Below are 104,791 nucleotides of genomic sequence, written 5' to 3' on the forward strand. Positions count from 1 at the left end.
GATTGGTCTGTAGTTTCCTGGGTCTGTTTTTTTCCCCTTTTTTTTTTGAAGATGGGAACCACACCAGCTCTTTTCCAGTCCTCTGGTAGTTCCCTGGTGCTCCAGGATTTTTGAAAAATGTGGTGTAATGGTTCTGAGATGACCTCTGCCAGCTCCTTTAAAACTCTAGGGTGTAATCCATCAGGTCCCGGTGATTTGTGTTCATCGAGATCACATAGGTGCTCTCTTACTATTTTTTTGTTTTTTGCTTATTTTAAATTTTGTTTCTAGTTTGTCTCTACAGTTATGTTATTGGTAGGTTAAGCTATAGTTTCTTTTTGCATGAGGACCGATGCATAGAATGAGTTAAGCAACTCTGCTTTCTCTCTGTTGCCTGTTACTTCCTTGCCGTCTTCTCTCTTTAATGGACCAACTGGCTTTTTTCTTGTTATTTATATGTTGAATGAAACTTTTTTTAAAAATCTTTGACTTTCATTGCAAATCTTTGTTCCTTCTGAGCCTTTACTTTCCTGACTTCATCTTTGCAGATTCAGGTTACCTGCTGATATTCTGCCTTAGTTGTGTATCCCTCTGCCCACTTTTTGTACTTCTTTTTGTCTTTCAGTTTATCAGAGACCTTTGTGCAACCATACAGGCTTCTTCTTGGATTTCTTGTTTTTCTTTCTCAATCATATTGTATTGGACTGGTGATCATATTTTTATGAACATATTTTTCAGTGTTTCCCACACTTCTTGAGCTGTTTTCCCCTTCAGAATTTTTATCCATGGAATTTTTCTTAGGTTCTGAGTTTGTTAAAACCAGTTCTTTTAAAGTTTAAGACACTAGTTGGATGATATTCTATTGCTTGCGTTTGCATTATATTGAATTCCAATATGATGTGGTCACTCTTGCCCAAAGTTCTGGCAATTTCAAGAGGCAATTTCTCTCTATCACTTCTTCTCTATTGGCAAGAATTAGATCCAGCAGAGCTAGTTCCCTCCTCTGCCTTTTGGATGACAAAGTTGTTGGCTGAGTTGGTTAGGAATCTGTTTGATCTCCCACTTGCTGTCTCCCAGTTGATATCAGGGTAGTTAAAGTCTCCCATTACTACTGTGGTATGTTTCCTACCTACATTTGCTAACTGATTAGCAAAGAGTTTGAGGGAGCAAACACAACTGGCACCCAAAGAGATGCAGATATAGGCCATGCCTTGAATTAAAGATGGTGGGGAGAAATGGATCGGACATGTGGCCCTTGTGGGGGGGGGTCTCCCATCCCTCTGGGCAGAGAAATTGGGTCAGGGCAATGGCTGTGAAGAAAGGACAGTTATGGACTTAAATATATCAGTAGAATATGGTAGGTTTCTGTTTGCATGCTTTTTTTAAATTAGAGAGCTATGTTACAAAATCTAAAAACTAAAATTGATTACATAGAAAATGTGGAATAAGAAAATAGGAATTGATCAATATATTTATGCATCTTTTAGTACATCTTAAGGACAGTAAATGATCAGCAGACTAGCCAAGGTTACAGAACAATTATTCCAACTTCATTACAAATATTCTTAAAAGACTAGTTTCATTGGACATTGTTAGTAATATGTTCTACATAGTTTGCAGGCTATCTAAAATGTTTCCATTGTTAGAATATAATTCTAGTATTTGTATTATAATATACTGCATGTTTGTCCGCATTTGTCGGGGTGTAAAAAAGTCAAGATAGCAGCCACAGCCACGTCATTACGGCCCTGTCCTTTTTATGTCCCATGATGATCTCCAGACTGTGGACATCATCTTGACTTTTTTTTTGCCTTCCTGCGAACACCCTGATGGACTGTCCACTGTCACTGCAGGAGCAGTTCTTGGTGACCTAATGAAATTCTCTGCCAACGCCTTCCCAAGAGATTCATGGAGACTTCCAGAGTTCTAAAAAGATTTTCAAAAATGTTATAAGTGATAAGATTTTCTTGAAAGAAGATACAACTGCTTCAAAGGTTACTGTAAAAAAAGGTCAAGGATTTCCCTGTCCAGTTGTCCAACTCCAGTGGATGGTGCTCATCTCCATTTCTTAGCTGAGGGAGCCAGTGTTGTCTGAAGGCACCTCTGTGGTCATGTGGTCAGCCTGATTGTAGACCGAGGCACATGGCACCTTCCCGTCAAAGTGCTACTCACATTTGCCTGCTTTTTGCTAGGTGGGCAGGAGAAAGTTTATTGGTGGTCTTTTAATTTGCAAAAAACAAGCGAAGAAAAATCAAGTTGTATGAGAGGTGTACGAAGAGCCTGGTAAACCTACTGATGCACGAGGAAGAATTCAAAGTAGCCAATAATGCAATATTTAAAACTCGCAAACATACAATACATGCCCTATTGAAGGGGTGGGTTTCTACCGGTTCTGTCCACCTCTGTAGAACTGGCAGCTCTGAAGAGCAGCAGACACAGAACCGGTTCTATATCTACTGATGTTTTTGCCTACCCGCCCACCCGGGCTCTTACCTGATCTTTATTTCCTGATTTTTCAACTTCAGCTGCCAAACGAGACAGAGCTGCAGTTAAAAAAGTGGGAAAAGAGGGCTGTTTCAAAGGCTGCTTCTCTGCACGCAGCGTGCTGATGATGATTTACAAGTGCACGGCTCTCAGCGTGCAGGGAAGCACATCATAAATCACCGAACCTCATAAATCCCGAACCGGTAGTTAACCCTGTCATATCCCACCCCTGCCCTATTGCCTGGATAGAGTCGTGGTGGTGCAATGGTTACAATGCAGTATTGCAGGCTAATTCTGCTGTCTGCCAGCAGTTCGGCAGTTCAATTCCCACCAGCTGAAGGTTGACTCAGTTTTCCATCCTTCCAAGGTTGGTAAAATGATGAGGACCCAGATTTTTTTGGGGGTGGGGGGTGGCGAGAGGCAGACTTTGTGAACCACTTAGAGGGCTATGAAGTGCTATGAAGCGGTATATAAGTCTAAGTGCTATTGCTACATTCCTCTAAAAGTTGTGATCCAACCCATGCTAGCCTTCCCAACCCGTGTCTGCCTTTCTCTTATCCTCAGCCAATAAGGATGCTTGCTGGAAAGGAAGGCGCCATTGCTCAAACCTTTTTGATAGACTCCAAATTAATAAGCTTGTGCCCATATGGGGAAAGAGGCTGCTACTTGCCAGCTTTACAAAATTACTTTGAAACATTTTGAAAATAAGACTTTGATGGGGATGATCATGACCGTTGTGGAGAAGAAGGAGAGTGGCTTTATGGGAGCCTTGACCTTTCCTATGGGAAGACACACGGTGCAGGGGGGAACGAGCAGGAGCAATCCGCAAGTATAAAAACACCTTTTTCCGATGAAACCCTGGAAGCATCCTGTCCATCCATCATGATGGCAAGGGAACTGTTTGTCTCTTCCTCTTCTCTTTGACCATGACCGCATCATAATAGCCTTGGAATTTGATACAGAAGAAGGGAATCGGGATGATAATGGTCAGGACACCGCAGAGTGCTGCGCAGGCGCCAATCATCCTACCAACCAGAGAGATGGGTACAATGTCTCCATAACCTACAGTAGTCAAGGTGACCAGCGCCCACCAGAAAGCTGAGCCAATGTCCCCAAACTGCGTATCTGCGTTATCTTCTATTACGTCTACGAAATAACAGAGAGAACCAAAGAAAAGGATTTCGAAGAGTAAAACGAGGAGGAGGGTGACAATCTCCCTGAGGAGGGCCCGGGAGGTGTACGAGAGCACCCTCAGCATCAGCGGGGTCTCCACCAGCTTGAGAACCTTCAAGAGCTTGAAGAAGTACGAGGCACGCAAAAAGTCCAGCCAGAATAACAAACGCCGATGGCTTGCGGGATGCCAATGCAAGGGAAGCTCGATGTAAACGGGGAAGAGGCAGAGAAAGTCGGCCACGTTCAGTGGGCTTTGGAGAAATTCCTTCTTCTTTGGGCAGGAAAGGAGTCGCAAAAGAAATTCAAGCATGAACCAGAGGACGCAGAAAAGTTCCGAGTGAAGGAGGAAAAGCGGCTTGACATAAAAGAAACCGTGAGCTTTGGTGTGAAGGACTGAAGCAGGATTGGTCTGGTTTTCCAGGATGTAAACAGGGAGAAAATGGGTGTCTTCGAAAGCTTTGGCAATGAAGAGGCAGCAAATCCCTATATTGAAGAGCAGACACACAGCAGCCAAGCCCTGGGGGGGAGGGGGGGGAGAAGAGGGGAAGTCAGGAGGACGGACAAGTTGCTTTATCAATCCAATATATACGCCGCTCATCTTACCTTCCCGCCACCCTGATATTCCCGAATACCAGGACGGCTGTGCAAATATCCTGTGCCTAACGCCAGCTATGCCAGTGACTTAAGTTAAAGGGGCTCAGCTTTTAGCAGACCAATCCCCCCTCTCTGAATCCAGGGCAGAGGAGCGAACTGCCTGAAACTAGAACCCCAGGGGATGTGACCCCCTCATTCTCTTAAAATGCCTTCATAATTCAACCTCGAGAAAAAGTCCTTGCCAGAAACCCCCCTAAACTCACCAGGGGGGGGCTCCTGTCATACCTGGAAACTGGCTGGCCAAAGGTGGGTCTGAATAGCCTCTCTCTAACATCTGGTTCCCCCCTTCTTTCTATTCATTCCCATCCATAATCTCAGGAAGGGCCTCCTCCCAGGCACTCCCTGGAGAATTCCTCCTTCCCCTAGAAAAATTCAGGGAAAAAAAATATGTCTGCCCAATTTCTCTGCACATGAACTTGGGGAAGATTTTTTTTTTTTTAAACCCATCTCTGGCCAGCTTTGTCTGAAAAAGATGAGGCACTGGAGGAGGCCGGAGGGAGGCTATGTCAGCGTTGCATCCTTAACAGGTTGATTTTTCACCCCGCGGGGAGCTCATCCAATCGCCATTCTTTACTTTTAAGATTTACACTTGACGTGCCCTGCTCTTCATCCCTGAGCCTCTCCTGCAGGTCTTCAAGGCCAGAGAAGCAATGACACTAAAATGGCTGCCCTCCAGCTGCCCTTGGAGTGGACTCTCCCTGCAGGGGGACCAAGGGCTCAGCACGGTTCTGAAAGGGGGACCGGCTGCTTCATTGCTAAGAAAACGGGTGGGTGCCTTTGGCTTAGCCTCGGGCCGTGGCCCCGGAAGCCCTGGGAGGCCGAGAAAACCACTCAGGCCAGACTGCAAGGAGCACATGCTGCCCCCCTCCAAACCCCCAGCTGACCTTTGCGCTTAAACTGGAGAAGGGCTTCTCAAACATGGCCCAGATTCTGGTCCGCCATCGGCCCCTCCCGGCGCTCTGGTTCCTTCCCGCCTGGTCCAGGAGCCCAGCGACCTCTTGCTCTTCCTCCCGGATGCCATACTCTTCCTTTTGCCTCTCAGCGATGGTCAATTTCTGCCAGCAGCAGGGTGCCAGGGGGGCGTTGCTGAGCCCCCAGAAGGCCAGCTCCTCATCCAGGGATGACTTGCAGGTCAGGTCAGGGCAGTGGAGCTGTTTGGTTCTGTAGTAGTTGAGCACGTCCTCGAAGAGGCAGGAACTTCTGTCAAAGAAGAACTCCTGGGTGTCCGGGTCACAGTCAAAGGTGGCGGCTGCCTGGGGCTCTGTCAGGCGACATAGCTTGGTGCCAGGGAAAGCCTGGAGGGTGCTGGCATAGGTCTCGTACCGGAGCCCCCCAATGTTCAAGAAGATCTTTTCCTCCATTGGTTTCATCTCTTGCAACTAGCTGCCAAGAACAGGAAAAGGTCTGTCATCGTCATCATCGTCTACAACTGTGATGGCGAACCTATGGCACGCGTGGCCCAGGTGGCACGCAAAGCCATTTGTGCCGGCACGCAAGCCGCAGGCAAACTTACCTCGCTGCACATGCATGCACCTCCCAGCTGATTTTCAGCCTGTTTGAGGCCTTTTTCAGTCTCCCAGAGGTCTGCAGCCTGAAAAATAGGCCTGTTTCGTCACTTCCTGTAGTTCTGGAAATACCGGAAGTGACGAAACAGGCTCATTTTTCGGGCTGCAGAGGCTTTCATCAAGCCTCTGGGAGGCTGAAAAAGGCCTCAAATGGGCTGAAAATCAGCTGGGAGGCGCAGTGCAGGTAAGGGGGCGGGGGGGAGATTGCGCGCGCATGTGCAGGGGGCTTGGGTGGGCGCGCATTGCCTACTGGGTGCTGGCGTGTGCGCGCGTGCAAGCACACAATTTTTGGCATAGAGCCCCCAAAGGTTAGCCACCACTGATTTATTTATTTATTTATTTATTTATTTATTTATTTATTTGATTTGCAATTGTTTACAAGATAATAAGTATAAGTGTATACATAGTTGTGAATACATGAAATGGGTACATATAAGAACAATAAAAGAAGAATAAGAGAAACAATAGGACAGGGACGGTAGGCACGTGGTGCGCTTATGCACGCCCTCTTAGGAAAGGGTGAGGTCAATAGTACAATATTCATCTACAATATCTACAATATTCATCTGGGTGATGAATAATCTATGATCTACAATATTCATCTGGGTAATAGCCGAGGCTCCATTATCCAGTGATTTGGTATTATTGTCATTATTGTTACTATTATTAAGAACCCAACCCTTCAGGAGAAAAGCGATGGGAGACTTCCGAAGAGTAAACAGGCTGGCCTTGTCCGGCTCGTCGGTCGCCTCCCTTTCGCCTCGCTAGGCTGAGAAGAAAGGGACAAGGGTCCTTCCTACCCTGGCCCCAACTGGGCAGACAGGGGAGCAGGGAGTTGGTGGGTCTCCTTGTGCAACCCTTTCCTTCCTACCGCTCTGCTCCTTTTCGGATGGAGGGAGATCAAGCCAAACAACATGGAAGACAAGTCTCAACGTCACACATCTAGCAACTGTATTAACTCAACAGGCAGTTACTGAAGCAGCGGGTTTTAGATGGGTGGCTTAGCATATTACCGCGTGTTGCTTCCCCCTCCCAACCTTTCCTAGTTAAGGTGGGACTTGTGCAGTTCACCACGACACGGTGTGGTGTCCCCAAACCTTTAGAAGGAAGAGGTTGTCCACGAGACCAAGGGACCGAAACAGCCCCCACCACACACACCTCCTTTGCCCTTCATCCTTCATCAGCACCCTTCTCTCCAGTTGTTTCTTGACCAGTAAAACCAGCGGCCCAGAAGTATGCAGTAGAATATCAAAAGAAGTACTGAAGTTTAACTCATTCCTTTTAGCACCTTAGATGAAGAAAACATTAACTCATCTGATTCTTTCCAGTACCTGACAACTGTCCTTTGGATGGCTCTTTCTAGCTGTGGAGCCCAAAGTAATGAGCCCAGAAAGTAATTTCCTCAGAAAGATCCAGGCCGAACATGAAACCTGGGTGCCCCTTTAATTCTCTGCCCAGGAAACGAGAATGATTTGGAAAATGAGGATTCTTTTTTTAAAAAAAAAAAATTAACCCTATGCATGACATTTCTGGAAATTTTAAGCAAATATTTCCATACCCAGCTGAGTGATTTATTGAAAATTATAAAAGTCAGAAAAATGAATATACGACCATGAGAAAAACAAGAACAAGCATTCACTTCTGAAGCGCACAAATCCCACACAGGAGAGTGAAAAGTTCCTGGTTGTAATGAATTGTTAAGTTAATTGTCCGCCAGTTTCTGCCCAAACAGAAATGGCAGGAACAACTCCAGCCTTTCCCCCCGTCCCACCCAAGTGAAAGCACCAGACCTGGGACCTTCTTGGACAAAGGCTGCTGAGCCCCAGGAATCGGTTTCAGGTCCCTCTTCACCGACATCCAAGGATTCCCCTTTTCAGCTGCCGCTTCCTTCCCCAGCTCTGCAGAGGCCCCACCAACCTTCTCATTCGCTTTTACGGTTTTACCTTTAATCTGGTGTAGAGCAGTTTTGCAGAGGGCTTGGGGAAAGTAGCCTGCAAACGGAGGGAGAAGAAGAGGGGAGGAAAACAGGATGTGCTTGGGCTCAACTCCAACTCACGGAGGCCAAAACACAAAAGCAGCCTATAAACAGAGGCACCAGAGGGACTGAGGGGGGGGGGCGGGGGGGGGAGGGCAGGGGAGGGGAAGGGATTGCATAAGATCTCCTCATGTCCCTTCCGTTGCTTTGGCAATAGCAGAGGGATGTTCTTCTGTGTTTCATCTTTTTTCATTTTAATTTAAAACAAAACAAAACACACACAGACAGATGAAGAAGAACCAACTCTATTTTCTTTCCAAAGCAAATGTAGTTAAAGGATGAATGATATAACCTGACTCCATAATTATAAGCATCTTTAGAAAATGGCAATGAAAACTCATCCGCGGCTATTCTAATAGGCCGTTATCACCCCCGCTCTTTGACAGCGGCCAAGATGGGCGGACAATTAAACTTTCAGCCCAGCTCAAGCTGACAAAGAAGGGGAGAGAATATGAAGCCTCTGCTTCCTGGTGCCCCGTGGACCCAATTTCTCTGCCCAGAGAGAGGGGAGACCAAAGGCCCATGGTGGGGCCCATTTCTCCCCACAATCTCCAATTCAAGGCTCAGCCTGTCTGCCTCTCTGTGGATGCTGGTTGTCTTTGCTTGCCCCCAAAGCAGCTCCAGCCGGCCCGTTTGGCCTCCCTGAAGGACCAGCACAGAGTCCACCCATCCTGCCCAAGACAGGGGCAGCCCCCCCCCCATCGCATCCAGGTGTTGATGGCAGGGAAATGAACGGGGAGGCTGATCAGAGGCGGCCGAGGGAAGCCCCGGGGAGAAGAAGGGGCTCAGCCAGTGGCTGAAGGTCCGGGGGTCCCCCAAGCCCCACCCCTGTCTGCCACAGGAATGCCAGAGAGGTGGGTGCTTTTGGCTCCCCCCAAGAAAAGGCAGCCTCTTCGAGCCGCCCAGAAGAGCGTCTCCTTGATTGACTTCTGCACATTATTTCTCGAAGGCTTTTCATGATGGGAAGGGACCAAGCAGCTCCCACCTGGGCCTTTCACGTAACAGCCCCCTTGTCAGAACAGCTCGGGGGGGCGCTGGATACGCGTGTGTGTTTCCGTGAGGGCGGGGTTCCATCTCCCCATTTGTCCAGGGAACAGAAGTTGCCTTGGCAAGTTCTGGGCGCTTCATCCCTGGAGGCTTTCAAGAAGAGGCTGCACTGCCATCTGTCAGGGATGGGGGGTTGGACTAGATGACCTACAAGCCCCCCCCTCGGAAGGGCTGGGGGCTCCGGGCCAGCAAGGGCGGCGGGGCGGCTCTTCCCTCCTTCCGCAACGGGGCGGGAAGGGGGCGACTCGCTCCGGATTGGCCGCCTCGCTCCGCCGCTCGCCTGGGAGACTCCGCGCTGTCCGGCCGCCCGAGCCTTCTCTCGCCGCCGCCGCTGCTGCTCTCGCCCTGGCCGCGTGGGCTCCGTCGGGCGGAGGGGAAGCGGGGACGGCCGCAAAGCGCCTGGCCGGGGAGCTCAGTGGGGCCGCCTCTTCCTCCTCCTCCTCCGCGGCGCCCTGCGAGGTGGGCCGGCCGAGCAGCGTCCCAGCGGCGCCCTCGCGGGCAGCAGGGAAGCGCCCTCCGGACGGAGCCCAGCGGGGCCCTCGGCATCCCGCCGCTTCTCCTCCCCGGCAGGTCGTGCAGCCCCGCGCCGGCCATGGAGGCTCCCTCGGGCCGAGTCACCCTGAACGTGGGCGGGCTCCGCTACCGCACCTGCCGCGGCACCCTGGCCGCCTTCCCGGGCACCAAGCTGGGCGGGCTGGCCGAGCCCGGGGCGGCGGACCGCTTCGACTTCGACGCCCGCGCCGGCGAGTTCTTCTTCGACCGGAGCGGCCGCCTCTTCGAGCAGGTGCTGCACCTGTGCCGCAGCGGCCACCTGCACGGGCCCGCCGCCTGCCGCGCCGCTCTGCGCGCCGAGCTGGCCTTCTGGGGGCTGACGGAGGCGCGGCTGCCCGCCTGCTGCTGGAGCAAGCTCTGCCCCGGCGACCACGACGACCACGACGAGGCCGAGGAGGAGGAGGAGGGCGGCGGCCCCGGGCGGCGAGAGGACCGGCGCGGCTTGCTGGAGCGGGGCCCGCGCGGGACGGACGGGCGGTGGGAGCGGTGGGCGCGGGCGGCCTGGGCTTTCCTGGAGGAGCCGCGCTCGTCGCCCTGGGCCACGGTGAGCCGTCGGGGTGGGGGTGGGGGTGGGGTCGGGTGGCCCCCAGCAAAAGAGCAGCCGCCCCGGGCAAAAGAGCGCGGAGGGAGCCGGCGGGGCTCGGCCATACTGGAGGCTCCCTCGGGGCTCCAGCCGCGGTTGAAGGGCCTGGCGGGGTTGCCCAGAAAAGTGGGGGTGGATGGGCTGCCCTTTCCCGGGGTCTCTGGGGGGCGAAAGGGGGGGAGAGGAGCTGAGGGTTGCCTGCCAATCCTGCCGGTGGGCATCTGCCCAAACTGGGGGGGAGGGCAGCTTCAGCCCAGGCCCAACGCCTTCAGCCTAGGCTGGCCCTTGTTCGGAGGTGCCCTCAACCCAGGTGCGGAACCTGCTCCATCTTCACCTGCCTGACTCTGCAGAGAGAGAGAGAGAGAGAGAGAGGAAGCAGCTGCTCCTGGGGGGGTCTTGGCCTCAAGGGACTCCTAGTCACAATCGTACCTGCCTCACCCTCTTGCCTCACCAGGTGTGCCTCTGTGCACCAGGTGCTCTCCTCCCTCCTCCTCCTCTCCTCCTCCTCCTCCTCCTCTGCTGCCCCTGGTCCTGCTCATTCCTTCCCTCTCTCTGATTTGGCCATGGCAATCAAACCCCCGTCCTGGGCAGGTGGGCGAGCCGATTTAGAAACCTCCCCGTAGAAGCAGCCAGAGAAGTTCGAACTCGGCCTGGAGCCGTTGGCTGGGATCTGCTTCCAGGGTCTCCCTAGGAAGAAACCGCATGGCACCCTAGAGGCCTTTCACTGTCATTTAGCCATGAGCATCCTTTAAGTCGGGGGTCTCCAACCTTGGCAACTTTAAGGCTTGTGGACTTCAACTCCCAGAATTCCTCAGCCAGCTTTGCTGGCTGAGGAATTCTGGGAGTTGAAGTCCACAAGCCTTAAAGTTGCCAAGGTTGGAGACCCCTGACTTAAGCGATGAGTTTGCTAAGGGAGGCTCAGCCAATCTCACTGACAGTAAAGGCCGACTTCTGTCAAACTTGTTTTCAATGTTTTCTAGCCCAGCCGTTTAAAATCCGGAGCCCTAACTCCTTTCAAGGAGGGCTACCAAACACCTTCTGGGGACCCGGAGATGTGCTTTTCGTTTTTTGTCCTCCTTTTGCAGACTTTTCGAGGCGGGAAATAGGAGTGGAAAGTCTCCAGATGGGCCCAAACCACGTCACCAAAGTCCAGTGACAGAATGGTTAAATGATGGTGGTTTGGCTTCAGAATTTAAAGCTGGAAATGGAAGCAGTTAACCTCCCATGGGCATCCCCCACTTATAGAATAGAATAAGGAACACAATCAAATCAAATCAAATCGAATCGAATAGGAACAGAATCGAAGAATCGAATCGAATCGAATCGAATAGAATAGAATAGAATAGAATAGAATAGAATAGAATAGAATAGAATAGAATAGAATAGAATAGAATAGAATATAGAGTGGAATGGAATGGAATGGAATAGAATAGAAGAATAGAATAGAATAGAATAGAATAGAATAGAATAGAATAGAATAGAATAGAATAGAATAGGAACAGAATAGGAACAGAATAGAACAGAAACAGAATCGAATCGAATAGAATAGAATAGAATAGAATAGAATAGAATAGAATAGAATATAGAGTGGAATGGAATGGAATGGAATGGAATGGAATAGAAGAATAGAATAGAATAGAATAGAATAGAATAATAGAATAGAACAGAACAGAACAGAACAGAAACAGAAACAGAATAGAATAGAATAGAATAGAATAGAATAGAATAGAATAGAATAGAATAGAATATAAGTGGAATGGAATGGAATGGAATGGAATGGAATGGAATGGAATAGAAGAATAGAATAGAATAGAATAGAATAGAATAGAATAGAATAGAATAGAATAGAATAGAATATAGAGTGGAATGGAATGGAATGGAATAGAAGAATAGAATAGAATAGAATAGAATAGAACAGAAACAGAATAGAAACAATAGAATAGAATAGAATAGAATAGAAACAGAATAGAATAGAATAGAATAGAATAGAATAGAATAGAATTCAATTCTGTATTGGCCAAGTGTGATTGGACACACAAGGAATTTCTCTTCGGTGCAGATGCTCTCAGTGTACATAAAAGAAAAGAGACATTCGTCAAGAATCATCAGGTGCAACATTTAATGATAGTCTTGGATACAATAAGCAATCAAATCATACTAGGAAATAGTCAATATAAATCGTAATTATTCCTTCCTACCACTATTTGATGGGGGGGGAGACTAATCAGGAAACACTTAAACACAAAGGGAGAAATAACGAGGGGGGGGTTGTAGGTTTCAGGTGCGGTGGGGGGGGCCTTGGCCGGCGGCTATGGCTCTGTTGCTGCTCTGGGTGTTTGCAGTGAGTGATGCTCCTGGCAACTGACCTGCGCTTGCCCTCTCCTTCCCCCGCAGGGCTTTGCAGTCCTATCCCTGCTGTTCAACGTTGCCCTCATCGCCATCCTGTGTGCCAAAGGAGGCCAACGCGAAGACTTCCTTGGACAGGGCAACTTGACCCACCTCCACCTCCGCCCCTCGCTGGAGTCCTTGTGTCCCCAGAGAGCTTCTCTTCTCCACCTGGAGCTCTTCTTCATTCTCTGCTTCATGTGTGAATTTGCCACCCGTCTCGTGTCCTGCCCAGACAAGAAGAGATTCTTTCGAAAGGCCCTGAACGTGGTGGATTTCCTGGCGCTTTTCCCAGTTTGCCTGGACCTCTTTTTCAGCCAGCATGGACGCCGGCTGGAAACTCTGCCGTGTTGGCTGAACTTGTTCCGCGTGGTGTATGTCCTCAAACTTCTGAAGGTCTTCCAGCTGCTGGAGACCCCGCGGATGCTGAGCGTCTTCCCCTACATGCTCAGGTCCATCTTGAAGGACATTGCCATCCTGTTGTGGGTTTTCCTCTTCGAAATCCTTTTCTTTGGCTCCCTCATGTTGTTTGCCGACTTGATAGAGGATCACCCCGACAAGGTGCTGCACGACATCCTCTCGTCCTTCTGGCTGGCGGTGATCACCTTGACCACCGTCGGCTATGGTGACTTGTATCCCTTCCAGCCAGCTGGCAAAGTGATCGGGGCCTGCGCGGTGCTCTGTGGCCTGCTGACCATCATTGTCCCCATTCCCATCTTCTTCATAAAATTCAAGCATCACTACACTTCCGCTGTAATCAAGGAGAAGAGGAAGAGGAAGGAGGCGGCCACGGCGATCCTCAGAAGTCTAACGCAGTGATGGGGCTTTTATTGGGGAAGGAAGCCCCTGCGGAACTCCCTGGCCCATGAAGTGGGATCTTCTCGCCTTTGCTGACTTTCACCTCTGCCAGGTCCCCCTGCTGCTCTGGCCTGTTTCGGGTGGGAGGCAAGGGGAAAGCCATCCCACAGCCTGTAAAAGTTGAGCCTGAAATGCAGACACAAACCAGGGGCCTTAGGACGAATCCCTGGCAAAACCCTTTACTGTCACCCAGCCTGGGTTTCCTTCCCGTGTCCTTTATTCCCTTTATTCCCATTTTGCAGGGCCAGAAGTCCCCTTGGGTAGCTCGGAGCCGCCCCATGATTCCAGAGAACCAAAACAAGCCCCTCCCTGCCAGGAATTTCCAAAGCTCCCCTGCCCATTCCTGGTCCGATGACTGACATAGCTAGTAATGCCACCCTTTGGGCTGCCCAAAATTGATTTTTCCCCCTCCCAAAGCAAGCCCTGGCTCAGGGACATGCCCGCTCCCTCTCTTGGCCCTCCTGATGGGAGGGGGGCCATGGGGAGACCCCCCCAGCTGCCCTTCTCTCTCCTCCTCCCACAGAAGGGCTCCTCTGGGTCAGGCTAGGACGGGGTTGGCCTCCCCTCCAGAATGTGCATAGCTGGCCAAGGGAGGCTGCCTTTCCCAGCCAGAGGGCTCGTGCCAAGTCTTCTTGGCACCAGACATGCCAACTGGCCCTTCGGGGCAAGAATCGTGTTTCACACTCGGCCGCTTTAAGTCTTAGTGACTTCTGAAGTGGTCCTGGCTCTCGCCTTTTCTCTCATTCCCCCCCTCCTGCTTGTTTTCTCTCCCCCCCACCCCCACTTAACTGCATTACCTTCAATAAAAGGGAAGTTGGCTTCCAAAGTGCGTTTCCTTGCCTTGGAAGAGCCTCTCTGGTGGGTGGAGGAGAGGAGAGGGAGCGTGGTATAAAACCACCCTTTTCTCGTCCGCCTAAGAGGCTCTTCTTCAAGACCCTAATCCACCTAAACCATGGTCCATCAAAGGCATCCTGCAGGCGCCTCCGGCTGGCCAGCCCACCTTTGCGAGGCCCCTTGCAGCCTTGACACCCGACAGGCTCCTCCGCCACCCTCGACTCGCTCCCTAGTGGCCCTTCGCTGTATTCATAGGCCAGCCCCCCCCTCCCAGCAGGGGGCTCGCTCAGGAGGCTAATCTGCACAGGCACCCCAACTAAGGCCAACCAAGCTTAGGGGGCTGGGTGGATCCATCTCTATTTCAACCAGCCTGGTTTCACACAGAGCATAAAAACGTGACGCCTGCCCCAAGTAGCTGGGCTAAGCTTGGAACAGGCAGCAGGAAGTAAGTTTGGGGACATCTCGAAATGGGAGGTTTTTAAAGACCGTGTAAACTTTGTGAACGTCTTGAGTTCCTCCTTGGCAACTTCAGGCCACCGTCTGCACCTGAGCTTCGGTGGGGTTTCATACCTGTAAGGTCAGGTGTGTCCATTCAAAGCTCAGCCTAACCTGGGATCCCAGAAATGCCATTTAGGTCTCCAGAGCAAATGGTCTGGATGATGTCTCTCCGGTCTAACACTGAGCAGGTAGCCCTGGCTTTCCTCGCCACATCAGACTGAAGGACAACTCTGTGCAGAGTGCCTCTCTCTGTTTTTCCTGCTCTGCTTCTCTTTAGCTTGTGTTGTTTATTCATCTTGGATGGAGAAATGTCAACTTTTGTCTTCTTCCATTTATTGTCCTGTGGAATTTTTTTCTCAGCAGTTTCCAAATTGCTTTTTTTTTTTTTTTTGCTGAAAATTTAAGCTATGTAACCTTCTAAAACTTCACTACTTTTAATGTTTTAGTTAGCTTTTCCAATTATTCTTTAGAAGATAGTAGCACATTTGCGCATCAATGAAAATATTTCAGCGCTGTAACTATATGACAATATTTGCTGCAAAGCGTTTCCTAAAATTCGAATTCATTTTAGCCGTATGGAAATTCAGCTTTGTTTAAAGAAAGTTTTTGCATTATACATCTACGATGCTAACTTTTAAACAGCTCAATTTGAGCTGTTATTTTTTAATTAAAATATCTGATTGTTACATAAAGTATAAATTCCACATACATTTAATTAAAAAAATAAAAATATATTTAAGTGAATAACATGTTTTTGTTTTAAAATCTCAAACTGGTAATAACAGAATTCAGGAATTGGGAAAAATGTAGAACCAAAATCCCTGAAAGCTACAAACGAGAGAAACCTTCACCATCCATCCAGCTTCTAGGTTCCTTCCTCTTTGCTGGCGTTTTAGAGAACCGCCCCTTCCTCCCAGCAGAGGGAGCCCTTCAATCACTTTAAAGGTGATGGGGGGGGCAGAGCTAAAACGTGTGAAGGAGGGTTGCAGGAACTGGGTTTGGCTAATCTAGTGAAAAGCAGGACCAGGGGTGACACGATAGCTTGCCCTCGGAAATTGTGGGAGCGCCATCACTTGAGACTTTCAAGAAGAGATTGGACTCCCATTTGACAGAAATGGTGTAGGGTCTCCCGCTTGGGGGTTGGACTAGATGACCTACAAGGTCCCTTCCAGCTCTTGATTATCTGCTATCTGTACTCTGATAACCATCTTTCAATATCTAAGGGGTTGCCATAAGGAAGGGTGTGTGTGTGTGTCAGCCTATTTTCCAAAGCATCAGAAGGCAGGACAAGAAACTGGATAGAAACCAATCAAGAAGAAATTTCCGGACAGTGGAGTGGAGTGGAACAATTTGCCTCCAGAGTGGTGGGGGCTCCGTCACTGGAGGCTTTTAAGAAGAGACCGGACTGTCTGGAATGGTCTAGGGCAGGGGTGCCAAACTCAAGGCCCACGGGGCGGACCCAGGCCATGAGGGGGGGGCTTAGATCTGGCCTGCGGTGCCTCTGCCAGCGAAAATGGAGTTCCGGAGGGCTGCATGCCCCACCCACCCCATCTCCATTTCTGCTGGCGGAGGGTTGCAGGGAGGTCACTGCAGCTGAAAACGGAGATCGGGAGCGTGTTTTTGTGGGCAGAGCCCTTGGGCCACCACCCCCGCCCCCCCAAGTCAAAGACAACCCTAATGCAGACCTCAATGAAATTGAGCTTGACACCCCTTGTATAGCGTCTCCTGTTTAAGCAGGGGGTTAGATTAGAAGACCTCTAAGGTCCCTTCCGACTCGGTTACTTTGTTAGTATTCTATTAAAAATGCAGCTGGGGGTGCAGAATGGATCCCAAGGATTAGTTGAATATCAGGAGGCCGCAAGAAAAGAGGTCTGTGGATCAGAGACCCCCTTTTTCCTTCTGGAGATAATGATATTAGAGGGCCCAGTTATCTCCATATTCTTTGCTCAACACATTAATGGTACATTTACAAAAGGTGTTGGTAATTCCAATGTCACAGCCCAGCATCCTCACAGGAGCTAAAAAACGAATAGAATATCTGTAGATCTCTGTTGAACTGAAGGCTCCTTGACGGTTTCTTTGCAGCTTGAAGACTGCCAAGCCTGGTTTTTCCTGGCTATTATGACCTGTTTCCACAGGCATTCCTCCGAGGAGCAGAGCTGCCTGCCCTCTGCATGGTGGCCGTGGGGTTGGGCAATGGGGAGCAGCCGGGCCTTTCTGTGGGCTGCTTCTGGACCGGCTGGACCGTGGAAGGAAGAAGCCCCGACTGACTGTCTGGTCACTTTGGTTGGGGACGTTCATGCAGAACCCTCTGGCAGCCTCCATCCCTGCCTTGAGGCTCTGGAGCGGGAGGTGGCCCCCAGGGGACGAAAGTGCGGCTCGGTGTCCCCAAGGCTCTGCTGCCATCCCATCCTTTCGCCTCTGCCAAAGTTGCATCCATCCCGGACTGTCCCGGGCCCTCCGCACCAGGGAGAACGGCTGGGTTTTGGGTCCTGGCTGGGTGGGCCAGCCACCATGGGCAGCTCCTCCTCTTCTCCCACAGCAAGATCGTAGGGCAGTGGAAGAGCTGAAGGACGGTTGTGGGGATGCAACCTTAGGAACGGCAACAGCTTCTCTCCTAGGCTTTCATTTTGGCTCCCAAGCTCTAGCAGGATGGGCAAGGGGCCCCTCCCTTATTCTTGTGGGTGGGAGAGCTGCCTTTGCCCCTCGTGGTTACAGATCCCTTCTGTCCGGATGTCCTTGCTCAGTTCGCCAGAGAAGGCTGATCGATGCATGGGGGTGGGCCTTTCCCTTGCAGAGCCTGGCATAGGAGCCTGGCCTGAGGTGCCCCTTGGCTCTCCCTCCTCCTGGGTCAGTATCCGCACCCTGCATTCTACAGTCTGCCTCCTCCTCCGTTACTCCTGCCTGCCACAACTGGGGGAGACTCAAAGGTGCTTTTTCAAAAAGGTAACTGGGCTGGCCTGGGTTTTTTCCCCCCTTGAGGAAGAAGATGTTTTGCTTTTCATCCAAGCAGCTTCATCAGTTCTGATGGAGAGTAGATGGAAGGAGGGATGGGCTGTGGGAAACGGAAGGCCTGTTTCTTCTTTGCAGTCCTCTGGTTGTTGGTGCTCTCATTGAGGCCACTTGTGCCCTCCGGTCACCTGCATCAAGTGTGGAATCTTCTTGGCATCCGAAATGGCTGCGTTCTGGACAGGCGATGGGTGTGATGTATTCCTCCCACTCTGTGGTGGGAGGGCTGTTCCATTCTAGCACCCATGTGCACGCTTTGGTCCCTTTCAAAGCAGCCACCTGTGGACTCTGCTGCCTTCAAGAGGGGACCTTTGTCCTTCAAAGGCAGGTGATGGCTGGATCCTGTCCTGATGGGTTGACGAGACAAGTGTGTATCGGTTATGACCTGCATGGCTGAGAATCTCCACTGAAGTTTGGGGGAACCCATTTAAAGAGAGGCTCAGGCAGAGAAGCCACTCATGGGCTTCTCCTCTTCCAGCTGGAAGCTGCCAGACTCTCACTAGCTGTGGCCCAGACACACCTGCAAAGTGGCTGCCTGGTGTGGTGGACAAGGTGCCAGCAGAGGTCCGAGTGGCCAATGGCGTCTCCACCTTCTGGCAATCTTTTGGTGACAGATGCGCCATTTCACTGGACAACACTGATAACTTCTTAGGCCTCCAGTCAATCTGAAGGACTCTTCCAACCATAGAGCTGTCAGCCAGGAGAAACCATCTCCCTGGGGGTGGGGATACCTCCACTGGGTCATCCATCTTGGGGGCTTCACTTGGATGACCTGCATTGGGAAGGGTGAGGCTCAATGGCCTCAAGAGCCCCTTCGGAGCTAGAAGATTCATGGCTTACTTGTCATGCGTATGGAGTTCATTCAGTATGAAAGATCTTCAATCTTTCTCACTTCTTCAAGTATCAGGCATGGATCGCCTTCTCCTTCTCCTGATAGATGGGAGAAATGCTGTCAAGGGCCCTGACTAAATGAGGAGGCAATAAATTTGCCAAAGCCCAGGAGGAGCCACCCGACTTGGGGCCTGGGGGCTGAAGGCAGGTCATTCCGGAGGAAGTTTCTTTCCTGTTTTTTGCAATTCCAATAATGATTGATTGAATTTCCTGCCAGAGTTCATCAAATGTCTTCTCAGAAGTGGCCGGTAGTTCAAACCTATTTTTTGCATACGTAATATGGATTTTGGTGACACCAAACTTCTTTGGAGGCCCTGCCTTTTGATAGTGCATAATTTGACTTTTAATCTTGCCCAACAATTCATGATCTAAACCACAATCAGCACTTGGATATGTCTTTAACAGCAAGACGGAGCTGGTCCATCGATGCCTGCACAGGACATAGTCAATCTAATAACAGCGAAGTCCATTTGGTGAGGTCCAAGTGTACAAACGGTCCTTGTGCTGTTAAAACCATGTATTCATGATCCTAAATCTGTTTTCTTGGCAAAATTGGACCAAACGTTCACCTGCATCGTTGCTTTCACCTAGTCCAGAAGATGCCCGTTTCCACTGAAGTCACCCAGGATGCAAACCATCTCTTTTGTTTCAGAGCCTCTTGGCGTAAAAGGCTTCTATCTCAGGCTGGGTTGCAGCCATGGTTGGGGCATAGACTTGGACAACTGTGATGTTGATGGGCTTGGCACGAATTATGATGGTCACTGACAGTTGAGCAGCTTTCCCCTGCTCTAGGAAGTTGATTGCTTCCCATATATGCCCCTCCATTTGCTTTCCTGGTATCCTGTCCTGAATAATAGGCAGTGAAGTCCTCAGGCTGGAAAAGGCCATTGCGCAATCAGCGTAGTTCCCACCTGATCACCTCACATTTGAGGATACCTTGACTCGTTCCTCGGACATCCCATCCCTGTGCAACGCAGGAGGCCTTTGTTTCTGCCCCGGCTGCCTCAGCCGCTGGCTGCCTTTTCACCCCTCATTGGGCATCCTATCCGACATGCTGAAGACGCTGTCCAGAGAACTGGAGTTCTTTGCAGAGTAGTTCTGCAGGTCTTCCTCCAAGTTTTTAACTCACAGCAACTGCTGCGCTCCTTGTTCTCCTGTCATCTCATCATGAGGAATGGGTTTGTCTTAGCCTGGCGCTTCAGTTGAGACCTGCCTGGTATACTTTCCGGTGGAATTGCCCTCCAGCACCGCTCTCACCCCCAAAGGATACTCCAGCCCCTTCCCACCGCCAACACCCGTCCCTCCCTCCACCAGAGGAGCATCCGCCTGCAGGAACTTAGAGATAGATAGATGATAAGATAGACAGACAGATGATAGATGGATAGATGATAGATAGATGGATAGATAGATGATAGATAGATGGATGGATGGATGGATGGATGGATGGATGGATGGATGGATGGATGGATAGATAGATAGATAGATAATAGATGAATAGATAGATGAGATAGATGATAATGATAGATAGTGATGATAGATGATAGATAAGATGATAGATAGATAGATGATAGATGGATAGATGATAGACAGATAGGTAGGTAGATAGATAGATACATGATAGTTAGATGGATAGATAGATGATATAGATGATAGATGTTAGATGAATAGATGAGATAGATGATAATGATAGAGATGATAGATGATAGATGATAGATAGATAGACAGACAGACAGATGATAGATAGATGATAGATAGATGGATAGATGATAGGTAGTTAGGTAGGTAGGTAGATAGATACATGATAGATAGATGGATGGATAGATGATATAGATGATAGATGACAGTTAGATGAATAGATGATAGATAGATGAGATAGATGATAGATAGATGATAGATATGACAGACAGATAGATAGATAGATAGATAGATAGATAGATAGATAGATAGATAGATAGATAGATAGATAGATAGATAGATAGATAGATAGATAGATAGACAGACAGACAGACAGACAGACAGACAGACATTTGGTACTATTTTAGGGCCTGCGCTGCCCAGGGCTATTTGCCGGGATGGGTGGCTACCCCACTGATGGAAGGAAACCCCCCTGCACCTGAAGCCCCACCGCCCTCCTCAGACGAGGCTGGTTTTGCAGGCCTCCAGGGGGGTTCGAGCTGCCCCTCCAGCCGCGGCCCTGCCTTCAGCCTCCTCTCTGCGGGCCCCGAAGGTCCTGGGCCAAAGCAAGTGCCCAAACTGGCCTCCCCAGAAACCCCACCGCGATGCCGCCGCCGCCGCCCCCCCGCCCAGGAAAAACGGGGCTGCCGAGGGGCTCCAAGCGAGCTTCGGGCCGCGCCGGGGAGGAAGAGCTCCGGAGCCCTCCGGAAGCGGGTCCAGAAGAGGAGCGCCTTTGCGGGAGCCGGCATCCCGGGTGGCCGCGGACCGCCCAGCCGAAGCCCTTTCCCGGGCGGGGGGGGATTCAGCCGCCGCCCCTCAACCTTCGGGCGGCCGCCGACCCGGAGGCTGCCGGGGCCCTTCGCCGCCTCCTCCTCCTCTGCCGCCGCCGCCGCCTTCGGTCCGGCCCATATAAGGCTGGCCAGCGGCCCCTCACGGGGTGGGGCCCCGCGGCGGCCATGACGTCACGGCGCATTTGGGGCGACAATGGCAGGAAATCCTGGCGCGTTTGCCCCCAGGCTCCTCCCGGGACCCCCGCCTTGCCCCCCTTGCGGCAACGGGGCTCCTCCAAAAGGCGGCCGGGCTTTCTCGCTTCCCCCGAAAACTTCGGCTTCTCCTCCGACGAAAAGCCCCTCTGGGGCGGCAGGAGCGGGGACTGAGAGGCGCCCTCCGAGACCCGGGTGGGGGCTTCCTCCGGAGAGCGCAGGGGGCCTCCGGGGCGTCTCCCTCGCTCGCCGAGGCTGCGCTTGGAGGAGGCGGAGGCCCGGCTGGAAAAGGGGCAGGCCGGGCACCAACTCAGCCGGGCGAAAGCAGCAGCAGCAGCAGCAGCAGCTCCGCTCGCTGGCCTCCGGCGGGGCTCCTGGCCCAGGCAGGCCGCGGGCTGGGCGGCCAGGAGGGCTTGTCCGAGACCCGAGCAAAGTCTTCCAATGCGGGGAGGGCGGGGGGCGCAAGCCACGACCACCCAGCTGCGCGAACGGGAGAAACGGCGCAACGTGACGCCGCCAGTTTGACACCCGAAGGCAGCCGGAGCTTCGACTCGCATCCCTTGGCCCCGCCAAGGGATGTGACATTGAAGCTCACGAGTAGGTCGCCTGGTTGTAGGTTTTGTTTCTTTATTGTTTCTATGAAGTGGAAAGAGTTTTTTTGCACGTGTGAGGTGATGGGTTCTGTGTAGGGCTGGAGTTGCTTGGGGACAAATTTGGCAAGATTCTGTAGAGGTGAGCCTATGGAGCTGACTATGGGTCTGAGTGGTGTTCCTTCTTTGTGTATCTTGGGAGGCCATAGAGCAGGGTGTCCAACCTTGGTAACGTTAAGCCTGGAGGACTTCAACTCCCAGAATTCCCAGCCAGCTTTGCTGGCTGGGGAATTCTGGGAGTTGAAGTCCTCCAGGCTTAACGTTACCAAGGTTGACACCCCTGCCATAGAGCTTAGGGAGGGAAGTCGAAAAAGCGGGCTGTCGTGTTGCCTTTCCTGTCAGCACCCATGGACCCCGAGCTGAGCTGACCCTCTGCATCTCAGGCGCTCTTCTTAGCATCCCCCCTTCATTCCGTGGGCTCTTCTGCGACTTAGTTATTACCCAGCATTCTCTCAGCACTCTGCTTGTGCTCGGAGGCACATTTTCTAACAAGCTTTCCGGCTGGAGTAATCGAATCTCAGTTCCCGCTATTTGCTAGTGGCGGCCACTGGATAAAATCCCTCTCCAGACTCCTGGCAAACATCTGGGTGTTGTTGTTTTTTTATCTACCAGAAGGCAGAGAATGACCCTTTGCTACATTAGACTGCGGTCTAATCTTGAGAAAATAAATAAGAGTCAGCAAACAAAGGATCACGGGCTCCCTCCGCTCTGTTGATCTACTGTAACTGCAGCCAAATAAGAATAAAAAGAGAAAATGGAAAAGCACACCCAGACGCCTAATCTTAGGCTGACCTACCTCTGCAAGGCTTTGATCCCTGGGGCCCAAGGAGCGAGACTAGAGTCCGTTCTCCAGGTTGCAATTGTGACTGAGTGGCCTCCCCTAGGAAGCAGGGAAGACTGGCCAAGCATGGGGTCTTCAGGGGTGGGGCAGGGAGGAGGCATGAGGGCAGCCACAGCCACAGGGCCATCATCTTGGCTTTTCTGACTCTTCCAGGACTCGCCCAAACTTAGATGACTTGTCACGAGCTAGTAGAAAGTGGGAGACAACCTGGAGAAGAATTCTTCTGAAGAAGCTCTGCCCAATCAAATCCTCTCAGCCTCGTCTTGGGTCTTGTAACCAGGAAAGGGAGCAGGGCTTAGGATGGCAGTGCACCTGCTGAGCCATTGGGTCATATGCATCTGACAAAGAGGTGGGCTTTCTAGCAGTGGTCCTGCCTGGCAGCTTGGCCCCCTCTGTGGGCATCCCTGCTTGCTTGCTTGTTTGTTTAGCCTACGGCATTTACAGAGGTCATACAATCACTGAAATGTACATTTAGTTTAAATAAAGCATCAGCATAGAAATATATACAACTTGCATATAATATGAGGACGCAACAATGGAGATAATATATTTAGGTAAAACCCATAATAAAATCACCATAATATGGAGCCCCAGAAGTGCAATGGGGTAGATGTGATAACTCAATGTCCAAGGAAGCCAACCGTTTGAAAGCTCGGCTGGGGCTGGCCGGGGGTGTCATCCCAGGTGCCTTGAGACCCCCTGTTCTTGGACGGTCTGGGTTGGACTCGTTTGTTCCGGTGCCCCACAGTCACACGGGGCTCCTGGCTCCCACTTAAAATCCTGCTCAGGGGACTTGATTTCCAGCGGGGTCATTCACAGGAGGGCAGCCACAATTAACGTCCTCATGCAAGTGGCACAAAAGCCCGTCACACACACACACACCCCCGGGCAGGAGGACCACCGTCTGGGCTTCTTTTCACCCCACCACGCAAGCTCCTATCTTCAGCCCATGTCTCCGACATCCTTCACTCCGTGGCGGGAACTGGATGGTGGCCAGATGGTGCCACCAAGCCCAGGAGAGCTGGGCCAGGACTCCTCCCGAGCAGCCTTCAGCTTTGGCCTAGCCGGGGAATCTCTGGCCCAGCAGCTTTTCCTTCCCTTTGCCTTCGCCAGCTGCAGATCACAAGCAATTTCATCAGCTCCTGTCGGCCACTTGAAGAGGGTGGAAGGAGAGCTGGCAGACAATAGCCTGGTGGGCATCTAACCAGGAAGCACCTTGAGATTTTGCAGGGTGACGGATCAGAAGACCCGGGGCGGGTGTGTGTGTGTGTGTCATTCCTCACAGGAGCTTCATTTTCCTTGTCTTTTTAGTAGCGAGGACTCTGTTTTATCTCAACCACTTCCTGTTCCCAGGATTTGCCCTCAGCTTCAATCCCATCTTCTCTCCCTCAACTTACTTCAACCAATAATGAAAGTAGTTGGATTTCTTGGAGCTCCATCCTGCATCCCTTCGAGGTCATTTTGATTTCCTCCTGTCTCTCTCTCCCACCAGAATCACCTCAGTCTTGAGCCAGCAGATCCTGGATCCTCTCGGACAATTTAAAAACATGACATTGTCATCACAATAATATGCAGTAGCCCAGAAAAGTTTAAAAATTCCAGTAACTACTGAAAAAACACGATGAGTTCCGAAGATCAAACCCAAGATGCGGATAAGAATCTGAGCCAGCTCTGAGAGGCATTTTCTGAAGGAAGGTTGCAGGAGTACTACCTTGAGGTAGGGGGGGGGAGCTCCCCTCCAGTTATTTGCACGAATGGTGCTGCCACTAATCCGTGCATCCATGCCAGGATGAATACAAAAGAAGGAGAACACAAAAGGAGACGCCAGGACAATAATGAGCTTTGTAGAAACGTTATTAGGACCGTTGTCCTCAAATATACTCCAGGGCTGTGCTCTCAATCTGCCAGGTGAACCCAAGTGACAATGAAGGGGAGGGGTCTCCAGGGTTTGACTCACAAGGGATTGGTTTGTTGGTCAAGTTTTAGAGCCCCTCCATCTCTCTTCCCCCCCCTCCACCCACAAACCTGCTCAGTTTGAGCATCGGCAAGAAAGGTTAGCTATAAAGGAGGATTGCTTGTCTCCTGGGCACCTGCTGCAACTGAAGAGGAAATAACTATCTGGGTCAGAGCACAACCTTTGTTATCTCACAAGAGCAAATAGGAAAGGCAGCTTGTCTACGCAGCTTCTCTTCCTGATGGGTTCAGTATTTAAAAAAATGCGGATTAATCACCCTCAGGTGGCTTGTTTCTGCAAATGGCAGGAAAATGATCCCCACCAAGAGGCTAAAGAGAGGCCAGCAGCGGCGGCCAAGGGTTCGGATTCTGGGGATCCGTTTCTCCTCTCTTTGGTGCAGAGGTGGGATTCAGCGGGTTCTGACCAGTTCTGGAGAACCGGTAGTGGAAATTTTGAGTTGTTTGGAGAACCGGCCAGTCCTGCCTCTGATTGGAGATTTTACAGTCTCCTTCCCCTGCCACGCCCACCAAGCCACGCCCACAGAACCAGTACTAGAAAAGATTGAATCCCAGTTTGGTCCCATAATAAAAGGCTTTCCTGCTCCCCCTCCAAGTGCCGCCTCAGCCGCCGCTTCTCCCCACGGTGGCCTGAGAAGGCTGCTCCACTGTGGGCTGGGCTCCAGCAAGGCACAAGCCAGAGGCAGCTCAGGCTGGGTCAGGCAAAGGAGCCCCGGGTGGAGGGTGGGGGTGGAATTGGCTTCTCACTTTGCCTGGGCAGACCTGGCGGGGTTTGGGCAGCAACGCAGAGCGAGGAACTCCTGAGGGAGTTTGCCTGGGCTCACGAGAAGGCAGCAAAGAGGAGTCCAAAGGCAGAGCAGAAGCCGGAAGATTCGCTTCAGTCAAGTTACTTTCTGGTGGTTTTGTTTGATTCGTGGGAGCCGTTCTCTTTATTCTCTCGAGGCTCTGTAATATTGCAAAGTTTGAAAGTCAGGCCAAGGGTGTGTGGGATGGTGGGTGGGTGGGGGGAGGGGAGGAGAAGATCAACTCAGCAACTGCTGCAGTCCTTGGATGTTGTCAGGCGGGCTCCCCTTCCTCCACTACAACAACAACCCGCTCAAATTGTATACTCCGTGATTCCCAATTAATCTGGCCAATTTTTAACAAACGGTTAAAAGTATTTAAAACAAGGAAATAGCATGAAATTTAAAAAAGAGGGCAGAGATAACCAACCGGAGGGGGACAAGCATGGCGAAGAGCCAAGTCCCTTCAGAAGACCAGCAGGGTGTGTGTGTTGTGTGGGTGTGTGTGTGGGGGGGGAGGCAGCCTTATTCCAGGCGGCAGGGGCTGGGAGAGCCGCTTCTGTTGCTTAGCCGAAGAAACTCAGAGCGTTGCCATCCCTGCCCCATCCGATCAGCCGGAGCTCTTAGGGGAGACAGGTGGGCGCCAAACGAACCAGGCCCTGTGCTGTGTGGGGCTTTCTAGGGAACGCCACCACCCGTATCAGAAATGTCAGGTGAGGCTCCATTCAAACTCCAAGAAAGAAAACCTTAGACTCCATTGTTCTAGAGCAGGGGTGGGCAAACTTTTTGGCTCGGGGCCGCATTGACTTTTAAAATTTGACAGACGGGCCGGGTCAGCACAAGATTTTTTGGGAATTGTCCCCCTTCCCCCTCTTCTCCTCCTTCCCCTCCCCTCAGAGGCCCCTTGAGTCAGGAGTTGCTACCACCGGCGAGGCTCCAGTCCCGCGTTGCCTGGGGAAGGGAAAGGCAAAAAGGAAGAGCCGCGGCGGTGCTTTGCAATGGGAGCAGCGGCACCGGAGGCTCAGGCTCAGTGGCTCCTGGTTTTGCCTTTTCCTTCCCAAGGCAACGCGGACTGGAGCGCGCTGAGCTGCGCCGGCGATAGCAACTCCTGACAGCCCCAGCCGGACACCTGAGCGGAGCCCGGGCGGAACTGCCTGTTGCTGCTGCCGGAGCACCGCCGTGTCGCCTCCTCCAAGCAGCCCACCCGCCCACCAGGCGGAACCCTTCCCTCCTCGGCAGGAAGACGCTCCAGCCTGCAAACCAGCCTGGAAGCCCCGGAAAAAGGGGGATCGGCGGGACTCACCTTCGGAGAGGTCGCACTCGAAGGTGATTTCGAACTCCCAGCCGAGGCCTTTGCAAAGTTCTTTTCTTTCCTACCCCGAGAGCGCTCTGCACTGTTTTGCAGCTTTGGGGGCCATGCGGCACAGGGCAATACGCCATGCCCAGCGATTTTTTTTCAGGGGCGGGCCGGATTGGACAGACCAACGGGCCGGATGTGGCCCGCGGGCCGTAGTTTGCCCACCCCTGTTCTAGAGAAAAGGACTTTTAGTGGAAATCAAAAGTGGCAGCATCAAAAGAATTCGAGATCTGAGGCGAGAAAATCACATATACAAAGTTATGGCAACGTTCCCACCCACAACAGTTCAAACTGGACACCCAATCTGAGATGTGCATGACGTCATGTGGGGCATCTTCAGGTGGTGTTTCAGACATCCGGCCACTGACCTTGGCCTGGATAGATAAGATCCAGTAAGCGGCAGCAGTAAGCAAGTGAGCATAAACAAGAAAGTTTTCCCAAGTTTTACATTTCACCAACTCAAGCCTCCAGCACTCTCTCCCCCCCCCAAGCCCAATTTATCCTCCCTCCCGCCGTTACTATGGCAGCCGGAAAGACAAGCAGACGAAAGATTCTTGAAGGCTGACAGGAATCGTATCTGGAAGCAAACTGACAACCAGCACAGCTTGCAAAGCAGAGCTGTCACGTGGGCCTACAAGATGTCCGTGATACGCCACTCTTGACCAGTTTAAGCTTCTGCGTAGTCTTCAACGGCAGCCCCAAGTAGAGGGCCCTGCGGTAGCCCAGCTGAGAGGTGACCAGCTGGGCATGAATAGTGCTCTGTTGGGGCTGCACCTCCTAGAGATCCCACTTGGTCTGAGGCTGTGTTCTCACTCCCAACCCATCTCAACGAGCAGCACTGGAAGCGTTGCTGGAGCCGAACGGAGCGTCCCTTAGGCAGAATAAAGGAGTGAGGTCCATTTGGGTCCTTCGTCTTCCTTCTGGGAAGCATCGACTCCCCCTGGCTATCTTCACAACCCCCCCCTCCCCCGAGGCTGGCTGGAATACAGAGGACCTGGGTCAGCGGGCTGCAGGGTTGAGCCGGGGACCGCTTGGATCCAATCCACCCCTTTCCCCATTCCTCCATCTTCATCTTCGCCGAAAAGGGAGGAACTGGCAACCTTCTAGACCTTGGGAACGGAGTCTGGCACTCTCAGGCTTTCACAAAGCTTGTGGTGGCTGAACAGCAGCTGGCAACACCCAGGTTATTTTTAGTTTTTTTAAAAATAGATTTTGATGAAATGAATTGAGGCAAGTTTTGGATGGAAAGAAGAACCAAGGATCTTCTGTGAGGCCACGTTGAATCCTCCCAAACTGACCACTGCAAGACAAAAGCCCAGTTTTATTTTTGCTGGGCCTTTTTAATTACCTGTGGACTCCGGAAACCATCTTTTGCAGAACTTTGCATTACAGATGTTTCCTTCCCTCCCTCCCTCCCTCCCTCCCAGCTGGCAGCCTTCTTTAGCAAAGATCTCCTGTCTGCAGCCCCGAGTCCCCTTTGGAGAGACGTCTGCTGAACTCTCAAGATGCAATAAGAGTTTGGCCAACAGAGCTCAGCCTAAGGAAGGCTTTTGTTGGGCATTTGGATGTTACAGATAGTGGACATAAGGGGGATCGGCCACCAATGTTCTTCCAATGTTCAGCTATTCTGGGGCACAGCTGCCATGGCTAATCTAGCATCGCTGAGAGGAAGACCATGCAAGCTTTTGTCAGAACTCTTCCTCGGGCAGCTGCCGAGCGTGGCTACAAGCTGGATGTTGGCATCGTTTACACAGGGCTGGACCCACCCAAGGGAAGACCCTGTACAGAGTGCAGCCCCTTTCAGACCAGCCATTCAGAGAGGGGGTCCCTTCTCATGGCTGCTGGGCCCTCCACCTGCTGAACCAGGCCGGGCTTTTTCCAGGGACAGAGGCAGACGGGCACGGTCACCTCCCACCGGAAGCTGAAATGTGCTGCCTTGGGCTTTAGCCTCCCCCTCCCACGGTGTGTCTTGAACCCAGCTGTTCCGCTCCCTAGTGTGTGCACAAGTGGTGGCAGGGGATGGCCTGGGGGCCAGCCAGCCTGATGGGCAGCGTGGAAGGGGAAGCTCTCCAGAAGGGGCCAAAGGGCTGGTATCCCTTGCCTGCAAGGAGCCCTGCAGCTGCCACGCCTTCCTGACTCCAAGCGCTTGACCCGACTGCTGGCGAGGCAGGGAGGAGGGGGGGGGGGGAAGGTCCTGCAGAGAGAGGCCTGGCACTGCTGTGCCCCTGAGCCCACCCTGCTGGGCGACCCTCCGGTTCTCTCTCACTCCCACCCTCAGTGACCTTGTTTTAAAAGCAGGGCAATGCTTAGAAGGGATGTTGAAATGAAGAGGCCATAAAGCGGAAAACAGCCCCCCCCCCCCCCAGAAAGGACCCAGTCCTGTGTTTTTAGAAGTGCAACGTGAACTGAATAACTTCCTTTCAAACTTGTTCTCAGGCTCTTTTTGAGAAAGCTTGAAAAAAAAGTTCTTCTCAGAATGGCCCAGCATTAGGAAAACACGGGCTGATCAGTGAGACCTGGCAGAAAGTGTTATGAAAGATAAATTCACCAAAAACCAAAAGGATAACAAGAGCCTGAGGAGTTACGCGTGAAAGCTGGCTGGGTGCCTTTGGGCCAGTTACCCTCTCTCAGCCCAACCCACCTCACAGGGATGTTGTGGGGAAAAGAAGAGGATGAAGAGGTGTTGAATAAGTTTGCCACCTTAAGTAAAAATAAAAAAGGCAAGAAAGAATGAAAGAAAATCCTGTGCACATGGCTTATGAAATGCTTATCTCACTTTATATGTCAGTAGATTTATTTATGAAGCATTCATATATTATGCTGACAATCAAACACCTTTGAGAAATCCTGTATCAAGAGAGGCTTATAACCGTAGCACTTAGATTGATATACTGTGCTATAGTCCTTTACAGCCCTGGGCAGTTTACAGAGTCAGCCTTTTGCCCTAAATAATCCGGGTCCTCATTTTACTGACCTCAGAAAGATGGACGACTGAGTCAACCTGGAGCCCCTCAGGATCAAACTCCTGACAGTGGGCAAAGTCAGCCTGCAATACTGCATTCGAATCACTGCACCACCATGGCTCTTATATGAATAAGTAGTTAAATGGATAAAAAGTAAAAATGAAAAATCAAATAGCGCAACAAATAATTTCGATTTGGAATTCAGAGTATGGAGACACCCACCTGCTTTAAAATGAGGGAGAGCAACTGGGTGTCAGAGCGCATTGTCAGAATGGTTGCCTATTAGAGCTGACCTAGAAACCAGGCAATTGGGAGTTCTAGTCCTGCCTATGAAGCATGAAAGCAGGCTGGGTGACTTTGGGCCTCTCTCTCGCTGAGACAAACTCACCTTACAGGACTGTGGTTGTGGGGAAAACAGGAGGAGGAAATATGTTCGCTTTGAGTAATAAAAACGGTAATAAAGGCAGGATAGAACTCTATAGTCAAAGCAGTTCCCAGCAAGGCTGGCTGGGGAATTCTGGGAACTGAAGTCCTCCTAGGTGCCTGGACACTTGCTGCCCAGTGTGTTCTGCACAGCACCTTGAGAAACATTGTGGCAAATCATCCACGGATACTTTGTTTCAGGAGGAGAAAAAAGCCTCAATAAAAAAAATCTAGGGAGGTTGTATGGAAGGATTCTCTATAATATGAACTATGGTCCAGGAATGTTTTTGGAAAATATCCCTTTTCCTTTCAGAAATAAATGGGAATGTTGGGTGAAACTGTTAGGCTGGATTTGTGCAAAATGCTTGAGCAGATAGATTTGCACTTGTGTGAAGCTACATTAGTTTAGACTAGGCTGACTGAGGGAATGCAGGGACAACTCAGTGTCCAGCCATTGAGGAAGATGCCCGCCCAAGACTCAGCAGCTGCTGGGCACCGCCTGAGGGGTCTTCTCCCCTGCCTCGGACAACGGAGGGGCTGCCAAGGAGGCTCCCTTGGCCCAACAGTCCAGGATTCAGGACGGTGGCAGGCGCCCACCAGCCGTTCTGCACCAGCCGGATGGATTACTCGGTTGTTGGGAGTCACCTTGATTGTTGGTGTGTATGGAGAAAAGGGAGCACGTCGTCAGGATCATGGGTGCAACCTGCAAGCAAGCTTCCTGGGCAGGAGAACAGCATGGGAGGAATCTTTCTGCCTTCACACAATACAGGGGCCGTGGCCGAGCCAAGAGGAATGGCAGCAGCGACCCGACGCAGAAACGTTCCCAAGGGTCGTCGGGCAACAGCTGCAAGGGAAGCCCCGCTCGGAAGCCTCCCGGTCGGTGTCCCGTGTTGGGCGCGCTGACCTGGGGCTGGGGCGAGGACGCGGGGCCGCACTCAGCGCCCCGGGCAGCCCACGTCTGGCAGGCGGCCTGGGGGGCCCTGGACATTCGGGTCGCTCTCCAGAGGCCCAAGAGCCTTCGCCGCCCGCCGGGAGGGGGAAGAGCGACAGAGCGAAAGCGACGCGCCTCCATCGCAGCGCCGAGCCCGCCGGTGCCGCACCAGATGCTCCCGAGCGGCGTTTCCTTTTCGGGCCGGGAGCGATGCTGGGAGCGCCCGCCGAGCCCCCGCCCGGCTTGCTCCCCCGCCCGCCTCCTAGGCCACGCACCGGACGGCCTTCGCACGGGGCGCCGAGCCGGGAAGCCCCAGGGCGGGAGGGCGCGAGACCCGCCCGGGAAGGGCGGGAGAGCGGCAGGAGCGTCGGGGCGGGGGCTGCAGAGTGCCGGCCCCGAATAAAGGCGGTGCGCTTGGCCGAGGCTCTTAGCCTGCCGACGAGTCACTCCCGCCGCCCAGCACAGCTCCCAGCCGAGACGCCCGCAGCCCCAGGACGCCCAGCCCGCCGGCACCATGCCGAAAACGGTACGGGGGAGGGGAGGGCAGGGGAGGCCGCGGGCCGGAGGCGCCCCTTCTCCTGCGGCGGCGTCGCATCGCGGCTGCCCGAGTGCGCGGAGCGGAAGGGCGTCTCCCGGGGAGGCAGCGCCGAGGGGTCTCCACTCCTAACGCGGACCTTCCTTGCACCGGGCATCTGGGTGGGGGCCGGAGGTCTCGCCCCGCCGGTGAATGGGGCCGTCGTTCGCGGGAAGGGGCCCAGGCCAGCGCGCCGGCCCTCCGCCCACGCGCTCGCCGCTTCCGCCCACGGCCGCTGGGGAGGTGCTGAGCCCCTCGGCCTCGGAGCGAGCCGGGACCGTCTCTGGTGGCGCTACCGGCAGCCTCGGCCACTGCGCCGGGCGGGCCCCGCCCGAGGAGAGCGCTCGGCGCGGCGGAAACTCCCGCGGGAGGCCCGGCGGCGAGGAAGCCGGGACCCAGGCGGCGATGGGCGGGAGTCGCCCGCTGACCTCAGGGCCGGCCGTGGCAACCGGGTCGGAGCACCGGGCTACCGTCGGGCGGGAAGGAGCCCAAGGAGGTGCGGTGGGCTCGGCAGCTTTGCGCAGGCCCGCTTTCCTCCTCCTCCTCCTCGGGGGCAGCGGGCGGGCCGGATGCTGGTGCCGCGCCTGAGAGAAAGCGGGCCTCACTCCCGCCGGCTGGAAAGGGCGAGGCAAGCCCAGCCTCTCCGGACCCCGCGCCTGGCCGGCCTCCATCCTCCGGCGGGCAGGCGGCCGCGGGGGGAAGGCCCCGCGGAGCATCGCCGGTTGCGCTGCGGCTGGCAGGAGGATGCCGCGGCTGTTGAGAGGCGGAGGAAGGCAGAGGCCGGCCGGGCCCCGCCGAAGCTTTCCCGCCCTTCAGGCGGAGGGGCGGCAGCTGCGGGCGAGAGTTGGAGCAAGGGCAGAATTTCCCCCGCGTGGCCATTTGCCCACGTGAGGCCCAGAGGCGTCCACGCAGGAAAGGCAGCAAAGGGGGCGCTTCTGCAGGCTCGACCCGCTGCCTCCCGCCCGTCGAGTAAGAGCCCAGGTTCGTTTCGGGCGCCAATGGCCAGTCCGGGCCTGCCGCTGTTGCTCAGGGCTGGGATCCAGCGGCGGGTGGCCGGCGCTGCCTCAGCTGGGAGGGCCCGTTTGAGGCGGCGTGGTTTTTTATGAAGGAAGAACAGCTTCCCATTCCCTAGATGGGGCTTCCGTTGCCTGCGCCGCAGCGTTTCTCAACCTTGGCAACTTCAAGCTGTAGGGACTTCAACCCCCAGAATCCCCCAGCCAGCAGGACCCGCCCGCCATAGTGTCTGGCCAGCCTGGTCTGTGGCTTTGGCTGCATTTCAGTCGCTCATGCCTGCCTTTCTCCCAGAAGCGTTGCCTGGGTGGGGAAAGGCCGGTCGTCTCCTTGGGGCAGAGCCTGAGCCCTGCAGGATTTCAGCCAGAGGCCTCGCCCAGCGGTTGCCCTCTGAGCCCCCTTGGCCTGGAGGTGGCGGGCCTTCTTCCTGCCAGGCCTGTGTGCAGGGTTCCCTGTCTCCTGGTGCAAAAGGACCCTGGTGGAAGAGCCTCCGGCCAGCCGGCCTCTGGCTTCTCGCAGCCTCAGCTTCTTTGGGAATCCAGAAAGCTGAGCAAGTCCCTCCTCTGTTGCAGAGAAGCCAAAGCTGCACCTACTCTCAGTAGCAGCAATGGCTGCTCTTAAGGGGGAGGGGCAATTTTCCCAAGGAGCCAACATGACAAACTGGGGCTGTTGTGGAGGGCTGAACCAATAGAACTGGAGGTGTGTAGGCACGCACACACGCACGCAGGACATGTGTAAATGGAAAAATAGTTGCGGGGGGCGGGAGCAACCTAGTTGCATTGCGTGCATGGTACTATTTCCATTTGGTTTCTAATTTCCAAGTGATCTCACATGGGCCAGACCGGGACAGCCTAGACCGGGCCAGATGTGGCCCTGGGGCTGTACAAGGCCCTGGTCCGGTCTAAGGGATCTGCAGTCCAGTATCGTGGACCCCCCCCCAAGTCTGAAACTTAAGCAATTCCCTCGAACCACAGCGGGTTTTGTCCGGAGGCGTCAGCCTTTCCAGATGGACCAGACAGGGAATATGACCAATAAGATTAATTCTGCTTTATGGTACAGCTACATAAACAGAATTTGAAAGTACAATGCTGCAGCCTGTGGTCTTGAAGAGGTTCCTCTTGCCCCACCCAGCCACAGGTTGTGTCCTCTTATCTGGCCGCTCCTAGTCCATGTGTCTTTGCCCCTCTTTTCCTTCTGACACACCATGGCAAGATACGAGCACCTGGGACTCTTGACCTTGACAAGAACGATAGTTGGATCCCTGTGGAAAGGTGGAGGCCAGGGCACCTGAGGGACTGGGGTGCCAGTCCCAGGGACCCAAGCGCTAGTTACGGGGCAAGGTAACTTGTGGCTAGAGAGCTTTGCACTTTTGACCAATGTCACTGGTTCACTGTGGCTGCTCATAAGAAGGGCTGCTATGTGGGCGCAGCTGTTTACAAACTGGTCCTTTAGCAGCAGACGGCAGCAGTGCCTGACAGATGCTCTGCCACCCCTTCTGGGATGCTCTCGCTCACCTGCCTTACCTGCATCTTTGCATGGGATTGGTTGGCACCCTCCCAAATGCAGCCAGGTTTATTTTTGAAGAATGCCCTTGGAGGCTGGCTTATTAACTTGTGTTGTTTTTGTAATATTCTTTTAAGTTAAAAATAAGTCAAATGGTGCAGAGAGATCCAGCCCTGCAGGAGAACCTGTTGATGCCAAGCCAGGAGCAAACCAGAGCTCACAGCTACAGTTGTGGGGTTCACAGCAGGGGGAGCAGCACGCGGCTAATGCCTCTGGAGACTGGAGGCATCTTGTTTTGGGGGACTGATGGAGCTCCCCGGTTTGCTAATCGCATTTGTGGTTGGTCTGGTTTTGCTGCCTTATCTTGGACCAGGGCCAATGGCTTTGGAGAGCTTCTTCCGTATCTTTTATTCTTCCTTGTGTCTTTCAAAATGGAATTTCAGAATTTTCCCTGTGATCACAGAAATATACACAGCTGACATAAGCTGTAATGAGCTACATCTTTCTGACTTCTGGCTTTGGAAGGAAAGTTTTGAGCTGGGCTCCTTTCAGGTCTTCGCTGTGCCGAGAACATGTTAGTTTGGAGCTGGCGAATGAGTTTGGAGCTGCTGCGGGCCCTTGTCTGAGCTTGACTGGGACGGCTTCCTTGGCTAAGGGAGGTGAGGTGTGCTCAGTGCTGAGAGTGTCAAGTCTGTACTTGACTTCCTTTTGGGGGAGAAAAACAGGAAGATTTTAGCGGAAAAGATTCCAAGGGACGATCCTGGTTTATTTTCTAGCCGAAAACTTTTAAGGAGCAAAATCGGAGGCGCCTTTCATTAGCTCACAACAGGAGAGCATTTTTCAAAGTGGCGTAGATGGGGGGGGGGGTGGGGGAAATGCAACGCATAGCTTCCTTAAAATACTAAGGGTATTGTGAGTGGATTCCACCCCACCCCCAACTGCTGGCGAGAGATCAGTTCGATTCTCTTTAACTTCTTCCTTCTTGGGTTGTACAATGGCTTCTTTAAAGAGAGATGGGGTATTTGATACTTGAGTGGTATAACCTTTGAAATGAGATGGAGCTGCAGCTTTGCTTTCCTTCATTTTTTTTTTTTTTAAAGCCCTGCCATTTTTAGAAAGAAAGAAAGAAGCCAAAAGGCTGCTTTTGTTCCTAGGGGGCTTTTTCTGACCCGGCAGGCTAGCACCACTGTGGGGTTTGCAGGCCTTCCCTGGGATGTCGTAACCACCCCCTCCCTTCTCTTCCTGTTCCCTTCAGAGGCCGCCTCCCTTCTGCCCCTCCCCCCAGGCCTGGGGCCACCAGCAGCCCATCTGCATTTTCAGGCCTTGGGTGCATTGGCAGCCACCTGCGGCTGTGATTCCATAGCTTGAAGGTGGATCTGGGGAACAAATCCAGGAGGCTGTCCCTGCATCCAGCCTCCCTAGCCAAATTCCTAGCTGGAGTCCTTTGGGCAGGGCTCATCCGCAGCCGTGGTGCCTTCTGGCCACCACTTATGACCTGAGGAAACGTGTGCTGGTTGCCAGGTGAATTCCTGGGGGCCGATTTCCTCAGATTCCCACAGCGCCTGGGTCAGTTAGAAACTATTGGATAGAAACTATTTTGTCCGATCTGATGATTAAAAAAATTAATATTAAATATTAAAAATTAGTAAAAAATGTAAACAAAGGCAGAATTCCTGGGCTCTGTTAGTGCAGAGTTTGTCAACTTTGACAACTTGAAGAAGTGTGGGTTTTTTCAGCTCTCGGAATTCCCCAGCTGGCCAGGCAGCCATGTTGCCTGAGGGATTCTGGGAGTTGAAGTCTTAAAGTTGCCAAGATTGAGAAACAGTGTCTTTGTGCTTGAAAGTACTGTAAATCAGAGGTCTCCAACCTTGGCAACTTTAAGACCTGTGGACTTCAACTCCCAGAATTCCTCAGCCAGCAAAGCTGGCTGAGGAATTCTGGGAGTTGAAGTCCACAGGTCTTAAAGTTGCCAAGGTTGGAGGCCTCTGCTGTAAATGACAAACTAAGAATGCACATTTAGCCTTGTTAAGGCAAAAGTATGTCTTCAGTGAAAAGTATGTCTTGTTTTAAGTGTGCCAGAATTACCCCCATGGTCTGAGATGGGCCCCTTTTCCCAGCCAGAAATCTGTACTTGGGTGTTATTTATTTTTTATGTTATTCAATTAAGTCTTAGGGTTTTTTTTTTATTTTTTAATCCCACCTTTATTATGTTTATAAATAACCCAAGGCAGGAAACCTAATACTCACTCCTTCTTTCTCCTAGTTTCTCTGCAACAACCCTGTGAAGTGGGCTGGGCTGAGGGGTGTGTGTGACTGGCACAAAGGGGTTCTGCTCCAAGAGAAAACCTGAATGTGGTTTATTCAAATTAATTTGAATCAATTTGTGATCCCTCTTTTTGTCTCATTAAAATCTTGCTGTGGGAAGGGTTTATAGGTCTGAGGGCCATCCAGAGGCTCCCCCCCCCCGCCCCCCGGCCTTAGGGTATTCGCGCGATTCCTTACTCGCTTACTGGAGCAATCTGAAGGCCTTGGTGACTCAGGGTCCTTATCTTCTGGGAGATTACAGCAGGAATGTGCAACTTCTTTCCAATGCTTGTGGGGGGGACAGACACATTCCTGCCCTGCAAAGCCGCAGAAATGAGCCCTCGGTGGCTGTTAAAGCTCCCCCGTTTCTTGTATCCCTGTGTTGCTTCTCATGGTTGCTTGGACTTTTGCAGCCCAGGTCTGTTTGCCCAACATAATCTAGAAAGTGGGCAGGGCCAAAATGAAGCTGTCATCAGAAATAAAACTAATTTGATAGAAAATGGAATTAAACTATTTATTATGCCAGTACTTTGATTACTTCTTGTCAGGCTATTTCTGTACCTCTGGTTTGCATTCGGTATGTTTGTTTGATTTCTGTAATAGTCAAATAACTTATAAGAGTGAAGCAGTCTTGCGATACAATATCTTCATTTTGCCTCATTAGAAATCAAAACCAGGGCCTTGGGGGTTGAACAGGTAAACTATCTTTCCTAAAACTTTTGGTGCCTTGAACATTTGTGAACAACCTTCAGAATTAAGTCTTTGAGACCATTTCTTCTCCTGACCTCAAAATAGACCATCCCAATCCGAGAGTTGGCTTCTGAGCAGAGCAGAAGTGTGGTGTTCCTGTACAGCTTTGTAGACAGTCGCACTTAGTGCTTTCCAACTCCTAGAGGATGGCTAAAGAAAGCAGCCAGGCCTGAAATCCATTTATTGACACTTTCCTCAGGCCAGGCATTCCCTCCAGAGGCATGGAGGATACTTGTCCCAATTGGTGCTATTTCAAAAGGCAAGTGGGCTTCGTTTTTCCTTGAAGACATTTTACTTCTCATCCAAAAAGCTTCTTCAGAATTGAAGAACTTTCTTGGATGAGAAGCATCTTCAAAAGTCCAATTGCCTTTTGAAAAAGCATCTTTGGGACAGTCATAACCTGGATGACTGAGAATCTCCATAGCCATTGAGGATACTCGTGCCTGATTTACATCTCTGTATATTTGTATGTTGGATACTTTCATAAACATTAAGGTTAGTTGTTCTTTTTAGGTTAGGATAATTCTTTAAAAAAAAAAAATAGAAGTAGGCTTTGTTCCTTATTGTTTAAAAGAGCCAAGTTATAAGACCATAAGTTATAAACCCTGAATTGGCCCAGTAAAATAAAAGAGTCCTTCATATCAAGGTTTGATGGCTGGAATTGCACGACTCCTGGAATTATTGACCAGCGCAAATATTTCATTCTTGACCACAGAGATCAAGATGGTGAAGACTTCCTGAGAAATATATCCTAGTTACATCTAGAGTTATCTAGTCCATTTCAGCCCTGCTTTTGGTCAGGATGTGAGACTAAGTCACTGGACTTTTATGCCAGGAAGATTGGAGCATAGATATGTTACTCTGAAGGCCCCGGCAGCAGTTGATGGCTTATTACGTGCCGGAGAGTGGAAGGGGCTGGTTTCCTTGCTTGACAGCATGGCTGTTAGCCTGGAGTGCCCTGTGGGGTCCATCTTGCTCCCATATTTGCCAGCAATGCAAAAGAAATCAGCTGGAGCTTTGCTGTGAGTTTTCATCAGCATTTCAATAATGGTAGTTTTATTGCTTCTTGTCATTAACCCCAAGCAAATTGGCCTCAGATGTTGCTTCAGTTCAGTAGTATATGGGACGAGGGTGAACAAGCTGAAATTAAAGCCAGACAAGCCAGGAATTCAAATTTCTGTAAGGAAAAGTGGCTAAGGGCTGGAATTCAGTCGAGAAACGCAACTTCTCTGGAAGTATTCGGGGGGGGGGGGGGGCTTCCTAGAAGTGCCCTATGACAGTTTTCAGATGAAAGCTGGGGAGCACATGGACAGAACTTGGCAACAGTTATCCATGCCTTTGTTGAATTGCAGTTTGGGCTGCTCCAGTACATTGATGCATGAAAAGTAGCCAAGAAAGCTGCCAGCCATGAATGGAATCACAATCATGCCATGCCCACACAGATGCTGTAGGTTGGTGCTGCTCACTGCTTGTTGTCTGGGCTCCATTCAGTGTCGGACTCTTCCTTGAAAGCGACACAGGCCACCTCGTTTGCTAGCAGAATGGGGGTGGGGGAGGAGAAAAGAGGCTCTTGGAGAAGTCCAGCTTCTGCTCAAGAAAGTGAAAAAAAAAATATTCCGGATGGCTCACTTTTAAGGCTTTGGAAGAGTGTTCTATACCTTGCAATGTCAGAAATGCTTAGGAATTGACTTTGCCTTTTGAAATGTGCTCAGTGGTTGTGGTTATAAAGTGGGTTGGGAAGATCATCTTCCCTTTTAAGGGAAAAAAACTGAGTGATTATGGCAAAAAGGAATATATGAACTGTTCTGTCTGCTGCCTTTCATATTCTACTATTTCATATCTTGGAAGCATTTTACTAGCCGCTGCCAGAAACAAAACGTTCCTTTTATTTGTGCCAGTTCATTACATTTTTACTAAAGACCTGCTCTTTTTTATGCTTCCTCTGCTAATTTACTAAGCATTCTGTTGTGTTACTGTGATTATCAAGGAAAAAAAAAAACAAGGAAAAGGAGACTGAAAAGGACGCAAGGAACTTCTCCAAAGGTGACTGTGCTATAATTAAATCCCACTTTGGAGGACCTCAACAGGCGTCCTTTCCATCTTCTTCTCTTCCCTGTTCATTTTTTTAAACAAACGATTTGCGCAGGGAAGGAAGAACTTTCTCGGTTTCTGATTTTTCATGAAGGGAGTTAGAGCTTCCTTGCTTGCTAGGCCTCTTGAATTCTCACGCCGCCACCTCACCAATATCCTTCCCTTGCAGGATGTTGCCCACAATGTGGCAAGTGTGTTTCCTCTTTTTATTTTAGCACCAAGAGCGGCTTGGTTTTTATTAAAAAGGATTTCGGCTCTTTGTGTTTATTACTTAACATGGCTCCCTTGGCGTGGTGAAGATCTCTGAATCATACAATACCCACCAGTGGCATAAAACGCAGCCTCCCCCCTCCCCAAATGGGTTTGGAGATCCCTCCAGAAACTGCTGCAGTCGTGCCATTTTCACCATAAGAAGGGGAAATTGCTAAATAAATGGAAAGTGATCAAATTTACTTCCGTTCGGTTGTGCCTGAACTCAGAGACTGCCTGGACAAGTCCTTGCAGATTTTTTGGGCAAGATTTTTCAAAAGTAGTTTGCCATTGCTTGCTTTCCAGGGCTGAGACAAAAGGGACTGGCCCAAGATCACCCAACTGGCTTTGTGGTAAATATGGGGCTAGAAGTTACCCTCTCCTGACTCCTAAGCCTTGTGCCTTAATCACTACACTAAACTGGCTTTTAACTGGCTTATTGCTTAATTTACTTACAGTATATTTAAATGAAGTTTAGCTTCCTTTTCTGTTCTTTGGAATCCAGCCTTGAGGCAGGTTGGTCAGAGGCTAAGAAAGGACCCTTAGTTTCAATATCGGAATAACTGAATAAATCTGAAGAAGACTTGGGCTTTGAATTAGTCTGCCTTGGGGGGGGGGCATTTATCTTCCTCGACCCTCATGAGTTAACCTGCAGCCAAAGGGATGGGAGCCCCACTGGGACGCCTGGGCACTGGCCTGGGCACAACCTCGCCAGAGATCTGCTCTGGGCTCAGTCCCCACATGGGCCACAGATTTGTCCCATTGAACCAAATCGCTAGGTACAAAACTATGGAGAAAATCCAGAACTTAAATATTCACCAGTTCCCTGAAGTTGACCTTTGAATAAAATTGGACTGAAACTAACCGTTAAGAGCCCTTGTTTATCTGTGTTGAAAAGCTCTGATGGTTTATTTCTTCAATTTGCATGCCCCCCCCCCCTCTCAAATTCATGATTAGCAATGGCGGCCAAAGTAACACGGGGGGCTCAGCTGGAGGGGGTAGCAAGGCCAAGACTGCCCTCCAAGGTCAGGTGGGGAGGGGAGAGCAGGGAACTGCCCAAGCGGCACATGCACCTGAAGGGCTGGGGGGAGGCCGGGAGATTGTGAGGGCAGGACTGATTTCCCCCCCCCTCTTTTGTGGGGTATCTGCAGGATTTTGTTTTGGCTAATTAAATACAATTGCTTAGTTTAAGACCAATGGGCTTTTTGGGGTCTTTCCATCCCAAATTCTGCAAATTGGGATGGTGAGTTTTAGGGAACAGGTCACAAAAAAGGGACAGGAAAAAAAAATGGAAGAGGCCCACCCTTCAAATAAGTGCTTGCTCTCGGAAGGACAAAACAATTTAAACAGAGAACGCAGTATATAAAGTATTAACCAATCTATTAAAAATGGCAGATCAAAACGCCTCCTAAATATCTTGGCGCAACCCTCTTTGTTTACAGCCTGTTAATAAATGCTGGCTTAGAGGCCTCTCCTTTGCCAGGTGCTGCTGGCTGCCTGCCTTGGTCCTTGGGTGCTTTTACAGCTTCCAGAGAATTGGGGAGGAAGAGAATGCAAAATGCAGCCGAAGGACGTTCACCAGTTGCACCAGGTTGTCTCACTTGCCAGCTGGAAAAGTGGGTTGTGTGTCTTTGTGCAAAGGCACTTTTCCCCCCCCCCGGGGCGGGCTGAAGGTTCTAGGGATGGGAGCCCATTGTGAAGGGTCTGTCTGTACTGCAGCCACCTTATTTACTCCCTCAAGTTATGCTTGTAGAATGGTCACACAGGACCTGAAATCCATGGCAGAAACACAAAAGCCAATAAAAGAGGAGTCAGTCCGAACTACGTGCCGTAAGCAAACGGCTGGCATTGTTTTAATGCCCGTGAAGCCGGTTTTAGTCACTGGCCTTGCAGAGTTCCTCTTCATGTTAGTGACCACCTGAGGCGATAAACTGAGTGGACTTTCCTCCAGGTGTTTCCAGAAAGTAGCCCTCTCCCCCAAAACTCCTGAAGGCCAGAGAGCCTTCGTATCTCTGAGAAAGGGTCCTCTGTGTGTTTGTGTGGGGGGAGTGTTCCCCTCCTCTGAGATCTGCTCTTGAGAGGATGGATGGAAGGAAGTGAGAGAAGCCCAGGAGACCACAGGAACCCACCCACCTCCATTAGCAACATCTAGGTGGTGTTGCTGCTGGGTCACCTGGTCACTGAGTAGGTGCAACATCCCCCTCCCCGATGGGGTTTGCTCCCCCCCCTCCTGCTTTGAAAGGAATTTCAATAGTGAATGCTTTTATTTGGTGGAACAAGAGCTGGTCAGGAAGAGGCAGGGAATTTTTCTACCTGGCACCAGATAAGACGGACTAGGAAGTTGGAGAGTGATGATGAAAAGCAGCAAAAGTCTTAAGCATGGAATGGCTTGAACTGGCAGGATGGGGGAGGCTGCCAACACGCTTGGGAACTCGACTGGGTGGGCCCATCGGCTCCTATTTCCAAATTGCTGAGAGTAGCAAAACTGTCTTTAACTCTCATATCTGAGCAGCTTTCAAATCCTTTTTTTTTTTTAAAGTTGAAGTTCAGTTTTTTTCCAGCGAAGCCTTGCTCTCGACCTCCTGAGGTAGTTCACAAGGCTGCCCTCCAAATTCCTTGTGCAGACCAGGCTAAGGTGCCACCAGGGCTCTTGGGCGGGGCGGGGTCAAAAAAGTCAAGATGGCAGCTGTGACGCATGGTAAGGAAGGGGGAGGGGCTTCAATCCAGGGGCTGTGGCTGCCAGGGCAGAGGGGGTAGGTGGGTGGGGTCCTCCTGCCCAGGGAGGGGCTTGCCTCTTCCTAGCAGGCTGGTTCAGCTGCTTGATTCAGTATTTGGAGCTGAAAGTGTTTGCTCCATTTTGTGCCTATACTTATTTGGATATCAACTCACTTAAAAAACAACCAGTCATCCTCAGATATCTGGGCAATGATGTCGGATAGGGGTGTTTGGTGGGGGGAGCAGTCCTCAATCTACGTTGGAGTTGCTCCCTAAGGCTCCTGCCCGGGGGCTCCGTTTGCCGAATGGCTCCTTTCCATGCCGCGAGCGCCTGGGTTGGTTTTTTGCACCCGAGGCTGGCTGAGGTCTGACATTGGCGGGCTGGGCCTTTCATTCAGATGGTGGGGAAGGAATCGGGGGTCCATGGAGCTGGCAAGCGAAGCGCTCATTCCAACCGGGAACAACCACCCCAGCGGCGGATTTGGCTCTTTCTGAGGCAGCCGTTCCTTGTTCGCGCCGAGAACTCGGCCAGCCGGAATCCGCCGGGATGAATCCCGCAAAGGGACCGTCGGTGTCCCTGGTGGAGCCCCCTCCCCACCTTTCCCTCCCCCCGCCCGGCCGCCCCCGGCCAGGCTTCCTCTGCAGCCGCGCCCCGAGCAAAGCCTCGCCGCCGACGCGGCTGCTGCCCAAAGGAAGCGGCCGCGGATCTGCGCCCGGCAGCGTCCCGCGAGCCTCCGCCGCGCTCTGGGCTGGGGCGTCTCTGCTCCTCCGGGCGCCGCCGCCTCCCTCGGCCCCGCGCCAGGCTCGCAGGAAAGGGTGACGCGGCGCTTCCTCCGGATGACGCCGCCGCCGCCGCGGGCCCTTCCCGGCCGCTGCGGCTCCGAGAGCGCCTTATTTGGCCGGCTCGGCTCTGCCCCCCGCCGCCGCCGCGCTTGGGAGACGGCTTGGAGGCGGGCTCGGCTCTGCCGGCCCCTGGGAGAGGCAGCGGCTGCTGCCCGGATGGCCGGCCTGGGGCTGCCTCCCTTCTCCAGGCGCTGCTTGGCAAACCAACCGCCTGGGAGCCCCGCGGGGACCCCAACCCTCCAGCCCCCCGCTTGATAAGGGGGGCAGGGGCCGGGAAGAGGAGGGACAAGGAGGCGGTTCTCTTGGGCTTCCTTGACCCCCCCTGCCGCTCCCCCCGACCCCTTTGCCATGGGAAGGGCGGGCAACGGCGCCTCGCAGGTGGGTTCAGGGGCGCCTCCTCCTCGGCTTCTTCCCGGCCTTGGCCAAGCAGGCCCATTGAGCCGGCCTCTCTCCTCCTTTCTGCTTGGCTCTTTGCGGGCAGCCTTGGGCTAAGCGGCTCCCTGTAGAAACCAGAGGAGAATGGCAGAGAGCAGAGACCCCCAAATGCAGCAGCCTGGATGGAGCCAAGCAGAAGGTCAGGAGCAGCCAGGACAAGAAGGGAAACTTGTGCCAGCCGAGCAGCCCCTTTGAATAACAGGAGGGGCCTCTTGTCTGAATCCTCCCCGCTTCCTTTTCAAGGTGGCTCCTTAGCAAAGGGAGCAGCTCTGGATTCGTGCGGGAAGCGCCCGGCTGCTGCCCCGAACGGCTCTAGCTGGGCGCCGGAAGCCTCTTCAGCAGCCGCTTGGCAGCTGCAAGGAAGGAAGGTGTGAGGGGGGAGAAGGAGGAAACCCCAGGCCTGCAGCTCTTTAGACTTTGCTTGAGCTGCCTGGCTGGGCCTTGTGGTGCTGGGGGGGCCCCTGTGGGTGCCCTTAAGCGGTGCCTTGGCTCGCCTGGCCTCCCTTTGGGAAAGGGGCCAGGGGCTGATCTGCCTCTGTGGATCAGAGGGGAGGGGCGTCTTCGGCCTTCTCTTCAGGCTCCTGGATTCTGTATGGAGGCTGTGGAAACCCTTCAGGTGGCGACTCTCCTCCTGGCTCAGTTTCTGCCTCCTGTTGATCTCAAGCCCCTGAGGAGGAGGAGGAGGAGGAGGAGGAGGTGCTGAATGTCAATAAAACAAGCCAGGATCTGATTGCCATGGACTGCAGTGGGGGGGGGGGGAGGCAGGGGGGCAGACCCCGTCACCACAATCATTGCTGAGTTTCGTTTCCTCCAGGCTGCCTTTAAGGTTGACTCTGTTCAGCTGGTCCCCTCTAAGGAAAGGCTGGGCTCTTGAGGGAGGGGCAAAACTGTGCAGCAGTGATAGTGCCACAAGGGTTTCTCCTCCCTCTGCTTCAAGGATAAGTGTGGCTGTTGTGCGAAGGAGCCTCTTGGTGGCTCGTCCTTCTCTGCAGGAACCGCTTTACTCTAGAGCTGATGTTGTTGCTTTAAAACTGCAGTCTCCATGTTCGGCATGCAAGCTGGCTTTTTTTTTCTAGGAGCTCTTAAATCAGGAAAAGGCAAAAGCAAAAATTTAGTGCCCAAGATGGAAGCAGAAACCTCTCATGTAGCGCAAAGTGCAGGAAGGCACTGCGGCCTTTCTGGAGAAGGTCTTGGGTGACGGAGGAGCCACGCTTTCCTTCCCCGCTCCTCCTCTTCCGGCATTCGGCCACCAGCTGCATTCACACGCTACAAATGTCCACGATGGGAGGCTGGAAGGCCCAGGGTTTCTTTGGGCCCCAGAAATCTCCAGTCAGGTCCAGATCAGTGTTAATGCGACAGAAGGAAAATGGATAAACTGCAACTACAGAGTAATCTCATTAATCACACTATATTTTAATTCAAATGTAAATTCTGTGAAGTATCTTTCATGCTTTTATTTATCACATGGAAGGAGGAGGGAATGCTTGTGCAACTTACACATGGTGCAGAACTGTGGGAGAGCTAATATCTAATACATTGGTAGAAAAAATAAAATTGTGATTAATAAACTGGTTTAATTGGTTATGTGGATCCCTCCCATTTTTTGCCTAATTTAACAAACGGTGTTTAATAATGGTTGGATACAATCTGAATCCAGATACGGTTCTGCACAAAAACCCCACTCCTCAGTATCTGGGAGACAAAAGGCAGCTAATTCCACTTTAGTGACTTGCTCCTAAAAAGTCCCCTGAGAGATCAGTGAAGTTATTCCCTCCTTAAACAAGTTCAGAGTTTGGATCATGGATGCTGCTTTTGACCAGCCATTTTCTCCTCCGAATCAGCTACAGCTACAGTCTTCCTCTTCCTGACAGGATTTCGGTGCCCTGCAGGGTCTATGGCAACATGGCCAACGTGTCGTGGCCAACTCGCCTGGGACAAGAGTGACGCGAATATCAAAGGAATAGTGGAATAGAGTCATGAAAGGAAGGGTGCCAAAGGAAGGACCAAATGAAATGTGAATGGCAAAAATATAAATATTTTTAAATTTTTAAGGGATTAAATTGTTCCATTGTCCTTCAGCAAGTTGCCCTGCCCCTTTCTGGCCCCGGGGAGGCCCAGGACCTTCGTAGGCCGGACACACATCTCTATGGCCGCATGGAGCCCCAGATCTGCAGTAGCAGATGACCCCAACAGCAGCCTGGCTGGCTTTCCTGGCTCCTCTCATCATCTCCCCCGTCACCCCGTTTCCCCTCTCGGCCTCCTCCTACCTTCTGCTTCTCACCCACCCTGGAGGACAGAGGCTGCAGGGCAGAGAGGCAGGGGGGTGGTAGAGCCCCCCCCCCCCAGGGCCTTCCATCCTCTGCAGGCAAGGGAAGCAAAGGAAATGGGGAACTGGCTCCTGGGCGGCTCAGCCTGACTTTTCTGGCCCATTAAACTGGAATCATGTTGTGGAAGGTCTTGAATGGAAAAGGAGGGGAATAGTGGCTCTCAGGCACAGACTGTCTCGCTCTCTCTCCCCCCCACTCCAAAGTGCAGGATCTTCCTCCCTTCCGAGGCAGAGCCCAAGCTGGCTGGAGTTAGTCCTCAGACCAAAAGGGAGTCAAAAGAAAAAGCCAGCTCCTGCCTCCAAGCTAGTAAAGCACTGAAAAATGTAAGGAGATACAAAAGATCTCTTGATGTTGATAACAAATGTATAAAGCAGGGTGTCCAACCTTGGCAACTTTAAGACTTGTGGACTTCAACTCCCAGAATTCCTCAGCCAGCTGGCTGAGGAATTCTGGGAGTTGAAGTCCACAAGTCTTAAAGTTGCCAAGGTTGGACACCTGGTATAAAGTTTTATGTTGTTTTTTTAAATTTGAAAACTTAATAAAATTTATTTAAAAAAAAAAAAAAAGCACTGCTGGGAGTGCTGTGATTTACAAAAGATGTCCACTAGATGACAGCAAAGGGAGTCAGAAAGCCAGTTTGTTTCTGCCACCTGGTGGTGGCTCTGTGCTTTGCAACGTTTAACCTTATTCCAAGGCTCCAAGCTAAAAAAACCTGCAGGGCTTATTAAGGAATGAATTTATTTTACATCACTGGTCTGAAAGTTTGAACGCTGTCAGCCCAAGATAAAGATGTTGATAACTTCTGTACAAGAAAATCTATTCAGAATGTGGTGGGCATTTTTGAGAAAGGAGCAAATTCTAAAAGTAAAGGTGTGTTCCTGTTTATGTGCAGGGAGAGAATGGAGATGAGGTTCCTCAGGCCTTGTTTTTGCTGCTATATTCAAGAGAAGAAGGGGAACATCTTTCTTAGGCTTCCTTTGCTGTGAATTTTAAAACAAAATGAGCCTTTGATAAATATTTCCAAGCCTTTGATAAAACTTTTCAATCAATCAATCAGAAGAGAGCTGGAAGGGACCTTTGGAGGTCTTCTAGTCCGTCCCCCTGTTCAAGCAGGTGACCCTGTACCTTTCCAGATAAGTGGCTGTCCAGTCTCCTCTTAAAAACCTCCAGGGATGAAGCACCCACAACTTCTGGTGGCAAGTAGTTCCACTGGTTAAATGTCCTCTTGTTTGGAAGTTTCCCCTTAATTCCAGGTTGCTTCTCTCCTTGGTTAGTTTCCATCCATTGTTTCTTGTCCTGCCCTTGGATGCTTTGGAGCATAATTTGACTCCCTCTTCTTTGTGGCAGCCCCTAAAATACTGGAATGCTGCTATCATGTTGCCCCTAATTCTTCTTTTCTTTAGACTAGCCAAACCCAAATCCTGCAGCCGTTTTTCATATGTTTTTTGTCTCCAGGCCCTTCGTTGCTCTTCTTTGCACTTTTTCCAAAGTCTCAACCTCTTTTTTTGTAATGTGATGACCAAAACTGGATGCGGTATTGCAGGTGTGGTACTAATACTTCACGTGATTTTGATTCTATGCCTCTGTTTTTACAACCAAGGACTGGATTCGCTTTTTTGGCTGCTTCCGCACACGGCTGGCTCCTGTTTAAGGGATTGTCCACAAGGACCCCAAGATCCCTTTCTCTGGTTCCTGTTTTTGAGCCAGATCTCGCCTAATCTACACTTGCAATCTCTTGTTTTTCCTGCCTAGGTGTGAAACCTTGCTTTTCTCTACATTAAGTTTCATGTTGTTGGATACGGCCCAGTGTTCAAGTCTGTCAAGATCTTTTTGGATCTTGAGCTTGTCTTCTGGGGTTTTGGCTTGTCCTGCCAGTTTGGTGTCACCTGCAAATTTGGTGAGTTTTCCCCTCTTCTTCCCTCATCTATTATGAAGACATTGAAGAGTGCTGGGCCTAAGACAGAACTATGTATTACCACTCTGCTTACATCCCTCCATGTAGATGTAGTACCAGTAAGGGCTACTCGTTGAATACGGTTTGTCAGTCAGTTACAAACCCATCTGGTGGTGATGCTGTCTATCCTACCTTTCTCTCTCTCTCTCTTTTTTTAGAAAACTAGATTTTTTGTTCTAGATTTCTAGTTTTTCCACAGTTTTCTATACACAGAGCCAGAGGGACGGGAAGACCTCTGCTTTGGATCCCATTCAGAATATTTTTTTTAACTGTCACCTGAATCAATGCTTTGGAACAAAACTAATAAGCTGAAATAGCTCAAAGAATGACTACATTATTTTGTGCTTCCCCTTGTCCTGGAACATTAGTTGTGATAGCACTGGCACTTAGACTTCTATACCGCTTCGCAGGGCTCTGAGCTGTTTACAGAGTCAGCCTCTTGCCCCCAACAATCTGGGTCCTCATTTTACCCACCTCGGAAGGATGGAAGGCTGAGTCAGAGACAGGAAAACATGACATAGGAGGCACTAAGACATATTTGGGGGTGGGTGGGACTCATACATAGCAGAAATCCATTGGTCACTAGATGGTAGTAACAAAATAGGGGCAGTGGTGATTATTTGTGCCATCCAGTGGTCATCTGCATGTTCGTAGCCCAAATGGTCCCCTGGAAGGCTGGCCTTGCGCCAAAGAGAGCTGCGATTACTTGGCTCCTTCCAGGAATTTGGGGCTGAGAGGAAGCTTCGAATGTTCTGGCCAGTTGCCTCCCAATGGATCTGGTGGAGAGGCGATCCTTGCCGATGAGATCGGTCAACCTGAGGTTGCACCAGGGAGGCCAGAGGAAGCTAGTTTGAAGCCTCGCCGAGGAAGTGAGGGCTGAAGGCAGCCGTTCTCTGCACGGATTGGGAAATTCCTAAAAACTGTTGTCAAAAGTCATTTTGATTTAGTCATGCGCCGTATTGTTTCAGGAACAAATATGACAATTGTATTTCAGTTAACAATCATGTAATAGTTTTAAGGCTGTGGAAAATGTGAGCACCTTGGAGGGACCGATCAGTTCCGAAAACATGCAGAAGAATGCAGTCTGTGCTGCCTGATACGCTGTTCTGACAGGAAGGTGGAGTCCAACAATAGCTTGCTTTGTATAACACACTAAACCAAAATGAAGCTTTTATATTTTTAACTTTGCATGTAGTTTGAATCCAATTACTGTGTTTGCAAACATGGTTTTGACCGAACACAAGGGAAGAATTCAGATTTGTTTTACGTCAGTGTTTCTCAACCTGGGCGCCCTTCAATTCCCAACTCTATGCTGGCTGGGGGATTCTGGGAGTTGAAGTCCACCCACCTTTGAGTTGTAGAGAAACACTTTGATGTAACAACACAGTGGCTCTGCCTGAAACGTGAATGCAGCCAAAGTCCATCAAAGAGGGACTGGAGCTTCTCACCTTGACTCATCTCTTCCTTGATTCCTAGACTTTTCCAGCCCCCTCAGTAAAGGGGATGCCTTTAGTACAAGAAGGCGCATAGATGAACAGTCTTCCCTGATTTATGCCCCCCCGCCCCCAAGATGGGTCTGGCAATGGCCCCCCTAACTGCTGGCCAGCTGAGGCTTAAGAGAGTAAAACCCCAGATTGCTTTAGGAGAGAAGAGCTAAGGAAAAGGGCAGCCGCCATTTTCAAGAGGACTCTGTTTCTTCTCCACCTGTGGGATGTGTTGCAGCTAGAATGGGGTCTGCCGGCTGGGGAAGGTTCTTAATACCTGGATCTCCTCTGAGACCCTCCCCATACTTACAGTCCTTCCAGCTACTCCGTCCCCAGATCAATTTAGACTAATTGGTGTCACCTTTCCTGCCATTAAGCAGTCTCGCCCTTCTTGAAAGGTGTTAAGAGGGTGCAACGACTTTATTATGACTCAAAAGCACAATTTGGCTTTCTTTGGGAGAAATGGCTGCGTGTGGTTGCTTGACCAGTGAGGGTTGGTTTGCTCCACCTTCTGGTTTTACTGAACGAAGGAAACCCAAATGCCTCTTTGGTGCACTTTTATCATATTCTCCCTCCTTGAAGTAGAATTATTGGTGATCTCCCACAAATGGCCCCTTTGAGCCCCACCGAGGGATGATGCATAGCTGTTCTGGAGCCAGTCTGCTACTAGCATAACTTCCAAACTAAGTTGTTCCTGTCTGTGAGATGGCCCTTTAAAATTGGAGAGGATTCCCTCAGGGTATTGCAGATTTCTACTTTGTCCGCGTGCTGCGTGTCATCTGCAGAAACCCATTACTTTTAATTTGTTAATTGGAGTTAATTTGGTGGCTTGAAGTGTATGATCATCAATATTAATGAAATACAACTCTGCTTCTCAGCTTCAGAGTAGAGGCTACAACCAGTAAGTCCAGGCAAAACAGGCGCAATGCAGTACCTCTGGAAAAGCAGAATTAATCTTTATCTGAATTTAATTAAGTGGAATTCTGCTCAGTGCCCGATAGCTATAATTTCTTTACTTTGTTCTTGCTTTGTATCTTTAAACTCACCATCTCCACATTTCTAGGCTGGTGCCTCAACCACCACACCAAACTGACCCTCCATGGAAAGCTTCTGCCACATCTAATATTTGAAAACTTTGATGGGAAAAAAAGGAACGAGCAGGTACCGTTTATTTCCCTGCAAGAGAGGCAGGGAATCATGGAAGCAGAGATGCCAACTTTCTCCATCTCTTGTGTCTTCATGGCTACTAAAATACAGAGACTCCCATTGCTGAAGTCCAGTGCCTGACTGACCATTGATGGTTCTCGTGGGCAATAAAACTCCCCTGGTTGGTCATGGACCGATGGCTGATGGCCGAGGGACGTGACAGGTCTCCCCAGTTCAGGAATCTCCAAACGTTTTGCATTCAGGAGCATGTGTGGGATTTTGAGAGCATTCCTGCCAAATTTTGCTGGAGGCTGGTGATTTGCTTTGCAGCGGGTCAATTTTCAAAATACTTTTTTTTTTACAATAAATGAAAGAATTATTATTATTTTGCTAAGGCAGGGAGCTCAGGAAGCAGATGTCTCAAAATACTTACATTGGGGACCCAAGCTCTAGCGTCAAACCAATAATAACAGGCAAAGTTATCTCTCATTTTGCCCCTTGTTCATCGAAATTTTAGTCAAGCAAAAGCCGTAAATATATGCAAAACTAATGGGGCGCTGATTCTGGCTTGTGGAAGTAGGTAGGTTTGACCCGTTCTTTTTTCCTTCAGGAGGCCTGTTCTGCTTTTATGTGTATTCTTCATCACCAGCTTGTGACAGGCTCATTAGCATGGCCTTTGTCATAAGAGAACCAAGCAGATTTCTGAGGTGTTTTTGTCTATTGTGTTTGCATGGAGGCTAGCAAAGCCACAGGGAGATTGCTCTGCAGTGTGTTGGGATAAGTAAGAACGGTTGATAGCAGAGGGCACTTCTGGATAAATTTGCCCTGCACCTTTTCTGACAATACCCTGTGAGACTTACAATGGTCTCCTGTTCCTTCTTGCTCCCTCATGCACTCAGCTAATTTGTGAGAAACGCTTGTGCCTGATATCCAAGGGCAAGCTAATGTCTTTTAGCTTAGGCCTCCTTTCCTCTTTTCCATGTTTTCTAATCGGGCAATAACAGTTGAAAAGTAGTTTGGTCAAAAAAGGAAGTTTTAAGAGGACAGACAGAATCGTGTAAAGACTCTTGGGACAGTCTTAAAAATATCACCCGGCAATGACCAGGATCTGGGTGGGGCACGCCTGATTCTGCGATGGCTCATCGTGTTGGCTGAGTAATTGCCGAGAAGTCCGATTGCTAAGAAAAATGATGGTTAGGTCACTGGGCCTGCCCAGGCGATGAGATCTGTTCCAGAAATATCTTTGGCCAGAAATGGTCATCTCGGGAAAGCCTCTTTCTAACACAGCCAGCTCTGACTCTGCCTGCCTGTGGTACCAAAGGTCTGGGGCTCCACAAAGGTGTCATGTGGACATTTTGCAGGCTGGACTCGCTCTGGGGGGGGTGGAGTTATTTTGGAGAAGAGGAAGTCTTGCGCCTCACACTTTTGCAGCCCAGATTTGCCTGCCTGTGGTGGGGCTGAAGGAAGGGCTTAGCAATGGTGAAATCCTGGATTCTGGTCACCTCTTTCGTGTAGGGGACGGTTCTGGAGCTGCCAAAGCAGTGAAGAGAGACAAGGGAGCGGGCAGCTCAAAGCCTTTTATTGCAAGCCAAATAAGAGCAGAAATAGCAGAGATCCCAGAGGGCGGTGAAGGATAAAGTGTCCCTTTCAGTGCTTTGGGGTTGACTGATGTTAGAGGACTGGTCCTGCCAGGTGAGAGTGGCCATCCAAAGTGGGCTCTGGTCAGATGAAACCAGAACGGATTTTTTTGGCACTTATGGCAGAATCTGCAGAAATGATGAAATCGACCTATTGGATCAGGGATAACACAAGTACTTTTATAAAAGTCTGGCAACTTTATGGACTTTGGCTGAAAATTGAAAAAGTGAACTGGAGATTTTTGGATCTGTTGATTGAAAAGGGTTGAATATGGAGAGAAGGGAATTATGTCACGTAACTTTAAAGAGAGAGGAGAAAGCATCAGTTTGTAATGTCAATAAAGAACTAAAGTCACTTCTTTAATGTTCTTTCCCCCCTTTTTTTTATTCTTATAAATAAAACTTTCATATGATTTTTTAAAAGAAATGGGTTCTGGTTTTGCAAAGCAAATGAAGAGCTACGGATGGATGATGGTTTGGTGCCTAAAGGTAAATTCCCACACATGTTGGATCCGCCTTCTGGAACACCGCTTGGAAGCTTCCCATTGCAGGCGCTCAACTGAAGTGGGGCTCAGGATCCCTTAAGCTCTGCCCCCCCTCCCCCATCCCCGCAAGGGCTTAAGAGTGGGAAGCCCTCCTCTAACTAGGTGGATGCCTGCAAGATGATCCGGGAATGTTGACCGAGGCTTCAGAGAAGGGCTAAAAATAAGCCACATTCACTGAGTGTTTCTCTCTGCTGCTTTGGGGAAAGGCATCTTTGAACAGGAAGTTTGTGGCTTCCTGTTCAGAGCCCAACCTGCCCTGTCTCTTAACCGTTCGGCTCGACCAGGAGGCAGATTTCCGGTGGAACAGGCTGTTGGGGACAAATATGCTAAGCTTTTGGGGATGCTACCATCCCTACTCCAGTCGCCCTTTGGCTGGGCCAGGGCTATTCGCACCTGGGCGAGCCTTTCTGGTGGCTTTTGTGCCTGTATTTTAATTGCACCCTCTGCCAGCTTGGGACAAATCTCTTAACTCCCTTGTCCCTAAAGAAGTGAGGGTACTCCGTCTTTTGCACACAAGGTGTGTCGTGTCCAGAGAAGAACCGTCAGGAACAAGGAAAGCAATCGAATGCTTTGCAGGTTAGCAAGCGTAGCTAATAAAAGACAGCAGCGAGGACGATGAAGAGCACCAGGCCCATCACCCTTGCCAAAGGAAATTTTTATCATGGTGGGAAAAGCCAGAGGGCCAGACAGCGTAGCGTTTCTAAGGCAAGGGAGGACTCCACAACGTAAGTGATGGGAGAGCTAAAGGCAGAGGGGCAGCAGGCTTACCCGGGCATTCCTGTTCTCCCATCTTGCAAAGCCTGAACCCAGGTGGCTGCTCAAAAATGTTTGGGGCTGGGAAGGATTTGGGGGCTCTCAATGACGGGTGCCTTGAGGTTCTTTCTGCAAAGCTTTAGGCAAACTAGGCAGAAGCCCCCAATATTTAATCCTACCTTCTTCTCCAGGTACTTACGGCCTTAAGAGGGGTCTCCGCGGGCTTTAGGCTTTGAAATCTGACCTTGGTGGTAGCAGCCACTCCTTTGGCAGCTGGCACAGTTGCACCTGCTCTCTGAGGACCTGGCCTGGCTTGGCTCTCGGACAGTGGGGAGGAGCGTTAACTCAAAGCGTTCCGGAGTTGCCCCTCTAGGAGAAAACAGAATAACAAGAGTTGGAAGGGACCTTGGAGGTCTTCCAGCCCAACCCCCTGCTGGAAACACTCCACCACTCCGGACAAATGGTTGTTCAGTCTCTTAAAACCTTCAGTAAAGAAGCACCCACAACTTCTGGAGCAAGCCATTCCACGCTTCATTGTTCTTGCTATCAGGAAGTATCTCCTTCTTAAGCAATTTAGATGAGGGGATAAAAGGGGAGCTTATCAAATTTGCCGACAACACCGAGATCAAGTGGGCACCTGCCTCAGCAATAGCAACTGAGAGAGGGATATTAAGAGTCCTCGTGGACAACCCCTTAAACTTAATGAGTCAGCCGTGGAGCTGCCCAAAAAGCCAACGCAGTCCTAGGCTGCATCAAGGGAGGGATAGTATCAAGATCGTGCGAAGTGGTGGTTCAAGCTTTATACTGTGCTGATAGGACCGTGATTGAAATGCTGCATCCATTTCTGGCCAGCGTGACATAAAAAAAAAGATGCTGAGACTCTAGAAAAAGTGCAGAGAAGAGCAGCGAAGATGTTAAAGAGGTCTGGAAGCTAAACTGTATCAGAATCGATTGAAGGACGTCATGGGTATGACTATTCTAAGGAGGTGAAGGAACAGGGGAGGCCTTGAGGGGATCTTGCAGAGTAGAAGGGGTTGCTTTATTCTCCAGAGTACCCCAGGGCAGGACGAGAGGATCAGAGAATCAACCTAGAACTAAGGATCCATTTCCTGACGGTGGGAATAGTTAATCAATGGAACCGAAGTTGCCTCCAGAAACTGTGGGGGCTTTTAAGAAGAGACTGGACAGCCACTTGTCTGAAACGCTCAAGCAGGAGGTCGGACTAGAAGACCTCCAAGGTCCCTTCCAACCCTCTTACTCTATATGCTATGTTGTAATTGCAGAGAACCCGGCATATTGATGGGAGCTGCATGTTTTTGGTTCTGGCACTAAAGAAAATTGAGCTGCCGGGTTCAGTCATTTAGTCAGCAAGACTAAAATACAGGCGACGCCTTTTAAGCTTCCCTGTCCCGAAAAGGCACATTCTGGCTCTGGGCACTCTTTGGTGAACATGGCGATGGGGTTTTGCTAATCCTAGTTAGCGTGTGGCTGGAATTCACAGCCCAGGTTTGGCAGGTACAATTGCTATATCACGGTTGGCTGTAGAGCCTCCCTCCCATCTATCATTTCAGTCCAGTTCTCTCAAGCAGTGAGTTGGCCATGCGAACAAACACTCCTTGTCTACATGGAGAAAGAAGGAGGCGGGAGGAGGGGGGTTGAAATACTGACTGAGTTTCTTGGAAGATATACAACTCCCACCCTGGACTGGTTGCCCCTTTCCTGGCAGCAATTGGAAGAAAACCTGGTTGTCTGGCTGCAAATCTCAGGATTCATTCCAGGTGGAAGGTGAAACATGCTTCTGTGCTTCCCCCACCCACCCAATCACACACCCTCCCCCCCCCAAAAATCAGGGCCATAAACTGGGAGTGCCTTCTGCTTCCGATTAGCTTAAGGGTATGAAAAGGCCTCTTTCAGTGAAGGTTTGCTTTAATTAAACATAATCCCTCCAGCAATTGCAAGCATTTGCCTGTTGCCACAGTTAGGATTTTTTCTCCCGTCAGGCAAAATGCCAAGCCAGAGATGGAGAAGGGGAACCGTTGCAAGAATCCACTGAAAACCGTCAATAAAGTTAAATAAATAATACGGGAAGGCAGCCACATCCCTTGAGACACCTCTTGGGGTGGGAAATTCCTGCTCCCTCCACCGTGGTGCAACTCTGAAGCATGGGGAGCCAATGAGTCCCTTCCTAGAAACACTTTTGAGGGTTCGTTGCTGGGCCTCTTACTCGTCTGGAACTGTTTCTCAACTGCGGCGGTTTCCCAATGTGTGGACTTCAACTCCCAGAATTCCACAGCCAGCCTTTGGAAGGGCCAAATGATGTGCTCTGGCTGGAAGCTGTTCCGCTGCAAAGGGCGCGTGGATAGGTGCACTTCCAGGGGCAGCTGCAGGGGCTCTCTCTTGGTGGTCCCACTGGATGGAGTCTGGGCCAGTGGTCCAGAATTCTGCCTCTCAACAAAATGCTCCTAAGGGACTATCTTTTTGCCTGAATGTGTGTGTTCCTAAGGCACGCTGAGCCTGCTTCTGGGGGTTCTGGCTTGCTGTGGTTTCCGTTTGTCTTAGCAGAGCACATCAGTCCAGGCCACAGCAGAGATTTCCACAGACTTTAAGTGGCAGGAAGTGTTTCTGGCTCCACTGAACAAGCTTCTCATCAGGTCTGGTGCCTTTTCCATTCCACCCTGACCACAACCACTGCTCAATCACACCTTCCTTCTTTCGGACCATGCGCCCTCCGAGCTTCAGATTAGGCGAGATCTGGCTCAAAAACAGGAACCAGAGAAAGGGATCTTGGGGTCCTTGTGGACAATCCCTTAAACAGGAGCCAGCCGTGTGCAGCAGCAGCCAAAAAAGCGAATTCAATCCTTGGTTGTAAAAACAGAGGCATAGAATCAAAATCACGTGAAGTATTAGTACCACACCTGCAATACCGCATCCAGTTTTGGTCATCACATTTCAAAAAAGAGGTTGAGACTTTGGAAAAAGTGCAAAGGAGAGCAGCGAAGAGGATTTAAGACCTGGAGACAAACGCATACGAAGAACAGTTGCAAGAATGGGGTCTGGCCAGTCTACAGAAAAGAAGGACTAAGGGTGACATGATTGCACCGTTCCAGTATTTGAGGGGCTGCCACAAAGAGGAAGGGGTCAACTTATTTTCCAAAGCACCTGAAGGCAGGACAAGAAACAATGGATGGAAACTAATCAAGTAGAGAAGCAACCTAGAATTAAGGAGAAACTTCCTAACAGTGAGGACAATTAACCGGTGGAACTGCTTGCCACCAGAAGTTGTGGTTGCTCCATCACTGGACGTCTTTAAGTAGACACTGGACAGCCACATGTCTGAAATGGTCCTGGGCCTCCTGCTTGAGCAGGGGCTGGACTAGAAGACCTCCAAGCTCCCTTCCAGCTCTATTCTGATTGATGGATTGGTGTGGAAGTGCTTCCTTGTGGACTGGATTCTGACTGTTCATCCAAATCGATGACAACGCCTATTGGCATCCAGTATCAACCAAGAAGGCCCCACGTGCATCACAGCATGATGTGATTTGAGTTCTGAGGACCCTGGAAAGGGGACAAATGTGGACCAAAGCTATGGCATTACCTGCAGAGAGGGAGAAGGGGGAAGGGGGAGGCATAATTCGAAGTAACTTGGATTGCTTTTGTTCCTGCCATTTTGATTTGCAATTTGGGCAGCTACAACAAAAGGTGGGCTTGGAAAGAGGTTATGGAAAACATTGCGAAGGCCCCCGTTGCAAATAGGCTTTAAGAGACAGGGCTACCAGGCACCGATGCGATTTGCTACTCCAAATAGATCCCACTTAAGGAGCTCTAGGGATGCGTGTGCAGGGAGGAAAAGGTGCCTTCCAGAAGTGTGCAAGTCTGTGCATGAAAAGGAACCGCTTGCACTCTGTTGCTCTCCCCCACCTAAGCCAAAGCTCTTCTGCCCTAGGATGTTGGTGTGTGGGAGTTGCCTCCCTGGCACACTACCCTTCCCAGCAGGAAGGATCCAGTCCATTGTTCTGAACATTGTTTGCAATGCAAAAGCCCTTGCTTATCTGCAAGACCTGGGAATGGGCGTTTCTGTTTTGCTCCAGCCGTTGTGGTCCTGCCCCAGACTGGGTGCCCTCCAGGTGTGTGGACTGTGCTGGCCAGAATTCACCAACCCACCTGGCCAATGCTGGGACTCTAGAAGGTATCCAGATCTCCTTTCAGAGAGGGAATCTGTTGGATTTCATGATTCGTTGGAGGGGGGTGGGGGAAAAGGTGGGGTCTGTTTCATGGAAAAGCTAGTAGGGCCTCTTAGACTGCAATAAGCCATAATAATTAGCCATACATAGTATATAGTGCATACATGATTGGCTGAGGGTCAGAAAACTCTGAGCCATAAATCAGGGTCCTGCAACATGGTAGGCAGAAGTGTCAGAACTGCGCCTGGATTCGGTCTAGGCCAGGGGTGTTCAACTGGATTTCTTTGGGGGCCGGATCAGCATTGTACTTCTCAGCAGGCTGGGCCCGGGGGAGGGGAGACGGGCCAGGCACCTCCTGCAGCACACTTCTGGCCAAAACAGGCTCTGGGTGGAGACACCCCTGCTCCCCATGGCCCATTTTCAGCCTGGACAGGCTCCTGCAGCACCCTGCTGCCCAACCCCATTTTGTCTGCCAGAGGCACCGCAGGCTGGTCCTTCGCTATTTCCGGGCTGGCCCCACAGGCCAGATTAAGCCTCCCACGGGCTGGATCCGCCCCTGGGCCTTGAGTTTGACACCCTGCTCTAGGCCTTGTATATCACAAACAATCAACCAGGCAACCACTTGACTACAATGGTACAAGGTCTCCTGTTGAGCAGTGGATGGATGAGGAACAGCCCTTAGACTTCTATACTGCTGCACAGGGCTTTGCAGCCCTGGTCTCTCTAAGCAGTTGACAGAGTCAGCCTCTTGCCCCCAACAATCTGGGTCCTCTGTTGACCCACTTCAGAAGGATGGAGGGAAGGCTGAGTCCACCTTGAGCCGGGTGGGATCTGAACAGCCGATAGTCAGCCGAAGTGGCCTGCAGTGCAGCACTCTAACCACTGTGCCACCGAGGCTCAGAAGTTAAACCGCCAAGGTCCCTTCCAACTCTGTTATTCTGATAGTTCACCTGCTTGAACTAAATACTTTTCTACTTGCAGTAAACGAGAGATAACTTGTGGGTTTAAAAAGCCAAGAGGTTTAACTTCTGGTCAAGTTGTAACCTGCCCTATGAGAACAGTAGGGATTGTGTTTTTGAATGCCATAATCCTGGCATGTTTTTAAACTGTTTGGACCACTTTAAATTAACATGCCAGGATTATGGCATTAAATTGGAAAAGAGCAGAGATACTTCTGGAAACTTGTGCAGCCTGAAAAACCGTGGCTGGAAGGTTGGGTCTACTCAGCTGTCATGACTTCAAGGTGTCTGCACTTTGACGTAGTTCTGGCAATTGAGGCTTAGACGCCTGGAACTTGTTGAGGTTGAGAAATACTAATCTAGACACCAAGGTCCAAATTAGGGCCCTGGAACAACCTTGGGTGTTTCTGGAAGTTGTTGCCTAATTGTGATTTTTTAACCTGGCAGAAAGGATACTTATTTCAAGGAATTATTCTAACTTACCCTTGGTTTACTCTTAATTTGATTCCGTTTATTTTTTGTTGCTTTGGTTCCATTCAGTTTTGTTCCCACCACAGTTTGTAGAGCATTTATCTGCAAGGCGGATCCAACATGTCACGATTGGGTTTTAGGCCAATGGCCCTTTAGGGTTCACGCATCCTTTGAAACCCTGAGTCCGTTTGGTTTTAGCAAAGAAAGCGGCGTTTCTCGCTTAGCATGTAGCCTGAAGGCCACGGCATCTTTGGCTGAATTATTCCGTTCTTTAGAGAGCAGGGTGCTTAAAGTGAGCCTTTGCCAGGAACGGGAGAGGGGAAATATGTCATGCGCACAATAATGTAATAATGTAGACGGAACGGATTATGTAATCACATCTATTGGATCTAATTCATTATATTTGTGCAACTTACAGTATATACCCTGTTTCTCCAACAATATGGCCTCCCCCAATAGGAAGTCCCAGCATGTTTTATAGGCATGAAATGAAATTAAGCCCCTCCCCCCAAATTAAGGCCTATATTAAAACATGCAAAATGGGGGGGAATGGTTGGGGGCTTGCCATTAGGAAGTACTTTTGTTGCACACCCGGATATGGTGCTGCCTGCGTTGACCCCGATACGAAGTGCCTCACCAATGCCAAGGTCAACATCCAAGCCATCGCTGCCCGCCCGCCCAAAGATGCAAGGGGGAGGGGGAAATTAAGTCACCCCCGAAAAGACGGCCTAGCCATTTTTTCGGGGCTCAAAAAAAAATAAGACCCGGCCTTATTATATGAGAAACACAGTACTTACAGATTTCATGGCTGCCACTGATGTCTGTGATACGATGATCTCTGGTACTTGGGCAATAGAGCCTTTCTTGACCATTGCTTCACTCAAGGCATCCCTGCAAGCGGACTCTCGTGTGTGTGCGTTGGCACCGTGGCAACCACTGACCTTTGGGCTGCTGTGCTATTTGGGGAACTCAGCGGCTTTCTGGGTAGTTTTCTCTGTGTCCCCCCCCCTACCCCCGCTGTTTTCCTGCACAAGAGTTCAAGAGGGAGGGGGCTACATTTGGGTTCTTTATAGGGCCATCTGTCTGGAGAAGGCAGGCAGGGGCTACCAGAGGCTGCTTTGAACTTTGCTAGAGAGATGAAACACTGAGTGAGAATCCAACGACCGGCTTTTCTCTTGATTTGCCGGGGTTGCTGGTGAAGAAGTCTCCATGGCACCTCATCTCTCCCCTTTGCCTCCTCCACCTGGCTTGGTCTAAGTGTTGAAGCTCAGGGCGCTCCTTTGGCTCAGCTCTTCCTGCAAGGGGGCAGGTGACTCTCTTTGCTTTCATCCCAGGGAAGAGGGGCCCCCCACACACAAACCCACTCACGTACACACACCAGTCTTGCTGGGCTCCCAATGGGCCGCAGCTTCTTAGTACTTACCGGTTTCTGGCTTGCACTGATGAGATTTGCACACGCAAATCCCTCTGCGTGCACACCTTTACATCAGCTACAGTGTGTGAAGGGGAAGCAACGCCTCCTTCAGTCCTGCCCTGTTTCCAGGAACGCCCCAGTCTCTTGTGGCCCCGGAGACCCTTGTAGAAGCCGACCCACAGTGGGTTTGGAAGCCAGCAAGAAGAGGGAAAGAGGTGCAGCTGGAGCAGCGCTTCTGGATTTGTACCCAGCTGGTGGGGAGGACACCCACCCTTGGGCCCGAATCCATCCTCCATTGTAGATGCTCCCTCGGAAGCTGCGAGGCAGGCACGCGCTCTGGGTACCTTTGCCTCTCCGGGTGGCGGTTATGGGGGGGAAATGGAAGAAGGAAGGCTCTATCGAAAAGCCCCAAATCTGAACAATAATATCTGGGAAGAAAAAGTTCAGGAGAGCACATTCCGACATTCTCAGTGTTGCCCCCAGCCCCAAACAAGCGTGGATCCTGCAGGAAGAGAACAGGTCTCAGGTGGTCCTTCTGAAATAGCATTGCTAGAGTAGCCCAATATAGGAGTCTCCGGCTTGGGGTTTAGGACGTCCTTCTGGGCCTGCTCCACCCTACCAGATGTGCTGAGACTGCATTCCAAACAGCTGGGGGCGAGGAGGCTCAGAAATGGCTGGACTTCACTGTTGGGGGGTGGGGGCAGGTGGCGGGAGCTTCTTGGGTCTTTTCTGCTGTTCCTTTTCACTGGAGTAGAACCATAGAGTGGTGGGGATCCGTCTCTGTTTTAGGAGGCAGAAGGAAGTTCAGGAAGGCTCCGTTTCATGGCTATTTAGGGTTGTAATAATAATAATAATAATAATAATAATAATAATAATAATAATAATAATAATAATAATAATAATAATAATAGTAATAATAGTAATAATAGTAATAATAGTAATGATAATAATAGAGGAAAAATATAAAAAAATAATAGTGTTTCTAAGGAAGACCTCCTGCAAACTGTTGATTCCAAAATACACCATTTGTTAATTCTGGTGCAACTTTTGAATGAACCTCTGCAGGGTGTTTGGGACTACAATGTATGCCTTTATACTGCTGTCGATATTTCATTGCACAATTTGAATTCTGTACAAACACAAAAAGAGCTTTTAGGTGGCTGGACGAGCTGTCCTATGGAAATTGCTTTGGAAATAATCTGTGGCTTGATTGTTCTTGGAGAGATGTTGAAAGGAAAAGAGATGGATAAGGTTTTAGAACTCCCCAAAACCCTCTGCATTTGCCCATTGAAAGCTTAGTGTAACCCAGTCCCTTGCTGAAGTTAATGGGCTGTACCCCCACCCGCCCCAATGTGTTACACTTTGAGTCCCTCCCATTGTTTGGCTTGTGGATTGGGACCAATGGAAGGTGAAATCGTGCCCGGAAGGGCTTCTATAGGGTGTGTTATTATTCTTCCGCTGTTGAGGCTGTTCCACTCTTTTGAACTCTCTTCCCTCTAAGGCAGGGGTCCCCAACCACCGGTCCACGGACCGGTACTGGTCCGTGGAACAAATCCTACCGGGCCGCTGGTTTGCTGCGCGCCATCTTGTTTTGATGAAAAAGTGCTTCTGGTGAGCTTTTCGGTAGAAAGCTCACGGAAGCAACTCATCAAAACAGATGGCGGCGCGCGCTCGTGAGCTTTCGGGTAGAAAGCCATTTCTACCGGAAAGCTCACTGACGCGCGCCGCCTATCTGTTTTGATGAAAAAGTGCTTCCGGTGAGGTCACGAAGCTTTCATCAAAACAAGATGGCGGCTTAAACCGGGCGCGGCATAAAAGGTTGGGGACCACTGCTCTAAGGCATCAGAACTAGTTTTGTAACCTGGGGGTGGATATGGTGGAGACTTCCTAGTAACCGTGATGCTATAGGTTCTCCCTATTTTTCAACACAACACCCCAAAAAAAATCCTTATGGAAGGCTTACACAGATGACGTCTTGCCCTTCGAGAGATGGGAAAAACACCTTGGAGACATTGTCTGTGCCCAGTTGTGTGAAGTTCTCAGTCTGCCTGCTGGAGGACATAAAGAGGGGTATATCTGGATCCCAACTGCCTCCCAACACCCTGAACTACATTTCCACTAGGGGCTTTTGATAGTAGTCCCGTTCTTTAGTTAAAGGATTGTCTTGTAGCTAAGGCTGTGTGTTTGTGTGGTGTGCTGGCTTTTGAAATGATTTCCCCTTCTAATTCCAGATCAGTGTACGAGTGACCACCATGGATGCTGAGCTGGAATTTGCCATTCAGCCCAATACAACGGGGAAGCAGCTCTTTGACCAGGTAAGTGGGCGGGCCAGGAATCAACGGCATCATTTAGAACAGGGGTCCCCAACCGCCGGTCCGCGGACGGTCACCGGTCCGTGGAACAAGTCTTACCGGTTGCTGGGCGCCGCCATCTTTTTTGATAAAAAGTGCTTCCGGTGAGCTTTTCCGGGTAGAAAGCTCACCGGAAGTACTTTTCGTCAAAAAGATGGCGCCCAGTTGATGCCGGTACCGGCTGGCCCAGCTGATGCCGTACCGGGCGCGCATAAAAAGGTTGGGGATCACTGATTTAGAATGGTCCTCCTTGTTGGATTGTCCTCCTCCAATCTGCCCTGGGGTGGCCCCCGTGTTGACTTCTGGCTCCACCACAGTTCACCAAGAGCAATGCGTTGAATGACTGCAGAGGCTTCTGAAGCTTCTAAGAGGATGAGAATCTGGAAATAAAATCCTGTGAGGAATGGAGGACTGGAGAAGGATGAGGTGCAAAGCGTCCTTTATCTCTCTCTGAAGGTTTCTGGTGCAGAAGAGGAAGTAGGTTCATTCTCTGTCACCCCAGAGGGCAGAACTTGCAGGGGAAGGACTGCCAAAATGATGGAGACGCCAGACAGAGACCAAATTCTGTGGTTAAAGGTTCTGAGTGTGTTTAGCCTACAGGAGAGAAGGCCCAGAGGAGAGAGAGGGTGGCAGTCTTCAAACATGGGAAGCGTTGTCGCCATGTAGAAGAAGGCGTGAACTTACTCTCTGTTGCCTCTGAGGGGAGGATCGGGGCCAGTGGCTTACTCTTAGAGGGAGGAGGCTCGGGCTAGGCAACAGGGGGGCCATCCTGAAGACCTGTCAGCCAGCGGGACGGCTGCCCTGTTAATTGGTGAGTTCTCCTTGCCAGAAGCCTTCAAACATGAGCAATGATGCTCATTGGTCAGAGATCCAGACGTTGAACTTGGTCTAGGGTGACATGATTTTGTCATATGCTACACTCATGCTAATAAAACACAATGGCTCGGTTAGTATGTTTTACCCAAATAAATATACACCTGGCTATGTTGCTGAGCCAGGGGCACTGAATGCATGAAGAGCCCTGTTTCCTGGCTATATTGCCAAGTATCTGGGCTGCTATGTAGATTTATTTTGGATGTTTCTATTGCTTTAAAATGCTATTAGTATTTTGATTGTAATTTTTGAATTGTAAGCCACTCAGAATCCTTGACCAAGATGGGCAGCTATAGAAGTTGAAGGAATGATTAATTGATTGATTGATTGATTGAATGAATGAATGAATGAATGATCTAAGTTGAGTAGTTCACAACGTAGATCAAGGCCATGCTGGGGTTTTCACAACATTCTGGACCAAAACCAGACCTATTTTACTCCAGTCTAGCATCCATGGAGAGCCAGAAGTAGAAACACGAGTGTGAACTTGGGTCAAACTTTCCTGGTTCTCCATCTTTTCAGAACCATCAAATGGGCCGCCTCTGCCAGAGGCAACTGAGGGGTGAATGGGGACCTCGAGCGCTTAAAAGGAAAGCTCCACCCGCGGAGAGGCACTTCCGGGTCCTTTCGAAAGGGAGCCTGGCTTCTCCCCGGGGCTTCCCTGGGCCCCTGGCTTTTGCCAGCCTGCCCTCTGGTCTCCCTGGCCCACTTGCTGGGCAGGAGGTTTGGCCGCTCGGCTTGCCCTGGGCTGCAGAGGCCCGGGGAGGGGAGGGAGGGAGGGCGACACAGGCAGCAGGAGGCCACCCGCTGGTGTCATGAGCTGGGTGGTTTCTAACGGGGGTCACTGCAAGAACCAAGCAAGTGGGATAGGGTTGTCTCCATGCGGCATCTGTGGCGACACAGGTAGCCCCCAATTTACAACAGACCACTTAGTGACCCCCCCAAAAAAAGGTATTTATAACCTGGATGTGAAGTTCTGACGTGTGCCCCTCCCCCCCCCATGGTCACATGACTACATTGTGGGCCAAACCGAGCCAGATTCACAGCCCCCCCGGCAGCCTCCTTGCTCCTCCGGTGGCCGAGATTTGTGGCATTTCTGCCAGAAACCAGGTTTCCATCTCAGTTTCGACCTGGTTGACTGGTTCACGTAACGACTGCTACGTTCACGTAAGAAGCACTGCGAGGAAAGCGGTGAAATCAGATGCGGCCACGCGATGGTCTGTTAACAACCACAGTGACAGGGCCATAGTTGCGTAAGTCGAGGGCACCTGCCTACCGCATCGGCCTGTGTTTCGTATGTATACTGCATCATGAAACTCACCTGCCAGGTAACCTCCTCCCGAGTGACTAAATCCAAACCCTGATAGAGCCACAAAAGTAGGTCTGGGGTGAGCTGAGGCTTGAGTAGCTTAATTCTGCTGGGGAGGGAGGGGGGCACAGAAGAAGCCGGGTTAAGGCGCTTAGATTCATTCCATAATCTTTGCAAAGGCCGTGAATTCATCCCATTGGACTTCGGTCCCTCCAGGCGATGTCCAGAGGGGCAGCCGCCTCCTTCGTAGCAAAAGCAGCGTTTTTGTGGTGCCCCTTCAGGATCGCTTCTACGGGAAGCCTAGGGAGGAACCCCGACTGTCCCAGCTGTGTCTCTCAGCTGATAAAAAGGGTTGGGTGGGGATTGATGGCTTCCTCTTTTGAAGAAACTGGCCGTGGGGCGTTTCCAGGGAGGAAGGGGCTCCCTACCTCACAAGGCTGCCGGCTGCCACCGGCTCCAACCAGTCACAGCCGCAGTTGGGACCAGCTTGTTTCGCGCTGAGCCTTGCGCTCATCAAGCACGACACCGGGTGCCTCCACAGTGGCCACCCCAGCACGCCCGGCTGCTGTCATTAAGGGAGGACTGCACAAGTCATTAAGCAGGGGCCCCCGAGGGAAGAGGTGTGGGGGCCTTAGTGACCGTTCAGCGTCACAATGGCACTGAGAAAAGCAACTGGGGACCGTTTTTCACCCGTACGACCGTTGTAGCATCCCCGTCGCGTGATCGAAATTTGGATGCAGGATTCCCCTTTGCGGCGTCTGACAAGCCACGTCAGCGGGGAAGGCAGCTTCGCTTACAGCCATATCCGTAAGTTAACAATGGCAGGGATTCACGCAACAACCGTGGCAAGGAAAACCGTAAAACGGAGTGAAATTCACCGCAGGAGCTGCCTCACTTAGCGACAGAAGGGTTGGGCTCAATTGTGGTCATAGACTATGGACTCCCTGCGTGGGGGGCAGGGAGGGGGAGCCCGGTGGGGGAAGGTGGCGGGCGGAGGGGACTCGGGGGGCAACGTGGGGCCTCCCCCTCTGGCTGCTTCGGGGAAGCCGGCAAGGAGGCCGCGGGTGACCATTGTGGCTGGGAGACACTGCAGGTGCCCTAAGGGCCACCTGGTTGCCCCCCTGACACGACAGCGGGGAAGGGGTGACGGCCATAACGCTGAGGACCTGTCACAAGCCGCCCTAGATGGTTGCTGAGCAAGGGAGAGGTCTGAGCCCGAGGACTGCAGTGCGGTCCCAGCCCTAGCGGGTCAGGCTCTCCGCTTCCCTGGCTGCAGATGCTGAAGAGAATTCCCTGGATTTAAACCCAGCTGAGCCGGGAAGAGCCTCGCGGTGTGCCAGAGTCTGGCGATCCCAAAGAATCTGCTGGTGATCTGGGGCCTTGCAAAGAATCCGCTTTCAAGCCTCCTTCTGCCTTGAGCCAGGGGTGGGACTAGACGACCTCCAAGGCCCCCTTCGACCCTGCAGCTCTTTGATTCCATGAGCCTGAAGTCGGGGTGGGTGGGTGGACACGGCCGGCCTCCGAGCCCAGAGCTCTCCTGGCAGGCCTTCCCTCGTTCAGGGCCAGATTGTCCGGGCTCGGCGGCCTCTTTGCTCTGGGCTTCCGTAAAGGAAACGCCTTAAATAGGTATCAAAAGCAAAGCCCCCCTCCAGCCGAGCTCAACTCCTGCTGGCTTTATGGGAAACGTCCTGGACGCCATTGAAGGGCTGCAGAAGTGGAGGGTCGTTGCCTCCTTCTGGGAAAACGCTTCCACGTTCTCACTCTAGCCCCCAGCCCTGGAATTTCCTGGTTGTCTCCCATCCAACCCTAACCAGGCCTGGCCCTGCTTAGCTTTCCAGGCCAGGGAGGAACAGCGGCCTCTGCTGTAGGCCTCCCCAGATGTGTGGCTTCTTCTCTCTGGAGAACATTTTAATCCAGGGGTTGTGTTGATCCTGTCTTTTTCAATAGTAACTATTGTTCGGCCTGCAATTGATCGGGTTTGCATACATTTTTATATATTATATATCTAAACATTGATACTATACATGAATGTACTTAATGCTATAGATTATAAATAGCTGTTTATATGTTTTCTATATATTATTTTGCATATTTATTAGCTGTGGTGTTTGTATTAGTAGGAAAGCAACGAATGACTAAAATGCAACGGATGACTAAAAGTTTTAAAAAACAGCGGGGGGGGGGGACCTGTAAGGGAAGGGAGATGAGAGCTGGCCTCAGGAAGGCCTTCACAGCTGGGCCTGGTCCCTGCCAGCTCCAAGCCTCCTCCCTGCGGTGTCGTCTCCCCCCCCCCAGACCTGAAAAAGGAGCTGCTCTAAATGTGCCCCGCCCAGCAATACAGGGAGCGGAAGGAAAAGGATGCCCAGGGCTACCAAGGAGAGCTTGGCTGGCTCCCAAGGCCGCCAGCCTTTGCCTGAGAAGGGGGGACCCCCCTCGGGAGCTCTGCCCCTTCGGCTTCCCTGGGGAAGAGCCGGCTGCGTGTTCTCCCAGGAAGCCATGTTGGAAACGGCTGCTGAGACTGTGAGGCTGGAGACGGCGGGGCCCCTGCTGGGAACCCTTGGGACCCAGTGCCTAACCTGGGCTGCCTCTCTGGGTTGGCCCAGGTGATGCTCAAGGGCACGGAGCAGCCTTTCTCCACCGTGACACCTGGAAGGTGGTCGACGCCAGCTCCCCAGATTCCCCAGCCACCGCGCTTGAAGTCCATGGCCTCTTAAAGCCGGCCACGCTGGGAAATGCTGGTGTGGAGCGTTGATCCAGCGGGGAGCATCTCCCGTGTAGGTCAGCTTCCCACGGGGGAGAGGTCTGGGCTAGGCATCCCTTGGCCGTTCTCCCCCGGGGCAATCTTCGGAAGGGCCAGGTTGCCTCCAGAGCCCGGCTGAGAGTGAGCAGGGCTGCTTGGCTCAAGGGAGGCCTCGGGTGGGGAGCAGGGAGGCTGAAGAGGGCTGGGCCTTGCCAGGGACCACCCTTTTGCCAGGCGGTAGATAAAGCATCCAATCTGCTCTTTCTCTAGCTCTGGAATTCAACAACTGTCTCTGGACAATGGCAAAAGGAGGAAGTTGATTTGCAAAGGAAATAACCTCTTCAGCCTGGCCACAATGGGAAATCAAAGTAATTGTTCCATACTTTATTTTTATTTTTTTTAATTTCTTTTGCCCAACTGAATGCTCCAGCTTGCCCAGCCTGCCCTATTGAGAATGAAAAACAGCTTGGCTGACTGTTCTCATCCCCCCTTCCAATGCCAAGTCTTGCCATGGCCCAGCCTTTAACTCTGCAGTTAATAACATTAAGCTAAGCTTTAATACCGTTGGTGCAAGGGTGACCATTGGAGCGACTCTTTTAAAGAGAGAGGGGCATCTATTTAGCAGTCAGAATGCAGTTTCCCTTCAGTTTTCTTGCAATAATAACCATCCCACTACGCCCCTCTTTGTCACTCAGGTTGCTTTACATTGATAACGTATTTCAAATTTGAAATGGATCTGGTAGTTGCTTTTAAAATGCTAATGCACGATGGTTGGAGCAGAAGGCTAGTTCTTTAAAAGATGTTAGCTCACTAGGGTTGCCAGTGGAATGAACCCCAGAGGCGAGGCTCTTTAGGTATATCCTGTCAATTCGAATAAAGGGGACAATATGTGCCTTCAGAAATGGCATAGGTACCATTTCTTCTCCCCCCCCCCCCCCTTTCCCAATTGTGAATCGTAAACATTCCTGGGCGTTCCTCCTTTTCCCAGGAGGCTCAGGGTCTGTGGTTCCAAGAGCCCTGATTGAATAGGATATTAAAAGGTGGACAAGAATGTGGCCAAACCAGAAGAGGGCTGTTTCGCCAAAAAGCTCCCTGGGAGCTTTCATCTTTGTTGACCTCTGCCCCCTTCCTGCTGCCCCACCGGACATCCTTGCAAATGGGGAGGAGGGAAAGAAAGAGACCCAAGACTCACAGGAGAGTCCCAGTCCATTCGGGGCATGTCAGTGGCCTGGTTTGCCAGAGAAACCCTTAGCGGAATTGGTGCCATGTAGACACCCCAAGTTGTCTGTCTTCCATGCTTGGGACCCTCCCTCTGCCCCAGCAGAGGTTCCCCCCCCTCTCTTCGCAGCCACTCCACGTGGGGCTCCTTATGGCGGGTCTGGGATGACTCGATGCCATTAGCTTGGCACAGCCAGCTGGGCGTGGCCTTCTTGCTACCGCCAAGTTCCCTCTGCCAACTGGGTGCCGCCATTTCTTTGCAGGACATGTCAACACCAGAATAACTCAGCGCGGATGTCGAATGGAGAGCCAGCCGGGTAAGCAAGGGCTGTCGGGGGGGGCAGTGATGGGCAGGGCGGCCCCCTCTCTCACTTGCCCGGCTCTCCATCCGGCACCCGCAGCGAATTATCCCCACAGTGAATTTCTGGTGTGTTAACATGTCCTGCGAAGGAATGGTGGCACTGAGTTGGCAGAGGGGACTTGGTGGCGGGCAAGCAGGCCGCCATTCCGCCTTCCCCTTCCAGCACAGCCTGGAGGATTCCTGGGCAGGAGATTCAATCCTTTTGCTGTTCTTGATGTGCCAATTCCTGAGCCTGGGAAAAGCCATGTCCTGCTTCTGCCGGCTGGCTCCTCAGCTGGCCTCTGCATGGCCTTTGGCAGCCATGTCGGCCTGTCAGCGCCTGGCCGAGATACCTTCTTGGTGTGAATGAAGAAGTGAGCCTCCTCCTTTCAGGCCATCTGGGCTGCCTCCTTCAGTGTTGGTCTAATCTGGGGTGAATTGGCTCAGGAAGGCATCTAGACGGTGCCAAGTTGCTATATTGTCTTTTGCAAGTTTTTTTTTCTTGCATTTATATCTTAAAAACAACAACAGTGTAAAAATTGCGTAGAGTGAAGAATAGCCATTTTGCTTAATTTCTAAAGACAGTTAGTGCTTTAAAAGTGTGCCTTGTTCAGGTTTTAAAGCATGAATTGACTTATTTTACAGTGCTCATTTTAGCATTTCTTGATGATAGGGTTCTGTATTGTCTTTCCCTTTGTTATTTTTTCCCTCCTTTGATACCAGTATAAAAAATGTCAACCATTGTCATTTTGGTCAGCACTTTGTGTTGCCTTTAACAGCCCACTGTAATCTAGCAAAGTTCGGGACTTGAGTGCACGTCTGCACAGCGGTATGTAAGAACAAATCTCCCTTCAGGGTCCAAGTCTTGTGCTTTCCAGACCTTGAATTGTGCTCTGAAAGAATCTGTAAGCACCGGACTTTTCCCCTTCAACCGAAAAGAATGAACTTCTGAAAGCTAGGTACTTCAAAAGGAATTCTTTATTGAAAGGAAGCGGTCCCGGTACTAGTCAAAGCAGAATCGAAGATGCTTCCAGGCATACAGTAGTAGATAAAGGGAGTTAGAACCCTTCCCCTTATTCTGATGTGGATTTAGTCAAACAAAGAACCAACATGTGTATTCCTCACCCCCGCTTTTCTGGGAACGTATCTTAGAAAAGTTTCCCAGGGAGTATCTTTCAGAGCTGGCATTTTTATGGTCCCTTCTCCTCTTGCTATCTCTCCGAGAGGTGACAAGTTTCTAGACATCTGGCTCCAGTCCTCCAGTTGTATATCATGTACAAGTTATACAGATTCAATATAAGGTTTAAGATATTCAGGTTACATCAAAAAGGATTACTTGTGCCAACTCCCCCCCACTTCTTCTTCCATTGAAGAATGGCAGATACACGGATCTGACACCATCCATAGAACTCTCTGGTTGAAGGGATCTTGGGGCCTTGGAGTCTAACTCCCATTCTGGACAAATGGCTGCTCAGTCTTTGACCGCCAGTCAGGACCGCCAGTCATGGAGCACCCACAACTAAAACGTAGCTCAAGCTTGGGACTCTCCCTGTAAACCTTGCACCCACTGGCTCCTACTGTGCCCTCAGGCGCTCCCTCTTCTCGGGGTGAGCCCTTCAAGTGTTGGTAGATGACTACCACGCCTCTCCTTCTCCTTTAGGCTAAACAGACCCCGTTATTTCAACTGCCCTTCCCAGTTCCAGCCTCCTGGCCCCTTAACCAGCTCGGCGGGGTCTGCCTTCCTTCCAGTTCTTTGGCGTCCTTCTTGTATCGTGGTGACCAGCACCGGAACTGGCATTCCGCTTGTGGTCTGGACCAGTGCAACGTAGGGCAGCATTGTCTCTTCTCAGGTTGGGCAGTCTTGTATCCTCCAGATGTTTCGGAATCCAAATTCCATGAGCTAGGAGATCAGTAGTTGTGGATTTTGGGAGTTGTAGTCAAACACTCCAAGGCACCATCTCCAAACAAGTCTCAGCAATTGTGATTTCCTTAGGTACTGCCTACTGAAGTCCCCTTAAAAAAAAATGTCCCATACCTTACAGCAAGGGTCCCCAACCACGGTCCGCGGACCGGTACCGTCCGCGGAAGAACTCCTACCGGGCCGCGGCTTGCTGGGCGCCGCCATCTTTTTCATGAAAAAGTGCTTCCGTGAGCTTTTCCGGGTAGAAAGCTCACCGAAGCACGTTTCATCAAAAAGATGGCGGCGCTTGCGCTCGTGAGCTTTTCCGGTAGAAAGCCATTTCTACCCAGAAAAGCTCACGGAGAGCGCCGCCATCTTTTTGATGAAACGTGCTTCCGTGAGGTCACCAGAAGCACTTTTTCATCAAAAAGATGGCGGCGCCCAGCTGATGCCGTACCGGGCGCGGCGTCAAAAGGTTGGGGATCACTGCCTTACAGGACAGACAAAATCTTGAACAGCCTCTCCGGTCTCACGTTTAATGCAGAATATTTGGTGACCACAGCTGCCTGTGTCAGCTGGTGCTCCATTCAAAATCCAAGAAAGAAATACTTAAAACTCTTTTAATCAGAGAAAATATATCTTTTACTGGAAGTCAAGTGGTAGCAACAAAAGAATTCTGAATCTGAGGAAATAAGGCGCGTAAATCACATATACAAAGCGATGGCAATGATCCCACCCCCCAATAGTTCAAATGGTTCCTCCAATTAAAAGGTCCAAATGTCATCACGTGGACATCTTCAGGTGGTGATGAGGCTTCTGTCCGTTGACCTTGGCATAGTTTGATAAAGGTTTGCAGCTGCACATAGGATAGAAAGCTAAGCAAGAAATAGAAACGTAAGCAAGAATGTGCTCTCCCCGCCCCTCAGTTTATACAGTACTAGTTTGTTATACCTCCAGCTCACTTCCCATACTTTTCCCTCCTCCTCCCCCCGTTACTTATGACAGCCGAAAGATGCAAAGCAAAGGAAGAAAATCTTGAAGGCTGACAGCCTGTGGCTTTGCATGAGTTACGCCCTGGCGCCTTTTTTTCTTGTTTTTTTTTTTTTTAAAAGCGAGAGGATGCCAGCATGACGTTAATGGCTCTTCATACCTTTTGAACTGAATTGGGGGGCTCAAATAAGTCAAGGTAGTTCCTGCGACTGCATGCTCCTTTTTATGAAAGTTCGGCCATCTTGACTTTTCTGACCTCCACCCTCCCCAATGCCTCTTTCCCCCCTTCCTGGCAAGGCTGCTTTTGGCTTTCTGTGCTGATGCGGCCCCACTGCGCAAAGCCCAGAGGACTTGCCTGCCAGAGGGAAGCTGGAGGAGTGGCTGGTTTGCAGCACAGCTGCTGGGAACTTCCTGGAGCCCAGCACAGTGGTGTGTGTGTATGTGTGTGTATGTGTGGGTGTGCATATGCATGTTGCACACACAGGAATGCTCTTCCCCATGGATGCAGCGGACACTCTTGGTCACCCAGGAACCATCAAAGGCAGGAGTGTCCACTCAAGTGTCCACTCTGCTTTCGGGTTTTTCCAAGATGGATCCGGCATCCAAGAAAAAAAAGAAAAAATATGCTAGGACTTGTAAGGAAAATCCAGCATTTGAGTAGAAAAATGAGATCTACCTCGTTATGGAAATGTTTTGTTTTTTTCCAACTTGAACTGAATATTTGCCATCCTTTGTTGAATGTCCTGTATTTTTCCCTACCATTTCTTTCCAAACCGTTCCTTTCCAAACCTCGCCTTGCAGTCATAGCTGTTGAGAATCCCCCCGCCCCTTAGCAGCTGGTCTGGGGAGTGAGGCTGGGGGGGCGAAGGCTGTGTGGGAGCCCCTCTGGGCATGGCTGGGCAGGGCAGTTGCTGCTCCCATGCACCCCCCCCCACGGCTGCCTGGGGGATTCCAGGAGGAGCCGTCACACCCCTCCCTCTTGGCCCCTGTCTGGGGAAAGAGGAGGGTGGCTGCTCCCCAACTGAATCCCAGTTTGTGTTGGAGGGTGTGTAGGGCCGAACTTGTTCCATGCAAACAACCTGGAAGGAAGAGAATCCCCCGTTGCTGCTGGCCTCTCCCTGCCTGCCATTTGGGCCTCTTGGAGCTGGGCCACCACAGACTTCGAAGGGGTGTTTGTGGTCCTTCTCCTTCCGGGGTGCGGAGAGCCCTAAGCCCCTTCCTCTTGCACCCGCGTTGATGCCTCTGCTTTTCACGGACAGGTGGTGAAAACGATCGGCCTTCGAGAAGTTTGGTTCTTTGGACTCCAGTACCAGGACACCAAGGGCTTCTCCACGTGGCTGAAATTAAACAAGAAGGTATGGAGGTGACTCTCGCCTTGTCTTCTGCTTCTGCCCCCCATAAAAAAAGGGGGGGGGGAGTTTGCATTCTTGGGCAGGGAAACAGTTTTGCCTTGGTGGGGCCGAGGCCCCCTCGCCAGTCTTTGTCGAATGAGTGTCACAGGTGAGGGTCCCGTCATTCTCTGAGGCAGCTGCAGCCCCACATCTGAGTCTGGAGCTTTCCTTCCATCTAGATCAGGGTGTCCAACCTTGGCAACTTTAAGACTTGTGGACTTCAACTCCCAGAGTTCCTCAGCCAGCTTTGCTGGCTGAGGAACTCTGGGAGTTGAAGTCCACAAGTCTTAAAGTTGCCAAGGTTGGACACCCCTGATCTAGAGGGCTGCTAGGTTGCAGGTGGCCCTGACCGCCTCCTGCGTTGCCCACCTGAGCACCTTCTAGGACATTCAGCTCCCAACATTCTCAGCAGCAGGAAAGCTCCAATGCTGGGCAAAGGCTGAGTGGAAACGCTAGGTTAGCCAACCCAGTGGAGTTGATTCACAAGCGGCCCTGGGATTTAGGGCAGGCACTCCCACCTGGGCCCCGTGGCTGGGGTCGCGGGTCGTGGATTTAGGAGGCCTTCTGGCCTAATAGCCCCGAGGGCGCTTTTTCGGAAAGGCAACTGGGCTTCCTTTGTCTTTCCTTGAAGACGTTTTGCTTCTCCCCCTACAAAGCTTCTTCAGTCCTGACTGAACGGTGGAGAATGGGAGGGTTTATATTCCTGGAATTCCAGGGGACTCCCATAAAGCCAACCGTGACTAATCTCCACAGACCCCCACTGACTCAAGAGTTCTCCGCTTTGGTGCTCCTGGGTGGCTTTTCCTCTTTCTGTCTTTGTCACCTTGTGCTACAGGTCACCGCTCAGGATGTGCGCAAAGAGAGCCCGTTGCTTTTCAAATTCCGGGCCAAATTCTACCCAGAAGACGTTGCGGAGGAGCTGATACAAGACATCACGCAGCGCCTTTTCTTCCTCCAAGTGAAGGAGGCCATCTTGAACGATGACATCTACTGTCCCCCGGAGACGGCCGTTCTCCTGGCCTCTTATGCGGTCCAGTCCAAATACGGGGACTTCAACAAGGAGGTTCATAAGCCCGGCTATCTCACTACGGACAAACTGCTTCCTCAGAGGTAGAGCGAAAGCAGCAGTTCCCCCTTGGACCGCGTAGCTGTATCTTTAATGATGAGCTGCATATCCCACTTTTCTGCTGTGCAGTTTTGACCTTATCCCACAATAGATGAGCCTTCGCGCCTCTCTGTCTTGGGGTTGGTTGGGCCCCACATTGCGCTCAGCTGTGGTTTGCTGAATAAACCACAATCGAGCGAATTGCCAGGTGGCGTTAAGACATAAATAAAGTGGTGCTGAGCACGGGGTGTGAATTCAGCCCAAATACCTTTGGTGTGTGTTTTTCATTTATTTTCCTCAGTAAAATAATACTCGGATCCCAAACTAGGGCTGCTTGAAGAGCTGGGAAAGAGACGTTCTGAAAAACTGGGAAACCGTGCGAGAAGGAGAGGTCCTTGGGAAGCAAAGCCCCAAGTGACAAAGTGTTTAAACGCACCCCAGAGAGAGAGTCGAGCCTAGCGGGTGGGGTGGGGGGCCATAAGCCATTCCAGTGCCCTCTGCAACCCACCTTGATGTCGCCTCTCTTCCGCTAAGTATGGAAACCTCGGAGGCTCTTTTGAGAAATGGTCATGCTTGCCATGTGACTGAAGAATTTGTTTTGCAGAGCTGTCCATATATCCTAACAAGTCTTCCATCTTGTTGCCCCGTAGAGTTTTGGAACAGCATAAACTTAACAAGGATCAGTGGGAAGAAAGAATCCAGGTGTGGCATGAGGAACATCGGGGGATGCTCAGGTATGGCTGCCAAGAACAGAAGGTGCTCTTGTGGCTCAAAAGAGAGCATGGGAGGTATTCTGTTTGTATACCTGCAAGGTATACTTAAGTCTAATGATGCATGATGCATGTAGAAACAGTTGGCGCTTTGGCGACACTGCCGCAACCCCCATCTTGACTTTCATTTACCGGAACCCCTGGTCACTTCTCTACAGGTGGGAAGAGTGATCAAGGGCCTGGGGTCTCCATGCCGTGGCTGAGCTAGTTGGTTGTTACTCTAAAGCCGGCGGCCCCATGCACCCCACGCTCCAGTCAAATGAGCAGTGCCCTCTCTTGGGTGCGGAACCAACCATTGCAAAAAAAGGGGGATACTTTTGAGAATGCTTCCAGCAAAACATAGCTTTAAAAGTTAACACCTGTTTGTTTTCTTGGTCCTTTCAGAGAAGATGCCATCTTAGAATACCTAAAAATTGCACAAGATCTGGAGATGTACGGTGTGAACTACTTTAGCATTAAGAACAAGAAAGGCTCAGAACTCTGGTTAGGAGTAGATGCTCTTGGACTCAACATTTATGAACAGAACGACCGGTAACAAAACTATTCTCTTTAATCTTCCGATAGAATGCACAGAGAGAGAGAGAGAGTGTGTGTGTGAGGGTGTGTGTCTGTCTGTCTGTCTGTCTGTCTTGACTGACAGAGTGATTAAGACAGGGGAGGGTTTATAAGAGCAGGACACAGCTGGATGTGACCAAGTCTCCACAGATAGTGACAGCCACTTTCTCCTTTGATCAACTAGAAATCCCCACATTCTTGGGAATATTGTCTGCAAGCAATTGTCTCTTTTCACTGATGAGGTTTTGGCATTGTTCCTGATAATAGGTTGTACCGTTGACTCTCTCCAGCCCTGACTTAGCCAGAGTGACTCTCCATGCTGGCATTGGTTTGCCATTAGTTGCTTCCAGTTCACACACGATTCTACTAATCTACGGACATATTTTTACTGGAATCATTTATTCATTCATTCATTCAATCAATCAATCAATCAATTTCTACAGCTGTCCAACTTAACCCAGTATCTCTGGGTAGTTTACAATTATGAAATTATAAAATAATTAAAACAATTTAAAAACACTAAAACAATAAAAACAGGTGTAACTTGCTTTCTAATCCCAACACAATTATTTCCCAGAAATTAAATTACTTCCTAGGCTCAGAGATTTTGTAATTCATTTTGCTCTCATGCTCATTGTCCTTGAAACAGAAGTGAGAAATTTCCTCAGATTGAAGAAAAGGGATGGGTTTTGTTTTGTTTTTTGCTTCATGTTATATGAAGCTAAGCTCACTGCTTGAATGGTCTCTGTACGGCCTGTATCTTCATAGGCCTTCAGGCTGCAAGGATTATTGGGGCAATCGTCATTTCATCTATCAAGAGACTTTTGATACACACAGATGTTAATCGGCTAGGAAAAGTTAGTCTTCTGGCCCAGGTTTGTGCAGACGATCCTTGTCTTGTTAGACGATCCCATCTCTGGTGTAGGAAGCCCAGTTGAAGGCAATGCAACACGGGGGTGTCTTGCCGGGCCTTGGTGGAGTGTGGGGGAGGGCTGCACAATTTGCACCAAAAAAGCGGCAGTAGCGCATGGAGGGCAGGGCCTACGTGGCTGGCATTGTCCCCTTTACTTGCCATCTCTTTTGGGGTTCAAGGTTGGATTTGTAGGCATCTGCGGGAAGGATAAGAGACCGTGCAGGGATTCCTTGGTTAACAATCATTCGTTGACCAACCACGTGAAGAGGCTGAAGAAAGGGACTTGTGGCCAGTCCACACCCATCCCCAAGGTGACAGGGCCAGAGTTGGGGCGCTTGGCCGCTGGCCTGTATGGGTGAGAGTTGCAACATCCCAGGGTCGCCATTGGGGGCCTTCCAGGAAGTCAGGCCAGTGGGGGGAGCTGGGTTCACTTAATTTAGCCACGGTTTGTTTAACAACTGCAGTGCTTCTCTGGACAACTATGGCAAAAGTGGGTGCAGTTCAGTTAACGGCTACCTTGCATAGCAACAGAAATGCTGGTCCTAATGGTGGTTGTAAGTGGAGGACTGTCTCTAGGCATAAGACGAGGCCCACGTATGGCCTGGTCATTCTTTGGACCGGGCTCCAGCTTGGCCTGGATGGCTCGGATGGCACCTTAGAAGTCAGCTGCCGTTGGTTTCCTAGACCCCCTTCAGTTGCATCGTTTGGTCAACATGGCCCCTTCCCTTCCCTTCTGCATCCAAACACTCTCAATGCCGGGAAACGTACGGAGGGTGAGAACAAACGCAGGGGCTTTGGATTGCTGCAACTGTTCACTGAGGTTTCATTTTTGCAATGACAAATCGTCTTTCACAGGCTAACACCCAAAATTGGGTTCCCCTGGAGTGAGATCAGAAACATTTCCTTCAACGATAAGAAGTTTGTCATCAAGCCCATTGACAAGAAGGCCCCGGTAAGTTACGCTTTACAACTTAACTGGTTTAGTGTCTTCATTTATTTAGAGATTAATAAAAAAAGAAATGGAAAGGTCAGATCAAAGCCTGTCATTGGAGCCTTTGGGGCCAGTACTGGGTTTTGCCTCTGCATTGATTGGGGTCACCGACGCGAAAAGAGCTACCATTCAGCCAACCATTCAGGCAGCCAAAGGGATGAAGCAGTAAAACACGATGGACAGTAAAGAGAACAAAGATTGACCGTTGGCAAGTTTTGCGGGCCACAAAAGAGACCCTAAGGACATGGAAAGAGGTGGCATTGCTCTGGCTGGGCAGGAAGTGGCATCCATAGAATTCAGCGTGAGTCTTGCGGGAACTTGACCGAAGGAGACGAGAGAAGCAACCGTTGATGGCTCCATTGCCGTTGGGCAAAGCCAAGCGGTGGGCAGGAGAGCCGTAGGCATCCTTTCCAAACAGGCGTGGGCAGCCCCTGCATCAAGCTAAGGATCCGGTCTCCTACATTTGAGGTTTATAGCTTGGCGATCCAGTTGAGAAATATGCAATGCGGTTATTTATTTACTGAATGTGTTTTACTGCCCACCTTGTAGTGAAGAGCTCTGGGCGGTTTCCACATACATAGGTACATACATACATGCACAGAGGAGCCCATCCTATCCTGAGCCAAGGTTTGTTTAGTCCCCATGGGTGGCTGAGCCCCACCCACCATCCGGAGCTCCCAGCCTCTCTTCCCCTGACCCAACCGGCCGGGCTCCCCTAAGGACTCCAGCAGTGGCTTCAACCCAGAGGCGACTCCCAAAGCCTTACAGGTGTTACCAGGCTGTACATTTTAATGTGTCTGAGGAAAGAAACAACGGGTTAATTATATTGAATTTCAGTGAAATAAGGGGACAGTTAGGAAGGCACCTAATTTTGTCCTGGCCCCTTCATTGCTCCTTGGGGGCGGACTTTCAGACTTTCTGCCAAGAGCGCTGAGACCCACGGCGGAGGAGAGCATTGTTCTCACTGCCCTCCTTCCACCTGCCTTCAGCTTTGCCTTTGGAAGTTGTGAGAGCTTCATCCCTGGAAGCTTTCAAGGAGAGACTGGGCTGCCACCTGTCAGAAAGGGTGTAGGGCAGGGGTGGGCAAACTTTTTGGCCCCGGGGGCATCATTGACTTTTAAAATTTGACAGACGGGCCGCCACCTGGTGTCAAAATGCCTGTCATTATAAGTCAAAATCAAATGAATGCAATCATTCAATCATTCACATCAAACCTTAATTCTGTACCAATCTTGGCGGGCCGGATTAAAAAGACCAACGGGCCGGATGTGGCCCACGGGCCGTAGTTTGCCCCACCCCTGGTGTAGGGTCTGCTTGGGCTAGATGACCTCCAAGGTCACTTCCAACTCTGTTAAGCTGTATCTTTGTGGCAGAGGGGGCTGATAGCAAGGCAGCTCAACAGAAAGGAGCTCTACTCCACGTAGAGCAGACCAACAATTTCCTTACAAATAGGACAGTATCTGAATTTCAAAAGAGTACCACAACAGACAGCTGCAAAACAAGCATTGTGTTGAAGGAAGCCAGACATTCTCAAATAAAACGGCAACCCCAGAAGATTTTACCAAGGTTGAACTACGGTTTTAGTTTTCACTTATCAACCAGGCTGCTACCTTGGTCCAGTGGACTCCTAAACTCACAGTGAGCAGCTCTTCCCAGCAGCCTCTGGTGCTATGCAAATGCAACCAGTGACTCACGCTGAAAGACCCCCCCCCCAGTCTTGGGTTCTTGGAGACCCCTCTTCCTCTGTTATTTGTGCCCACCCAGGATGTCCCAGCAGCACCAGGTCCTCTCCGCTCAAGGTGGCCCTTTCTTGGGTGGGCTGAGGAAACCTGCCTTCTCTGCTGTGGCCCCCGCTGTCTGGACCCCTCCCACCTCAAGATAAAGGTGGTGCCTGGGGTCTTTGCAAGGCCTTGGAGGCTTCGGGTCCTGGCCTGGAGTTGCTGTTTATAATTTGGCTCCAAGGCCCCAAAACAATATTATTGTTTTTCCCATCTACCGGGTTATTTTAGTCTGGTCTGCCTGTGTGTTTCAATGTTCTTAACGGTTTGGTGTTTTCCCTGGGTTAATATGCCAACCGCTGGAATTGGGTGGTCAATAAATATCATTTAACTAATTTCAGTTTCTCTCAGAAAAAGCTTAACTCCCCTGCAGTGATTTCCAACTTCCAGCCGGCTTCCCCATTGGCTTTGCTTGTTGGAAGCTGTGGCAGTCAATGGGGAAGCCAGCAGAGAAGTTGCTCAGGTCCCCCACGCACACACACACCCCAGTCCCTTTGCCCTCGTGTCGAGCTAACCCCCCACACCTCTCCTGCCCCCCCTGCTCCGATCTGTGCTGCATCCTTGTGTGTCCTCCTTGACCAGGTCCTGCCTCTCACACTCCCATTCGCTCCCTCCCCCACCTGGCAGCAGCCACTCACCTGCCTTCTGGCCGCGGACTTGCAACTTTCCGCTGGCTCCTCTAGTGACTTTGCTTGTGGGAAGCTGGGAGGGAGCGCTGGGAATGATGGTCCTGTCATTGCAGTGGAGGTTCAAAGTCCCACAGGAGTCCTGGCTCTCAGATTTTGGGTGCATTCTCTAAGGTAGCCCATTTGAGATATACCTCCCTGTAAAAAGTTGTTCTCTTACATCACACCCTTTTTTTTATCCAATGGAAAGTTACAAAAGATACAAGAATTCTAATAGTAAATACAGGCAGATGCTTGCAAAAGGAAATAACTTGTTTGGAGATATGCTTCATTTCCTAAAATTTACAGCCTGTGTAATCCTGTTGCGTTGTTACCTCTGGAGAAAAAAGAGGGCCGAGGGAAGCTGCGTTTGGGGCTAACCCCATCCTTTCTCCTTTGCCTGCCAAGGATTTTGTCTTCTATGCTCCCCGGCTAAGGATTAACAAGCGCATCCTGGCTCTGTGCATGGGGAACCACGAGCTCTACATGCGCAGGCGTAAACCGGACACCATAGAGGTTCAGCAGATGAAGGCCCAGGCCCGAGAGGAGAAGCATCAGAAGCAGATGGAGAGGTGAGTTGGCTAAGCACACGGCTGCCCGATCTGGCCAGGGCATCTCACAGCAGGACGTGGGTTGGGATGCGAAGCTTTCTTAGGGGAAAGGCCTGCCCCTGGGCGGCGGTCAGAGACCCCGGTTCCCAAGGGACAGGGAGGGGAGTGCAGGGCCCGAAGGAGGGCAAGCACCACGTGAGGTGTGGAGGAGGGCTTCTCTAAGGGGGGAAGGAGGTTTCTAGAACTCTCGTTTCATAAGTTTAGCTTAGTTGACTTCGTTGCCATTGCACCTCGTACAACGAAATTAAATGCCATCTTCAGTGTACATTATGACTGAAAATAAATCCCACCACTGTTGTAGTATCTGCAAATTTAGCAATAGTATTACTAGCGTGAGTGGGAATGCAGTCATGCACATAAAGAATATAGAGTAAGGGACTCAACACGCAACCCTGTGATGTGCCAGTGTTAAGAATAAGGGCTGAAGAGGTATGATTACCTAATCTGACCCGCTGTGAGCGGCTAAACAGGAGATCCATAATCCAAAGGCAGATTGAATAAGAAAGTCCAAGGTCCAGAAGTTTAGACACTAATCTATGTATTGTGTTAAACGCAGAACTAAAATCCACAAAAAGCATCCTCACATAGCCCCCACCACTGTTCTAGATGGGTCAGAGCAGTGTGAAGAGGGATGGCTAAAGCGTCCTCTGTAGATCTATTTCTTCTGTATGCAAACTGGTGTTTATCAAATGTATGTGGAAGACCAGAAACGATGTGGCGGCAAAGCATTTCACAATGATAGGAGTGAGTGCCACTGGTCTGTCATCGTCAAAGGCTCTTGGAGGGGTGTGGGAACTAAATCTCAGGGTAAAAGGCAGCCTTGCGCTCTATGGCACACTGGAATAATTCTGCCCAAAAGCACATTCTTGCATCTTAGGGATGTCGAGCAATAAAGTCATTCTTCCCTCCTCCCCTTGGAGGTCCCGGGGGATAGGGGCAAAGACTGGGAATCCCTGGCACCCCTCCATTACCAGGAAGGGTCCCCCTGGTCCTCTGGGGGATGGACGCCTTCTAAGCAGGGTCCCTCAGCTTTTAAACAGGTGGGGATCCTGTTGAGGCAACCCAGAGAAACATGGTGGGTTTGGAATGGAAAGTGTACAGTTTTCCAAGCCGTATTTTAATTTGAGGTGTGTAGATTGGGCAGTTGGATTAAAAGATTTGGAAGGCGACAAGTTTGCCCTGACTTCCTTTTCAGTTTGTTTAGAAGTCCCTAGAGTCTCCAGAGAGAAACTGGTTGGAAGGGAGGCCATCCATCAGACGTTTGCTAGGGGGAATCCTGTGCTGAGCAGGAGGCCGGACTAGATCAGTGGTGGTTAACCCTGAAGGCACCTCTAAGCGCAGACATGTGTGCGTGCACCAGAAAGCGGACGAGCAGCTCTCAACGTGTGCCTTCGTGCCGGCCACCTGGTCTTCCCGTTTCTAACGCACACATGCGCACCAAGACCACCTGGCCGGCACACCAGGCGTGTGCCAGAACCCGGAAGAGCAACGGGCAAACGGTGGACGTGTCTGGAGAGATGGCTCTGCCTATTCCTTCCAGCACACATGGCATAGGTTCTCCATCCCGGGACTAGATTGCCTCTAAGGCCACTTTCAGCTTTGATTCTGGGCCTGTGACTAAAATGAACCCTGGAAGCCCCGAGCAGCCGGGTTGTTTTTATATAAAGGAGGCACGAAATTTGCTGCATGCTGCTTCCTTTCCTCTCAGGGCTTTGCTGGAGAACGAGAAGAAGAAGAGGGAGATGGCCGAGAAGGAGAAGGAAAAGATTGAACGCGAGAAAGAAGAGCTGATGGAGAAGCTCCGACAAATTGAGGAGCAAACCAAGAAAGCTCAACAAGGTGGGCAGGAGGCCCGGCCTCAGGATGGGCCCCGGGGGAGAGGAGCCCTGGGAGGGTGGGGGGCAGAAGGGCTGACGCTCTCGGCCTCTTTCCCCAGAGCTGGAGGAGCAAACGCGCAGGGCCCTGGAGCTGGAGCAGGAGAGGAAGCGAGCCCAGGAGGAGGCGGAGAAGCTGGCCAGGGAGCGGCAGGAAGCCGAGGAGGCCAAAGAAGCCTTGTTGAAAGCCTCCAACGACCAGAAGAAGACCCAGGAGCAGCTGGTAGGTCGCCCGGGGAGAGCTGCGCCTTCGTCTTGGGCTCTGCCCTCCTTGGCAGCGGGGCCTGCATTTGGGGGCGGGCAATGGGAAGGTCAGCTCTGCAGCCAAGGCGGCCGAAAGGCAGGTGCTGCTGGGAGAGAGGAGAGGAGGAGGGAGGAGGAGGAGGAGGAGGAGGAGGAGGAGGAGGAGGCGGCCTTGGAGTAGCCCTCTCGGCCTCAGGCAAAGGGGGAAGGATCCCTCCCGTCCCTTTGACCATCAACGAATGATGCCGCCGTTCATTTATTTCAATGAATTTAATTTCAAATGCTGCTTCATCCAGGACCCCAACCCACTTCCAAAGGGCATGCCTTCCAAAGATGCGCAGCCCAAGAGGAGATGCACTTCCTGGTGTGGGGCATGCAAAGACACCCCCCACCCCCCGAGTCCCCGAAAGGGCAGGAGGCGCCTCTTCTCCTGGACCAGCTCAGGCCTCCGATGGGTTGGACTCAACCTCCTCCTTCCAAAGCCTGCAGCTGATTAGCAGAAGGACAATCAAAGAACAGGAGTTGGAAGGGACCTTGGAGGTCTTCTAGACCAACCCCCTGTTTAGGCGGGAAACCCTACATGATTCTGACTGGCGTGGTTCTAGCATACTTCTTCTTGAAAACCTCCCGTGATGGAGCACCCACCCCAGCCGTTCTGCTGATGGTTCCCGCTGACAGGAAATTTCCCCTTAATTCTAGCTTTGATCTCTCTCAAAGACCTTCCCCTCTTACTTCTTGTCCTGCCTCAGGCTCAGGTGCTTTGGAGAAAAGGTTGGCCTCCCTTCTCTGGGGCAGATTCTCTGATTCTGCAAGGCTGCTCTGAGGCCTCCGCCCTCCTCTTGGTTAGAACATTTTCCCGCAAGCATTCGTCATATATTCAGTCCTCCAAGGCCCCTAATCATCTCTGTTGCTCTTCTCTGGATTCTTTTCAGAGTCTCCATTTCTTTTTGTATTGTGGAGAACCAAACTGGATTCTGCCTTCCAAGCATGGTCTCCTCAGTGCGCTACAGAGCAATACTAAGACCTGTGACCTTGAGGATATCCTTCTGTTGGTGCAGCTCAGGGCGGCATTGGCCTTTTGGGCAGCTGTCGCACACTTTGGGCTCCGACAGGATTGTCCACCAGAACTCCCCGATCCCTCTCAGAGTTACTGCTGTTGAGCCAGCTATCACCAATTCTCTGCTTGTGCCTTTGTTTTTGCTTGTCTAAGTGTAAAAAAGCCCTACTTTTCTCCCCACTGAATGTCCATTTGTTAGGGCCCAGGGTTCAAGCGTGTCAAGATCCTTCTAGGATCTTCTGCCTATCTTCTAAAGAATTGGCTGTTCTGCCTAGCTCGGTGTTATGGCAGACTTGATGAGTTCCCCCAACCCCTTGTCTAAATTGTTCATGAAGATATTGAAGAGTCCTGGACCCTAAGATGGAGCCTTGGGGTACCCGCTACATACCTCCCCTCATGCCGACGCAGCTCCCTTGAGGACTACGTGTTAATTGTGGTCGGTCAGTCCGTTGCCAATCCATCTGGGGGCGATGCTGTCTCCAGAAACATGGGGAAAGGAGCTCCCCAAATCCTATCCGTTCCCACCCCCGTGAATTTGGACAGGGCCATGCTAAGAGCCCCCCCCCTCTCTCTCTGTCTCTCCCACTCCGACCCTTCTTCTGCCCTTGGGCCCTCTCGCAGACTTACAAGGCAGGCCTGTGTGGAGGTTAGACCTTTGCAGCTGAGCAAACAGGTGGAACCGTGGAAGTAGGAGCAGAGGAAAGAAACGGAGGACCATGCAGGAAATGGTCTTTTTTTCCCACTGCCACCAGCTGTGATTTAGCAGCTAATTTGGATGATATTAAAGTGGAAGTGGACAGATTCGTGGAAGGTCGGGCTCTGTGCCTGCAAATACAGGGGGAGGGAGAGCCTGGGCTCTAACTAGTCCCTGAATTGTGGCCTGGAACCACTGATGGTCGAGAAACCCCCCCAAAGGACTGGGGGCCCTTCCAGGCGCAGCTGGTGATCTTGGGGGCTGCCCGGCTCCTCCTGCAGTCCTTCTGCGCTGACGGAGGTTTGACTGGGGTGCTCTGTTCTCCTTGCAGACCAGCGAGATGTTGGAACTCACCACCCGGATCTCGCAGCTGGAATTTGCGCAGCAGAAGAAGGAGAGCGAGGCGATGCTGTGGCAGCAGAAAGTGAGTCCACCCCCCCCCCCCACCGCTTTGCCCAGATGCGCTGTCCGCTGGGACGGGAGAAGGGAGAGGGCCGGGACTGGGGAAAACGTTCAAAGAATGCCCGTTTTTGTTCCAGAGAAGTGGGGAAGGGCCAGGCCTATTTCTAAAGGGTGCCCAGGCAGCCCACGCCGAGGCTGGCAGGTTGCGCATAGGAAGTACTTCTCTTTCTCCTCCCTGTGGGCTGCTTGGGCTCATTCGCCAGGACACCCGCTGGTCCTTCTGGGGCGAGGAGGACAAGGGCTCTGCAAGTCTCTCTCTAAGGGCCACTGTGGGCCCTGGGGAACTTGGCTCGCTTACCCACCTGGAGTACTAGCTGGAGTAGGAGTCAGAAATTGCCTCTCAAAGCAAACGGAAAGGGGCTGCGTACCCTTTGTACAAAACGGTGTCCTATTTTGGATACCGTAAGGGAAAAAAAATCCCAGCCATTATCCAGAGGGCAAAATGCACGAAAACCTCCCAGCGGGCAGATGCCAGCAGAAGGCTGGCTGGGGCGCCCATTCGCTGGGCATCTCAAGTCAGGCTGGGATTTGGGTTCCTGCTCTGGGACCCCAGGACCCTCCCCACGTGAGGAGCCTGTGAGGATGTCAAACACAACGCTTCTCTTCCTACCCGGAAGTCTTGTTTTTCTCTTAATTGCCGGGAAAATTGTGTTTCATTTTAATATGATTAAAAAATCCTTAGCAAGTTTCTACACTTGGCCATTTTTTACAGTTTGTAATAACCTGAAATCAGGCAGAGAAATTTGGCCCTTGTTGGATGAGAAGATAAATAATGAAAACCATTTGACCCCAGGCCAAGTTGTTCTAGAGGCCTGAGCCTTTTCCACGGGCACCTTAGCAAAGGGCATCAAATGGGCCCTTCGTGCTTCGGCTGAGGACAACATGCCAAAGATCTTCATAGAGGCCCCATGTTGACATACTTTGGTTTGCAAAGGCAAAGAGACTTTTATGCACAGGGTGCTATTAGGGTGACCTAACTTGTTCTGGAGCTTTCTTGCCAAGCAAAAGAGCTTTCCAATATTATATGCAACACCAAAATATATCTGGAGATGTGAAGCCGATAAATTTTTGTGCCCTTAAAACCACAAGCTCTGCATCCTCCTTGGGCTCGTCGTTCTTGCAAAAGCCGCCTTTCTGTCACCACGGAAGGAGGCCTTGCTTTCCTGCTGCCTCAGTCCAAAGGCTGCACCTCCTCACCCCCCGCCTGGTTCCGGCTCCCTTGACCTAAGCAGGTTTCTCGGGGTGCTTTCAGCCGCTCTCTCGCTCTCCCTCAGGCCCAGTTGGTCCAAGAAGACCTGGAGAGGACCAAGGAGGAGCTGAAGTCCGTCACCAGCACTCCGCACGTGTCTGAGCCAATGCAGTCAGAGAATGAGCACGATGACGAGCAGGACGAGAACGCGGCGGAGGCCAGTGCGGAGCTGCGGGCGCACGCCTCCATCAAGGACCGCAGCGAGGAGCAGCGCACCACCGAGGCGGAGAAGAACGAGCGGGTTCAGAAGCACCTGAAGGTGAGGTGGGCCTCCCTCGGCCCAGGGACGCCAGCGGACTCGGGCGGGGCTTCTCCACCCTGGCCGCTGGAAGGCACCTGGACGTTGCTGGCTGGGGAAGGTGGGCCGTCGGAGTCCAGACGCCCTTCCAGCAGCTGCGGTGGAGAAGCCCCGGAGCAAGGAAGAAGTCAAAGGCCCGGGCAAAAAAGAGGGAGGGCTTCAGAGATGGCGGCTGCTGCACAACTGTTTAGCCCAAGAATGGAGGGAGGGGCAGGCAAAGGAAAGGGCAACGGGGGCTCTTGGGGGCAGAAGAAGCAGCCGGAGGTGAGTTGCCCCACCTGGTCTAGGCAGTACAGCTTCCCCGGCTCCTGCCCCACCCAGCCCCCTGCCTGAGAGCAGCCACGCTTGGGGCCCTGGGTCCAGGTTCTCGCCCCTTCATGCTCTCCTTGGCCTGATGGGTGGGAGGAAGCGGCTTGGCTGGCCGGCAGCCTCGTGGGATCTCTGCCCCTGACCTCCAGGCCCCTTCAGCCTGGGATCCCTGGGCGTTGGCCCTCACCACCTGCACCCCCGTGCCCATCTCTGCCTGGGGCGATGGAAACCCAAGCCCCCCAAACAGGTCAGGCACTGCCTACTTGAGTGGTGGCTCCCGGGGCAAATGAACTCTTCCGACCGCTGGGGGAGGCCGGGGGACATGCAGGCTACGCGGTCCCTTGCCTCCCTCCATGTCTCTGAGGGCAGGAAGCCCCTGTGGGTCAGGGCCTGCAGGGAAAGGGTCAACGCACCAAAGCCTCAGCCGGGAGGGAAGGAGCTCCACCTGGGTGCCGCACGGGCCGGCTCAGGCTGATGTCTCCTCCTCCTCCTCCTCCTCCTCCTCCTCCTCCTCCTCCTCCTCCTCCTCCTCCTCCTCCTCCTCCCTCCTTGCTGCCCTGCAGGCTCTCACCTCCGAGTTGTCCAATGCACGGGACGACACCAAGAAGACGGCCAACGACATGATCCACGCAGAGAACATGCGCCAGGGCCGCGACAAGTACAAGACGCTCCGCCAGATCCGTCAGGGCAACACCAAGCAGCGCATCGATGAATTTGAGTCCATGTAGTCATTCCAGCCTCACCTGTATCTCCCCCCAATCCCCATCCCTTCCCCCCCCCAAATGCAAATTTGCAATGATGCTGGAACCATCCACTACCGGAGAGGGATTAGATCGGCCTCTTGGGCTGGTGTGCAAAACAGGACCAAACAGGAAGGAAAAGCAAACGCCCCTTGTGCCTTATTGTTATTACTGAGGTCTCCCAGCGGCCGGCCGGCCTCTAGCAGGGCTGGTTAGCTTAAGTGTCACTGTACTTTTTATTGCTTATAAGGAAAATATTAGTGCCGCCACGGCCGGTACCACTGAGCTGCCAGTGGAGCCACTGCCTCGCCAGGGACCACTTCCCCCTCCTAGCCTCCCTTGCCCGGGTCTGGAGGGGCAGGGCCTTGCGGCGTCCTGTCCCTGCCGGGGCCTTGGCTTGTCCAGGTAGATGCTCTGCTTGGGAAGAGGAGCCCCCCGAGGGCGATGGCCGACGTGCCTTCTCCCCTCTTGGCGCCAAAGAGCAAAGCGCTGAGCGGACCAGGCCGGTCCCTCGGCGCGCCTTCCCTTCTCCAGGGGCTCCTGACTGAGGCTGTGGAACAGGGTCGGGGGCTCCTTGCCTCCTTGGGGGCAGGTTTGCTGCAGAACTCTCGTCTTCCCCAAAGGAAAAAGGCTGGCCGTTCCTTCGGCCCACCTTGCCAAAGCCTTTCAGAGGTTTCGGGTCAGCCGGAAACCTCAAGCGGCAGCCCTGGAGGGCCTGCCTCCCCTGTGCCTGGGCCCACGGAGAAGCCCGATGGTGCCTTAATGACCCCCCCCCCACCTTTCCCTCCTCCAGTTGTGCATCTTCTCAGTTCCAGGAATGCAAAACCAAAAATACTTTACACGAAGGTGTGTTTTGTGGGTTAATCTCCGTGCTGCCAGCCGTTCCACTGTTAGGAGGGGGGAGCTTTGGTTTTGAAAAGGTCTCCTTTGGGCTGCTTCCTCTTCTCCTGGAAGGGCGAGCGGCCCCCCCTTGGCAGAACCCTCCCTGGGGGGTGTCTCCTGGTCTGCGGCAGAAGCGGTGGGGGGGCGGGACCATGGGTGGGTCTCTCGGGCGGTTGAGCTGCTTGGCTCTTGGAAAGGAGCCCCCTTCTTGGATGGCCCTGGGCTGCCCGGCGAAGGTCCCGGGAGGTGAGTGGGGCCTTCTGCCTCCTCCCCCAAACTCCATTAAGAATGGCCCCGTCTGCAGGAAAGCCACCCCCACCCCCCCAAAAAACCCCATTCGGATATTTTCCTACTGTTTTGGCCTTTTTCTGCCTCCCTCCTGCACGCACACACACAGGCACACACGCACACACACACACACACGCCCAACCCCAGCTTGCATTTATCCAAAAAGTATTATTCTGAACTAGCAGCACAGCTCTGAAAGCCAATGGTGGTTGGGTGTAGGGTTGGCCCACCTCAAGTCCACTAAAGGTGGCGAAGCACAATTGTCCCAAGGCCCCACCTGAAGCCCTCGCAACCTTGCAGCCAGAGGGGTCTCGGCTCTTTTCCAAAGAAAGACCCTGCAGAGTGCCCTCCCCTGCCCCCCTCTCCCAGATTCCACGTGCCTTTGGGAAGGGATGGGGAAGATCCCCTCCTCCTCCCCCCCATAGACAGTGCCTGCCGCGGCTCTGAACCGTTTCCTAGGAATTCCCTAGGGGGGTGATTTCCGTTTCTCTCAGTCAGCATTAGAACTTGTGGTGCTGACTTTGCTTCTGGGCCCTCCTGTAAACTGTGGCCCTAGGCTTGCCCCAGGGGTCTGCCTGGATTTCCTTTCTTTGCCCCCCAGATGGCTTCTGCATTGCCCCAAAGCCGGGCGCTGTGGGGCTGCCACCCAGTCGCTCCCAGGACAGGCAGCTGCCTGCCAGGGTGGGCCGAGATTTCGCCTCTTCCGCCTCCGTAGTTGGTTCAGCTCTTCCCTGATTTTAACCAGTATTATGTACTCCAGTGACAATGGTATTGATTTCATGCTCTTTTCTAGCTATGCATGATTAGAAAATATTAATCTCAGAAGTGTTGAGGGGGAAGTAACTTTGTTCTCCCTTCATAGAAAATGTATACTGTGTTGTAAAGAGATGATGTTTTGCAGAAATTAATGTAAGATGCATTCAGTATTACAGTGAGATTTTTAGAGATATTTTTTTTTTTTTATTATTGGGTTAGAAAACAAGGGAGGCTTTTTTCTCCTCCTCTGCTCCCCCATCTGTTTACTGCTACACCTGGATAAGTGCTGTCCCTCTGGGGGAGGGAGGCTGCCCAATTAATCATCTATTTTGGTGGGGGGGGGCGGGGGGAGGGTTCTGGCTTTATATTTGTGTTACAGAACTTTTGCTGTAAATTATGTCGTCTTTTTGACCACCCTTTTTACATGTTAAGTCAAAAGCACCAGCCTTCTCAGGGGAGGGTCTGCAAGGCAGCCTGTGTGTGTGTGGGGGAAAACGGAGACACCCCCCCCCCCAGCACTTGCTACTGTCCGAGGTGTTTGACTCGATCCTTCCTCTCTCTCTGTATCCGTGCCAATAAAGTTTAGACAAGGCAGCTGCTGCTTCTGCCTCTTCTTCCGGGCGCAGCAGGGGGTGGCATGCAGCCGATGGGGACAATGGAGGGTGAGGTTCCAGCAGGTGTCTGGTCCAGGAAGTGGTGGAGAGCATCTCTGCTGGACGGGAGAGCCTCGGGTGGCCCAAGCGCCAGGTAGACGCACCTTCAGAGAATTTTGCTGCCATGCGACCCTACTTAGCCACGTGGTCCCCTCTCCCCAACGCTCCCCCTTATGCGGCCGGACACGGAAGGCCACGGAGGTTCTCCAGCTGCTCCTTTGCAACGAAGAGGAGGCAAGCAAGTTGCCTCAGCTCTTCCAAGGGGAGGGCAGCAGCTGCACAGTGGACACAGACTATTTGGAGGGGACTGTGAGGGTGACCCCAACATCCCTTGGCCTCAAGTGGGAGCTAGGCGCTCCCGTGGATCTGGGAGTAGCCACACCTTCAGCAGAGCTTGGCCAGGGATGCATCCCAGTAGTAAACAACCACAGAAGAGTGAATTGTGCATTACACCAGGGGTCCCCAACCACCGGTCTGTGGACCGGTCCCGGTCCGCGGAACAACTCCTACCGGGCCGCTGGCTTGCTGGGCGCTGCCATCTTTTTTTGATGAAAAAATGCTTCCGGTGAGCTTTTCCGGGTAGAAAGCTCACCGGAAGCACTTTTTCATCAAAAAAAGATGGCGCCCAGCTAATGCCAGTACCGGGCCGCGGCGTAAAAAAGGTTGGGGATCACTGCATTACACGACAATTCTATTTGTATCCCATCTTAGTGAACACATCTAGTATTTATTCCTTCTCCTATTTTCCTCGCAAAAACCTTTTGAGGTGGGTTTGGCTGACAGGGAGTGGTTGGCCCAGAGTCACCCAGCTGGCTTTCATGCTTAAGGCGGGACCCGAACTCAACGCCTCCTGGCGATTGGCCCAAAGTCACTAAACTGACTCCCATGTCTTAAGGCAGGGCCTGAATTCACAGCTCCCAGTTTCTAGCCCCTTAAGCGCTGTCCAAATGGCTCTGCGGTTCTTCCTTGGTTGGAAGCAGGCAAGTCGCCTTGGATGGGGCCACGCAAACTTTGGAGAGGTGCCAGCCAGGGGCATGGTGTCTGGGCCACTATCCTGCATGAGGATTTCCTTCCCTGGCTGGAAGTAATTCTGTTTCTTTTCCGTTGCTGAGCTCACACCTCTGTTTTGCTAACGTGTATTTCCTCTCCTTCCAATAACCCGCAGAGCCGTTCAGGCAAGTCCCGGCGGCCGAAGGAGAAGGCCTTTGGGTGGGGCTGCGCGCTGCTTGCCCTCCCTTGCCCTGGACTTCAGGAGCCCCTCGGCCTGTTTCAAGGGGTCCATCAGAGGTTCGTCACCAAACTGGGCTTGGGTCTCAAGTGGATGCACCCCCACGATCCGCCTTGAGCCCTTCATTCCTCAGTATTTGAACCGATTCAGAAGAAGGGGGTGGAGGGGATGCCCAGCCCATTTGCAAGTGAAGTGAATGAAGAGGCAAGAAGCCAAGAAACATTTAAAATGGGCTTTATATAGCCTAGATCAGGGGTGTCCAACCTTGGCAACTTTAAGACTTGTGGACTTCAACTCCCAGAATTCCTCAGCCAGCTTTGCTGGCTGAGGAATTCTGGGAGTTGAAGTCCACAAGTCTTAAAGTTGCCAAGGTTGGACACCCCTGGCCTAGATAGAGGACGGAGCTACAAGTAACACTGGCTGTGAAAAGAAATAGATGCAAAATGAAATAGAAATCAAATTGCATCGTCGTCGGGTGTGACATACTAGATTAAGCAATTGCACTTGGGGCGAGGGGTGTGTGTGTCTTGAAGTCATTGCCTGTGGACAGAAACGAACCAACAACAGGATGAGCTGCAAAAACAGATGCCATTTTTAGGGCTCATCCAAAAGTTTCCAAAGAACAAGACAAAATTCAGCTGCGCTAAATAAAGTTATGCTTAAAATTCAGAGAAGAGAAACAGATATTTAGAAAGTAGGGGGGAAAAAAGGCCAGCCAAAATTCTGTAAGGAAAAACTAAGGAAAAATGCAATGAATACTGGGGGGGGGGGGGGGGGGGGGGGGGGGGGGGGGGGGGGGGGGGGGGGGGGGGGGGGGGGGGGGGGGGGGGGGGGGGGGGGGGGGGGGGGGGGGGGGGGGGGTGTGGTGGTGTGTTGGTTTTTTTTTTTTTTTTTTTTTTTTTTTTTGGGGTTTTTTTTTTTTTTTTTTTTTTTGGGGGGGGGGGGGGGGGGGGGGGGGGGGGGGGGGGGGGGGGTTTTTTTTTTTTTTTTTTTTTTTTTTTTTTTTTTTTTTTTTTTTTTTTTTTTTTTTTTTTTTTTTTTTTTTTTTTTTTTAAAAAAAAAAAAAAATAAAATGGGTACATTAAATGTTAAGAAGGTCATAGGCGCAACACTCCATTTTTCTGGGAATGGGAAACTCTTGAAAATGGTGCCCACTAGAGGGCGCTCTAAAATTACCTTTTATCTGGTCATTTTTTTTAATACAGTTGTGTACAAATCAGGCTTCTTCGAAGGCGAATTCTGTTCGGTGCATTTTGCAGGCTTCTCCCCCTCCCATGGAGCACACCTTCTTCAGGCAAAGCTCCACATTTAGGCTACAGGCCTATTTCTTTTTCAGTGCTTTCATGCTCCATAAGGAAGTCATGCCTTTCCTTGGGCTTTCATGCCTTTCCTTAAAAAACAACACACACACACACCCCGAGAAGGTCAAAAGAAGAGCAAAGTCAAGGTTTCCAAGCCAGGCAGCCCAGGCAGGTGCAAAGGACTGGCCAAAAGGGCTGGACTTGGATAAGGGCCACGTTGGATCCGGAAGGGGAGGCAGAAGGCCGAGGGCTCTTTAGCCTAAGCCAGAGCCAAAGCCACCAACTCACCGCCTCTTCCCAGTTCTCCTCCTGTAAGGCAGAGCCCAGGCCTGCAGCCTCTCGGTTGAGTAGGAATGTCGACAAAAGTCCATGTAAAAAGGCACCAGGGAAAAAAAACGGTCCCTCTGTGTCTCGTTGTTTTGGCACACGCAGTGCCCCGAGGGGAGAAGCTGAACCCGTTTGTGTCCAGGAGGTGCGGTGTTTCTCTGGAGACATTTCCTCAGCTCTTTTTCTGGCTCGTTCATGGAGAGTCAAAGCCCATTCTCTGCCTACACATTTTGCTTTCCCCCCCCTTTTTCATGCCAGCTAGGGTCAGCATCTGCCGCTCATCCCAAGCCTCTGACAACTCTCCCAGGTGTGTGTGTGTGTGTGTGTGTCCATTCAGGATCCTCGAACCAGTAGTGGGATTCAAATTTTTTTTACTACTGGTTCCCTGGGTGTGGTTTGGTGGACGTGGCGTGGCTTGGTGGTCGTGGCAGAGGAAGGATACTGCAAAATCCCCTTCCTTCCCCACCCACCCTAGCCCTGCTCCTTTCCTGTGCAGGGCTCCATTCTCCTGTGCAGGGCAACCAAAGGAGGGGCGCCTATCAGCTGTGGGTGTGGCTTGGTGGGCGTGGCTTGGCTTGGTGGGCATGGCTTGGCTTGGTGGGCGTGGCTTGGTGGGCATGGCAGGGGAAGGATACTGCAAAATCCCCCTTCCCTCCCCACCCCACTAACCTGCTTTCCAGCTCTGTTCTCCTGTGCAGGGCAACCAAAGGAGACCCAGCCGATCAGCTGGAACTTGGGAGGGAGAGAATAGATGGAGACGGGGCCAGTCAGAGGTGGGATTTGCCGGTTCTCCGAACTACTCAAAATTTCCGTTTCCGGTTCTCCGGGGACCTGTCAGAACCTGCTGAATCCCACCTCTGCCTCGAACGACCGCTTCCCCTGTTTCCCCTTCCGATGTGGGGTTCTCACACTTTGGCTTAGTCGGGTCAACAGGATATCAGTTTGCAGACCAAAAAAGTCTGTCTGGGGAAGACTTTGGTTCCCTCTTCAAAGTATGCGCCCTCCCCTCAGAGGGAAATCTCAGGCCACGGTTTTTGGACTGGGGGGTGGAAACAATTCTCTGTCCCCAAAAAAGACAGTCTGGGAGGGCCTTGCTTCCCCCAACAGACAAGTCCTGGCGCTCCTTCCTCAAGGTTTTTGGATTTGGGAGAGCTCAAGTCAAGGGAGGACTTGCTGCTTTTCTGCAGGCAAACACTGGCACTCCTTTATTAATTACTTTAATAATTACTTTATTAATTACTTCACAACTAATCACCTAAATTCAGGGGTCCCTCAACTCTCCGTCCTTCGGACCAGTACCCTGGCTTCCCCTTCCATAAACGACCCGCGGAATAAGTCATTACCGGGCCGCTGGTTGCTGTTAGACTGCTACCCTCACAAAAGATCTTATTTATCCATGGTCAAAAAATGGCCTTCCGGTCAGCTTTTCGGAGTACAAGAACGTTGAGACTCAACCGGAAGGACCTTTCACTAAGATCTAGGTAGGCCATCAAATACATGGCGGCATTAAAGCGGTTAACCATGTAGCTTTTTCTCTGGTAATATCCACTTCTAGCATACAAAATTTGCTCACTCGAAACAGCTCATAGTCTGGAACCCTTTACTATCTTATTAGACAAGAGAAAGTGCTATTTCTGGCGAGGTCACCTACTGCACTTTTGCCACCAAAAGAATGGAAACCTGGCGCCCAGCTGATGCCGGTACCGGGTACACGGCGTCAAAAAGGTTGGGGATCACTGACCTAAATTTACAATTACCTAAAATCCTGGGGTTTGCTTTTGGGATACACTGGACAAAAAAAGCAACAAAATTTTTCTTCCCTCCTTTCAATCATAACCCGCTTGGCTTCCTCCTTCCCTAACGAAAAGGCCCTGTGCTCTGGCCAATCCCCCATCCTCTCCAGACTCTTGGTCTTTCTGCGGTTAGGAAATGCACGGAGGAAGCAAGATCCAGCTGTGTTCGGGGGAAGGACCCCCTCCCTCACACACATGCAGGCACACACACATGGCCAAGGTCCAGGAAAACTCATCCACAGACTCAGTGGGTCTGTTTGCCGGCAACGGAATCTTACCTGGGCCTGGTGTCCATTGGTTAGGTTAGCCTGGAGTCCCATCTGCTTGGGTGCCATATGGTTGGAAGTATTATCCTTCTGGGTTCAGTTCCAAGTTGGGGTGGGTGGGGAAGACACTGGAAACATGGAGGTTGCTTGGAAAGATGGTTTAATGGTGGACAGGATGACATGCCATGGAGCTCCTGGGTGATAAAAGAAAGGAAGAGATGCTGAGAATCCCTGGGTTTTATGACCTCTGTTGGGGTTTGAATTTGAGCTTGTGTTCTGGGGCAACTCGTTAGGCTGTCCTGAATCCCAGGCTTGGTTGAGCCTTGCTGGGTGATGGTCATGAAAAGGGCTTTGGGCAATTCCTATTGTAGCTCTACCTGGAGATCTTTGTTATGTAAAATAGACTGGCCTAGGCCAGAGTAATGGTCCATTAGCAAAGGTGGTGGCGGTGGGGGCTACGTTTCTGCCTCTCTCTACTTTTCTTTTTAGGGGAAATATCCTGCCCTTTTAATATTTCCTAGGATATTTCCTTTTTCTTCTAGGAGCGGGGTGGGTGCTAACTTCTTACAGAGAAGAGCTCACAGCCCCGGGGTGGGGTGTGTGTGCCTGTGTGCTAATTGCCCGGGTACTAGATGTAATTTTCCCTGGCTTTATCTGTCGCTTCCTATCCATCAAAAACATTCTCCTTGATGCCCCTTAAAGTCTACCTGATATTGATTGCAAATTATTTTGATTCTTACCAACAGCACAATATCATTTCCCCATTAAAAGACAGGCCTCATCTAAGGCCTCTGGCATCATTGCAGGCATCCCTGCACCTTTGTGTCTCAATTTAAAGGACCCAAGGAACCCTCCTCCCCCCTCCTCCCCCTCCCTCCCTCCCTCCCTCTCTGTTACTACATGTTCTCCCTACTTCAGAACGATGCTCCATTATTTTCTTCAGCTCTTGAGGGGCCCTCCCCAACATGCCACCCCCTCCTCTTGATGGTCATCCCTGACCGGCTCCACTGTCCCCACATTCCAGAACGAAGCGAGGTCACCCAGCTGGCCTGCCAAGGTCCTTGGCACCGGCTCCACACCACACGCGTCCCTCATCTCTCTCTGCTCAAGGCTCCCCAGTGAGATAAGCAGCTGACGTTCCTGTCCCAGCCGCTTCCACGGGCCGATAGGACTGACCGATTTTACAGGCAGCACGAATACGGGACAGGACATGGCAGGAGTCCATCACTGCTCAGGGCAGCTGAGGAATTTCAAACCCTTCAAATCCTGGCCAGGAAGTTCATGGCCGACTTTGCAAAACGTAGAATAAACCATCATAGGGTTGAAAGGGATCTTGCAAGTCTTTTAGTTCAGTGGTCTCCAACCACCGGGCCCTGGACTGGTACCGGTCCGTGGATCATTTTGTACCAGGCCGCCTATTTTGCTTGGGCGCCGCCATCTTGTTTCGATGGCGCTTGAGAAAGTGCTTCCGGGTGAGCTTGTCGGTCGTCGGTTGGATGGTAAGCGGCGTTTGGGTGCTGAAGGAATCCTCGCGCCTTAGTTTTGTTGAAGGGGGTGGGAGCGACTTCGAATGAAGAGCCGTCCCGATGGCGGTGGAGTCTCGCGTTACTCAGGAGGAGATTAAGAAAGAGCCCGAAAAGCCCATCGACCGCGAGAAGGTACAAAGGAGGAGTTGAAGGTGGCGGGGAGAAGCGGGGGATGGCTGGCTGGCCGGTCGCTCGGCTCGCCTTGCCTTGGTCGTGCGTGCTGATGCCGGTACCGGTCCGTGGATCATTTTGTGATGCCGGTACCGGTCCGTGGTACAAAAAAGGTTGGGGGCCACTGTTCTAGTTCAACCCCCTGCCAAAGCAAGAGACCCTCTCCCATCCTGGACAAATGGCTGCCCAGTCTGTCCTGAAAAACCTCCAAGGATGGAGACGAGCTGTTCCCGCTGTCAGGACATGTCTCCTTGGTTCCAGGTTGCTTCCCTCTGTTGGAAGAAATATCCTTCTGGGTGCAGTTCCAAGTGGGGAAAAAGACACTGGAAACATGGAGGCTGTTTGGAAGGTGGTTTAATGGTGGACAAGACCACATGGCTTGGAGCTCCAAAGAAGGAAGGATGGTCACATGCTTCAAGGTGAAGGAAGGGATCAAGAAAGAAAGGGGTGAGGTGCTGAGAGCGCCTGGCTTTTATAACCTTTGTTGGGATTTGAATTGGAGCTTGTATACTGAATGGTTGTCAGACTCCCATGGGGCAACTATGTAGGCTGTCCTGAGTTCCAGGCTTGGTTGAGCCTTGCTGGATGATGATGTGTAGAGTTGTAATTGCAGGAAGGTCATTATCTTGATGGCAAACCTCGGATAAGGACAAAAACAAATCCAACTCAGACAAACAAAATCACTAATGCAAAGAAGGATTAGAGAGAGGAAGTAAACGTGTTAGACTTTAACTAGAGATAATTAAATTGTGTTAATTACTATGCTAGACAGTAACCAAGGCTGATCAACAACCAAAGTTAACCAATGTTAGAGGATTACTAGAAATGTGTATAAATACAAGACTAGACTCCAATAAAGTCATCATGATTCATTTGATCATGGTCAAACACCTCGACTGCCTCATCATTGCAACAATGATGCACTGAAAGGGGCTTTTGGCAATTGCTATAGCTTTACCTGGAGATCTTTGTTATGTAAAGTATTCTGTCCCAGGCCTTAATGGCCCACCCATCAACAAAGGTGGGGGTGAGCTTCTGCTTCTGAGTTTCTACTTTTCTTTTCAAGGGAAATATTCTGCCTTTTTAATATTTCCTAGGATATTTCAATTTCCTAGGAGAGGAGGGGTGGGTGCTAACTTCCCACACTTCATTAATTTCCACCCACTGCTGCTTGTTCTGCCTTCAGGTGCTTTGGAGCAGTGATCCCCAACCTTTTACGCCGTGGCCTGGTATCCCCAACCTTTTTATGGCGCGGCCCGGTACCGGCATTAGCTGGGCGCCGCCATCTTTTTGATGAAAAAGTGCTTCCGGTGACCTCACCGGAAGCACTTTTCATCAAAAAAGATGGCGGCGCGCTCGTGAGCTTTTCCGGGTGAAATGGCTTTCTACCGGAAAAGCTCACCGAAGCGCTGCGCCTATATCTTTTGATGAAAAAGTGCTTCCGGTGAGCTTTCGGAAAAGCTCACGGAAGCACTTTTCATCAAAAAGATGGCGGCGCCAGCAAGCCAGCGGCCCGGTAGGACTTGTTCCACGGACTGTACCGGTCCACGGACCAGTGGTTGGGGACCCCTGCTTTGGAGAATAAACTGACCCCCTCTTCTCTCTTAAATATTAAAAGACTGCTATCATGTCAGACCTAGTCTTTCTTGCGTTAGACCAGACGTACGTTATTCTTGCAAGTATTCATTGTACATTTTAGCCTCCAATCCCCTAATCCCCTTTATTGTTTTTCTTTGCACTTTTTCTAGAGTCTCAAGATCTTTTTTATATCATGGTGACCAAAACTGGATGCAGTGTCCCAAGGGTGGTCTTACCAAAATAGTATATAGTAGTACTGTCACTTCATGTGATCTTGACTCTACATCTTTGTTAACGCAGGCTAGGATTCAGGGGTGGGATTCAGTTTTTTTAACAACCGGTTCTGTGGGTGTAGCTTAGTTGGTGGGTGTGGCTTGGTGGTCATGTGACTGGGTGGGTGTGGCCAACTCGACATCACTCATGTCAAGGGGCGCTTCTCCTCGCCTGGCCTCTCATGACAGTGGGGATGCTGCAATGGTCATAAGTGCGAAAAATGGTCATAAGTCACTTTTTTCAGTGCCATTGTAACTTTGAATGGTCACTAAATGAACTGTTGTAAGTCAAGGATTACCTGTACAAAAATACAAAAAAGCTTCTTTGCTTGCAAAAAGCTGCCCTAAATACCAGTCATTAGATTAAAAATACCTGCAAGCCAGAGTTACAAATTAGGCAGGATGCCGGAGCACCTTGAGGAATGAAAATAGTTAAAATGCAGTGATAACTATCAAGCAGCCATCTCTTGCTCATAAAGTGAAACCCTTTGCTCTGAGGTCATTTAAGCTGTCCAGAAAACGCACACCCAAGAAAAGCAATCCTTAGATCCATTTGCACCACTTAAAGATACCCGCTGGTCTCACTCACCTCACCAGATATCCTAAGGAAATCATCCAGATTTAAGGAAAGGTCACATGCCCCCCCAGAAAGGCAGTAAAAAAACTCAGTGCCAAGCTTGCATCCTGCCTCTTGGAAGTATACCCCAAAAGGACAGTGCCAGATAGTACTAAAGCAGTGAAGGAAGACCCCCTCCCCAGATAGAAAAAGAAACCATGAGGCAGGAAAAAATTCAAACACAATACAAATAATTAAATCACAACAGTAGCTGTTGCTTGTTGAAGCAGAATAGGGAAAATTATCCCATCAATAAACACAGGATTAAACCTTACCAAGCACAGAATTAACCTTCACCAAAAACCAGTTTTAGACCAAAACTCAGAAAGGGAATGTAAACTCACGTTTGAATGTCAATCTTTCTAGCTAGTCAAGAAGACTTGCTGAATGTCACTCATCTTGGTTCCCTGTCACTAAAAGCTTTGTTTCATTATTCAATTATTTCTTCAAAGTGCTGATTGTCCAGGGAAGTATTTCCTCCCAACAGCAGTGTAAAAATCTTAAAGCAACCCTTCCCCTTTAAGAAAGTTAAGCCTCAGAAGCTCCGGAGACAGGAAATCTAGGCGTTCTGGCAAGAATGTAATAAGGGTGGAAAAAAACAAAAGGAGATGGCTTCTAACGACTGGTTCTCCGAACTGCTTAGAAAGTTAACAAGGGGTTCTATAGAACTGGACAGAACCGGTAGAATCCCACCCCTGCTAGGACTGCAGTGACCCTTTTAGCAGCTGCTGCACCTGGCTGGCTCCTATTGAAGAGGTTGCCCATTAGGATCCCTAGATTCCTCTCACAGTTATGGTTATTGAGCCAGGTGACACCTATCCCCGTATATTTGGTTTTTCTTGAAAGGCCTGGCTTCTCTCAACACTGAACGGCAGTGTTGCAATTGCAAAATGTTGGATAGGGACCAGTGTTCAAGACTGTCAAGATCCTTCTGGGTCCTGAGCCCATCTTCTGCAGCAAAACAATGGTTAAAAACTGCCTTGAATGCAGGGCTGGGATTCTACCTGATTGTTCCGACAATCAGCTGCCTCCAAACCGGTTCGCTGTGGGTGCCCCCGCCTGCCCCCGGCCTTGCTTTACTTCCTGTTTTTAAAGCACAGCTGATTGGCAGAGCATCAGAGCGGTTTGCTGTGCCTCTGCTCAGGGGCTGCACTCGAAGAGCGGAAAATGTGGATTGCACGTGAGGAGCGCACACTCACCAAGCCAATTGTTATAATACCGGTTGAATCTCACCCCTGCTTGAATGCCTTTGGGTCAATATAAAAGGGGGGGGAAAGGGGGACTGTCGCTATATACTACAGGCCACCCAACCAAACAGAGGAAATAGATGAGCTTTTTACTAATCACTTAACTAAGGTAGGTAGGAAGCACACCACAATAGGGGATTTTAACTACCCTGACGTAAGCAGGGAGACAAACGCAGCACCTCCTAGTGGGAGATCAAACAGATTTCTAACCAACTTAGCAGACAACTTTGTTTCCCACAAGGGACAGAAGGGTCAGCCATACCGGACTTAATTCTCACTAACAGAGATGATGAAATGATAGAAGGCATTAAAGTTACAGGAACCTTTAGGGGGAGGGACCGTGCAATATTGGCATTCAACGTTTTGAGAGCACAAGCAACAGAACAAAGTCAAACTAGAATCTTGGCGTTTAGGAAAGCTGATTTCAATAAACTTGGGAGCTCGGGAAAGATTTTAATGGATGAGAATCCTCAAGGGGAAAATAGTTGCAGGAATTGAGTATATTTAGTTCAGTGAAAAGAAGGATTGGGGTGACATGAGAGCAGGGTTCCGACATCTAAGGGGCTGCCACAAAAAAAAAGTGGGGGGGGGGGAGGCAGGAGAAGAAGTGGTGGGTGGAAACTAATCAAGGAGAAAACCAACTTGGAACTAAAGAGAAATTTCTGACTGTTAGAACAATTAATCAATGAGATGACTTGCCTTCAGAAATTGTGGGTGCTCAAAGGTTTTTAAGAAGAGACTGGATGGCCATTTGTCTGAAATGTTATATATAAGGTTCCTGTTTGAGCAGGGGTTGGACTAGAAGGCCTCCAAAGCCCCTCCCAACTCTCTTCTTCTTTCCAAAGTGTTGGCTATACCCCACAATTCGACATTGTCTGCAGACGTGAAGGGTTCCTCTTCTACCCCCTCATCTCAATCATTTTTGAAGATGTCGAAGAGTCCTGAGCCCAAAGCAGAAACTGGAGATACCTCACTGCAGGCTTCCTGCGTGTCAGGTGGAATTCCATAAAGGTCCACGTGTTGAGTGCGGTTGGTCAGTTACAGATCCACCCGGTAGTGATGCTGTCAACCCCACATTTTTCTATCTTGTCAAGGAGACCCATTTTGATTTCTTTTTGACAAGACAACGGGGCCTCAGTGCTTCTCAGATGTGGCTTGGCTTCATGGTTGGCAGTAATAAAAATAAAATGCAACCCAGAACAATTATTCAAAGTAGAAAGCAATATGGCCACATCTCCAGGATCCTCCCGTGTTTAAGTTCACCTGTTAAAATGATGCATTGAGCATCTTCTGCGAGGGGGGTTCAGTTATGCGCATGCATTGGGCACTGTTGCACATCAGGCACCGTTCTTTCTAAATGCATCTCTCCTGCCAATCCACTCTCTTCCAAATGAAGACATCGAGATTTCCTCCAAGAGCTCGGTTGGCCCAAAAGAACACGCAGCCTCTTCTCTCTCCCTTGAAGGAGGAGGTGGCTTGTGAAGTGGGAAGTCCAACCCATAAATACCACTGACAAGCCCTGGGCAAAGTTGTCAAGTTGCCTTTGCACAAAGAATGCGTCCCCTCTTAACCTTTACATCTCATAAGAAGGTCGCAGCAGGCCTGACAGATGGAATTCTTGTCGTGTCAACAGGCGAGGACATTTTTCTCTGTCTTCTCCTAAGGACATTATTGGCCATCGCTGGCTGGTTCATCACCTCAGGAAGCCTTTAGCTCTGGCCGTGTGCTCTGCCATCATGGCTTGTTAACCATAGTTTTGGCTCAGCTCCCAACGAGCAAGCGGTGCCCGAGAACAACATCTTATCACTTTCTCAGCTTGAGTTCCCACAACAACTTCAACCCTGTGGATTGGCTCGCCTTGGCCTGGACAGAGGAGACGGGTTTCTACAATGTTTACCCAGAGGTGGCATTCAGCAAGTTCTGACCAGTTCTGGAGAACCGGTAGCGGAAATTTTGAGTAGTTTGGAGAACCGGCCAATCCCACCTCTGACGGGAGATTTTACAGTCTCCTTCCCCTGACACGCCCACCAAGCCACGCCCAACAGAACCAGTAGTAAAAAAAATTGAATCGCAACACAGCTCCAGTTGTCTTCACTTGTGCAATTATTGCACTTGTTCAATTATTTTTCACCTTGGCCTCAAGTGCAACTGTGAAATCTCACCAATGATATGTTGGCTGACCTGGTCAGAGAGTGGGTCTCCTCAACTTCCACTGGCCATTTCAGTTGCTGTGGCCACTCCACACCCCACCCCATGTGTGGCTCCTGGGCATTGCCTTGGTCTCTAAGACAGGCCAAACGCTGACTTGCGTGAAGACGACTTGTCAACCCCAGGGCTTTTTAAAAAAAAATCAACACAGGACTTTCCGTCCTCCCAAGAGGTAATAAGGAAATAAATAGGTTATAAATCATTGCTTAAGAAATAAATTTCCTTTTCACTGATGGATTGATTGATGGGAGGAGGAGGAGAAAGATGAAGGCGAGCCTGCCTTCTACTTAGCGCTGAAATGCAAAATGGCCTCTCTCTCGGCTTCTTCCTGCAGCCCTTGACACAAAGGGCCCAATCGGCTTCTCTAAGATGGGACCACCGGCCTCTAGCAAGCAATGGGCAACCGATGGCCCTGGGTGTAAAAGGGGGTTGGGATGAACAGGGGGTGGTCTGACTGATGTGCAACTGGGCTCTGCTTGGACTGGCCTTTTTTGCTGGGTTGGTTGGTTGCTTTAGACCAGGGGTGTCCAACCTTGGCAACTTTAAGACTTGTGGACTTCAACTCCCAGAAAAGCTGGCTGAGGAATTCTGGGAGTTGAAGTCCACAAGTCTTAAAGTTGCCAAGGTTGGACACCCTGCTTTAGACCCATCCTGCCCCCCCATGATGGAGCAAGATGGTGGTTGACCCTCTGTGTGTGGGGGTTGGGGGTGCTGCGTGGGAGGGAACCCCAAAAGGAAGGAGGTTGGCCTGGCAAAGCCCCCAAGGTCAGCAACACTCGTGAGGCATGCAAAAAAAAAAAGGGGTGGGTGGGCTTTGATCACATGGTTGCTGCTCCCGTCTTGATTTCACACCCCCAGCCCCCCCTTATTCCTGAACCCCTCCCTTGGCCTTGTGGCTGAGGCCCTGGAAAGCTCAGCTGTGGGAGTAGCGTATTCATGCTGACATATTTTGCTGGCAAGCCAAGGACAGGAGAAGCGGGTGCTGACGGGGCCTTGAGGAGGAAACGCTTTGCTGTCTGAGTTCAAGGCGTTCCAGAGAACTGACGAAAGCCGACTTGCCTCCTCCTCCTCCTGCCACAGCAGCCACTCCGAGAAATGCTTTGCAAGCCCTGCAGGAAAGCAAGAGGGAGGCGGAGTTGCTGCCCAAGCACAGCCGGGGAGGCCCTGCTCAAACCCTCCCCCCCCCCTCCAAGGCCATCCAGGGGGGGGCCAAGGTTGGGTGCCCCTCCTGCATGTGCTGCTTGGGAGGGCAGCTCTTTGGCCTCCCTGGCTTCCCCATCTCAAGGCTTGCAGCTTCAGGGACGGAGCCCCGCAGCTAAATGTGTGTGTGTGTGTGTGTGTGTAATGCCAGGCAGGGGCTCAAAGGTCGGCCAGGGCACCAGACTTGCAATGGCAGCCCCCCCATAGTTCCTTCCACACCGCCCTGTTTCCTTCATGCTCTCAGCCTCCACAGGCAACGTCTTCCCTAGTCTTAATGTGGGCTGTCCTTGGTAATTGAATGCCTTCTGCATGCCCTCTGCACATGCAGAACCGCACCAAACTTGATTGCAGGAAATACGACTTCAGCAATAGAGTGGTCCGTGTCTGGAATACTCTACCTGACTCTGTAGTTTCTTCCCCAAACCCCAAAAACTTTAACCTTAGACTGCCTACTATTGACCTCACCCCTTTCCTAAGAGGTCTGTAGGGGGCGTGCATAAGCGCACCAACGTGCCTACCGTCCCTGTCCTATTGTTTCTCTTATTCTTCTTTTATTTTTCTTATATGTATCCATTTCATGTATTC

The 104,791-nt window shown here is 51.2% G+C and overlaps 3 protein-coding genes and 1 long non-coding RNA gene across 6 annotated transcripts; 3 read left to right on the forward strand and 1 right to left on the reverse strand.

The window, feature by feature from the left end:
• Positions 1-1,341: 1,341 nt before the first annotated feature.
• Positions 1,342-7,949, reverse strand: LOC113423488 (voltage-gated potassium channel KCNC1-like). Of its 3 annotated transcripts, none has more exons than XM_026684918.2 (3): positions 7,799-7,949; positions 5,175-5,673; positions 1,342-4,153 (listed from the first exon to the last, which is right to left on the reverse strand). In XM_026684918.2, the coding sequence occupies exons 2-3, from the start codon at positions 5,658-5,660 to the stop codon at positions 3,344-3,346; spliced, it is 1,296 nt and encodes a 431-aa protein (XP_026540703.2). In that variant the 5' UTR covers positions 5,661-5,673; positions 7,799-7,949; the 3' UTR covers positions 1,342-3,343. The 3 variants fall into 3 exon arrangements, with proteins under 3 accessions (XP_026540703.2, XP_026540704.2, XP_087828139.1); XM_026684919.2 differs by lacking the exon at positions 7,799-7,949 and adding an exon at positions 7,646-7,780; XM_087972013.1 differs by lacking the exon at positions 7,799-7,949 and adding an exon at positions 7,187-7,449.
• Positions 7,950-9,119: 1,170 nt separating this feature from the next.
• LOC113432529 (voltage-gated potassium channel KCNC1-like) lies at positions 9,120-15,394 on the forward strand. Its single transcript, XM_087972014.1, has 2 exons — positions 9,120-10,033; positions 12,467-15,394. The coding sequence occupies exons 1-2, from the start codon at positions 9,530-9,532 to the stop codon at positions 13,274-13,276; spliced, it is 1,314 nt and encodes a 437-aa protein (XP_087828140.1). The 5' UTR covers positions 9,120-9,529; the 3' UTR covers positions 13,277-15,394.
• Positions 15,395-21,287: 5,893 nt separating this feature from the next.
• Positions 21,288-23,197, forward strand: LOC148129742 (uncharacterized). Its single transcript, XR_015750682.1, has 2 exons — positions 21,288-21,936; positions 22,849-23,197. It is a non-coding gene; the product is annotated as an uncharacterized LOC148129742 (long non-coding RNA).
• An 8,289-nt stretch (positions 23,198-31,486) lies between these two features.
• MSN (moesin) lies at positions 31,487-90,414 on the forward strand. The gene is made up of 13 exons (XM_087972018.1): positions 31,487-31,648; positions 62,700-62,783; positions 73,449-73,544; positions 74,416-74,690; positions 75,336-75,419; positions 75,840-75,986; positions 77,779-77,875; positions 80,766-80,929; positions 82,677-82,807; positions 82,905-83,065; positions 85,168-85,260; positions 86,573-86,806; positions 87,718-90,414. The coding sequence occupies exons 1-13, from the start codon at positions 31,637-31,639 to the stop codon at positions 87,880-87,882; spliced, it is 1,743 nt and encodes a 580-aa protein (XP_087828144.1). The 5' UTR covers positions 31,487-31,636; the 3' UTR covers positions 87,883-90,414.
• The last annotated feature ends 14,377 nt before the right edge of the window (positions 90,415-104,791 follow it).

Source organism: Notechis scutatus, chromosome 10, assembly GCF_049901735.1.
Source record: "Notechis scutatus isolate UNSWTSFEM ecotype Mainland chromosome 10, rNotScu1.2, whole genome shotgun sequence".
NCBI classification, from domain to species: domain Eukaryota; kingdom Metazoa; phylum Chordata; class Lepidosauria; order Squamata; family Elapidae; genus Notechis; species Notechis scutatus.

Excerpts from the sequence above, each read along its gene's own strand:
- MSN (XM_087972018.1), top strand. Across the intron at positions 82,808-82,904 it reads AACCAAGAAAGCTCAACAAG|AGCTGGAGGAGCAAACGCGC; the intron begins GTGGGCAGGAGG and ends CTCTTTCCCCAG. Across the intron at positions 83,066-85,167 it reads AGAAGACCCAGGAGCAGCTG|ACCAGCGAGATGTTGGAACT; the intron begins GTAGGTCGCCCG and ends TTCTCCTTGCAG.
- LOC113432529 (XM_087972014.1), top strand. The coding sequence starts at position 9,530 with ATGGAGGCTCCCTCGGGCCGAGTCACCCTGAACGTGGGCGGGCTCCGC. Across the intron at positions 10,034-12,466 it reads GCTCGTCGCCCTGGGCCACG|GGCTTTGCAGTCCTATCCCT; the intron begins GTGAGCCGTCGG and ends CTTCCCCCGCAG.
- LOC113423488 (XM_026684918.2), bottom strand. The coding sequence starts at position 5,660 with ATGAAACCAATGGAGGAAAAGATCTTCTTGAACATTGGGGGGCTCCGG. Across the intron at positions 4,154-5,174 it reads TCTCCAGTTTAAGCGCAAAG|GGCTTGGCTGCTGTGTGTCT; the intron begins GTCAGCTGGGGG and ends CCTCCCCCCCAG.